This window comes from Scleropages formosus, chromosome 4 (assembly GCF_900964775.1).
Source record: "Scleropages formosus chromosome 4, fSclFor1.1, whole genome shotgun sequence".
In the NCBI taxonomy this organism is placed as follows: domain Eukaryota; kingdom Metazoa; phylum Chordata; class Actinopteri; order Osteoglossiformes; family Osteoglossidae; genus Scleropages; species Scleropages formosus.
In genome coordinates, this window is record NC_041809.1 from 13346051 (window position 1) to 13490229 (window position 144179).

At 43.9% G+C, this 144179-nt stretch overlaps 1 protein-coding gene and 1 pseudogene across 2 annotated transcripts; both read left to right on the top strand.

Annotated features, from left to right (window-relative positions):
- Positions 1-4512: 4512 nt before the first annotated feature.
- On the top strand, positions 4513-31883 carry LOC108932688 (inositol polyphosphate multikinase-like). Of its 2 annotated transcripts, XM_029251557.1 has the most exons (7): positions 4513-4830; positions 4919-5135; positions 6035-6120; positions 9933-10029; positions 12762-12934; positions 28861-28942; positions 30282-31883. In XM_029251557.1, the coding sequence occupies exons 2-7, from the start codon at positions 4925-4927 to the stop codon at positions 30896-30898; spliced, it is 1266 nt and encodes a 421-aa protein (XP_029107390.1). In that variant the 5' UTR covers positions 4513-4830; positions 4919-4924; the 3' UTR covers positions 30899-31883. The 2 variants fall into 2 exon arrangements, with proteins under 2 accessions (XP_029107390.1, XP_018604754.2); XM_018749238.2 differs by having other exon boundaries at positions 4513-5135.
- A 12404-nt stretch (positions 31884-44287) lies between these two features.
- On the top strand, positions 44288-89287 carry LOC114910380 (uncharacterized protein K02A2.6-like; annotated as a pseudogene).
- Positions 89288-144179: the final 54892 nt, after the last annotated feature.

The following is a 144179-nucleotide window of genomic DNA, read 5'->3' on the forward strand; positions in this document are numbered from 1 at the left end:
TCAGTGTGAAATCTGGTCCAGTCTCAATTCATTAAATTCACATTATAGCCATTTTTTGACATGTTTTGCAGAATGTGTAAACCTTTTAGTTAAAATTTCAGTTTTTAGTGTCCATGTTTAATTCCTTTTACTTTAGATTGAGACCAATCTAATTCATGCTCAGCTTACAGTGACTTTTGGCTAAATTAAGAATCTGAAACAAGAAGCAAGACAAAATCATTGTCACGTGGAACACAGGGAGCTGGGACGGCTGAACCCAAGTGCAGCGTTGTTTGTCTGAAGTTGAGGGAAGAGGCAAGTTCTCAAAACCAGGGACAGGTGAACGGTCAGTCAATCGGCGAACAGTACAGGAACGAGGATCCATGGACGTGGTCAGAAAACGAAGCAAGGAGTCAAAAACCGGAGATTGTGAACCGAGTAAGAGAGTGAGCTCACGCAAGCACAGTAACGCAAGGAGAAGCAGTTGTCCCAAATGAGATTCTGCAATGGTACGGGAGCTGAAGAGGGTCTTTATAGGGTGAGCGATTAATCAGGAGCTAGCGCAGAGTCAGGTGTTGTCACTTGTGTTGTGGGCGTGGATGTGACAATCATGATCTACTTCATATTCAAAAGATACAAAATGGAAGCATTTACTAGACTGTAAAAATTAAAATAAATTGTTTCACTCTTCAGTTCAGGTTTTGTTCAAAACTACCAATGTACAGCCCAAAATTTTCAGAAAAACAAGATAAAATTTTCTTGAAAAATGAAAAAGTCAATGTGAAAAGTGTACATTAATATGAGGAAAACGTATTCAATTTTTAACAAGTCTCAATTACTCAGTTTATCAGATTTTTCCCAATATGTGAGTACTGTAACATATAATTACAGTACTCACATATTGCTTAATTAGTGACTACATTGCCCATAGTGTGTCAGTGTACTTTGACCACCCTGATCTGGATTTTGGCAAGTGGTATCTGTGGTTGGCCTCAGGGTTCTGTGTTGGGTTCATTATTATTCTTACTCTATTACTATTGTCACGTTCTCCGCATCTGGCACATCTGCGACACCTGCCGCTCCCTGATGGGAACGACTATAAAGAGGGAAGCCGAGGAAGCCCAGACGCGGAACCTTGTTTTGCCTCCTTGTTTCCCTGCGAACCGTGTTACTGAGAGACCCATTCCGACTTCGACCCTTTGCCTGTTTCTTCCTGACCACGTTCTTTGCCTAGCCCTTTCTACGACGTTTGCTGATCGCCTGACCCTCGCCTGCCCCTCGACTCTGATTCGGCTTCCGTGCACGTCGATCCGAACACTCTGCACTTGAGTCCGTCCGCGCTACGCGCAACCGTGACAAATATTACCGTTACACACACACACACACACACACACACACACACACACACACACACACACATTTTCAGAACCGCGTGTCCCTTACGGGGTCACGGGGAACCGGAGCCTAACCCGGTAACACAGGGCGTAAGGCTGAAGGGGGAGGGGACACACCCAGGACAGGACGCCAGTCCGTCGCAAGGCACCCCAAGCGGGATTCGAACCCCAGACCCACCGGAGAGGAGGACTGTGGTCCAACCCACTGCGCCACCGCACCCCCCTATTACCGTTACAATTGGGTGATATTATTTGCAAACATAATGTAAGAATCACGCCCACGTCTGACAGCCCTTCAGCAACACCTGCTGTTGATTAGAAGGAACCAGCATAAAAGGGGGTACCTGGAAGACCTTTATTGTGGAACCTCCTTGTGAGACACCGCAGCGCTCCGAGCCTGTGTGCTTCCTGGGCCCTCACTTGTTTGCGGTCCCAAAGTTTTCGATCTTCACTTTGTCTGATTTTGGCTCTCCCTCAGGTTCTGTTTCTCCATCGCCTGAACTCTGCCTGTCCCCTGACCACTTCTCCTGTCTAACCTTAGTCTTAAAGACTTTGTTGAGCAACAGGGAAACACCCTGGACAAAATGCCAGTCCACTGTAAGGCACCCCAGCCCCACCACATAGCAAGCACAGGCCAAATCCGCTGTGCCCCCGATTAATGAATTGATGAATGTGAGTGAGCGAATTAGTAAATTCTAAGACTGGCCAAGTGGTGTTGCTGAGCTCTTCTTAGCAATGGCTAGTAACAACACCAGCGTCACATGGCAGACAGTCTCAGAACTTATTCAGTATACCACTTATATATTTTCATAGTGAGGAAATACAGTACATAAACAGGCAAAACTTCAGAAATGCCATTCAACTAAAACGTGTAACCCAAAACTAACTTATTCTGGTTTGCACTAGTATGCACAGGTTCACACTAGTTCTGTTGGAAATGATTATTTTATAATCTTTATGGTTTCAGCATAGTGTATGCACTTTTCAGTATTGGGATGGGTGACCAACAAAACAGATTCTGACTCTGGGTTGGGCATGGTTGGCTGGAAAAGGAGACTGACACAAAACAAAAGAACAAAGAAAAAAGACACAGCCCTGTATCACACAATGGCTGCCCTAAATCACCAGACATTTTGTGCAGATGATACTACACCAGAAAAACTAAAACAAAATTGTTTCATCCAAGGTTTACAAGTGATTTAGTCTACTTTTAATTTACTTCTACCACAATGTAGAGCAATTCAATCTTCGTTCTCATTGTAGAACATATTCTTAAGTGCTTTATTTTGAAAAACAGGTTGCTCGATATACATTTTTATTATAACTTTCCTCAAAGAAATTAATCCTATAATCAGCTTGATGTGATTCATCTGTGGAGCTTTGAGATGGTGGTTTAAATTATATAAAATTATTTATTTCACCTTAGCTCTTCTCAGTCTAAATCGTTGTACACTCCTGTCCGCTCAGATACCTTAAAGACAATGTGTTCTCATAATGCACTATGAAAAACAGTAACTTCTGTTACACTCTAGATGACCAGAGTCTTGCAGAGCAGTGAGAAACAACTGGATGACCTGTGTGTATCTTATTACTGGAAACTGTAAAATCTTTGGTAAGAGGTGCAAAGCCTACTAAATCTGCTATGGTGTCTCATTTTTGCAACATACAGTTTCTAAATATTTTATTTAAAGGCTTAATTGATTTTTTCACTGCTACTAACTTTAAAATGTACAAGAAGTGGTACATCAGAGCCTAGCAAACATACACAAGCCTTCTATATCATGTCCTCTTTTCGTTTTTCAGTTTACAATACGAGCTGTGTAATGCATATTTCACTAAAAACCCAAATGCATCTTTTAACTGGCAGTATCCCTGCACTATAAGGAGTGCTAAGCCTAGCAAATGTATTCAGACTCTTCTTCTTGTTTGAAACAACCCATTTAAAAACACAGTAAACATTTTATTGAATATATGACAGCTCAGAATGGTAGGAATCTATACTGTACCCAGTAAACTAACTGTCATGCCCACGATCTCAGTGCAACCACAAGCACCTGGTCACAATCAACGCAGCAGGGTATAAAAGGCACCAGTCCACCGATCCCCGGTTGCAGAATTTCATTGAGACAACAGTCCATACTTTGCTTGGGGTCTAGAAAAAACCCCTCTAGGACAATACCCCCTAGGCCATTTACATTTCAAGAGAGGATAGTGTTTCAAAAGAGGGGGTTTTTACCAAGGGGTTTTTGTCCTACACTCACCTAATTGTTCTGACTTACTTACAAATCTCACTTGAAGACAGATTTAGGAACGGAGCTTGTTGTAATTCTGGGACTGCCTGTATATTAACCTATCATATATATTTATTATATTATATATATATATATATATATATATAAAATATATTATACTGTATATAATATATATGTGTGTGTGTATTGTAAATCTTTCTCAGTTGGAAAATGCTTAAATTTTTAGTAACAAGCCAAATATATAATAATAATAATCTATGATTATAATTTATTGGCAACTTGTCCAAGGTGGCTACTAGGATAGCTTTGTACAAAGCCAAAATAAATCAATTATACCTTATTTTCATAGTTTATTAAGAAACAGTCTGGTGGGTTGGGGTGACTGTGTTAACAGCGCTCTCGCAGATCGCTGAAGTGTGACCCAATCCCCCAGGCTAACAAAGTCGACAGTGGTTTAGATAAAACAGGACATGCTCCACACACACACTGCTACAGGAATTAATTCGAGCACCGTCAGCTTATTCCTAGGACTCAGGAGGGGCCCCAATTCTGAAACAATATTTGGCTTCCCACCACGATGCCGCAGGTGGAACGGCTCTATCACAGGTGCGGTGTAACAATCACACTGGAAATCCCGCATAAGCAGAAAGTTACCTCTCTCGCGCGTTCGCCAGCTCACACAAACTGGATGTAACAGGATCACATCTGACGTCATTTTGTGAAAACCTCAACCCATTCAGCCTGTGGCTAGCGCTAGTGTTGTAATAGGTAATGACTTGTTCCTGCCGCATATGGCAGAGGGCGCATTAACCGTAAAAGTAATTATGAATGCGTGACAGTAGTCACGTCGTTACTACGAACCAGTAACTGTTCCTAAGTTACAGGGACGCATTTGATTGACACGTCTTAACTTCAGCGCTGAACCTCCTGAAGCCGGTGTTCACGAGGTGTCATTTGTATAGGGGAGGAAGTGCTGCTGACGTCCCGTAGCGAGGAAGTTGGCTGTGGCCATAGCGCGCACGCGTGTGTGTTTTATGTTGGCGTTCCGCACTTTCAAAGCATAGTTCAGCGCCGCCGCCTTTATGCCACAGCTCCCATCCACGTCGTCCTCGCCTCAGACATCTCGTGCGAACGCGGCAGCAGCGCTCTCCGACCTGTCGGCGCAACCGTATCGCTTACGACGTACAACTACCACGTGCATAGAGGTTCGGTGGCGAGATCTTTATGAATATGTTTTGTTAAAATAGTCGCGGAAGTCACGAAGTAGATCTTGAACTTGAAAACGCTGTTTAGGTGTAGATGTCAGGCTCAGGTAAGCACCCGATCGTGATGGACTCAACTCCAGCACTGTCCAGACTGGAAGTCACCAGTACCATGAACCCGGACAGTGGCCTCAGTGGACGAATGAATCATGCGAAGAACTTCCACGATGGAGCACGAGCCCAGCTCAAAGGGTGTATACCACTGTCCCATCAGGTGGCTGGACACAAGTACGGAATTAATAAAGTGGGTCAGTACTAGTCATTCTGCTTTGTTTTTGGTAGTGTCATGGATAACTAATTTATTAACTCCTTTCCTTATATTGGAGATCTCCGAATCTAAGAATACTCTGCTATTTGAGTTGTCTGTACTTAGATCCTTCTTACCTGCAAAATCTGGTTAATGGTTGATGGACCTCTTATCAGAACTATCTGCCTTTGTCTGCTTTGGGGTAAATACCTCTAAGGTAAAATGCAGGAATGCAGGTGCGCCACGCCAGCGTGGGATCCTGAGTGCTCACAGATTGAATATCAGTATTATAGTGAGGCATTTCAATACAAACTCAACATGCAGTTCTAATTGTAAACCATTACATGTTGTCCTAAAAGCAGACTGCATTATCGGGGTATTAACTGGTACAATAGCCCAGACTGACCTAGATAGTTATTACTGTAAATAATGTGCCACATAGAGATCTGAAGGCAGCCACTGGAGTATTTTCCTATAGCAATATAAATAAATGGTTTCTGCACAGTGAAGGAAGTGTAAAAAAAAAATAATAATTAAGCATCTATTCATACTGAATTCAGTCAGAGCCTTTACTGTTATATTGGAACTTTGTAAATTTATTTTGTAACAGCACTTCTAAATTGTAGCACACATGGAAGTTCTCTTCTGGAACTTTCTGTAAAAACATGCCTTGCATGCTTGCAGCTAGATACTAGATAAAACTCATCATTGTCTGCTGAAGTTAATTAAGCTTTCCTTGCTCCTGGGTTGTTTTCTTGTCATCTCATCTGACTGTGGTATACCTACAAATCACAGTATGGCTTTGCTGATGTGCAAAATACTGTTTCTGTGATTAGACAGTTCTGTATTGTAGCCAGATGTGGCCATATGGTGCATTACCTTCCTGCTTCTCTTGAACAGGTATTCTTCAGCATCCAGATGGTACTGTTCTAAAGCAGCTGCAACCCCCACCTCGAGGGCCAAGAGAAATGCAGTTCTACTGTATGGTACTTAGTTTATTTTCTAGAAGTTTTACATTTCACATTTTTCCAGAAGCACAGGGGGTGTGGTGGCGCAGTGGGTTGGACCACGGTCCTGCTCTCTGGTGGGTCTGGGGTTCGAGTCCTGTCCTGGGTGTGTCCCCTCCCCCCTCTGGCCTTACGCCCTGTGTTGCCGGGTAGGCTCCGGTTCCCCGTGACCGGAATGTGTGTGCGTGCGTGCGTGCGTGCGTGCGTGCGTGCGCGCGCGCGTGTTTTTCCAGAAGCATGATTGAAGTAATATTTCACATATATACTAATGGTGTGTTACATTTGTCAGGAAGTGTTTATCCAGTTGAACATTGTAAAGATCTGGAGCCTGTCCTGGACGTATAGGGCTTAGGCAGGGTGACAGGTAGTGGGCTGCCACATCTGGACTGGTTGCAGGTTTGATTCTGAAAACCTGCTGTAATACCGCTGAGAAAGGTACTCGCCCTGAAGTGCTCCACTAAAATTTTCCCAGCTGTACAAATGAGTAAATCATTGTAAATTGTTTTGGAAAAAAGTTTCAGCTAAAAGAATAAATGTAAAGGAATGAAATGCAAATGTAAGACAGGGTTTACCCTGGGCATAAAACCAGTCCATTCTGGACTGTGGCAGTGAGCATGTAAGTATTTCAAGAGTTAAACTTAACTGACATTAAAGCATAATCAAATAATGCCATGAGAATGACCTCTGAGCAGTATACAGTATAAAGTATTTAATGATTTAACCAATGCACTGCTTGGTCCTGTTTCATTCTGCCATGGAATCTTCTTATCTTTTTATTGTTACTTTGCACTTTCTTTATTTTGCCTTGCTTTATCTGTAACCCCTTTCTGTCCGGTGCAATGAAACAGTATTGTTGCTGCCAGCTGTTTCATTCTCAGTAATGCTTTGCTGCAGTTCTAACAAATATTCCATTCACACTCCACCCATTTACCCTGACTAGCCTTGTGCCCTGTGCTCCTCGGGCAGGCTGTGGACCACTGCAACCCTAACTTGGAAAAGTGATTAATGATAGTAAATGAATTTTGTAGACTGTTGTTATAGTATTACAAAAGAATATTCTTCTCCTGTAAGTTCAATGTACAAATATATTCTCTCATTTATGATTGTTACCTTTTAGCCTAGCTTACTTGCTAATATGCTTGCAGCTTTAAGATGGGAGTTGTCTACATTTTACTCAGTTCTACTGAGAGAACTTAAGTCTGTTGCAATATTTTCTCTTGTGTAAGAAGTATTTAGAATGCAAGTTGGAATGTACTGCCAGGCCTTAAGTTTTTCAAGATAATTTGTTATTCGTTATTTATAATACAAAGATGTTTGTAAAAATAAATGAAATAATTAAGTTATCCCTTCTATCCAAAAAAAAAAAGAAATTAAACTTGCATTGATCATCTCATACTAGAATTTTCTGTTTTTTTCCCGTTCTTATCTCATGTTGTTTTAATTCACTTCAATTTATTTCTACTGAGCGCTCTATGCACCAGACTGACACAAAGTGCTGATAAGTCTTTAATGCTAAACAAGGTTAATGTAAATAATGCAGAATTACAGATATAGCACATATCATATAATAAACAATAGAATAAGCCAACTAGCAGCAGTGAAGAGGAAAACAAAAAACAAAAATCACAGGCAAAGAGAAAAATAAACCTCTTTGGGTACAAGTACCTATCCAAGTTGGGGCGTGGTGGTGCAGTGGGTTGGACTGGGTCCTGCTCTCCGGTGGGTCTAGGGTTCAAGCCCTGCTTGGGGTACCGTCCTGGGTGTGTCCCATCCCCCTCCAGCCTTACGCCCTGAGTTGCTGGGTTAGGCTCTGGCTCCCCGTATGGGACAAGTGGTTTGTGTGTGTGTGTGTGTGTGTGTGTGTGTGTGTGTGTGTGTGTGTGTGTGTGTGCGTGCCATTCCTGGGAATTTTACTGTGGTGACACTGGAATAATGTCAAAGAACCATTGCGTCCAAGCCAATGTTTATTACCTGGGTATAGTGACAATCTTAAAAAGTGCTGATATGGACAGGGTGGGTCTGGGGTTCAAGTCCTCCCTGGGGCGCCTCTTCGCCATGACCCCGCTCAGGCCAAGTGACTTCAGACTGTGTGCGTGCGTGCGTGTGTATGTGTGTGCACCACACAGTCTGGGGGGTACAATGGTGCAGTGGGTTTGACCGGGGCCTGCTCTGTGGCGGCTCTGGGGTTCGACTCCTGCTTGCGATGCCTTGCGGCAGACTGGTGTGTCTCCCTTAGTCTTCACCCTGTGTTGCCGAGGTAAACTCCGGTTCACCGCGACCCTGCTCAGGACAAGCAGCTGTAGACAGTGTGTGTGTGATATGGACAGCTTGATAAAAAAGAATTATAGTAATTGATTTGGCTCTAGATAAAGGCATGGACCAGCTTTTCTGCATCATGTCTAGATAAAAAGTGCCTTAGTTTACCTATATTTCTCAGTTGGAGGAAACAAGACCTCGATAATGTAGGGACTAAATGACAAATTTGTATGAAATATGCTCAAGTTACTATTGCAATCCAAGCAGTAAGAATTAAATCCTCCAGAATTTAGAGCGAAAATGACTTGTTAATAGGTCATAGTTCGAATATTGTGTTTCATGCAATTAAAGGGGTCAGACAAGGAAGTTCCAGGGTCACCGTCAGTGGTGATTCCACACCTGTATTTCATATTAACTTGCAAAACGTTCACATTTAAGGATATCTGTTTTTGTCTTGGATCGTCCTCTTCCATAGGTTTCTTATGAAATTGCCCAATAAAAAAATTCAGAAGTGTACAGGAAAATGTGTTAGCCTTGCTGTTGTTTTACATTTTTCATATGAATTAGATTTTTTTTTGTTAAACAAACATTGCATTACAGCTGTTATCTGAGTTCTTTATCTCAACCTTTAAATATTTCTTGCAGGGGTATTTAAATTGAAAGAGCCACTGTCTTCCATACAGAGTTAAAATGCTCCCTAATTCTGCAGAAAATTGGGTCAGTTACAAAGAGCGTTGACAGGTTTATGTGTAGAAGTTTCTATGTGTTTACTAAAATATTAATGGGATACCTTTGAATTAAAGTTGTTTTTATGTGACAAGCTACATTTGTATACACCAGGATTGCTTGATATGTTTATCTGTAAACACATGATTTTTACCATTTTGGTTAAGGTTAACATTTCTGTGTATTCTTTTGTTCTGGTAGAACAACAAACACACACACACACTTTTTGAACCGCTTGTCCCATACGGGATCACGGGGAACCAGAGCCTAACCCAGCAACACACGGCATAAGGCTGGAGGGGACACACCCAGGATGGGACAGGATACCAGTCCATCACAAGGCACCCCAAGCAGGATTCAAACCCCAGAGCCCCGGAGAGCAGGACCTGGTCCAACCCACTGCACCACCGCACTCCCCAGAACAACAAACATTGATATTCAAATTTCAATATGTTGTGCATTTTGAGTTTTTTTTTTTTTTTTTTTTTTTTTTGATTGTGGCCAAACTGGACACTACTTTGTATTACAGACTTTGTTTTTACATGTTTAGCTCACAAATGCACACAGAAAACAGAATACATAATTGCACGAGAATAAAGGCTTGTTTATTCCAACATGACTTGACACTGAGCTAAGCTGTGTTTGTGTTCAAGTTACATCATTTCTCCATTTGACAAAGTAAAAATTTTCAGTAGAACTTCTGTTTATTTCATTTATGCTGTCAGTGAAGGGTAACAGTAGCTAAATTACGCTGTTAGACTTCTAAGTGTATTTTTTTTTTTATTATGTATATTTTGTTTTTTTCACAGGTTTATGATGAAAACTGCAGTGACCCATACCTTTTAGACCTCCAGCAGTATCTACCAAAGTACTATGGCACTTGGACTTTCCCCGGTACACCCAATGGTAAAAAAAATTCCAAAGCTCAGTAGAAAAAACCCTATACTGAAAAAAATGCTTTCTTTTGAGATTATTTGTAAGGTTGATTATGCTTTAAACATCCATAAGTTTACAACTTGAAGTTGTAAAATGCACTATCATGATTAAACGTGGAAAAATATGTATAGTGAAAAAATGCTTTCTTTTGGAATTATTTTTATGTATTCATGAGGCCCAAAATATTTTGAATGGAGTTGTCATTATATACACACACACACACACACATTTTCAGAACCGCTTGTCCCATACGGGGTCACAGGGAACCGGAGCCTACCCGGTAACACAGGGCGTAAGGCCGGAGGGGGAGGGGACACACCCAGGACGGGACGCCAGTCCGTCGCAAGGCACCCCAAGCGGGACTCGAACCCCAGACCTACCGGAGAGCAGGACTGTGGTTCAACCCACTGCGCCACCGCACCCCCTGTCATTATATATTGCCTTTAAAAATCTTTTTCAAACAATAGATGCATAGGGGCATTGACACAGACACTGCTGGGTAGGCTGTTGATAAACCAGTTTCATCCCACATACTGATTACATTATTTTTTTAAGTCCAACCCCAACCCCAACCTTTTACTATGATGGTAATGTTTTTTTTTTTCTTCTTCCCCACTCTGCCACTTCACCTTTGATTCCAGCCACTACCTTATGGTGGCCCTATGGGGCCATTTCTCAAAGAAGTTACATTTTCCGAGAAGTCTGTTATAGTTAGTTCTCCTTGTCTGAAGATGTAAGATAAAATAAGATACTTTATTGTCATTGTATACAATACAATGAAATTTTGTGTGGCAACCCTCAGAAAACAGCAGCAAAAAGAACACTTATAATAAATAAATAAGTGAATGAATGAATGAATGAATGAACAAGAATTAGATTAAATATACATACATATAATATGTATTGCACATCCATACAATAAGGCAGTCTACTATGACAAAATGCTACTGCAGTTGGGGGTGGATGTGCAACAGTGACTTTGAAGTCCTCAGTCCTTAGCAGCCTTGTGGGGTGGATGTGGGAGTGTGATGGAGGCCACAGCTCTGGGAAAGAAGCTGTTCCTGAGTCTATTGGTGTGGGATCTTATTGTCCTGAACCTTTTGCTGGGCAGCAGCGGTTCAAACGGGGAGCGATCGGGGTGTGTGATGTCCTTGATGATACTGCTAGCCTTCTTCCTCAGTCAGCTAGCATAGGTAGTGTCCAAGTTAGGGAGCTCCATCCTGGTGACGCTTTGGGCCACCTTCACCACGCGATGCAGATCCTTTTGCTAGGCGGTTGTACAACTGGCATACCACACAGCGGCACAGTTAGTCAAGATACTGTCAGTGATGGTCCTGTAATAGTTCAGCAGAAGTTTGTGCAGGAGCTGGGACTGTTTCACCTTCCTAAGAGAAGAAGAGTCTTTGTTTGGGCCTTTTGACCATGTGTGAGGTGTTGCAGGTCCATGTCAGCTGCTTTGGCACCCAGACTCTAAGGAACTTTAGGCTTTTCATGCTTTCCACTACTTCTCCATGTATCTGGAGGGGGAGGTGGTCTATCTCCTTTGTTCTCCTGAAGTCCAGAACCATCTCCTTTGTCTTAGAGATGTTAAGGACCAGGTTGTTGTCCATACAACTCAGCCAGATGTTCCACCTCAAGCCTGTAGGCCATCTCCTCATTGTTTGAAATCATCCCAACTATCGTGGTGTTGTCTGCGAATTTAATTGTAAAGAGTGTGAAGAGCATGGGGCTCGGAACACAGCCCTGTGGGGTTCCTGTGTTTAGGATGAGGGTGGAGGAACTGTGGTTACCAATTCTGACTTTCTGTGGTCGGTTTGTGAGGAAGTCCATGACCCATGAACACAGTGAAGAACCTAGGCCCAGGTTGTCCAGTTTGCTGACCAGTTTCTGAGGGGTGGCAGTGTGACAGGATACATGCAGTAATGGAACAGCTGCTTCCCATATATTATAAAAGGGCATACTGGTTGTAATGTACACAATTAAGGTAAACATGTTTGCATGATTTTTTAAATGCTTTCTTTGTATCTTTATAACTTTGTATGACCAATTTTATTACACACACACACACACACACACACACATTTTCAGAACCGCTTGTCCCATACGGGGTCACGGGGAACCGGAGCCAACCCGGTAACACAGGGCGTAAGGCCGGAGGGGGAGGGGACACACCCAGGACGGGACGCCAGTCCGTCGCAAGGCACCCCAAGCGGGACTCGAACCCCAGACCCACCGGAGAGCAGGACTGTGGTCCAACCCACTGCGCCACCGCACCCCCCCAATTTTATTACATTTACATATATTCATTTAGTAGACACTTTTCTTCAAAGCGACTTCCAATGAACACTGTAAAGTGTTATCAGCTCACACCTTATTCACATTGCTAGATACACTACTTGCAATGTCACTCATACATACACCAGTGAAACACACTTACTTTCTGTCATTCACATACACCATATGTGACTTTTTTCTTTTTTTAATGCAGAAGATTAGTCTTTCTTATGGTTACAATATTGGTCAAATTACAGCCTCTATTTGAACCCTGTTTGTGTTGTAGATATGTATAGACAGCACTTTATTTGACTGAGCCAGTCTTGCAGACTTTCTCTGCAATAATGAACACTGCAGGTTGGCTTATTGTGTGTCTGAAAAATTACATGTGTTAATGCGGCATTTTCACATTCTTTTCCTTTTGGCAGATTTGTACCTGAAGCTTGAGGATGTGAGCCGGAGGTTCAACAAACCATGCATCATGGATGTGAAAATTGGACAGCGGAGCTATGACCCTTATGCTTCCCAGGAAAAGCAAGAGCAGCAGATCAGTAAATATCCTCTAATGGAGGAAATTGGATTCCTGGTCCTGGGCATGAGAGTAAGATATTGATCTTTTTTTTTTTAATATATCTTTTGCTTTTAGTTGGCATAATTTACACTATGGTGGGGCATAGTGGGTAGCCCTGGTACCCCACAGCTTCTGAGAGGGTTCCCCGCAGCTTTGTGTGTTTTGGTGTGGGTTTGAATCTGGTTCGACTGTGTGAAGTTTGCATGTTCTCTCTGTTTGAATGGGTTTCCACCAGGTGCTCACATAGTCCAAAGGTATGTTTCAGTGAAATGCTGACTACGTTCCTGATGTGTGTGATTGTCCTATGATGGACAGGAACTCTAAATTAATGTGCCCTGTGGTTTTGTGTGTACTGCAGCACTGAACTGCAAAAGCAGTTGGTCACAATGAAAGAATTAATAATTAAAATTACACATTTACATTTATTAATTTAGCAGACACTTTTCTCCAAAGCGATGACACATCTCAGAGAAATACAATTTGTGCGTAACATCAGGAGAAAGAGAAACATAGTCGCAGAAATGTAATTCTTGAGTAAACTTTGTTTTTTTCCCACTTTATGCATCGATGTTTATCCCACGAGTAGGTGCATACAACGCAGAATAGACAATTTCTGATCACCTTTCTCCAGTTTTTTTAAAGGTACACAAACACACACACACACACACACACACACACATTTTCAGAACCACTTGTCCCTTACGGGGTCACGGGGAACTGGAGCCTACCCGGCAACACAGGGCGTAAGGCCGGAGGGGGAAGGGGACACACCCAGGACGGGACGCCAGTCCGCCGCAAGGCACCCCAAGCAGGACTTGAACCCCAGACCCACCGGAGAGCAGGACTGCGGTCCAACCCACTGCGCCACCGCACCCCCTGGTACACAAACATTTACGTACAATACAGGAGTAGTGGGTGTGTAAAGGCTTATCTGGGCATGATCATAAAGTTATGGTGCATGAACATTTACACCATACATGAGCTTGAGAGATCATGAGTGAAGTGAGTCTGGAAGAGGTGAGTTTTCAGACCCTTCTTAAATGTGAGCAGAGTTTCAGCAGCACTGAGTGAGGGGGGAGGTCATTCCACCACAATGGAGCCAGAACTGAGAACGTCTGTGCTTTACTTTTCGTGCGTGGGACCACCAAGTGGGCAGAAGTAGCTGAGCGAAGCGGTCTGGTTGGGGTGTAGCGGTTGATCAAGTCATGTAAATAGCTAGGACTGGTTCTATTGATGCATTTGTAGGCAATAACCAGGGTCTTGAATTTGATCCGGGCAGCTATAGGAACCCAGTGCAGAGAAACGAGTAGAGGAGATACATGGGAACTCTTTTGCAAGTCAAACACAACTGAACACATGACTGAAATGGGATCCAGGGAGGATTTTTTTAATAAAGGTGAAATGAGCAGTTTTGAAGGCAGATGGGATGCAGCCAGAGGAGAGCGAGGAGTTGATGATCTTAGAGATGAAGGTGGAAAGTTGCAGGGAGATGTCCTATAGGAGTGACGATGGGATCAGATCAAGCGAGCAGGTGGTGGCTCTGTGTGATATCAGGAGGTTGAAGATTTCAGATTCAGAGAGTGGCTTGAGTTTGGAGCGTATTGTCTTTACAGGGGTGTCCAGCATGAATGAAGGTAGCAAAGAATCTGTGTGCCTTTTTTAGTTGCAGACTGTATTTTGTTGTGGTAGAAAGTAGTTTTAGCTGAAGAGACAGCAAAGTGTAAAGTAGCTAAGAGTAGTTTGTAGGCATCCAGATTCGAGCAAGTCTTGGATTTTTGTCATCTTCGCTCTGCAGCCTGGAGTTTGGTCCTGTTAGTACGCAACGTATCAGTCAGCCATGGGTTGGTACTGGGGCATGCTGGTCTGGAAGATAGTGGACAGAGAGGGTCAAGGGAGGAAGATAGGGCAGAGAGGACAATGTTAGTGGCATCGTCTGTTAATAGATCTGAGAACTGTGCAGCAGAAGGGAGAGCGGACAGCGTGGCAGAGGCGAAGAAGGAAGGCAAGAGAGATTTTAAGTTGCGGTGGAAGGTGACAATGGGTGCAGAAAAAGGCAAGGAACTAGTGGTTAGGCAGGGTTGGAAGAAAATGAACAAGTGGTCAGAGACATGCAGCGGAGTACGAGAGAGGACAGGACAGGCACAGTTACGGGAAAATACAAGGTCAAGACAATTGCCTGCTTTGTAAGTAGCAAGGGACTGGCACAGGGTGAGGTCAAAGGACAGTAGGAGCAACAGAAGACCGCTTGCATGAATGTCGTGGACATGCAGGTTGAAGTCACTCAGGAGAATCAACAGATTGTTGTCCCCTAGGAGAGAATTCAACAAGAGTTCAAGGTCATCCAAGAAGCAGCCAAGTGGGCCAGGAGAGCGATAAAGAACAACCACAGCAAGAGTGACTGGGGCAGTGATAGAGACAACATGTCATTCAAAGGAAGACAGATCATGCAGGTGGAGAGGGAGAACAGAATACTCTCACGGGGAGAGATGAGCAGGCCTGTGCCTACACCTCTGCCAGAGGGACGAGGGGTGTGAGAGAAGGTGTGGAGAGAGCTGCAAGTGTGGCTGTGCTGTCTGGGGTGATCCAGGTTTCAGTTAGGGTCAGGAGCTCCAGTGAGAGATGGGAGACTGGTATGAAATTATCCTTTCTCACCGCTGACTGGCAGTTCCAGAGTCCCATGGAGAAATTGAAGCAGGATGGAGGGTTTCACAGACGGGTATAACCAGGTTACTGTAACAGCGGAGCATTTACGTCTCCAGTGGTGGTAATGTCACACAGTTCGGTTGCCATAGACAACTTTGATGGTCGGCATGTTTGACGTAACATCCCAGGCGGAACATGATTCTGGTGGTTTCTCACAGGTAGACTCCCTTGTCTTTGTGTTCCGAGCCTTCACAGTCTTACACAAGAAACCAAATCTAAATCAGCAGATTTCAGGTTTTGTCACACTCACGTCCTCGCACCAATCAGATGGAGGGGCATAAAATCAGGGAGACGGGGCATAAAAGGGCTGCCCCAAACACCCGAATTGCGGAACCTCATCCAAGCAGACTGCAGCCTCCACGACTGTGAATGGCATTACGTAATTTTTCCCGTTTCCATGTTTCCCCGTTTCTCTGTATGCCTTCCTACGTTTCCCCGGTTTCCTGATTTATAGCTTTTGTTTCTGGACCCTGACTTCTGCTTCTTCCCCAGTATGACATTTGATCATCGGTGACCTCCTGCCTGTTTTTTGATTACTCTTTAAGCCTACCCCTTGGCTGCCTAGACAATAAAATAAACGGTGCACCTGCAGTTGGGTCTGGCACCTCTCTTCCTGCTCGCGACTATGACAGGTTTAGATTTTTAGAAAAACATCGTAATTGTCTTGAGCAAAAGACTTAACCAGAATTGTCTTTCAGGTACATCCCTCTGCAAAGCTATTGAAGGTCTGGGTAAATTTTTCTGAAGAGCGAAAGTATAACACTGAAAAACACAGCACTACTTTTCTGTTAAAATGGGAGTACAAGTGGTAAATGCCTTTCTTTGTAAGGAGTTTTTAAAGTTGCAAGTAGTAGTCACTATAACTCAAAAGCACCCATCTACAGTAGATACATGTTCAGAGCTTTTATTATTTAGGAAAGCAAACCAACAAACAAAACTTTGACATCCAGTAAAGTAAATTACCTCATACATAAATTAAAGAAGAACCATATTTAACTTCTGTTTTAGAGTAACAATAATGGTGAATACAAGATATATAAAATACTACACTAGCAACCTTGTTGAAAAATCTGAAACACCCCACGACCCCAGGACACATCACTGATGATGTGTCTAAGTGAACTGCAAGATATGTGATATAAATAAATGGTAGTATTTCCATCTCAGTGGTGCTTGTGACATTGGCATCCCACCTCCAGGGTTACTAAAATGATACATTCCTATCCTTTCACACTTATTATTGTCCAAACAAATGCCTTTCTTTTTATAATTTTCTGTAATTTGTTTTCAAGTTGAAAAGACATAAGCTTTTACAGTTTAGAAAACACAGGCAGGAGGTTGACAAAAAACTAATGCCCACTGCTGAAAATAATTGAAAGTGAAAGGCTTTAGAGTTAGACACTGTTGGCCTGGACGATAGCAAATGTTACACTGAACAGTTTAGGGAACTTGTCAGTTTTTCTTCTTGTTTCTCACTGGCTTTAAAGAAATTATGGAGTCTGCTGTTGTTTAAAGCCATGTACAAAACTTTCTGCATGTTGTGGTTAAGGTAGCCAGCTTTAAAAATTGGTGAAATTGTAAGCCTGCTGGGACATAAGCAGCACTGGCCAGCTACAACTGTATACACCTGAACTTTACTTGTTAACTGTGTGAAGAGCATTGCACTAGTATGTTTCAGTAAGGAATATAGACTGAAATAAAGTAGTACAAATGCTACTTGACTAACGATGGGTTTACGCTCTGATAAACCCATCGTAAGTGGAAAAATCACATTAGAAAAGGAATACATTACCGTACGTATCGAACATCATAGCCTAGTCTAACCTACCTTAAATGTGCTCAGAACACTTACCATAGCCTTCAGCCCAGCAAATTTATCTAAAACAAAGCCTGTTTTTTTCAAGTTGTGGTTGCTTACACTCGTTTCATCATATCACATATGATATCACCGCATATCACAAGCGTGGGAAGAGGTTGAAATTCAAAATTCGAAGTATGGATTCTACCGAATGTGTATCGCCTTTGTACCATCGTAGCGTTAAAAAATTGCAAGTCGAACTATTGTAAGAGGAACATCTGTGTATCTATAAACATGAGAAATTGTACAGTGCATTGAACAAAAGTGTCAGGTTTTTCAGGTGAATTGATGACTCTAAATTGAATTTAAGGGGTGTATGTGTGAGTGGATGAGTGTGTCATTGCCCTGTCATGGACTAGTGTGCCATCTAGGCTGTACCCTTCTTGTCCTATAATTCTAGGATAGGCTCTAGACCGCCACACCCTGTGCTGGACAGTTACTGATAATGAATGGATGGACCGCTGAAAACAGGAGATCTAAGGGAGAAAAGTTAATTACTAATCTTACTCTTTTAGACACAAGCAGTACAGTATCCTGATATAACCGGTTTATATCAGGAAAAATTTAAACACGCAATTTAATGTTGTTAGTCCAAGCAACTTTATCAAGTTGGAGTAATCATCAGTGCAGCTCTCCTTGTTAAACAAACACTGCACCCGTCACTTGGCAAACTGCCCCTTTGTTGCCATGGTAGCAATGTGGCACATGTATGCACTTGGTCATCCATATGGAGAAAAGTATTCACAAAGGGGCCGTGATATATTGTCGTACATATATGTACAGCGTGCACTCATTTTGCTGAAATGAGATTTTGCATTATTTTTGAATTACTTTGCTGCTCTTGAATTTCATGTGAAAACTTCCCTGCCTGTGATTTGAATTAATATTTTTTTTCCCCATGGCAGTGAATTTAGAACTAATTCTATAATGTGGATTAACTGGAGAGTTGCTCAGGAAGAGAAATATTTTAGGAATTTTTCTGCCATGTATTAAAAAGTTGTATTTGTTTATTGAGAATTTAAGTAGCTGTTAATGTTTATTCATCAAATACTCCTGTTACAAAATACCAGTAAAAATGTTTTATTACTATTTATAAAAGTTTTTATTCATTTTCCTATTTTTAAAAATTATTATTCTTTGATTTCTAATGCAATTCTTCTTAATGAAATTGCACACCTTTTTGACTATGTGAGACTCATCTCAAAGCCCCGCTTTTAATTTGATAAGTACTGGTATTATCTTCGTTTATCCTGCTTTGTTTGGAAATCCACCAGTCCTGCTGGAGGAGAAGGTCTCACTTTTTCTGGCTCTTTAATCCATTTTTAGGCAGTTGTAATCTCACTTTGTAACACAAGGCATGTGGAAAACAGTTGTTCCAACTGACGAATGAAGTCCCTAGTAAATTTGCAAAAACATCAGTTTACTGTTTTGCTGATGGTGAAAGTACCAAAGGCTTACATAAAACAGACAGACCATTTAGACCTGACTGCTAAACGCTTCTCTTGTCTAGTAAAACTGGGGTCTCATTTCTTCTCTTTCTTCTCATCTCTTCTGCAAATACGTGAAACAGTGCGATTAGATGCAATTCTTACTGTTAGAGAGCTTAAATCGCTACCTTTGCTCTACCATGAACAACATGGCTGTGACTCACCTGGGACCACTTAGAAGATGCGAGCTCGGAAATGGGGCCACAGGGCCGGCATACAGGTGAGAATGAAACGCCGTGGGCTACAATCTCCAGTACCCAGTATTTTTCTGTCCAACGTTCAGGCTCTATACAACAAACTGGACGATCTCAGAGGACGACTTAAATACCAAAGAGATCTACAGAATTGCTGTGTTTTCTGCTTTATGGAGACATGGCTCACTGCCAGCACGCCAGACCACGCAGTCCAGCCTGAGGGCTTCTCAATCTACCATGCTGATTGGACTGATTCATTGGGAGAAAAATGGGAGGAAGCTTGTGCTTTCTTATTAATGACGCATGGTGTATGAATGTGGAAGTGATTTCACGCTGCACAACTGCACATCCAGCTCTTGAATACCATCCATCCATTTTCTTTCCCACTTGTCCTAGTAGGGTCACGGTGGCAACAGGAAGAGCAGAGAGACCCAGCCGCCCCTGTCCCCCGCAACTTTCTCCAGCTCAGCCTGGGTGATCCCCAACCATTCCCAGGCCAACTGTGAGATGTAATCCCTCCAGCGGGTCCTGGGCCGACCTCGGGGCCTCGTCCCAGTTGGCTGTGCCTGGTATACTGCCAAAGGGAGGCGCCCAGGGGCATCCTTATCAGATGCCTGAACCACCTCAACTAGCCCCTCTCAATGTGGAGGAGTAGTGGCTCTACTCTGAGTTCCTCCCGGATGTCCGAACTCCTCACCCTGTTACGGAGAGTGAGTCCCAACACCCTGTGGAGAAAACTCATTTCACCTGCTTGTATCCGCAAACTTATTCTTTCAGTCATTACCCAAAGTTCATGACCATAGGTGAGGGTAAAGACGTAGGTCAACTGGTAAATTGAGAGCTTTGCCTTATGGCTTAGCTCCCTCTTCACCACTACAGTCCGGTACAGTGACTGCATTACTGTTGCCGCTGCTCCCAGTCTGCAGCCGATTTCACACTCCCTTCTCCCCTCACTCGTGAACAAGACCCCAAGATACTTAAACTCCTCCAACTGGGGCAAATTCTCCCCCCTTACGGGGGGCATGCCATCCTTTTCCATGAGAGAACTATGAACTCAGACTTGGAGGTGCTGATCCTTATCCCAGCTGCTTCACACTCGGCTGCAAACATTCCAGTGCGTGTTGCAGGCAACCATGTGACGATGCCAAAAGGACAACAACATCTGCAAAAAGCAGAGATGTCACCTTCCGACTCCCGCACAGAATGCCCTCCTGGCCTTGACAGCGCCTTGATATCCTGTCCATGAAGACCACAAACAGAAGTGGAGACAAGGCACAACCTTAGCAGAGTCCAACACCCACATTGAACGGGCTTGACTTAATGCTGAGTATGCGGACACAGCTCTCACGACCTGCTCCTGACGACATAGCTCTGCAGATCCCTAAATCACGCATGCCCTTCCTGGATTGGGGCCTTGGCGTGGCGGAAGGGCTTGTGTGATCTAGGGATCTCCAGAGCTATGTCATCAGGAGCAGTATGCTCCTGTTTGGGTTTCACAAGGTGAACAGGTCTGGAGTGAAGATCCAGACTAACACGATCCAAAAACCTCCATGGAAAAAGTAAACGAGAACGTTTACCCTGCCCGGAATAGGGTCACTGGGACCTACCCCTGGAGCCAGGCCTGGGGGTAGTGTTCCTAGGCAAGCACCTAGTGGCCGGGCAACCCACGTAACCCGGCCGGGCTCAACTCAAAAATGCAACGTGGGGGAGCCATGTGAGCCCATCACCCGCAAGGTCCAACATGAGATTTGGGTGCCATGTGTATCAGGCGGCAGGAGTTGGCAGGATGGCGCATGGCGTCATGGCCCCTCGCGACAGAAACTGGCTCTTAGCACGTGGAATGTAACCTCACTGGGGGGGGAAGGAGCTGGAAATGGTACAGGAGGCTGAGAGATACCAACTAGATGGGCTCACCTCCACTCACAGTGTTGGCTCTGGAACCAAACTCCTTGAGGGGGGGTGGTCTCTCTCCTACTCAAGAGGGTCGCCTCAATGTGACTTAAGGTCACAGAGAGGAAGACTTTGACTGTTGTGTGTGCTTCAGAGTATTCAACCTTCTTGGAGAGGGTGGGTGGGGTTCTGGGCAGGGCAGGGCCCTACCTACAGACTCCATAGTCTTGCTGGGGGACTTCCAACACTCACTTGGCAGTGACTGGGAAATCTGGAGGGGGGAGTGATTGGGAAGAATGGCTTGCCCAGTCTAAACCCGAATGGGGAAATGTTATTGGACTTCTGTGCTAGCCATGGTTTGTTCATAAAAAACACCATGTTCGAACACAAGGATGCTCATAAGTGTATTTGGTACCAGAGCTCTTAGGGCTGAAGGTCAATGATGGACTTTGTAGTCATTTCATCTGACTTGAGGCCACATGTTTTGGACACTCGGGTGAAGAGAGGTGCTGAGCTGTTAACCGATCACCATCTGGTCGTGAGTTGGATCAGATGGCGGGGAAAACTGATGGACAGACCCAGTAGACCCAAGCGTTTAGTGAGGGTGTGCTGGGAACGACTGTTGGAGGACCCTGTTCGGAATGATTTTTGCTCACACCGTCATGGCAGCAACCCAAGAACCCGCTGGTGGACACTGGTGGTGAGGGAAGCCGTCAAGCTGAAGAAGGAGGCCTTTAGGGCCTGGTTAGCTCTGAGGACTCCTGACTCAGCAGACCGGTACCGGCAGGCAAAAAAAGCAGCAGTAGCTGCGGTTGCAGAAGCAAAATCCAGAGCATGGGAGGAGTTTGGAGAGGCTATGGAAAATGACTATCAGTCGGTATTAAAGATGTTCTGGAGAACCATCTGGCGGCTCAAGAGGGGTTGGAGAAGCTTCGCTCAAGCTGTGCTCAGCAAGAGTGGAGAAACTCTAAACCTCTAATGAGGACATTCCTTTGAGGAACTCTTAAACCCGTGAGATATGCATCCCTTACAGGAGTCAGGGCCAGAGGCTTCTGGGTTATCAGAGTCTATTTCCCTGGTGGAAGTCACTGAGGTAGTTGGTAAGCTCCACAGTGGCAAAGCACCAGGGGTGGATGAGATTTGTCTGGAACTGCTTAAGGCTCTAGATGTTGTGGGGCTGTCATGGCTGACACGCCTCTGTAATGTTGCATGGCAAACATGGGGTGGTGGTCCCTCTCTTTAAGAAAGGGGACCGGAGAGTGTGTGCCAACTATCGGGGTATCACACTTCTTAGCCTCCCTGGGAAAGTCTATGTCAAGGTGCTAGAAAGGAGGCTCTGGCCGATAGTTGAACCTCGGACTGAAGAGGAACAATGTGGATTCCGTCCTGGCCATGGAACAGTGGACCAGCTTTTTACCCTCTCGCAGATAATTGAGTGGGCATGGGAGTTCACTAATCCAGTTGTAGCACGCCGAGGCCGCCTGGGGAGGGGGCAGCGACGGGGGCAAAGCAGCCACAGCTGGAGCTGATTACACTCCCTATTTCTTCCCCGGTGCCCAGCAGTAGAGAGGAGATCGAGGAGGAGAACGAGACGAACCCGAGCTCGAACTCGATCCCAGAGACGATGCACGCGTCCCGGCTGACCCGACTCTCCCAGCTCCCCTGACCTGCATGAAACCTCATCCTACCTGTTTCCTGATCCCCCTTTTCCATCTCCTTTCTTCTCGCTGTAAGGGCAAATAAAAGCCTTCACCAGCGGGCAACTGCACCTCTCGTCTCTTACACCAGTCTACATGTGTTTTGTGGACTTGGATCAGGCCTATAACCGTGTTCCCTGGGAAATTCTGTGGGAGGTGCTTAGGACCTTGAATACCTTCTAATCAAATGCCGACCATTCTACCTGCTCAGGGAGTTCTCGGCTGTGCTCATGGCCGCAGTTTACATCCCACCCCAAGGGAGCACACAGTGCTTTGAACGAACTGTACCACATCACTAAATATGAGAAGAAGCACCCTGATGGCCTGGTCATTATCTCTGGGGACTTTAACTAAGAGAACTTCAGTAATGTGTACTCAAAATAACCACCATCACATCTCCTATCCTATCAGAGGCTCAAACACCCTTGACCACTGCTACACTTCACATAAAGGAGTATACCGTTCCCTACTGCGTTCACACCTCGGGCAGTCCAATCATGCCTCGATTCTGCTGCTCCCGGTCTACATGCAGGAACTCAAGCAAGAGAAGCCTGTGATGCGTACAGTGCAGCGCTGGACACTAGAAGCGGAGAAAAGGCTTGAAGACTGCCTTGACTCCGTGGACTGGGACATGTTCAGAAACTCATCCTCCAATCTGGATGAGTATGCCACAGTGGTCACGAACTTGATCCGTTACTGTGTAAGTGTCTGCATACCCCATAAAACAGTTTGCCAATTCCCTAACCAAAAACCGTGGATTACCTTCGAAATCCAAAATAAGATCCGTGCGCGCACCTGTGCGTTTCAGTCCGGAGACATTTACATTTACATTTATTCACTTAGCAGACGCTTTTCTCCAAAGCGACTTACAATGGATACTATGTAGTGTTACTAGCCCACACAACTTATTCACCAAGGTGACTTAACACTGCTAGATACACTACTTACGTTAGGTCACTCATCAATACATCAGTGAAACACACACTGTGTCATTCAGACACGGATGCGTACAAGAAATGTAAGTACGCACTCAGGAAAGCCATCCCCAGCATAAAACGGGAACACAGCATGAAGGTAGAATCAGAATTCAATTGCACTCAAGATGCACGTCTGTTGTGGCAGGGAGTTCAAACTCTTAACAGATTATAAACCACAGACACGGACATTGACAGGTGCCAGTGTGTCTCTCCCTGATAAACTGAATGTGTTTTACAGCCGTCTCGAGCTCGCAAATAAAACCCTCCAGTACAAGCTCGCACAGTGCTGCAGAACTCCAGTTTTACCGTCTCTGTGGCAGAAGTGAGAAAAACACTTAGCCGAGTCAACATCTGCAACGCTGTTGGTCAGGACGAGTTTCAAAAACATGCAGTGAGCAACTGGCTACTGTTTTCACGGACATATTTAACACCTCCTTAAAAAACTCAACTGTACCCACCTGTTTCAAAAACACCAGCATTATCCCAGTTCCTAAGAAGAGCAAAGTTGAGCTGCCTTAATGACTATTGCCCAGTGGCACTGACCCCTATTGCAATGAAATGCTTTGAGAGGCTAGTACTGGGACACATAAAGAACACCATCCCAGACACTTTGGACCCACTGCAGTTCGCCTACCGCCACAGCAGATCCACCGAAGACGCAATATCGCACACACTTCACACCACTTTGGCTCACCTGGACAAGAAAAACTGCTATGCAGGGTATTATTTGTGGACTATAGCTCGGCATTCAACACTTGTCATTCCAACCAAACTAATCAACAAACTACTAGGTCTGGGACCGAGTGCCACATTGTGCAACTGGATTCTGGATTTCCTCACCAACAGACCCCAGCGTGTGCAGATTGGCAGAAATACCTATTCTCCACTGATCCTCAACACTGGCACTCCACAGAGAAACGTCTTGAGCCCAGTGCTGTATTCCTTGTTCACACATGACTGTGTGGCCAGTCACAGCTCCAACACAATCATAAAGTTTGCTGACAACACCACCATTGTGGGTCTGATCACCAACAACGATAAGACGGCCTACAGAGAGGAGGTGAGGCCCCTGGCAGAGCGGTGCCAGGACAACAACCTGTCTCTCAATGTCAATAAAACTAAGGAGCTGATGATTGACTTCAGGAAATGGGATACAGCTCATGCACCTGTCTACATAGGAGGGGACGCTTTAGAGGGGGTTAACAGCTTCAGATTCATAGGGGTCAGCGAAACTCGCATGGACTGAGCACACAGCATCAGTCATCAAAAAGACCGATCAATGTCTCCACTTCCTCAGACATCTGAAGAAAGCCAGAATGTCCACTACAGTCCTCAGCACTTTCTACAGGTGTGCTGTGGAATCTGTTCTCACGGTGTATCACATTTTGGTGTGGCAGCTGCTCCATACAGGCCAAAAAAGCCCTTCAGGGGATGGTCAAAACAGCTCAGGAAATCATCGGCACACAGCTACCAGCAGTCCAAGACATCTACACCACACGCTGCCTCAGAAAGACAATGCGTGTCATGGAAGATCATAGTCACTTCGCACGGGCACTTTTCTCTTTTCTGCCATCTAGAAAGCGGCTTAGGTCTATTCAAACCCGCACTGCTAGGTACAGAAACAGCTTTTACCCCACTTGCAAGAGCATACAACACTCACCAATGTGCCACCTTTTGCAACTAGAGTTGGACTGTTCCCTCCAAGCACATGGGCACATTATTTACATTGTCACTTTAAGTATTCTCAGTTTTAAGTACTCTGGCTGTCTATTGTTATTTAGTGTTACTGTTATTTATTGTTATTGGCATTATTTATTATTGTTTTGTTTTTGTGCAGTACTACCTATTGTTTGCTATTCATAGTCTGTGAAGAAGCACTCAAACAAGAATTTCATGGTACTTGTACACAGTACATGTACTTATGACAATAAACCTTGAAGTTGAACTTGAACTTGCAGGTCATTCCCAGCACAGTGGTGCTGGACACTATAACGACCACACAACCTTTACAAGGCTACACTGCTGAAAGGTTTATTTTAAATCAGCATTTTTTGTAATTTGGTTTGATCTTTGTTACATAAATGGTTTTTTGGATTATTGTCAGTATTCCATTTAAATTTATTAATTTGGCAGATACTTCTCTCCCTAGTGCTATATGATGATACCTTCATCCAAGGCATCTTCCAGTGTTAGATACACTTGACTCTAAATAGTCATCAAGCCTTCTGTATAGCACAACAATGTAAGACACATTCACATATTTTCAGAACCGCTTGTCCCATACAGGGTCACAGAGCCTACCCGGTAACACAGGGCATAAGGCCGGAGGGGGAGGGGACACACCCAGGACGGGATGCCAGTCCGTCGCAAGGCACCCCAAGCGGGACTTGAACCCCAGACCCACGGGAGAGCAGGACTGTGGTCCAACCCACTGCACTACCACACCCCACTCACATTTGCACACTATGGGAAATTTAGAATCACCAGTTCACCTGAAACACTGTCTTTGCACAATGGGAGGAAACTGGAGCACCCAGAAGAAAATTGCATGAACATGGGGAGAATATGTAAACTCTGTACAGACTGAGCAGGGATAAAAGCCACATTTAATCATGAAGCCCATTCTGTGAGACATCAACACTACTGTCTGCTGTATTCCTCTGCAGGCTCTAGTCAAGGTGTTTAATTGATAGCGCTGTACACCACAAAAATTAAAAGACAAAAGTGAGTTGTGAATTGTACATCTGTTCTAGTCTGAAGCAAAAATTAACATTTATTTACCTATACTTTACATGGTAATTTTTCATTAAAATTTTAGCTTGTGTTAAGCAAGGTTTTTGTGAACTTGGATGTGAAGAAGCCTATTTCTATTTTCTTTTTTGGGATTATGGTGAAAGATATTCATAATTACAGTGTGACACAGAAGTTTAATCAGTTTTCTGTGGAATGGCAGATTTGCATATATCCAAAATATCAGCTGGGCCTCTAATGCTGATAAAAAGGCAAATAGGTGACAGTGGGAAAACAGTACAGTACTTTAAATTCTGTTTGTAATTTGTTAGATGCTGTCAAGTAACAGCACACATTCATTATCTTGTCTTAATATAAAAAGCAGGTGACATTATCCACCACATTGTTTCCAAGAACAGGTTACAATGATTAAAACACAATCAGAATTATCTCAAGTGTTATTCTAACCTGTTTATGAATGTAAGTCTTCCCATCTTGTTCAGTGCTGAGCAGAAGCTCAGAAGCAGACCTGTGTTCCAGAAACCTCATAAATTTCTTTGATTAAATGGGTTCCTCTGTATATCAGCCTGAGAATTGTGGTGTACAGGTAGCTGTGCACAGATAGCAGCCTGGTTGCTCCTGGTGCTAAATGTTTTCAGCGGGTGGAGGCGCTTGCCTTTGTAGGAGAAACCACTGTGAACCAGACCGACATGGATTATGAATTAAAGAGCATTCTAACACTAATTCTTTGTAGTTAAAAATGTTAGCGTCAGTTGTAAGTCTTCAAAAGATCCTGGATGCAGTGAGCAACAGGTCCAGCAGGATGTGGTGTTTCCTCCTAATGTAGGTGAGGTACAGTGTTGGTGCTAATAAAGAGAGACTTTAATTCTTGTCTTTGTGTGGTGTAGAAATCCAGGGAATTTCCACTTGACATGATCTTAACTGTGCCACTTACACAAATGATCACTGGAAATTAAAATTAGGGCAAAAGGTGATATTCAGAGCTCATAACCTATTTATTTCAAAGAACACATTTTCTGTTTATTTTGCTAACTGTAACCCTTGTCTGAAATGCTATATTGGCATATTTCCACTAGAGGGAGGCCAGTACCTATGTTTTCAAGAACAATGACTTAATCCTTTTACAATGTACTCAAACCTGGGATTTATAGTTTATTGGCATATTTCTGACATATAACCACACATTGTAAAACTTCTTTTTTAAGCATTATGGAGTTAGGAGTGTCCTGATTCTATTATCGAGCTAACTGAGGCTATGTGGCTCATGCATTTAATTCACTGTTGACACTTCGAGTCCCAGAAAACGGTTATAATTTTGTACCTTTGAGCAGGGTACTTAATCCTCCCGATCCCGTTAAAAGTAGAAGTAGAATTGGTTGAGAAAAAAAAGTGATTTCCAGGATGTGAACAGTGTGGGCTCAGATACATAAGTAATAATAATTATAATAAAACATTTGGATTAATAATAAAACATTTATTAATAAGAAATAAGAAAAACAGCCCTGCTATTGTTAGGTATCGTTCTGTTGTTTCTTTCATGTTTCTTGTGTCCTGATGCAATTTTTTCTCTAAGAGGTCTCAGTTCCCTTGTGAAATATAGTCTTCCTGTCTGTGGAATAATCTGAGTCAAGCCTTTCAGATGTACTCATGGAGAGAAATGAATAAATTCTTTTGCTCCAATTATGCTTTGAAACCTTGGAAAAAACATTCAAGGATTGGAATCATTGAAGCGGTAGGGACTGCAGGGTGCCTGTGATGATCTCTCTGTTTAGTTGGCAGCAGATGAATATTTGAGTTTCTGCCCTCTTGTCAGTTTTGCTATATATGACAGAATGGGAAAAGTTGGGCTGTTTAAAATTGTGTTGCTTTATTTATTTGGCTGGCAAACATCAAAAGACACTCCCAGCACATCATTTTATAAAACTACACTTTTGATGAATCCACGGAAGACACAGGGATAGCGATAGCCCATAATGGCCCAATGGGTTGCGGGTTCGAGTAGAGCCCTTGTCTTGTCTCCACAGTTTTTGTTTTTGTGTTCTTAGAAGTTTTCTGCAAGTGCTCCAGCTTTTTCTTACAGTTTAATACAATTCTAACTGTGTGAACTGGTGACTCTAAAATTTTCCTTGTGTGTAACTGTGTGGGGCACCCTGTGATGTACCTTTGTTACAGTGTTCTGTGTTACCACTGTATTCATTTATTGCATATATTTTATTATGCATTTAGATGCATTGGTAGTGATGTGAGGGTTCATTAGGTGTTCCAGATCTCTCAGCACCAAACCCCCCCTTAACAGGTGATGCTACCAGAGTTCATCAGACCAATGCTCGGATCCAGATTTGCCCAGTAAATAGTGTCTAATCATCCTCTTCATGTTCTCTTCTTTTGTGTCTGTGTAGATTTACCAGGTGACCTCAGACAGCTACAAGACATACAATCAGCATTATGGAAGAAGCCTCGTAAAAGACACCATCAAAGATGGTAAGGTACTTACTGTGTAGATAGAAAGGTCACAGACTATTTATAGAGGGTATAGATTTGCTCTGTGGCAGAACCAGTCGGAATGAAATTTTATGTCATAACATATTATAACAACCCGCGTTACTGAGGGGTGTCATGTTTGAGCAGGAACAGATGTTCATTGTAAATAGTTGTGGATATTGGGAATTGTGGGGGAAAAATGTAAAATAGTTGGCCAACTGCTGTGAGGGCTGACAAGTATTATAAGGGGATGACTGTCTGTTGGGCCATGTAAGAAGCCTGAGAAAGGCTAAGCAGGCTAGAAACACCTACTTGTACACATAACTAATTATATCAAGGAACAACAAGCTCTATTTATAGTTGTCCTACTGCGTTAAGTGACCTGATTTATATGTACAACCCCAATTCCAAAAAAGTTAGGAAAGTATGGAAAATGTTAATAAAAACAAAAAGGAGTGATTTGTAAATTTACTTTGAGGTGTGTTCAAAAGAGGATGCTGTGGCACAGCGGGTTTGGCTGGGCCCTGCTCTGGGGTGGGTCTGAGGTTCAAGTCCTGGCGGGGGTGACTTGCAGTGGATTGGCCTCCTGTCTAGGGTGTGTCCCCTCCTCTTTTAGCCTTGTACCCTGTGTTGCCGGGTTAGCCTCCGGCTTGCGTCAACCCCCCGCCGGGATAGACAGCTCTGGACATTGTGTATTCAAACAAAAACAGTATACTGTAAAGACAAGGTATTTCATGTTGAAAAGCACAAAACACAATTCCACTGTGCTACCGTCACTCGTGAAACCAAGCCCGAGAAGTCAGCCGCACTTCTGGACTGGACCTAAACTACCCCTGTCTTGACTTCTTGGAACGTGTTGCAGGCATCAATTTCAGAATAAACGTTTGTCTTCAAAAAACAATGCAGCTGATTGGGTAAAACATGAAATACCTTGTCTTTATACAGTTTTTTTTTTTTTTTTTTTTAAATACAAGTCTAAGTAAATTTACATTTTTTTTTTTTAATTAGCATTTCCATACTGTTCCAGCTTTTTTGGAATTGGGGTTGTATTAATATGTTCATGTTTTGGGTAAATTAAAGTATATTCTTGGACAGTTAATCATTAAGTTGTGTTGAAGAGCTGTACCTTAAACTGTACTTAGCTATATGAAAAAAAAATATATATATGTATGCTGTCTGAATAAAAGCTTGAACATTTCTGACATCATGGGCATTTTGCATTTGCTGTACAGAGTTGGCTTTCAGCATTTTTTTTTTTTTTTGAGGAAATGTGTTACTCTGGCATAAATTTGAGAAAAAAGAACATTTGTAGTAATAAATGTTCCCATTTCCTTTGAAGGTTTAGCCAAATTCTTCAACAACGGAAAAGGTCTGCGGAAAGATGCCATCATTAGCAGCATTCAGAAGGTTCAAAAGATCCTCCAGTGGTTTGAGGGCCAGAAGCAGCTGCATTTTTATGCAAGTTCTTTGTTGTTTGTGTATGAAGGCTCACCAGAGCTGGGAGAGGTCAGGCTGGTCAGAAGTGAGCTCCCCAAGAGCAGAGGAGAGCCAAAAGAGTCCAACAATGTCCATGTGACTGGACTGAGCTCCCATGGCCACATGGCGGCTGCATGCTTCCAGAGTATCTCTGACACATATGTGCTGCACACCAGTGTGTATGCCCAACAGCCTTATGGTGACACTTTTCCTGAGACCCACTGCAGCAAGCAGAAATTTGGCACCTCACAGAAGTTCCTCACCCAGGTCTCACTGGAGCACCCCTACCCAGATTTTGCCAGTAGCCAGTTGGTGCAGGAAAATAATTCACAGGATTCACAAGTTGAGCCAGGCTGCAGTGAAGTGGAGGTTAGGATGATCGACTTTGCTCATGTCTTTCCTAGTGAGACTCGTGATGATGGGTATATATATGGGCTGAAGAACTTGTTATGGGGGTTGCAAGAAATCCTTCATGATTAAGTTTCATGCTATGCTTGACATCAATAGTGTTGATGAACTCATAATTTTGGGGGGGCCAAGTCAAACACAAGTAGCAGTCACCATCAGCTTGATTACTGATGGAGACTTTGTTACCCCACTCTCAGACAAGAGGCGCCTGAGTTGGAGTGAACTGCAAAGTGATGAGAGCAGACACAAGTTAGTGTGTAAACACTGGTTCTGTGGGTAACTTATTTCTTTTATTTTTTTACAGTTTCAATATAAACAAGGTAAATGTAATAAAATAGTAATCAATTCAATGGTCAACCCCACATTTTGATTTAACACCAACCTTTACCCTCACTCACTTCACATGTAATTGGAGTTCACTCGTATTCCCACTGTCATCAACTTCCTGTGTCCACATTTGCTTCACCTCGGCACCACGTTTCTTATAGTATATTTTGCTGTATTTCTTCAGTGTACAGTTGCTCTGCTGAATTAATACTGTGAGAATTTACTGTAATCAGCACATTTTTACCCACTGAGACATCTACACAAACACCAAAATTTCTAATTTCTAGTACAAGTCAAACATAATTGTGTGAGTGATAATCACATCCCATATACCTGCCTATTAGCCTACTAAACGGGCCACGATTGGCTTAAACTCATTTGTAAAACAAACATATTGAATTGATTGAACCAACAATTAACATTTACACAAAACATAAATTATGAGCTACAAAATTCAGTAATTCACTTTGTAATAATTTTACAACATTTATGAGGATTTGAACCATTCTACCAAGCTGCAACATGATAAGGAGACCAGATGTGAGTTAGTGTATAAACAGTTCTCTTTTGACAGAACCAGTGATTTGTTATCACTACCACTGCCATCTACAGGATATACTATGGAACAGCATTCACATGTTGGGCAATCAGGAGCTTTTCTGTAACCATCCCCCCCCACACACACTTGTCCCATATGGGGTCGCAGGGAACCGGAGCCTACCCAGTAACAGAGGGCATAAGGCCAGAGGGGGAGGGGACACACCCAGGACAGGACACCAGGCCATCACAAGGCACCCCAAGCAGGACTCAAACCCCAGACCCATAGCAAAGCAGGACCATGGCCCAACCCACTGCGCCACCGCACCCCACGAAACAAACAAACAAACAAAATTCTTTAAGGTGCCCTCTCTATCCTCCCTTCCATCTAATTTTGAGCCCACTACATTATCCTTTATATCTTACATGTGGGATTTCAAAGCGGCACTGCCATCTTAAGTTCTCAAAACCAAAGAGATGTTTTTTCTTTTTTTTCCCCTGTTGGCAGCCCCTGACATCACCCATAAAGATAAAAGATTTTTTTTTAATTTAAAAAAATAAAAGAATGGTGCAGGCTTAGTGCCTTACTGTGAAAAATTTCCAGAGAAAATACTACCATGTTTTTGTTTTGTAATGCTGCTCTTGGTTCTTAAATGCTGTTCTCAGGTGAACTAAGTCACTTTTGAGCTTGCTGGTATTCATGGATATTTTAAAGCTCTGAAAATTGTACAATATGTAAAAACATAACAGCAGAACCCTGTAACATGGAAACAACAGTTTTGAGTCCAGTACCTTTCAAATTACTGAAATTTATAGTTTATATGATGTTTTAATAACTGTCTAAAAGAACTTAAAGCAGAAAATATAGGATTAATATAGTCTACTATTTCATAAATTTGGTTCTGAAATATTGTATTTAAAAATGATGCAAAATCTGAAAAATAATTTTGTGTGTTAACTGTGTTTCAAAAATTTTATTTAAAGCCTAATATTGCTATTTATTAACACAAACTAAAATATGCTGCTGTTGTGATCAGGCATGATCAAGATATATTTAATGCTGCCATTTGTTGTCTTCTAATGTCATCCTGGTGAAATAACTGGTATATAGCTTGGTTCTAACCAGTTTTCCCCATTCAGATATAAATTCTGGAACTGCTAGCTTTACGGTGTGCATCTGTACACTTTCAATAAACCTATATCAGGCAGGAAGGTGGCACAGAAAGTAGCACTGCTGTTTCACAGCACCTGAGTGGTGTGAGATGATATGGGTTCAATTGCCTCTCAATCTGTGTGGAATTTGCATGTTCTCCCTGTGTCTGTGTGGGTTTCTTCTGGATGCTCCGGTTTCCGCACACAGTCCAAAGACATGCTGTTCCAGTTCAACCCTAGTATGTGAGTGACAAAGAGAGAGAGTGTGTTCCACTGATGTATGGATGAGTGATGTAATGTATGTAGCAGTGTAAGTCACCTTGGTGAATAAGGTATCTGGGCTTATAACACTACATAGACTTCATTAGAAGTTGCTTTGGAGACAAGTGTCTGCTAAATAAATGCAAATATTGGCCATTACTGACAATGCAGTAACTTTAAGAAAGTAAACCCTATTAGATTCTGCTAAAATGCTTCTAAAAGTATTTTTAACCTGTGAATTCAAGTTTGGTACATTTTGAATAGTGATTTTTAGTCGTACATATTTCTTTTGCATTATTTTGTACTGTTGTTAAAGACATTAAATGACTTCATAATTATTGTTGAACCAGTGTTTTTCCTACCAAAAGCAATATAGTTTTTATTTTAAAAGATTAATATCAGTGTGAGTGGTTTTCTACTTATTTCTGGAGCTTTTCTTTTGAGGCATTAGTTAACAGAATTCTTCATTCCAGATTGATGTGAGGTGACAAATCTGAGTTCACTGCTGCTGTGTTCTTTATTCCTCTTTCTCAGCTAATTCACAATCATTACTTTATGACCCATTTTTTCTGAAATCAAAGAAGTATCACATAACTTTTGCAAGGATAGTACTTATCACGAGATTTCAGATCTGATAGATCCACCACAAGTTTTGCTAAAACTTTATTTCATCTCATTAGTGTCTTTATTTCTCTCTTTTAGTAAATTTTAAGTATACATATGGATCCTAATTCAGAATGTCCCCGGGCATAAATGGTCTTCAGTCATCACTACATTGGCATGTTTCCTGTAATAAAAAAGGTGATAAAGAATGGATTAGAGTTTCTGTTTAAGATTTCAAGGTGCAGCCATATATTTATGCACAATAATCATAGTTGAAAAAAAATTGCATAGATGGAATGGAAGCAAAACAGAAGAAAACATCTAAATAAAATTATAAGACATCCCCACAGACATACATGGGCATAACTGATTTAAAGTTATTATTGGTAAACTAAATGTAACCATTTAACTTCCTCATCCTATATCAGTAATTTTCTTTTGGATGCACTTTAGAAACACTTAGATTTTTTTTTTCTTCGTATAAGTAAGTCTAACTGCAGTTGAACACAGTTGTATATATTTACAGAGATGTAAATATATACATTTGTATATATCTTAGTGGGGGGATCTGGTGGTGCAGTGGGTTTGACTGGGGCCTGCTTTGTGCTGGGTCTGGGGTTCAAGTCCTGCTTGGGGTGCCTTGTGGCAGACTGGTGTCTTGTCTGGGGTGTGGCCCTTCAGTCTTCTGCCTTGTGTTGCTGGGTTAGGCTCTGGCTTGCCTTAGGACAAGTGGTTGTAGACATTGCATCTGTGTATCTCACTATTTTAAATTTTACTTACAGCAGTGCATAATGTTGTGTGTTAATACCATATATAAAATCTCACACTGACACACACACACATTGTCTGAAACCGCTTGTCCCAAGCAAAGTTGCAGCAAGCCAGAGCCTAACCCAGCAGCACAGAGCATACGGCTGGAGGGGGAGGGGACACACCCAGGATGGGAACCCAGTCTGTCACAAGACACCCCAAGTAGGACTCAAACGCCAGACCCACCAGAGAGCAGGCCCTGGACAAACCTGCTGCGCCACCACACCCCTCTATAGAAAATCAATTTATTTTAATTTGAAAAAAGGAAAAAACTGAGAAAACATATCTACAATCAGTGTAGAAAAGATATATTTACTGTGATGTTCTTATCCATGAGAATAGTGTCTTTCTTACTGCAGTCATCTTATTGTGCACATGCTGTATCGCAGATAACATTTTTCCCTGTTCTTCAGTAATTCAGATGCTACAATTTATTAAACTGGGAAGGTTTAAAACAGCTTTTGTGTCTTTATTTTGTCATTGTGTATGTTGATTTTAAACATGTACCACTCAGTTCTGCATCTTTCGACAATTTATCAGTTTGTGAAACCAAGGGCTGTGTGCAGAATTTGGGAGCTTTCATTTCAGTTGGTAATGAAAGACCATTAATAAACTATCATGACAATTGTTAATTGTTTAAAAAAGAATTGATAACATAATAATTTCACTAATTATGTCAAAAATGGATAATGATAAGTACATAAGCAAATAAACGCATAACAATAGTCTTTTTTAATAGTCAAGTAGCTACTGTTGCTTTTTTAGGTAGAAGATGTAGAGTTCATAAAAAAAGTTAAGAAAAGTTTTGGTGTGGATGCCATTAAATGTTTAGAGCTATTGCCCAGTACGGCTATCAGATTAGACTAGACTGTTCAAGTAGTGGATTGTGTCACTTACCTGAAGAACATCCATGATGTACCTCAGCAGAAACCTGACATATACTTGACTATACAGCTGAGTCAACACTCCTTTCCATTATTGAACACGTAGTGGAAGAATCCATCAGTCAGCTATTTAACAGTCTAATAAGTTATTCCATTAAGTTCACTTAGGTCAATAAAAATGTTGCTATTTCTTCACATTCCATACATTTTGTATATTAACGATATTCATATATCAAGTATTGGCTGGTTGCAAATTCAGTTTAATTAATACCTAATGCCTTGTGTATTGTTTAGACTCTCTTAAATCTCTAAAATACAGGGGCACAAAACATAGCCAGTGCTGCAGTCTGGCACTTTAGAGGCTTGGGACCAAACTGAATTTAGGGTAAAGCCTAGATCAGATTCAAGTTAGCTTGTCATAAATTTTACCAGATTATCACTTTTTTTCATAAGGCTGACTATTCCATATTTAAGGTATATTACAGTTTTTCTCACTCGATGACACATTTCTCCAAATTAATGTAATTGCTCTCAAGACAATTAACACAGCCAACTAAACATACTCTTATCTTGGCCAAACAGTTCAATTTTACTGCATAATGATACACTGCCTTTTATTCTACTAATGCATTTACTAAAAAAAAATAACTAACATCAAAAGTACAAGTGCGTCCTCTGTTGATTGTATAATGTAGTCGATGTAAACACACAAATACATGAATGCAAATACACGTTTATCGTGAAGTTCTCTACTGAGGAGTTCTGTTTTATAACAATGAGTTACCTGAAAGAAAAAAATACATACATATGCACTGCAATCACTGAACTTTATTGATCATACCTCTCATTCACATCTGGCCAGAGAATTTCAACTACACGACAGCATATATTCTTGCAAGCCATGCATCATGGGAAAAAACACAGTGAATGTTGAATCCATGCTCGACAAGCTACTGCCTCAACATCTCTACAGGCCTCTTCCATTGCTTGAAGAAGACTTACTTGGCTGTAAGGGTTGCGATCATACACTTTCCATCTCCAACAGGGGAACTCCTCAACTGGATTCAGGAAAAGAGAATATTTTGGAAGGAACACCATTCTGAAATGTGGGTGATGCTCAAACCACTCCCGCACCAGCGCCAAATGGTGGAATGGTACATTGTTTCAGACAACTACAAAATCTCGCTCCATTTGCTTCTGGTGAACCTGCGAGAAGAGGATTTCATTGAGGGAGTTCAAAAAAATTTGTTTCCTTTCAGTGTTGTATGGCCCCAAGGCAACACTGATTTCGATGGCCAATCACATTTCTCCCTCTTCTTTTTTTGTTAAGATTGAAGCCAGTTTAATCAATATACAGGTACTCAAAATGAGAAGAACTGCTATGCAATTCCAAAATCCTCTAGAGTGAAAAGAACACAAGGTACGATAAAGTAGTGTTTTCTAAAGTAACGGTATTGATTGCAAAGTTTCTATTGTAAGTGTTACGGAGCAGTCCGGGTTCCCAGTTTCACACAGCGCTATGCCCAGAGATGCCTGAATTTCCCACTTAGAGTGGAATAGTACATAGACACATGACATCCAGGGAAACAATATCTTTGTATTTATGGTACAAGTGCAGTAATTGTGTGGCTTACACGTACTTGAACAAACTCGGATCGCAACTCCTTCACTCTGATAGGGTTCCTCTCAAAGGGCACTTGGTATACCTGCTTCATCCAGGTGACATTTCTTCTTACAACACGATAAATTGTGGCAAGACTGCATTGCTGAATATTCTGGAATACTTGGTTGTCCTGTATTATTCTTTGCTGGATTTCTTTGAGGTGGATGGTGTTGTTCTGGACCACCATGTCAACAACGATATGCTCTTGTTCAACTGAAAAAGAGTTCTGTGTTACTGGGTAAGGGTCCGGCTCACCACAACCCCTGCTCAGAACAAGTGGTTGTTAGCAATGGTTGGATAATACATACACACACACACACACACACATTATCAGAACCGCTTGTCCCATACAGGGTCGCGGGGAGCTGGAGCCTAACTCAGCAACACAGGGCATAAGGCTGGAGGGGGAGGGGACACACCCAGGACAGGACGCCAGTCTGTCGCAAGGCACCCCAAGCAGGACTTGAACCCCAGACCCACCAGAGAGCAGGACCCGGCCCAACCCACTGTGCCACCGCGCCGCCCCCGGATGGATAATACCACTACTTATAATAATAATGGTAATTTCCCTGATTAATTTTTATTTCATGGTCAACTACTTAGGCATATTGTCAGTATGAAAGCCTTGTATTAATATTTAACCTTGATTGTTGTCATAGGGGGTGGCGCAGTGGCGCAGTGGGTTGGACCACAGTCCTGCTCTCCGGTGGGTCTGGGGGTCGAGTCCCGCTTGGGGTGCCTTGCGACGGACTGGCGTCCCGTCCTGGGTGCGTCCCCTCCCCCTCCGGCCTTACGCCCTGAGTTGCCGGGTAGGCTCCGGTTCCCCGTGACCCCGTATGGGACAAGCGGTTCTGAAAATGTGTGTGTGTGTGTGTTGTCATAGGACTGCTGCCATGTACATTGGCGTGCAATTCTGTATTTTACAAACATAACATTTTAAGTGAATTTGGTCAAAGGAGTAATCTAAATTAGAAACAATACTAATGGATTGTAAGCCTGGCCAGGAGTTTTTATTGGATAACCTTTCAGCAAAGCTTAAAGAGGCCTGGTGGAGGTGGAGAGGTTCTTGCTGACTAAATGTCTGATTTAAACTCTTTCAGTATTGCAGGGCCAACTTGGATGTCAAGCTGCTCATGCAGTTTATGTATTTATGACGATCTGAAAAGAAACTAAATATTTAAAGCCATTTCAGCTTTTCTTAGGTGCCATAGTGCCCTGGCCTGGGAAAACATCAAATGAAAGAAAACAAAGGTGTGAGAAGACTGGGGTGAGAGCGTCCATCAAATTTCATTCCAGTTTTGTCTCAGTTGTAGAAGATGTCTTATGTCTTATGTCTTATGTTTTTCCTGCAAATTTGCCTTTACATGATGACCTGTATATGCAAGAGAGAATTTGTTCTGACAGAAGGAGGCAAGCCCTGCCTCTGTGAGACTACGCTATGTCATCATTTTGAAGTGGAACAGGAGTTCAATACCACCCCATCTCATCATAACCTCTCAACAAAGATGAAGCATGTTTTCTACACTTAAGGAATTGTTAAATATTTAACAAATATAAATAGATGCTTTTCTATATGTGGGCTTTTGCCATTTTTGGTTTGACTTTATTAAGGTGTTTTAAATATTAAACATTTAGTTGAAATGTTTTATTATGCTGATATTTACTATCAAACACCTCTTCTTAGCAGTTTTTCCACTTGATGGCGCTAAAACAGTTTATCACACTAATTAGTGTAAGACTGTAAGAAAGCAAAAATGAAGTATAATAGTCTTGGCACAGTTGGAGAATATTAAACTCAGTGCCCAGTGAACTGAGATAGTGAAATACTATCAATACACAGACACACACATTTGCTGAAACCACTTGTCCAAAGCGGGGTCACGGCAAGCTGGAGCCTAACCTGGCAGCACAGGGCATAAGGCTGGAGGCGGAGGGGACACACCCAGGATGGGGTGCCAGTCCGTCACAAGGCACCCAAATCGGGACTCAATAAATGTGATCCAGAGAGAAGAGCTCTGAAAAAGACAACTTCTCTTCATAAATAATATGTTTATTATATTACTTTTTTTTAAGAATGACATTACATTAATGCATCTTGCATTAATCTGACAGGTTGCATATCATATTATTCTGATTAAATTAGATGGGTCACCATTGTGGAGACAGTCTGATTTACAGTGTGCATGGTTTTCAAGAGGTATATCACTGATACAATGATTTCATTTCTTCTTCAAGCTCTATCAATTCTCTTGAAAATGTGGTTACCTGCTCTAAATAATTCCTAGTGAAGGAAAAATATGTAATTCAAATCCCATGAGTACCGTTGTACAATACCCCTGAGTGACACACTTTACCCAAACTGTTTAAGTGAAACAAACACACACACATACACGTCCCAAGTGGGGTCATGGCAAACCGGAGGCTAACCCACCAACACAGGGCATAAGGCTGGAGGGGGAGGGGACACACCCAGCACAGGATGCCAGTCCATCACAAGGCACCCCAAGGGGGACCTGAACCCCAAACCCACCACAGTGCAGGCCCTGGTCAAACCCACTATGCCACTGCCCCCTTTCAAGTGAAACATACGGTATAACTATATTATATTACTATATTAGTGACATGAAAGGACTTCAACAGTTTCAATCTAATTCTAATTTGTTAATTTATTTACTTCTTTCTTTATTTATTTATCTTAAGCGCTCTTTCTGCTGCTGTTGTTCTAAAGGCTGCCACACAAAATGTCATTGTATACAATGACAATAAAGTATTTCATTATATATTAATGGGTTAAAATTTGAATTTCTTCAGACAGGCGACAGCATAATATGCTGCATGTTCTTGTCTCTTCCGAGTAAGAATAGAGCACCTGGAAAAAAGTGGCTGCATTCACAGTTTTGCAATGTAATGCAGTGGTAGCCTTACTTGAAATGCTGGGCATAGCCAACAAGCTAGATCCTCATTTGAGTGCACCTCCTCACCATGGTAACCTGCTGTTAAACTGTAATATAACGCTTTCCTCTTTAACACCAAACCTAAGAACGGCAAAATGCATCAAGGGTGAATGAAATGTGACAGCCTTTATTGGTTTTTATACTTCATTATCAGGAAACATGCTTCCCTCCCTACAACATCACATTTTATTTCAGGTTTGTATGTTCTGCTAAAAAAAAGCCTCACATAAAGAATGCTGATCCCTGAGAATTTATTACTTGCATTCCCCCAACTTTTCAGCCTTCATTCTAAAGCTAGAGAATTGTGGGTCCTTGGAGATTTGGACCGAGGCCTGGGGTTAACAACTTTTGAATTCTGTTAATTACCCACAGCGATTTTATTCTAGCTGTATTTATAACCTCTTTTCATCCAGGTACTGCATGAGTACCTATGCTCAAGTGCAGCAGCTCATTTCAAACCAGACATCCTTGTGAAAGGCCTACTGCATAAGCATATAACAGTTATCAAATTGTACATAAAGAATTTATTATCTGTCATAAAGATCTGGAGGTAGCAGGTTTCATAGTGGTCTGTGCCACTTCCTTTGGTCTCAAACATTTCAGGATAAAATCCCACCTCTTACTCTAGCACTCCTGAGCAAGGTACCCTAAATTGCTCCAGTAAAAGTTACCTAGCCATGTGAATGAGTAATCACTGTAAAGTGCTTTGGAGAAAAGTGTTTTAAATGAGTAAGTGTCAATAATGCTTGTCATACACGTTTAAAATGTTCTGACGATTTGCTTTTGTTTGCAGCATTTGCAATTGTTACGTGATGTTAGACGTTTCGTTGTTCTAGGAAATCAAAAAGAAAAATAAAGTTTAGAAGAAAAATGTTGCTTCATCCAGTTGGAACAAACTGTCAGGGCTTTGAAGGACATCACCGCTTCTACGTTTTCATCTAAATCAAGCTGCAACAATAAAGATATTAGCTAGTGTGACTGTATAAATAGAGCTACTGCATTGTGCATTATGAGACTGACACTCATGCATTGTTATTGATTTATATTCTTCTAAAGCTTGCCTCTTGTTGGGATAATCTTTTAAAAATTGTCTAGTTGTACTCAGATAAATGACTCTGACTTATTCTGTAAAACCAGCTGAAAGACGTTTCTACATGTATCCACAAGAAGTCGTGCTTTGTATTAACTGCACAGATTGAATCTGCTGAGCAATAAGGGGAGCATATCTTTTGAACTAATCTTTACTTAACTCATCATTTTGAATTGTTATGCTAATTATGTTAGATGAAAAGTTGAAAGAGAGGTTATTTCATTCCAACGTTGCTTTTCATTATGCAGTAAAATATCCCACAATGCAGTTCATACTGTATATATAAAAGGACAAATGACAGAATACAGATGTCAACAAAGTGAATGGGGAGGCAGATGTTCACACTGACAAGTAACATTCAGGATGAGTCTTTCTCTTTTGCTCAGACACACACATACACATACATACAGAAAGAAAGCACAAAGGTATAGTATTAGAAAACAGTACTTACTCCCTCTCACCCTCACATGGAGTGGTATGTGTTTTTCCTTAAGCTCAGGTTTTTGCAAAACTTTGTTTTTGCTTTGTTTTTCAGAGAGAAAGTCAATGCAATCACGGACAAGTTCTTAGCATGACCCGGCCCAGTTCACGCTGGACCTCCCTCTAAAGTCATTCAAACCGTTCTCTGAATCTGAAATCTCCGACCTCCTGATTTTACACAGAGCCACCACTTGCTTGCTTGATCGGATCCCATCGTTAGTCCTACAGAACATCTCCCCCCAACTCTCCACTTTCATCTCTAAGATCATCAACTCCTCACTCGCCTCTGACTGTTTCCCAGCTGCCTTCAAAACTGCTCTCATTTCACCTCTGTTAAAGAAACCCTTCCTGGATCCCAACTCGGTTCAAAACTACACACCAGTCTCCTTCCTTTCCTTCCCGTCTAAAACTCTAGAGTGGGTGGCCTGTGATCCATTATTTGAATTCCTTACCCGGGAGCAGTACTAAGGTGGTTTGAGTCCTACCTATCTGACAGATCCTATCAAGTGGTCTGGCAGAGCTCCTGTTCTTCTCCTCTGCCTCTCTCAACCGGTGTCCCGCAGGGCTGGGTACTGGGTCCTCTCCTCTTCTCAATCTACACCTCCTCTCTCGGCCCAGTCATAGCCTCCCATGGATTCAAGTACCACTGATACCCAGCTCTTTCTCTCCTTTCCACTGGTGTATCAGACATTTCTCCACGCATTGCTGCCTGCCTGTCAGACATCTCTGCTTGGATGTCTGATCATCACCTCCAACTGAACCTCTCCAAAACAGAGAGATTCTTCACCTCCCAGCTGGCCTGTCCTCCTTTCATGATCTATTGATCAAACTGGGTCTGAGTCTGGGAGTCATCACAAGTAATTTATTCCTTCATATCTGTTTGTAACTTGAATTTTCCTAAAAGGAACTCCACAGTTTATTTGAATTAAAAAAAAAAAAAAGAATCTCAAAATGTTAACTGAATGTTCCTGGCTCTCAAAAGGTTAACCTGTAAGATAAAAACTTCAAGTGGAGTGCACAGCAGCTATGATGTGTGATGTGTAGTTGATCAAAGGAAGCAGGGTGTGGGTGAAAAAAAAAAAAGTTAATGTTTGCATATTTTTCCATTTCATTTTCCAGTCATTTATCCAAACAATCAAGGAGTCAAAGTAAAATAAAATTGGAAGAAATTGAACTTTGCCCAAGATGTTGCAAATATCCATTTAAGCAAAATCAAATAAACATACTTTTTTTTAGATTTTTGAATGCAACCAAAAGCTGAAAAAGATCAGTAGATTGCTTTCATGTTTTAAGTCTGTAAAATTGATTATACAGTACAATAAGATACATTTACACAATTTTTAAATGCTAACTCTTAATAAACATTAATTGCCTTTTGCATGAAAGAATTTGTCAGGTCCTTCATGTTCATTCACATTGATGATGCAGATTCAGGTTCCCGTGGTTCTTTTCCTTTTTCACCCATGTCCTCCACTTCAGCACAATGAGGCGCACCTGCAGTACATCAGAGGATGAACATATAAAAGGAAAGCGCGGAGCAAATACAATTGTGGAACCTTGTTCAGTCTTGCCTCTCACTTGTGTGTCTTGTTACTGATCTCCTGCTCCTTGTCCACAACTTCCTGGATAACCACAACCTTTTGCCTGTGTTTTGGATTACTATTCTCGGATTGTCCCTTCGGATTTTGTTCGCACATCGGTAACCATTTGCCTGTTGACTGGATAGTCTTCTGGATTACCCTTCATGATACCTTCCTGTGCTCTGCACTTGGGTCCGCTGCCCCCGCTCCTGGAGGATGCTGTGACAAGTGAGGCCTGAAAATATTGAAAATTCTGTTGTTATATTCCTGAAAATGGCAGTTCATGAGTTCCATATATTTAGCTGTACTAGCAATGAAGTATGCAAGGATCAACACTGCCTCATATTTTAAACAACCTTACAAGTTACCCCAATGTCACAAATGTAATAATCATTATCATCTTCATCACACACTGTCTGAAGCTGCTTGTCCCGAGCAGAGTTGTGACGAACCGAAGCCTAACCCAGGGTGCCAAAAAAAAAAAAAATGCTGCTGCTGTTCACACACACACCCATTTTCAGAACCGCTTGTCCCATAGGGGGTCGCGGGAAACAAGAACCAACCCGGTAACACAGGGCGTAAGGCCGGACGGGAAGAGGACACACCCAGGACGGGACGCCAGTCCGCCAACAAGGCACCCCAAGCAGGACTCGAACCCCAGACCCACCGGAGAGCAGGACTGCGCCACCGCACCTCCTTCTGTTGTTGTTCATTTTGTTGTTATTAGATATTGTAATGACCCGCGTTACTGGTTCAATATAAATTGTTGCATTATGGGAAATAATGTTAAATGTGTGTGTAACCACTGGGGGCATTTACAGAGAAAATAATGGGGTGGCTGTGTCTGCCAGTGTGATAGGAGAGAGGCTGGGGGTACTTAGGTGGGTAGGTGGGAAGGTTGGCTGGGGAAGGTTGGCTGGGGAAGGTTGGCTGTAGATGGTTGGCTGTAGATGCAGCTTCTGGAGAAAAGGGGGTTCTTGGACCAAGAGCATTATTTCTCTTGCGCTGGTGTTCAAATAAATCATTTATTATGAATGCTGTGTCTGCATCCTTTTTTGCCCCATGGAAATTTATGGTGCTGTATGCCTTGTTGGTGTCGGAAAGGGGATGGGGCAGAAGGATGAGAGGCTTGATCTGGGAGCAGCTGACCACCGAGCATGAAGAAAGGGAAAACAATGCCATACGGAAAGCCAGCGGGGCGGAAGAAGTGCCTACGACAGTGAAGGTCGAGGCAGACAATCTGTGGCAGAGCACGGGTGTCCAGGGGGAGGCCAGCGGAGAAGAGCTGTGAGGTGCCGCTGGAGAGGGGCGAGCAGGTTGAGGGGGGTTTCCCTACGCCCAGAAAAGGAGCGGCAGGAAGAGGCAGTGAACTGCCGTCAAGTGCGGAGGAAAGTCGCCCCGCGGGGAGCACCGCTTTCCCAAGCAGGACGGACGCCGTGCTGGACGACATGAAGCAGTGTGCCTCGTCTGTGGACAGGCAGAGCTCCGTGTCGGAGGTGAGCGAAACCGCCGACGCTAATTCTCCCGCGGAACAAGAGTCCGTTGCTTTCGGAGAGAAAGTGCCCAGCCTGCCTGAAGCCCTGGTGAGCGTTGCGAAAGAATGGCGTGGCAGAACGAGCACCGCAAAAAGAGAAGGGCTGCGCAGCAAGAAGCGACCGATTTTACGAGCGTCGTGGCAGGCTCAGCGTGCGGCGAATCGGCAGAGGTGAGAGCGGCAATCAGGGGGGCTTTTCCAGGTCTTCCGCCAAAAGGTGACCGAGCGGCGAGGCGCGCGGCGAGACGACGGGAGGCGCGAAAGAGGGGCTTGTCTCCAACAACGGAGCGGGAACAATGGGGAGTGGCTGTGGAGAGCCGGCGCTAATGTCCCAGAGGAGCCGGTCAGCCACGGGGAGCGCAAGGCGGTTGGCAAAAGCCGCGTGGGCGCCGCTATGTCTGGTACGTGCCACATGGGAGAGAAGGAGCTGTACTGGTACTGAGGCCGGGCGGTCACGGGATGAGGATGGCCGCCTCGACCCCCGAGCGTGCCGCCGTGGGGGGCTCCTGCAAGTTTCCCCAGCACAACCACCAGCAGTGAGCGTCTGGGACCTGCACTCTCGACTGGATGCATTTGAGGACAGCACTGGACGTTGGGACACTTGTGGGGCAGGCAGCAGCGGAGACGCTGCTATTCTTTTTGACGGGAGGCTATGTAACGACCTGCGTTACTGGGTCAATGTAAGTAGTTGCATTATGGGAAATAATGTTAAATGTGTGTGTAACCACTGGGGGCACTTACGGAGAAAATAATGGGGTGGCTGTGTCTGTCAGTGTGACAGGAGAGAGCTTGGGGGTGTTAAGCAGCCTGGGAAGGCTGGCTGTAAGTGCAGGTCCTGGAGGAAATGAGGTCCTCGGTCCAGGAGCATCATTTCTCTTATGCTGGTGTTTGAATAAATTGTTTGTCATAAATGCTGTCTCTGCGTCCTTCTTTGCCCTAGCTAAATCCATGGTGTTGCGTACCACAATTTTCTTTAAAAAAAAAAAAAACTTTTAGCTGAAGCAGCATATAATTTACACAAATAAGTACAGGAGAAAAAACTTCTTTTTAAGATAACCTTGTTTAATATGGTACTAAACCTTATAAGACTGACAACTTTTTCTTCTTGAAAATCCATGGTTATCATCTTTGGCTCAAGAGAAAATTTCCTTTTTGTGATTCTTTCTCAATTCAGTATGCCTTCTTGTCTGAAGGTTCACATATCACTTCTCTGGGTAGTCGACTAGTTGAGTGGCGGCAAAGAAATTTACTGGTAAAAAAGATCAGTGTTACTTTTCAGTTTCCAAGAAGGTTTTATCTCTGTCTAGTCAACTTTAACCCCTTCTGTATGAGACATAGTGGAGCAAATCCGAACAGCTTCTAAAACTTAATAAAAAGGTATAGTTTCTGCTGGCACAAATTTTGTGGTTGATGATGTATACTAGAAGTCTTGGAGCTTCATTAATTGAATGGAATTTGATGTCTGAGGAATTAGTATCATAAAAGATCATACAGAATCTGTGAAATGTGCAATAAAACTGACTTGTTTGCAAAACTGAAATCTGCTGGTTGCTTTAGAAATGTTTACCTGGAGAATATTTGATCCATTCAAATTAGTTTTTTTTTCAAAGAAGTATTCTGAATTAGCTGTTCTCATGTCAATTTGATTGTGTATAATACATAGTTTTATTTTCTTTACTTACCCTTACTGTCATAAATATGCATCCTGTGCTGTAAAATGGTTTTCAGTCCTAGTCCTGTTATGTGCAATGATATGATACAAATCATGCTGAAACTGAAGTGGTGACTTCTAATAATTTGTATTAATTGCTGATTACGGTTAATGTTAGTTAAATAAGATGAGTAAATGCATTCACTGCAGAGTTCAATCATTTGATTATTAGCAATAGCAGTTACAATGACTATATGATCTGTATTAGTTTTTAATCAGCATATAATTTAGGTTCCAATGACCGAAATCCTTAGAAATAGTAAGTTCAGTTATAAAAAGGGCAATTTAGAGTTTTAATGGAAAACAGACAAAAAAAATCTCAATTCACACAGTAATGCTAGGATTAGGGCATAGAACTGTTTCTGTAAAATAATCTTCCTTGAGCTTTCTCAATTAAGGGTATGACTAGCAGCATATTTGCAGCATTTGTGCATATTCAAAATGAAACAGTCAAAAAGTAAGGTGTTTGTCACACATAGACGGGCTGGAGACAGAAGGTCAGGTAATGGACTCAAGTGCGGGTTGGCTTTATTACTGGAAGGGTTCACTGGGACAGATGCAAACAGTAGTCATGGACAGGTGATGGTTATTCTAGGTGCAGATGTTGGTAAACGGGCAAAACAAGACTCAGTAATCAGACAAACATGCAAGCCTGTAAATCACGGTAAACCTAAACCGGGTAAAGAACAAGGCCCAGCGTGCCTGACAGGGGTTCAGCCGCCGTGCCTATTGCAAGTACTTGAGATTCTGGTGGTCCGTCAGAATGAGAAAAGGGTGTGCAGTGCCCTCTAGCCAATGTCACCATTCCTCCAGCGCCAATTTAATTGCGAATAGTTCCCGGTCCCCAGTGTCATAATGGTGCTTGGCTGGAGTCAGCTTCCTTGAATAGAATGCACAGGGGTGGAGTTTTTGGGGATTACCCTATCTCTGCTAGAGGATAGCACCAACCCCTACCGACCCTGAGACGTCCACCTCCACCATGAATGGGAGCGAAGGATCCGGGTATCGCAGGATCAGTGCCTTGAGAGTCTGGAATTCTGTCTGGGCCTCCTTGTTCCACGCCAGCTTCGTTCCTTTTCCCCCACAACAGTGCCATCAGCGGGGCTGCCACCAAGCTAAAGCCCTGATGAACCTACGGTAAAAGTTAACGAAGCCCAAAAAGCGCTGCAAAGCTTTGACAGTCGTGGGCCGGGGCCAGTCCAGTACATTTTTTTCATCATACAAGTTGTCACTATAAGGTTTAAGGTCTGGCTCCAAGTACACAATTATTTATGAAGACACATGACTGCAAAAAAAAAAAAAAAAAAAAAAAAAGGCAAATGGGAAACATAATCCCATTTTCTGGAAGCTGAGTTTCTGAAGGTTCCTTTGCATTATCTATCAGTGTGTTGTACAGAGAGCTTTACATAAGCATGAGCTGTCAGACTTTTACGAGAAGGTTTAACTCTTTCAGTGTATGCTCAAGAAGTTCTTTGTAAACAGCTATGAAATTTGCAAGTCATCTCCTGGTTACGTAATACACAGCCATCTGACACCACCTTCCAGCTGAATATAATGCTGTCACTGTCATGATTCCGTCCGGGAAGTGGGTCATCAGACCCAAGTGCAGCGCAGAGGCGCACAGGCTAAGGGGAGGATCTGAGAGTCGTGGTCAGGAAACTAGCGAAGGTCATCGAAGAGCAGACGTCATTACGAGGAGGATCCGAAAACCGTGAGTCGAAGAGCAGGCAATGGGCCGAGGGAGGTGAAGGGGATGAGGAGATTCAGGAGAAGGAGGGTTGAGGAAACAGGAACAAGTACAAGGAGGTCAGGGAACAGGTAAGCAAAGCAATCCAAGAAGCATGAGCAAAGAGTAAGGCTGAACAAGATTTCACATCTTCCTGTGCTCCGGGCTGTTCTTTTATGCCCCAGACCCTGATCAGCTGCAGGTGTTCCTGGTTGCCAAGGCAGAGGGTGTGGTAGTCACACAGTTCATTAGAAATGGCCTCCAAAGCAAGCATGTGTTTTACAGCTCCTGCTTCATTTGCAATATCCTCTATGATTTTACACTCCAGCAATAGTAAAAGAGTAAAGTCTCAGCTGCAGCACTTTAAACAGGTAATGTCAATGTTAGGCAAAAAAGTACATACTAAAAATGGGCCAAACTTATGACTATTTACATTGCTTTAGATAGATTTACTTGAGCCATCAAGAACATCTTTTAATTCTTCAGTTTTATGTGTAGTGATACAATTTAAAATGAAATTGTCCAGCAGAAGACTAATGTTGCTAGAAAATGGGAGGAGTCTCCCTTGGAATTATGTAATAGAATGTTATTTAAGGACATATATAAACATTCACTTGAAGAGCTCTGGGAAGGAGTGGACTTGAGGAGGGGGGTCTCTCACTTTCAGCACTGCCCGTTTTGGAATATTTAAATATTTGAGCCTAACAAAAAAGAACTAGGAACCTGTCAAGGCCTTTCCTTTCTCTTGGAGTGTGAAGGAATGCTCTCCTGACAGTTTTTTTTCAGAGATGAGGGCAAATTAGTAATTCCAGTAGGAGATCTGATGACATGGCTATGGCTTCAGGTCACCCCTAACAAACAACCTTTCCTCTCTTCTACCATAAATCACTTTGGGAACAAGGCCATATCTTAGTCAGGGGCACCTCCTGATCTTACCCAAACAGATGTAACTGCTGTCTCATTATGGTCTTTCAAGTACACATAGTCATCATGCAAGGAAAGCAGATGCTTTATTGACATAACATCCTTTGTGTTGTTTTTTTTAAAGAGAATTCAGGGATGACTAGAAGGAATTAAGCAAAATATAATGAATGGAAACTGACTTTAGTTTTCTATACTAAGGGCAACAGAAGTACAGTAAATGATTTAATGCAATCATTTAAGTAGCCATACTATAGATCCCCTGAGAAAGACATCTTCTCAAGTTCTTCAGTAAAATATCTGACTGCTGTAAATGAGTAAAGAAGTTTCTTTCTGATGGAACTGTCAGCTGCGGAAAAAAATAATACTTAAACTATTTATTTTACCATATTTAAGAACAAACACAAGTAAACAGAATATTCTAAACACACACACACACATTGGCTGAAGCTGCTTATCTCGCACGGGGGGGGTCGTGGAGAGCTGGAGCCTAACCTGGTAACACAGGGCGCAACGCTAGAGGGGGAGGGGACACACGCAAGCTGGGACACCAGTCCATCGCAAGGCACCCCAAGTGGGACTCGAACCCCAGACGCGGATGGGGTGTAGTGGTTGATCAGGTCTTGTAAATAGCTGGGAGCAGTTCTATTGATGCATTTGTAGGCAATAACCAAGGTCTTGAATTTGATCCGGGCAGCTATAGGAAGCCATTGCAGAGAAATGAGTAGAGGAGATACATGGGAACGCATTGGCAAGTCAAACACACCTTGTGCAGCAGCATTCTGTATCAACTGCACAAGTTTGATGGCAGCAGTGGGAAGGCCACACAAGAGAGAGTTGCAGTAGTACAGATCGAATGCCAACGGCATTGCCGACGACAAGCGGGTGTCGGTGCTGTTAAGTGCGATGGGTGGAAAAGCATATGCGTTGCTGAGAACCCTCACTGCCCCCACAAAGCCGGCAGACCTCAGCTTTAATAATATTGTGCAAACACTGCGGAATCATTTAGCGCCAAAACCGCTGCTTATAGCGGAACGTTTTAGGTTCCATAAACGTAACCAAAACGAAGGGGAGTCTATCGCAGCTTATGTGGCTGAATTAAAGAAGCTGTCAGAACACTGTCAGTTTGGAGATGGACTGAGTGATGCGCTGAGAGACCGTCTAGTCTGTGGTATTTCACAAGAGAGTATCCAGAAAAGATTGCTTACGGAGTCGGATCTCACATTCAAACGTGCAGTTGAAGTTGCTGTCGCCATGGAAACAGCAGCCAGAGACGCTGTAGAGTTGCGATCGGGAGTAAAAATGTCGGTGAACAAAGTGACCACTGTGTGTAAATTAAAAGGGACAGTGCAAAATGCAGAATTGTGCTACCGTTGTGGGAAGGGCGGACACAAAGCAAACCAGTGCAGATTTAAAACTGAAACGTGCAGAAAATGCAACAAAGTTGGACACATACAAAGAGCTTGTCGCTCGGATCTTTCACACCAGGAGAAGAACAAACAGTACAAGGCTCAGAGAAAGAAAAGTAGAGATGTGCATGCTGTTGCTCAAAGATCTGATGAAGAAAGTGACACAGGGTTGGCAACTCTGGAAATCTACAGTCTGAGAGATGACTTGAAACAAGCGATCTGGCTAACACCACGAGTGAATGGAAAGACAATCCGAATGGAGCTGGACACAGGCTCTGCCGTATCTGTCATGTCACAGACTGAGTTTGAAAGACATTTCACAAAAGCAGAACTTAAGCCATCCCCTGTTAAATTGAAAACATATACTGGTGAGCCCATAGTTCCTCTGGGTGTGATGCCAGTGACTGTAAGGTACAATGATCAACAGCGCGAACTAGATCTGTATATAGTTCCAACGGCAGGACCAGCACTTTGGGGACGTGACTGGTTGTGAAGTTACAGTTGGACTGGAAATCTATAAAAAGTCTACAAATCTCAGTTCCTGTTTTGTCAGGCACTCAAGAGAAACTGAAAAAGGTGTTGGATAGTGCTGCAGTGGTATTCCAACCAGGAATAGGAACGTTGAAGCATATTAAAGGGAGAATAACCCTGAATGAGGGTGCAGTACCCAAATTTCACAAAGCGTGGCCAGTCCCCTATGCTATTCGTCAGAAAGTGGAAATGGAGCTGGATCGGTTAGAAGCTGAAGGAATACTGTCCAAAGTTGACTGGAGCCCCTGGGCAACACCAATTGTTCCTGTTGCCAAGAAGGATGGAACTGTAAGACTGTGCGGGGATTTTAAAGTCTCCAACAACTCTGAACTGCAATCAGAACAATATCCACTACCAAGAATAGAGGATATTTTTGCTTCCTTATCAGGAGGACAGTTTTTCAGTAAAATAGATCCGGCAGAAGTATATTCGCAGATGGAAATGGAGGAAGACTCAAAGGTGTTCCTGACCATTAACACTCACAAAGGCTTGTATCGATACAATAGACTGAGTTTTGGTGTTGCCTCAGCGCCAGCATTATGGCAACGAGCGATGGACCAGGTACTTCAAGGATGTCGGGGTACCCAGTGCTACCTTGATGATATTATAGTCACTGGAGAGGATGACGACAGTCATTTGGAGAACTTGGCACATGTTCTACAGAGACTAAGAAGTTATGGACTGCGTGCGAGGCGTGATAAGTGTGAGTTTTTCAGGAGTACTATTACATATTGTGGACACGAAATTGATGCAAATGGCTTGCACAAGTGTCATGACAAGATAAGGGCTGTCGCAGAGGCCCCACGACCAAAAGATGTCTCACAATTGAGGTCGTTCCTTGGATTTGTTAATTATTATAACCGGTTTTTGGCAAACCTTGCCACTGTTCTCCACCCCTTGAATGCGTTATTGCGAGCAGGACAGAAATGGATGTGGACAAAACAGTGTGAACGAACGTTTCAGGAAGCGAAGAAACTGGTGGTATCAGAAACAGTGTTGACCCATTTTGATCCACGCAAACCCATCAAGCTAGCCTGTGATGCTTCGCCGTACGGTATTGGAGCGGTGTTATCACATGTCATGGGTGATGAAACTGAACGCCCCATAGCTTTTGCATCACGCTCTCTCAATGCTGCAGAAAGAAATTATGCACAAATTGATAAAGAGGCTTTGAGTCTAGTATGGGGTGTGAAACGATTCAATCTGTATTTGTATGGAAACAAATTTACTGTGGTTACTGACCACCAACCCTTGGTTTCCATTTTTAATCCACGGAAAGGCGTTCCACTGACAGCAGCAGCGCGAATGCAGCGGTGGGCGTTGTTTTTGGGAGGACATACATACCAGATTGAGTTCAAAAGAACTCACAGTCATGCAAATGCTGATGGACTCTCACGGCTACCGTTAGGCGGTGATGATGATGCAAATCCGGCAAAAGGAAGCGTTCCCTTGGATGTTTTTACTCTTGCTCAGCTTGAGAGTTCCCCTGTTACAGCTGAAATGCTTCAGAGGGAAACCAGGAGAGATCCAATATTGTCCCGAGTTTACACAGCTACTCAGACTGGCTGGAATGAAGAACAGAAGATACAGTTTCCGCAGTTCTATTGACGCTGAGATGAACTGACGCTGGATGGAGGTTGCCTCATGTGGGGATTGAGAATCATTATACCTCCAAAGTTGCAAGCTTGAGTCTTGGAAGAGCTTCATGCTGGTCACCTAGGAGTGGTGAAGATGAAATCACTCGCTAGAAGTTTTGTGTGGTGGCCAGGAATCGATCAGCAGATCGAGCAGCTCGCCATGCATTGCCCAGGATGCCAGCAGGTTCAAAATATGCCAAAACCTGCACTGTTGCACCCTTGGGAATGGCCTGCTGTGCCGTGGCAAAGGATTCATGTTGACTTTGCAGGACCTTTCATGGGCACTACATTTCTGGTGGTTGTCGATGCATGTTCAAAGTGGCCAGAAGTGTTTAGCATGTCGTCCACAACCGCTACCCAAACTGTAACAGTGCTGAGAGAACTTTTTGCGAGGACTGGTGTCCCAGAACAACTGGTGAGTGACAATGGACCCCAGTTTGTATCTGAGGAGTTCCAGATCTTTCTAAAGAACAATGGGATCAGGCACGTGACCTCTGCCCCATACCATCCCGCTACAAACGGATTAGTGGAGCGATTTGTACAAAGTTTGAAGAATGCTCTGCGTGCCATGGTGGGTGACAAGATTACGTTAACCTATAAATTACAAAGGTTTTTGTTTGCGTATCATAACGCAACACATGCTACCACGAATCGAACGCCAGCTATGTTGTTCTTGGGAAGACCTTTACGTTCGAGGCTGGACCTGTTGCGACCGAATGTGAAGAGGGTTGTGCAGGACAACCAGTTGAGACAGATGCAAAGAGACGTACCGGTACGAGAGTTGGAAATTGGTGAGAGTGTGCTCGCTAGGGACTACCGCGGGGATCACAAGTGGATGCCTGCGAAGGTAAAAGAAAGAACAGGACCACTTTCTTACACAAAAGAGATTGGACCAGACATCACCTGGAGACGACATATTGATCAGTTGAGAAAGGCAGATATTTCTTTGGAAGGTGTTCCAGGAAATGTGCCATCCACGTCTACTGTTGCCCCTTCCGATGGCAGTGACACAACTACACCACAGGATGCCGCGATGTCTTCACAGGAAGTGCCACAAACGCCTATCCCAACTTGTGAGGAGAAACGTTACCCTACCCGTACACGGAAACCCCCAGACCGTCTTACTTTATAGGGTTTGGAATCCTACGGAGGCGAAGACGTCATGCAAAGGGACTTGCGGTTGTGTTATTGTTATGGGTTGCTTTATCTAGAGGGGAGGAGTTGTTGTGTATTGATTATAGTGAAAACTCCAGGCTAAGTGTAATAGGCCACTCTTAATAGCACCATGGGTTAGAGTTTGGTTGGCCGGCAATATGTACAGAAAAGGGTAGAAGAGTTGTTGCTGCACGTGGTTCAGTAAAGGAAAAAGAAAACATTATCCATCGCGTCTTATCTTTATTTGTGTTCGAGTGTAGTTATTGCACCCGTAAACACAACAAGATGCAACCCCAAAAGGAACAGGAAAGCTCCCCAATACTTATCTGACTACGTAACTGATATTGAAGATGATGATCAGATACTTACTACTATTAACTACTGTTACAGAATGTGTAATGTACCACAAACCTTCAAGGAAGCCATGAGTTCAACCTAATCACAGGTCTGGATTAAAGCCATGGAAGAAGAGATGGATTCTCTAAAAGAAAATGGAACTTTTACATTGATAGCTCTACCTGAAGGCAAACATGCAGTGAGGGGTAGATGGGTCTATGCAATCAAGAACAATGCAGATAACAGTGAAACGTATAAGGCTAGATATGTTGCTAAGGGTTATGGTCAAGTAATGGGAAGAGACTATAAGGAAACGTTTTCTCCGGCAGCAAATATCACATCAGTTCGTGTCTTGATGCAAATGGCAGCACAGTATGACCTTGTTCTACATCAGATGGATGTGAAGACGGATTACTTACATGCTCCAATTGATTGTGAGATCTATGTGGAACAGCCAGAAGGTTCTGAGGTAAAATCGGATACTGGTGAAAAACTTGTCTGTAAACTGAATAAGTCATTGTATGGTCTGAAACAGTCAGGTAGAAACTGGAATAAGGTACTGCATGATTACCTGAGTGAAAATAACTTTATGCAAAATCCTGCAGACTCTTGTGTCTACAGCAGACAAACTGAAAAAGAGAGAGTGATGCTGATAATCTGGGTTGATGATCTGATTATTGCTTCTAGTACCAACGAGTTACTAAATGATGTGAAAAGGATGCTGACAGCTAAATTCAAGATGAAAGGCCTTGGTAAATTGAAACATTTCCTAGGCATTGATTTTGAGCAAATGGATGGAGTTGTGAAAATGAATCAAAAAGGGTACATCTTAAAAATACTGGAAAGGTTCAACGTCAAATTGTAAGTCCAGGTCGACCCCATGTGAACAAAAGCTAGAGTATAACGGTGATGGAAACTCTGTAAACCACACAAAGTATCGTGAAGCAGTAGGTAGTTTGATTTATCTAATGACATGTACCTAGACCAGATCTTACACTAGACCAGATCTTAGTTGGGTTGTGAGTAAACTTTCTCAATCTATGTCAAAACCAAATGAGCAACACTGGTGTACAGTGAAGCATGTGATGAGGTATTTGAAAGGTACAGTAAACCAAGAACTGACGTACAAGAAGAGTAACGAGAAGCTGAAACTTACAGCATACAGCAATGCTGACTGGGCATCAGATCCAAGTGACAGACGAAGTACGACTGGATACTGTTTTAGTCTAACCAAAAATGGTCCCCTCATTTCCTGGAAGTCAAAGAAGCAGCCTACAGTTGCTTTGTCAACATGCGAAGCGGAATATATGGCACTGGCTGCGACCACACAAGAAAGTCTGTACCTTGTACAATTGATGAATGGACTGGACAATGGATGTCAGTATGCACCGGTAAAAATCTTTGAGGATAACCAAAGTGCAATTGCTATTTCCAAAACCCTGTTTGTCGACAAAGATGTAAACACGTTGACGTTAGGTACCACTTTATTCGATCAGCAATCAGTGATGGTAAAATAACAATTGAGTACTGTCCAACAACAGAAATGGTTGCTGATGTGATGACTAAACCAATGACGAAGTATAAGAAAGAAACGTTTGAAAGCTTTATGTTTGGGGCATAAATGTTGCTGATACAGGGATGTAACTGTGTGTTGTATTGTAAATGGGCTTGTAGAGAATGAGAGCAAGTGGGGGTGTTGGAGGTTCTATTCAGTGTGCTCTCATGTTGGTGAAGTATTGATCACATGACCTTTGTACGTGATGTGTTCTGATAAAACACGTATGTAAATAAATGTTCTTCTCTTCCGGTTTAAGATAACCGATGGTGTAAGCGTGTACTTTGTTACCTCCGTTACGTATAATCTATTTACCACTTCTCTAACGCAGAGATGGCTGCGCCAACTATATCACTTGGGTTTAAGAGTCCTTCAAAGTGCTCCTTCCACCTCCCGACAATATCCTCGTCAGAGTTTCTCCACTCCTGTTGAACACAGCCTGAGCGAAACTTCTCCGACCCCTTCTGAGCTGCAAGATGGTTCTCCAGAACCTCTTTGAAGCCGACCCGTAGTTCTTTTCCATGGCATCGTCAAACTTCTCCCATGCCCGGGATTTTGCTCCTGCAACCGCAGCCACTGCTGCCTTTTTTGTCTGCCGGTACCTGTCTGCTGAATTAGGAGTCCCCAGAGCCAACCAGGCCCTAAAGGCCTCCTTCTTACGTTTGACGGCTTCCCTCACCACCAGTGTCCACCAGCGGGTTCTCAGGTTGTCGCCCTGACTGGCATCAACAAGCTTTTGGCCACAGCTGTGCCTGGCTGCTTCCACAATGGAGGTTTTGGACAGGGTCCAAACCTCGGATTGAAGAGAAGCAATGCGAATTCTGCCCTGGCCATGGAACAGTGGACCAGCTTTTTACTCTCTCACAGATAATTGAAGGGGCATGGGAGTTCGCTAATCCAGTCTACATGTCTTTTGTGGACTTGGAGAAGGCCTATGACCGTGTTCCCCGGGAAATTCTGTGGGAGGTGCTTAGGGAGTATGGGGTACTATTGTGGGCCATTTCGTCTCTGTACATGCGGAGCGAAAGCTGTATCTGCATACTCGGCATGAAGTCAAACCTGTTCAGTGTGGTTGTTGGACTCTGCCAAGGTTGTGCCTTGTCTCCATTCCTGTTTGCGGTTTTCATGGACAGGATATCAAGGCCAGGAGGGTATTCAGTGTGGGAATCAGAAGGTGACATCTCTGCTTTTTGCAGATGATGTTGTCCTTTTGGCACAGTCACAGGGTTGCCTCCAAGATGCACTGGAATGGTTTGCAGCTGAGTATAAAGCGGTTGGGATGAGGATCAGCACATCAAAGTCCGAGTCCATGGTTCTCTCACGGAAAAGGATGGTATGCCCCCTCCAGGTAAGGGGAGAGTTTTTGCCCCAGGTGGAGGAGTTCAAGTATCTTGGGGTCTTGTTTACGAGTGAGGGAAGAAGGGAGCATGAGATTGGCCACAGACTGGGAGCAGCGGCAGCAATAATGCAGTCGCTGTACCGGACTGTAGTGGTGAAGGGGGAGCTGAGCCATAAGGTGAAGCTCTCCATTTACCGGTCGATCTATGTCCCTACCCTCACCTATGGTCATGAACTTCGGGTAATGACCGAAAGAATAATATCACAGATACAAGCGGCTAAAATGAGTTTTCTTCGCAGGGTGTTGGGACTCACTCTCTGTGACAGGGCGAGGAGTTTGGACATCCGGGAGGAACTCAGAGTAGAGCCGTTACTCCTCCACATTGAGAGGAGCCAGTTGAGGTGGTTCGGGCATCTGAGAAGAATGCCCCCGGGGCGCCTCCCTTTGGAGGTATACCGGGCACGGCCAACTGGTTCGAGGCCCCGAGGTCGGCCCAGGACCCGCTGGAGGGATTATATCTCATAGTTGGCCTGGGAGCGCCTGGGGATCCCCCAAGTTGAGCTGGAAGAAGTTGCGGGGGACAGTGGCGGCTGGGCCTCTCTGATCTCCGTGCTGCCACAGCGACCCTATTAGGAGAAGCGGGATGGATGGATTTATGGATGGATTTATTGGTAGTCGTTTCTCATGTGATGGGGTTTCTTGTGCCGTGTCCAGTGTGGCCTCAAATTTTTAAATAAAAGCGTTAAGTGCAACCAAAACATACAAACTATTATAAGGCCACAACGTTTAACTAGACTTAGCAATGGGAGCGCTTGCACCAGAGACCTAAATTACATTAAAACAAACATTCTGAACTTACCACCAAGGCCAAACTGTAATATAAAATGCTATCTGTTAAATATTTGTTCACTAACAAGTACAGCTGTTCTAGAAAATGACTCAATATTAAGTTACAAGTCTATTCTTTCTTAACGAAACCTGGCTCAGTGAGTCCAATACGATTTCACTAATAGAAGCTGCTCCTGACGGATGTAATTATTTCCATAGATCTCGTCCTGTAGGGCGTGGAGGTGAAGTCGGCATTCTTTTCAATAATAGATTATAACACTGAGAAATCGTGATAATTTTACCTCATTTGAAGTTTTAGAGCTAGATTTCAAGTCAAAACCCAATATAATTATATTCCTTATTGTACACCTGGACTGTACTCCTCTTTTCTCGAGGAATTTAGTAACTTTATAACCGATTTAGTCATTACTCATGACAAAATTATCTTGATGGGTGATTTCAATGTGTCATCAGATACTCTCGCTAATAATTCTATGTCTTTCTTAAACTCCGTCGGTTTTACTCAGATTGTTAACGGTCCTATTCATTCTCGTAACCAGACTCTCGATCTCATCATAACATACGGCGCAGATGTTCATCATGTAAATATTATTTGTTTAAATGAAACTATTTCTGATCACTACCTATTAACTTTTGATCTACATCTGCCTGTGCCGTCCGACCACAGTAAGACCAAAATCGTGCAACATATTGATGACCCGCTGCACCATTGCACCCCCTGAGTGCAAACTCTAATGCACAAATTATACACAATTGTTAATAAAACACGTCTGCAGCTGTGTCTCTTTCTCTTGGTGTGGTGCATGAGTTGTACTTTTACTGAGTTGTACGTCGCTTTGGACAAAAGCGTCTGCCAAATGAATAAATGTAAATGTAAATGTAAAGCATGAAAAAAAGAGGATAATACACACACACATTTTCAGAACCGCTCGTCCCTTACAGGGTCACGGGGAACTGGAGCCTACCCGGCAACACAGGGCGTAAGGCTGGAGGAGGAAGGGGACACACCCAGGACGGGACGCCAGTCCGCCGCAAGGCACCCCAAGCGGGACTTGAACCCCAGACCCACCGGAGAGCAGGACTGCGGTCCAACCCACTGCGCCACCGCACCTCCAGAGGATAATATATATTTTTATTATTTTCATTCCTAAGGGAACTTGGTGGTGCGGCAGGTTTACCTGGGTCCTGCTCTCTGGCAGGTCTGGGGTTTGAGTCCTGCTGGGGGTGCCTTACGACGGACTGGGGTACCATCCTGGGTGTGTTCCCTCCCCCTTCAGCCGTACATCCTGTGTTGCCAGGTTAGGCTCAGGCTCGTCGGGACAAGTGTTTTTGGCCAGTGTGTGTGTTTACTCCTAATCTATTAGAATTAAAAAGTGTTTAATAAAGGAAAAACCCAGGAGAAGACCTGAAATTTCAGGATAATCTAATGTTGTGGTTAGACCCATTGCTTTACAGTTAAGCAACCGGGGTTCAAATTATGCTGCAGTATCGTTGAGCAATGTACTTTACATGCTCTGAATTGATAATGTAAAAATTACCCACCTGAAAAAAGGGTAAATAACTACCAGTGTACAAACCCAACAATGTAAATCGTTTTACAGAAAGGCATCGGTTTGACAGTAATAGCCATTCCTGGGAACAGGCTAGTGTTTGAATATTATGTTATAGTATGTTATATTATGTTAGGTTATGTTTATTGTAAAGTTTATAAGACATGGGTGACAGGAGAAGGATGTTCCCTGAAACACTTGAATGAACAGCCCTCATGAAATTGGCAAAAACGGACAGGCTTATTGCTTTTAGTCATTTGAAGAAGAAAGTATTTTCAGATGCCTTCCAAAAGGTACACATCAGACTCACTTTTAACCTTTTTTCAAAATGAAATTATTCCTCATGATTCCAATTTCCTTTGAGTCACAGAGTCAAAATTAGACAGCTGCCTAAATTTCATTTTAAGAATAATCTCTTGAACTACAGACAGTCTCGCTTCAGAATTAATTACTAGAGACTTAACTTTCAGTCTTTGACATTCTTCAGCATCTCTTAGTGCTAATCTGACTCATTGCTGGATTTCACAAGTTTTATTACCAGGTTCTCGTAACTGTCATATTTCAAGCAAGCACTGCTGGTATTTTTCTAGATTGCCTTGCTTTCTCTTTATGTTTACTGCAGCTAGGTTGGTATGAGAACACATTTTAACCCCCTGGAGCCTCTCCTGCCTACTTTGGCTAAAATCTCTTCTCTTTATTCAACACCAAGCACCATGCAATAATACACAGGGAAAGATGTTCAACCCCTTGTACCAAAATCAACTCATGACCTTTCCTGTAGATATCATGCTTGCAGTACCAAGGTTATTTTGTAATTTCCTCTTCACCAGTTTTCATTTCAATGACAAAAAAGTAAAATGTCTTATTCTCATGAACTCTAACACAATCTGTGTAAGAATGATCAAATTTATTCATTGAATATTATTGACATTCAGTGTAGGGTTATGAGAGGGGGGTGCGGTGGCGCAGTGGGTTGAACCACTGTCCTACTCTCCGGTGGGTCTGGGGTTCGAGTCCCGCTTGGGGTGCCTTGCGACGGACTGGCGTCCCGTCCTGGGTGTGTCCCCTCCCCCTTTGGCCTTACGCCTTGTGTTGCCGGGTAGGCTCCGGTTCCCCGTGACCCCGTATGGGACAAGCGGTTCTGAAAGTGTGTGTGTGTGTGTGTGTGTGTGTGTGTGTGTGTGTGTGTGTAGGGTTATGGTCTCGACAGAAAACAAAGACACACACAAACACAAGTGTTTTGTCAGTAAGTGAAATGAGTTTACGTGCACAAATAGACAGAGGCAAAGTGTTGATGTAGCTGAAAAATGGGATCGGGACAGAGTCATAAAGAACAGGTGCTGATGGAAAAAGAGCACAGGACAGACACAGAAACACACTGGAACAGAGCTCAGTAACCAGGTCAGTGAACACATGTTGCTAGGGAATTCATAGTAAAGCACTGATCAATAATCTAGAAATCAGGGATGTGACTTCAGCCTTTTTATAGGAGCGGGAGCTGGTCAGTTGGGGCCGGGAGTGTTGATGCAATTAGACTGATGTAATGCGATGCATCTTGTAATGTCCCTGTACAGATTTTCAGTGTGTTTTGTTATTCCATTCTGTGTTGTGTATTTTGGCTCCCTGTACAGGTTCATTGTCTTTCATTGGCTGTCAACCCTGTCCATCATCATTCCTGTTCTTAGTTCTACACTTGACCAATCACCTTCAGACTCCACCATCTGAAAAACCCCAGCATTTCCCAGGAGCTTCAAACTATTGTCTCATGGTGTTTCTTTAGCTTGTTGATGCTCTTCCTTTATGTGTTTAATTAGTTCTATCTTTGGTCTGTTGTCCATTTACTTTGTGTTCTTGTCTTGGGGAAAAAGAAGACAGGTAAGCATGTCACGTGACCTACATATCCAGCATGCAGGTTTCAGCTGCCTGTCTAGACACATTAGAGAAGAGGCGGGTGCCACCCCCTGTACTTTGTGCTTTGGTAGATAGAGTAGGTTAGTTAGGGCTGAAGACCCGTTTGTTTTGTTTGTTTCATAGCTAGGGTAGTCTACCAACTTATATTAGTTTAGTCTGGTTTTCTGAGTTCTTTGCTTTGGCACCAACTTTGTTCCTTTTTCCCCTGAACAGTGTCTTTGTATTCTGTAAATATTGTAAGCAGTTGCCTAGATTTCTGCACCTATCTGCGCAGTTAAAAAAATAAAAAAATAAAAAAATAAAAAATTGCACTTAAGCACTTCCTTGTTGCGCGTGTGTTTTTGTTGGCTCCTTGTTACCACTTGTTACCACTCGCTTGATGTTATGCCCTAGTCACCCCTAGATGCCTGAGGTTGTAACAACCCCAAGGACATTTGGGATTCTGAATGCCCTTGGGGTTGTGACACTTGGAAATAGAAGGCACTAACAAACAGAAACAGGTGATAGTAATAGTAAAAAAGTAACAGAATGTTACTAACAAAAAAACATCCTACATTACATTAAGCAGCATTTGTCCCTGTCAGTCTTCATTCAGTCATCTCTCAGTCTCAGACAAGCTACCCTATGTAATGTTTGCATTATCCCATTATGGGAAGATGGTTTAGATTGTGGGAAATGGCCTGAGGGCAACACCGAAGAGCTGTCAATAACATATAACCCTGCCCAATACTATCATTATACCTCCCAAAAGCTCACACAGCATGTGTTGCCATTTAGGGAGTGAGTTTGGTCAAAAACAGCATTTGAAATTTAATTATATTTTTCTTATAAAATTGTGTATAAAATTACCTTGAAAACCAGGGCCAGTGATTGATAAATATCAGCTCTGGTTTACTCAGTTCTTCTTTTGGTGTTTTAAGATCTAGTTCCTAATAAACTACCCAGCATAGTTGAAGCCATCTCAACCAAGATGGCGCTGATGCTGGTATGCTTTGCCATCTTTGCACTCTGATAGTGGATCAGAGTTCTAATACAAGAATTCAGATTTCAGAATTCAATTTAAATAGAGGACATTTTAGTGTATTTTTCAAGGACATCCTCCTTAACCTTGGAGTGTTGGATAAACTGACACAGAAAACTTTTTGAAGCTCTGAAGATCCATGATGAAGTAATTTTATGGAGTCTTGTCATCATTCTAAAAGAACTGGGTAACATCTGGTGGTGGGAGGGTTGAGCCCCTCATTGTCTGCTCCTAACAACTCTTAATTTAAACTAATAGAAGAGACTCCTTAGGTTCAGTACATTGTCAAGAGTCATACAAGATTTCATCCAGAGTTTGAAGACATCCACTTGATGTTCCTCTGAGTACAGCAAAGCATGAATGTATAATTTTATTAAGCTTGAGCACATGATCAATGTATCCAACAAGACCTAGAATGAAAAGCTTAATATCAGTCATTTTAATAGCCATTACTGGCTTTCGGATTAATGTGCAATTTAAACTGCAGTATTTCCTTTCCTCATTGTGGATTTTAATCTTGCAGGGTTATTTCTCTCATTTAAAGTGAGATTTCAAGAGAAATGTTACAATGATAAGGCCAGTGTTGTTTGGGGCAAGTCATTTATCACATACTGAATAGAAAGTTTCTTGTGCATAGCTATCCCCCCAATGGATCCATCACAACAGCTGACAGAAACCTTTCTTGGCATGGTATTTGTTTCTGGCTCTCCGAAGCACCAGGCATAATACTGCGGGCATCACATTCATTCTGTCTGTCATCAGTCCCCTGAACTGTTGCAAAGTGCTCTTCTGTATTGTTTTATCTGTCACAGATATTTACCCAGACACATTTACCTTGAATACTGTACATCATTTGATTCTTTTTTTTTAATCATTCCCTTTGCCTTCAAGGGCCGTATGTCCATGTTTAACATTTACTGCATTACATAAATATTCTCCTGTGGTTGACATTCGCACATTAATGTGTGTGATGAAAGCTCAAAACCAGTCATGTGTCAGTTTATGAGAAAGTAACTGATGTAGTTTACTTGAGGATCCTGTAAGAAGGACCTTTCCAGAGTTTCTACTGGCGACCTTTGGGTTATAAGAGCCACCGCCACAAAACTGCAGCCACGATATTATAAGACTGAGTTTCACAGGGGTTTAGTAAATCCTGTTTTGTTTTACTGCTGACTTTAATTTTGGTTACTGATACTATTTTTAGCATCTCAGTTTTTTTATGTATTAAATTAATTAATTGCTGTATTTTCCTGTTGAAATGTAAATATTTAGTATCTCATCTTAAATTCGAGGTCAGTACACTAAAGACTGAAAATGTTTTATAAATTCTTTACAGAAACCTCATTGGATAAGTCTCCAATACATCAGTGATTTTAAACTACCTACATCTCACACTTCTAAGAACTTCTCATTCTGCAATCATTCATTAATCATTTCCTCAGCACTTTGAGAGCAACTGATTTTCTCCTAATGTCTTTTTTTGTGTCTGATTATTAACCTAGTGTGTAAACAGGGGTCAGGCTGCCAAAGAGGGAGGTTTACTGATTAAACATATATTTCCTGTAGACCCAGAGCTTCAAAGTGTGATCTGAAAGTGTATTATATGAATCACTATATCATTAACATAACAGTTGTAGCGTCCGGACGGGAGTCCGACACGGACGCGCGTTGCTATTACGTCCGAACACGGACGAAATGTAACATGACCTCACGTGCAGGGTGATGTTAAAAGTGCAGTGTGCGTACTGTAAGACACTCTGTGGAAGTGAAACAGGAAACACGAGACCAGGAAACACACATGCTGTTTGAACTACGGTGAACAGTGAAACGCTACTCTGTGTGGCGCCGCCTCTGACCATGAGGGGCAGTGACCCCGTGGGACGTGACAACAGTTATCTACTTTTCTTCTAAGATGTTATGTCTTTAAGGCCAACACATGCTATTTGATTCCCTGTATGAGGTCTAAGTTTCATGTGCTTTTAACTAGATCATCATTATTAAGAAATTCATTCATTATGTGAGATAGAATTGGTCTTATTACATAGCTGCATGTATTACAAAATTAATACACAAAGTGAAACATTTTTCTCAGAAAAAGAGAGAAATCCGGACTTGTTTTGCTTAAGACTGGGATCACTACAGAAATGTTAAATAAGGAACAAATGACACAAACATGCCAAGTTTCCCAGTCTATTTCAGTAGAAGAAAACTGAGATCTAGTCTATAATTTCAACAGTCCTGCTGGGACAGTCTGTTGATTCTTCATGCTGAAGTGCAAGCATAATCAAAGCGCTTGTGTTTGCTTACAATGAAATAATTTTTCCTAGTGGTCTAAATTGAAAATCTATCACCGATGCAGCAGCCTGATCCTGCTTTCTAATCTTGAAAAAAAATCCTTTTGTTGCTGTAGCTCTTGTTCATGGAAAGGAAGCATGAACTCCTTTCACTGTGCTTTGTGACCGTTAATGTGCACTACGCTTACCAAGACAAATGCAACAGTACACCAACCCACACCAAATAAGAAAATTAAAGGCTGAGAACAGACCACTCAGCCAGATACAACACAGGAGCATCCTTCTCCTTAATCAAACTTCTGCAGTGCACAGTGGAGTCTATACTGACCGGTTGCATTACTCCCTGGCATGACACCTGCTCAGCCCAGGACAGCAAAGCACTATACGGAGTGATGAGGTTGGCCCAGAAAATCACTCAGCTGCCTGCTGTACCAGATATCTACAACACACACAGTGCCTTCGAAATGATAACAGCATTATTACAGTTTTCTCGATCGATTTGACACATTACTCCAAACTCCGGTCACTGCTCTCAAAACAATTAACACAGCCATCTGAACACTTCATTCATTGTCCTAAATAGATTGTAAGTTCTTGTCTAATCTCATACTACTTTCAGATGACATGCATACTTTTCCCAAAACACTTTGCACAAAATTCTGCAATGTTTACACAACAGTTCATACAGCCAACCAGAACTGAAATATATCAGGTAAAAAGCAATTGCATGTCTTTCACTGGTTCATAGTGTTGTGTCAAAGGGGGAACCCAGACTGTTCTGCAACAGTTACAGTATAAACTTTGCAATCAATGGCATTACTTTAAAAAACATTTATTTATTGTACCTTGTGCTCTTACGCTAGAGGATTTTAGATGGCAGTGCTACTCATTTTGAGCACCAATATATTGATGAGTCTGGCTTCAATCTTCCAAAATGGAGAAGAGGGAGGAATGTGATTGGCCATCGTGCCACAGTCAATGTCCTTGGACAGTGGGGAGGCAACATCACCATGTTTGCCGCAATTTCAGCTGCCGGTGTTGTGGCACGCAATGTTATCTTGGGGCCATACAACACTGAAAGTATACAAATTTTTTTGAACTCCCTCAATGAAATCCTCTTCCCACAGGTTGACCAGAAGCAAATGGGTTAAGATTTTATAATTGTTTGGTACAATGTGCCTTTCCACCATTCGGCGCTGGTGCAGGAGTGATTTGAGCATCACCCACGTTTCAAGATGGTGTTCCCTCCACCATATTCTCCTTTCCTGAATTCAGTTGAGGAGTTCTTCTCCTCCCCCTCCGGCCTTACGCTCTGCGTTGCCGGGTAGGCTCCAGTTCCCCGCGACCCTGTATGGGACAAGCGGTTCTGAAAATGTGTGTGAGTTCTTCTGCTGTTGGAGATGGCATTTGTATATTCACAATCCTTACAGTCTTCTTCAAGCAATGCAAGAGCCTGTGGAGATGGCAGTAGCTTTTATTATACAACAGAACTCCTCAGTAGAGAACTTCACGATAAACGTGTATTTGCATTCATGTATTTGTGTGTGTGCATCAGACTATGTCATACAATCAATAGACCACACAATTGTACATTTGATGTTAGTGTTTAGTTGGCTGTGTTAATTGTTTTGAGAGCAATTACATTCATTTGGAGAAATGTGTCTGTAAGCTGTTTGGTATTCTCTACCCTTAATGCTCACAGCGAAAACTACAGAGCTGCAGGTTATTTTTAACTGGCTTTAAATTCATACATTTATAACTAAGTTGTTCATTAGAATAATGTAGCCCACCCACTCAATTCTGATGTTTTTTTAACATTACTAGCATGGGAGGTGAATTGGTGGTGTCTACAACACAACTCTGGGATGCGTGTACTGTTGCTTCCCCCATTGCGGGGTATGACTCTTTCTAGGGTGAGGAGAGGCCCAGTTAGCGTCGTGCAGCTATACTGTTTATACTGTGAGTACAAACCTCCCATGCATCACACTTAGCTACCTCAGCCCCTTTTCCTTTCCCCAAAAAAAAAAAGAAGCATTCACACCCACACAGGGACTGTCACAACACTCAGGTGAAATAAACCCAACAAATATTTAACATAAAACTACTAGTTCACACAAATAAACATTACAGTATTCACACCAACAAAGAAAACAAACACTTTTTTTGTGCCCGGGTTTTTTTCTTTTTTATATGACTCTGGTACCGTCTCGTTGGCGAGCTTTATTCTGGAGCTCCTTGTCCACCACCGAGGGAAGTTCCCCACCGTTACTCATGGTTTTCGTGTGATGCAGGAAACTGACAGCGACCTGTCCTCACATCCACCCTCTCCATATTTATAGAACTATTTTCCACCCCAAATATCCAACTACACATGGGAACAAATTGCGTAGGGGCTACAATAACTTCCAAGATTTTGCATGAAGAGTAAATTTAACTTACAAAGTGGATTCTCCTTCCATATTGTAGGCTTATGGAGCTTTACTGTGATTGCTTAAATCTTGAAGAACTCTAGGGTAAACTCTCTCAGGATCTTTTCATTTATTGGTCCTAACTTCTTGCAGTTGTCTGAATACTTCTACAGATACCTGTTAGTAGCAATGCCTGGGTACCTGACAATGCAGGAATGTTCTCTTTGAAACATCCCACAAAATTATAACTGCAAAAATAATGTTTTTAATCATCATAAAGGTCATCTGTTAATCGGTCTGACCTTCACTTCAATGATACTTTTCACATATATTTAAAAGGCATTTATTTATTCAGCCTTTTATTATCCCAGGATACGTGCATTTATGGATTTATGAAATCTGCTTTCTTGTTCTGTGTGTTCTAGTTTGTATAGTGTGCTCTGATTTATTTATTTTTTTTTTAATTGTGGCATAAAATAGAAAAACTTATGGCAAAACAAACAATATACAGTGCATTTATACCCCTTCACTTTTTTCATATTTTTTATGTTGCAGCCTTATGCTAAAATTGTTTAAATTTATTTTCCCGCCAGTCTGTACTTAATATCCCATAATGACAATTTGAAAACAGGATTTTAGAAATTTTTGCAAATTATTAAAAATAAAAACTGAAATATTACATTGACATACCCTGGTTACTTTCGCATGACCCTGTCTTCTCCTGGAGTATAGATGAATTGCTCTCCTGGGGGAAGCGGTGTTCTCATAGTTGTCTACTTTTCTGCCGTGCTGCCACATCTGACTCTCTCTGCATTCCCCCCAAATACAGCAACCTAAGAAGTTTTTTTTTTTTTTTTTTTTTAAAAAAATCACCGCTTAACAATGGAAAATTCATGTCATCCTATTGGATCATACTGTAGCTTTTGCTAAGTATGGACTATCATTAGGTTTACATTCAAATTACAGCTGAAGTTTTATAAAATTTTTAAAAGAATATTTCATAGTGTCAGACTATAACTGAAAATAATAATGTTAGAGCTCTCACTGTAAAGAATCATTACACATCATTATATAACCTTGGGAAAACCTTTGAGTTTCTTTTTCGTATATGTTTCTGTTGATTTTTTTCTTTTTTTAAAAAACAAGCATCTATAATTACTTTTGACACAATGTGCCTGTCATTATTTTTGCCATGCAGTCCAAGTGTTCTGACAATTTAAAATACTGACATCATTGAGCATTCCTATTGAACTTTTTTTTAACCATTTTCTGTGGGGAAGGTGATGCTCTGCCTGTTCACTAATCAGGCCTCAGGTGCAGGTATACCTTGAGAAATCAAAAGGAAATGAGATGTTTTCATGGGGAGATTCGATAGTCACATATCTTTGCCTAGAGATGTAACAGGTTGCCCTCAGGTTCTGCTTGATGCAGAGTAAATCTACTGCAGTACCTCTTTAAAACTTGAAGTTCTTACATATAAACAAAAAGTTTGGATTAGTCATTATAAATCAATGGTTAACGCTAAGAGCATTCAACTACAGTGTCAGTTCTGAAGCCAAGGTGCTAACAGTAACCTAGAGCTTAAGCTTTTATTCACTTTTACCAAAGTTCTGCAATTGTCCCCATTCTTCAACAAACACACAAACAAAAAAAACTGACAGAAAAACAGACAAACAAAACCTTTAATATATTTATTCTACAGTCTGGTGAATTTGTAAATCTTAGATTTTCAAAATAGTAATTTTTACATTAACATTTTACTTAAATAGGTAGTGTGACATTAATTCACAATGTCATCAGATTAGCATTCTATATCACGCCATAATTACTTGGCATTTTCTGTCATTTTCAGATGTATGGGATCTGGTGAATAATATTACTTTTGTCCTGATATAGCGTTTAGAATCCCAAATAGTAAGACGGTGTTTTAATTAAAATATATCTTACCTTCAGTGAAAATTTCCAGTCTCAGTAAATTTATGTCACTCTCTGGAAATAATGTAACTCTAGCAAGTACATACAGTCCAGCTGCAGGGTCAGAGAAGGGGCAGTGAGGATCAGCTAAAAATGATCATATACAAACAGGTAAAATTGTAAGACACAAATTTTAAGATACAACGCAGAACACATAAAAATACTAGCTAAAGGGTGTAGCAGATCATCTGATTATGCCGACAAAAAATTTGTACACTGGACAGGAGGCCACAGTGGGGCAGGGCTGTGGGGGCATACCTTGGACAGGACACCAGTCCATTGCAGGGTAGCCACACAGAAACGGATTGGGCAACTTTACATAAATGTCTTTGGACTGTGGGTAGAAACCACAACACTTGTAAAGACAGATGCAGACATGGGGAGAACATGCAAACTCCTCATGTTTATGGATGCACATGATGTCCTTCCAAAATGCTTCACAAAGCCACATTCCAGCAAGTGCCCAACTATGTTCAGCAGGCATCCTGTTAACAGACGCATGCATACATAGCTCATTAACTGCTGGAAAACTGTACAGAGACTAAGCCATCAAAACTGTCAGAATTAGAACAGGTGTTCAGTAGCCTCTTGAGTGAGATTTGCTGTCATGGCAACTCCTCCAGTATCTCGCACAAACCTAAAGTAAATGGCAAGGGCAGAGTACAGTGCATTGGGGTGGCAGCAGAAATAAAAGCTATATCTTCACAGAGGAATAGCATAGAAAACTGCACATAACAAATAAAATACAAAACTCGAAATGTTTCCTACTTGATTTAAATTAATTTTAGCACAATTAGTGACTTTTCCTAACTAGAATTTTTGTAGTAAACAGCAAGATATGTTTGCTGATGTATATGTTGTGTGTGTGTGTGTGTGTGTGTGTGTGTGTGTGTATATAATGTCATAATTAAGTCTAACAACTTGTTCAGCTGTCTATGTTTTAATACTGACTTCCCAAACAATCGTTCTCTCCTAAGATTCCCCATTTCATCACCTTGTTATGAAAGTGATTACTGCTTTGCTTGTGGCAGCAACATAATTCTACTTACAGTTTTTCTCGATTGATTTGACACATTACTCCATACTCCGGTCACTGCTCTCAAAACAATTAACACAGCCATCTGAACACTTCATTCATTGTCCTAAATAGATTGTAAGTTCTTGTCTATCTCATACTACTTTCAAATGACATGCATACTTTTCCCAAAACACTGTGCACAAAATTCTGCAATGTTTACACAACAGTTCATACAATCCACCAGAACTGTAATATATCAGGTAAAAAGCAACTGCATGTCTTTCATTGGTTTAACACAAATCACAAACATTTATGCACCATTCTGCTAAACACAACAAGCAAAACTCTGTAATTTGTCCAATGCTCAGTTACACATGGTATGTTCTCAATAAGCCCCAAATTGATATCTGCTGATTTAGTAATACACACAACACAGGAAATGTAAATTTCCTAATTGATTACACAATTATCACAATCCCTACAACTATAAAAGGGGAAAAGAACAAGAATGAAAAGAGAAAAGGAAGAGGTGTAAGAGTGAGAGATGGTGGAGAGGGTAGAGGAAGATGGAGAGTGGAAGAGATAGAAAGAGACACGAGGTGAGGATGTAGGAAAAGGAGAAGGGAGAGGAGTAGAGGGAGAAGAGATGGGTAGAGTGGAAAGAGCAAGAGAAGAAAATGTAACAAGACAAGAGCAGAGAGGAAGGGGACAGCAGGGTGGATGAGGAGGGAGGAGATGCATAAAGATAGGGTACAGATGGGTTTCAAATGAAATGAGGGCCACCCTAATTGACCATGTCATAAATCATGGTCTCTCCTTCACAGAAGCTGGGCAGAGTTCAGCCCAACATAAACAGATCCACAGTGACTTCAATTATCTGCACATTTTAGAGTGAAAACATGTAAGTAACCATATCATTGTACTGCTATGGTTAGACTCTAGTACTCTAGTTCTCAACTATAAATGTTCGTACTCATCCAAATATTTGTCAGAATGGAGGTTCGACAACATTCACATGGACGAACAAGACTCTTTTCAGTTGAACAAGAGCATGCCATTGTTGAAATGGTGGTCCAGAACAACACCATCCGCCTCAAAGAAATCCAGCAAAGAATAATACAGGACAACCAAATATTCCAGAATATTCAGCAATGCAGTCTTGCCACAAGTGACTGTGTTGAAAGGAGAAATGCCATCCGGATGAAGCAGGTATACAAAGTGCCCTTTGAGAGAAACTCTATCAGCGTGAAGGAGCTGCAATTCCAGTTTGTTCAAGTACGTGTAAGCCACACATTTTCTGCGCTTTTACCGTAAATACAAAGATTGTCTATATACTATTCCGCTGTAAGTGGGAAAAATTCAGGCGTCTCTGGGCATAGCGCTGTGTCAAAGGGGGAACCCAAACTGTTCTGCAACAGTTACAGTATAAACTTTGCAATCAATGGCATTTTAAAAAACACTAACTTATTGTACCTTGGGGGAGGGGTGCGATGGCGCAGTGGGTTGGACCACAGTCCTGCTTTCCGGTGGGTCTGGGGTTCGAGTCCTCCTTGGGGTGCCTTGAGAGGGACTGGCGTCCCGTCCTGGGTGTGTCCCCTCCCCCTCCGGCCTTACGCCCTGTGTTACCGGGTAGGCTCCAGTTCCCCGCGACCCCGTATGGGACAAGCGGTTCTGAAATGTGTGTGTGTGCGGGCACTAGTAGAAGAAAAGGGAGTACTTGTATATGCAGTGGAATTGAACTGTTTGGTCAAGGTAAGAGTGTGTTTAGTTGGCTGTATTAATTGTTTTGAGAGCAATTACATTCATTTGGAGAAATGTGTCAAAACGATTGAGAAAAACTATAAAAATCTGTGTCTGAGCAAACCAAATTCAGAAAAATAACACATAGCATCTAGAAACCTAATTATACAGATTCATATTTTGTAATCTTTTCCTTTTTTCTGAACACATTTGCTAATTACGTATCTGCTGTCAGAAATGCCATATCAGTTGTACTTCCCTTTGTTCATGTCACTGAGCAGTACACCTAATATAATCAGTTTCTGAATGATAAGAAGCAGTCTATTAATCAAGAAGTCTAATTAAATATCCTTCTGCACTAACAAAGCTTTCTGAACAGCTGTTATGTGACCCATTTTCCAATGAGCAAAAGCTAAACTCTTAAACTTGAATTTCTGTACACTGGTAAAATAGTAATGTAAAGGGCAACATTTCTTGGATAACTCAAGACAAGGTTAGATGTTTGTTGTTTTGTAGGTGATGTGGTTCACCTTGATAGAAGTAATGTCCACTGAAATTAAACAAATATCTGACTGCACTTATTTATCATACACATTGATTGAAACTGCTTGTCCCAAGTGGGGTCACGGCAGACTGGAGCCTTGCCCGGCAACACTGGGTGCAGGGCAGGAGGGGGAGGGGACACTCAGGGTGGGACGCCAATCCGTCGCAAGGCATGTCAAGCGGGACTCGAACCCCAGACCCGCCAGAGAGCAGGACCCAGTCAAACCTGCTGCGCCACCACACCCCCCACTTATTTATCAGATATATCAAATTCATCCGGTATATCAAATTCATCCGGTATAAAGTGTAATAATAAAATACAACCCATTGGTGCAGTTCAATGCATTGGAGATACCACATCAGTCCTCACAGAATCCCATGTATCTCCGTATCTCTTCACAGCACTGACCCTTCAGAGCTGATCTGAGTGAGCAATCCATAATAACTCCTAAGTTCTTCAATAAGGTACAGATCATTGAATCATTGTTCACTAATCTGCAAACAGCTTGTAAGATGCTTAATATTCTTGAATTAGAATTTTAAAATTTCAAGTAGCTAACTTCCAGCTGATTACCAGTTCTTGTTTTCTTAAAATTAAAAGTAAAAATTAATTTACTGCTAAAACACATTTTTATTTTTGCCTTGACAATTTATTGCAGTCCACATAATGCTTGCCTACAGGATACTGTAACAATTAAAAAAAACCTGACAAAATCTGAAAGTTATGATGTAATCAAAATGTCTGTTACATTCTGAGAATTTAGACAAACTGAACAAGCAAAAAGTTTAAAGAGAAAAGATGTACGAGTCCTTGAATGTTTAAAATGATGACAAGGAGGATTTGTAGCATAATTGAATATATTAATGAAAGGGAAAAATACACACACACACTTTCAGAACCGCTTGTCCCATACAGGGGTCGCGGGGAACCAGAGCCTACCCGGCAACACAGGGCATAAGGCCGGAGGGGGAGGGGACACACCCAGGATGGGACGCCAGCCTGTCGCATGGCACCCCAAGCGGGACTCGAACCCCAGACCCACCAGAGAGCAGGACCGTGGTCCAACCCACTGTGCCACCGCACCCCCTGGAAAAATACAGAATGAATAAAATATAGAACCCCATCCAGTGCATAAGAAAGAAGAATGATGTGTTAGCAAATACACATTAGATGAAAAATAAAGCAAGGACTGGAGCTTAAGAAAGATCAGAGGGTAAAGGCTGAATGACAGTACAGTGTGTTAAATTTTAGTATTTTACACAAGCAATAGAAAGCTTTGAAACCAGAATATATGCTATATATGGCTTTTCCAGGAGAAGCTTTTTACACTTTGACAAAATTTATTTTATCTCGCTGTGAGGTCAAATTTAATACACAGTTTAAAAGAAAGCAAATTGATATGCTAAAACTATAGGCAACGGGCAGGCTTCATTTGCCCTAGCTGGTGTCTGAAAAGGTCAAACAGAAAGTTACATGCTGTGTGTTTCCAGTAAATTTTGTAAAGCAAAAAAAAAAAAAAAAAAAAAAAAAAATTAAATTAGAATTGTTAACCAATTTACCAAACGGACAATTAACAGACTACACAATCTGTTTAATTGCATTAACAGTGCCATGTGCTCCTCTCCACAGGCTGTCTCAGAAGCAGCTAGCCTTTGAATGTCTCCACCTCAACTCCCTCTGTCTCAGTAATCGGTAGATCTTTTTCTAGGGCAATAAATGCAAACACACGGGACAAAACAATGGAACCAAACCAGAAAGGAAAGAAAATAAAAAGATTGCTCTCTCTCTCTATATATATATAGCAATCTTTTTATTTTATATACACACACAAATATATATATATATATATATATATATATGTGTGTGTGTGCGTGTGTGTATAGCCTTTGATAGTTTTTGTACATTTTGGTATACTGTACAATGTGAGTGGAACACTATTATACACCATATCAGAAAATCCCTTTAAAAGTTTTTCCTGACTTTGTTAGTCTTCTATCTATTCAAGGGTGTAATCACTCAGTGTCTCAGTTCTGCTGTCATCTTATGCTGATGTGTATAATAAGAGAAATCATTAACTTTAAAAGAATCTCTGCTACAGGAGAGGTTGAAGCTTAATGTTGTGTTTCCACTAGATGGAGACAAGTGCTGAATAAAGCAAGTCATTAATCACTTGAGTAGTGTGCAGAATCACAATTAATCACTCATTGATCAATAAGTGCTTTAAAAGTGCAAGTTAAATTTAAGTGTTTTTGAGATAAGCACTTCTAAACTACAGTATTAAGAGGCTAAACATTGTCTGCTTGTAATTTGAGTACACTATTTCATGGGAAACTAAGTATATAGGCTGGTAAAATGTATGGATGATCACATCAAGACAGAAAATGCCTGCATTATAAAATCATTGTTACTTCTTGATGAATGCATTAACAATGCATACACATTACCATGAAAAGTGTCACTTGATCATCTCAGGCCATGAAGGGTCTGGCAAAAATACTACATAAAACAACATGAAATACATTTGAAAAGAAATGTAAATATATAGCAACACAATATTACATGTTTAGCTTAGCTCATCGCTCTCCAGACAACTGAATTCAAATAACATCTAAATGTTGTCGTGTAATCCTGTAACTGTTTCTTTTGGAGGCAGTCTTTCTTCTCTAAGACTGTAGTAGAGTCTTTCAGTTGCTTTATGAGTAAATTAAAGAGTGCAGCACTGATTCAGTAATGTAATATTTTATATTACTAAAAATATTTAGTATCTCAGTTATACTTTTTTTCCCTTGCCATGAACATAGTAGTAAAATCAGCAGAGCTGGAATGTAGATGCCCCTTGACAAAGACTGGAGTGTGCCAGAACCCCATAAGAACAGTCACTACAACATCTCCCCCTTGCAGCAAGTGGATCTTTCAAGGCCTAGAGAAATTCATTACATGGGCAAGGATGACCTTTGAAGCAACAAAATATAGGTCTCTTATGTTGAAGAAGGGAAAGCGGTGGATAAGTTCTGTTTTTCTTTGTCTGGAGCAACTATCCCATCCACCCGTGAACATCCAGTTAAGAGTTTTAGAAAGTTTTTTTGACTTTAGCCTCAGAGCCACAGCTGCCATCCAGAAAAACATTGGATACCTAGAGGACTGGCTTACCAAGGTATACAAGTCAGGTTTGCCTGGTAAGTTCAAAGCCTGGATTTATCAACATGCCATCTTGCCTAGACTTCTGAGGCATCTGTTACAGTTTTTCTGTCATTTTGACACATTTCTCCAAATGAATATAATTGCTCTCAAAACAATTAACACAGGCGACTAAACACACTCTTACCTTGACCAAACAGTTAATTTCCACTGCATAATGAATTACTGGCTTATATTCTACTCATACATTTACTAAAAATAAATACTGACATCAAAAGCACACGTGTGTGCTCCATTGATTGTATAATGTAGTCTAATGTACACACAAATACAGGAATGCAAATACACATTGATCGTAAAGTTCTCTACTAAGGAGTTTGTTATATAACAATGAGTTGTCTGGGGGGGGAAGGAGGAAAAAAAAAAAAAAAAAAAAAAACCCACACACGCACGCACTGCCATCACTTAACTTTATTGATCATACCTCATTTACATCTGGACAGAGAATTTATCTGCATCGCAGCATATATTCTCGCGAGCCATGCATCGTGGGGGGAAAAAAAAAAAAAAAAAAAAAAAAAAAAAGCCGTGAATGTTGAATCCATCCTTGACAAGCTACTGCCTCAACATCTCCACAGGCCTCTTCCATTACGTGAAGACGACCTCCATCTCCAGCTAGAGAAGAACTCCTCAGCTGGATTCAGGAAAGGAGAATATAGTGGAAGGAACACCATCCTGAAATGTGGGTGATGCTCAAACTACTCCCCCACCAACACCGAATGGTGGAATAGCACATCGTCCCAGACAACTACAAAATCTCGCTCCATTTGCTTCTGGTCAACCTGCGGGAAGAGGATTCCACTGAGGGAGTCCAAAAAAGATTGCATCCTTTCAGTGTTGTATGGCCCCAAGACAGTATTGTGTGCCACAACCCCCGTAGCTGAAATTGTGGCAGACATGGTGATTTGACCTCCCCACTATCCAGGGACATTGGCTATCCTGTCACAGTCAGTCACCTTCCTCTCTTCTTTTTTGTTAAGATTCAAGCTAACTTCATCAATATACAGGTACCCAAAATGAGTAGCACTGCTATCCAACTCCAAAATTCTCTAGAGTGAAAAGAACACAAGGTACAATAGTGTTTTTTTAAAGTAACAGAATTGATTGCAAAGTTTATACTGGAAGTGTTGTGGAGCAGTCCGTGTTCCCAGTTTCACAGAGCGCTATGCCTAAAGATGCCCGAATTTGCCACTTAGAGTGGAATAGTGCATAGACATCATCTAGGGAAACAATATCTTTGTATTTACGGTACAAGTGCTGTAATTGTGTGGCTTACGTGTACTTGAACAAACTAGAATCGCAACTCTTTCACACACATTTATTCTCAAAAGGACACTTTATATACCTGCTTCATCCGGATGGCATTTCTCCTTACAACACGATCAGTTGTGGCAAGACTGCATTGCTGAATATTCTGGAATACTTGGTTGCCCTATATTAGTCTTTGCTTTGAGCCGGAGAGTGTTGTTCTGGACCACCACATCAACAATGGCATACTCTTGTTCAATTGAAAAGGGTCTCGTTTGTTCCCCTGAATGCTATCAAACTTCCATTCTGAAGAATGTTTGGATGAGTACAAACATTTATAGTAGAAAACTAAAGTACTAGAGTCTACCCAGAGCAGTACAGTGGTATGGTTACTTACATGTTTTCACTCTGAAGTGTGCAGATAATTGAAGTCACTGTGGATCTGTTTATGTTGGGCAGAACTCTGCCCAGCTTCTGTGAAGGAGAGAGCATGATTCATCACATCGTCACTTAGGGTAGCCCTCTATTGGATTAAGATCTGGTGACTGTGGAGGCCATTTGAGTATAGTGAACTCATTGTCATGTTCAAGAAACCAGTTTGGGATGATTTTAGCTTTGTGACATGGCACATTATCCTGCTGGAAGTAGCCATCAGAAGATAAGTACACTGGTCATAAAGGGATAGACATGGTCAGCAACAATACTTAGGGAGGCTGTGGCATTTAAACAATGCTCATTGGTATTAAGGGGCCCACAGTGTGTCAAGAAAATATCCCCCACACTATTAGACGACCACCACCACCACCAGCCTGAACTGTTCACAAGGTACAAGGCAGGATGGATCCCTGCTTTCACATTGTTTATGCCAAATTCTGACCCTACCATCTAAATGTTGCAGCAGAAATCGAGACTCAGACCAGGCAACGTTTTTCCAATCTTCTATTGTCCAATTTTGTTGAGCCTGTGCGAATTATAGCCTCAGTTTCCTGTTCTTAGCTGATAGGAGTGGCACCCGGTCTGGTCTTCTGCTGCTGTAGCCCATCTGCTTCAAGGTTCAACATATTGTGTGTACAGAGATGCTCTGCATACCTAGGTTGTAATGAGTTACTGTTGCCTTTTTATCAGCTCGAACCACTCTGGCCATTCTCCTCTGAAATGAACAAGGCATTTTCACCCACAGAGCTGCCGCTCACTGGATATTTTCTCTTTTTCCAACCATGCTCTGTAAACCTTAGAAGTGGTTGTGCATGAAAATCCCAATAGATCAGTTTCTGAAATACCAGCGCATCTGGCACCAACAACCATACCACATTCAAAGTCAGTCACTTATCTAAAAAACTAAAACAAAGGCAACTAGATTTGCATGAGTTTTCTTTAAAACATTTCACCACTCATCCAAGTGACTTCAGTTCTATTTGATTCCCACCACCCTCTGGGAAACAAGCTGGGTGTCATCAGAACCCTACACCACAGAGCAGACTGTACCCACAAGGACAGAAGGCAAGGAGAAGGAACAAAAACACTCAGAACACATGGATAACCAAACTGGGCCTTCATCAAAAGTACTTGAAGGAAACCCAGAACAGACAGAGTGGAGGAGAACAACAAACAAAAGATCATCATCCCTTATGTGGCTGGAATAACAGAAAAACTCAGGAGGATTTTCAACAAACACCATATCCCTGTGCACTTCAAGCCCAGCAACACTCTGAGGCAGAAACTTGTTCACCCCAAAGACAAAACACAGAGGCAAAAGCAGCGCAATGTAGTTTATGCAGTTCAGTGCACTGAGGAATGCACAGATTTGTATATTGGCAAAACAACCCCTTCATAAACGTATGGCTCAACACAGGAGAGCCAGTTCTTCAGGTCAGGACTCAGCAGTCCACCTACACCTGAAGGGCAAGCGACATTCTTTTGAGGATAACAACGTACATATTTTAGCCAGAGAAAACAGATGGTTTGAAAAAGGAGTGAAGGAAGCCACCTATGTAAAATTGGAAAACCCCTCTCTGAACAGGGGAGGTGGACTGAGACACAATGCATCAACCACATATAATACAGTTTTAGTATCTATCCCCAAAAAGTTTCCTACCCATTTACACCTTGGGTCTGGTGCTTCTGGCCATTAAGGGGTCATTAAGTACTGCTAATTGTAGAAAATAGGACACCACCCAGGTTAATTTCAATAACATCCTCCAATTGGCAGATGATTATTGGGTCATTAACAGACCCCAGTCATGCGAGTCTCAAATGGGCTCCACCCATAGATGTTCCAAGTTTAAAACCAGAACTCCCCACCAGTCTTTTAGAACTGAAGAAGCCACTTGGATGAGTGGTGAAACATTTTCAAGAAAACTCATGCAAAGCCAATTGCCTTTTTTTTTTTTTTTTTTTTTTTTTAAAAAAAAAAAAAAAAAAAAATGCCATGACTTGGATGATTGAGAATCTTCATAGACATTTCAAAGTCACTTAAATCACCTTTCTTCCCCATTCTGATGCTCAGTTTGAACTTCAACAGATTGTCTTGACCATGTCTACATGCCTAAATACATTGAGATGCTGCCATGTGATTGGCTGATTAGATATTTGAGTTAACGAGCAGTTGAACAGGTGCACCTAATAAAGTGGCCGGTGAGTGTATATGCACATATTTTGACTCTAAGATCAGTTCAGAATGACAAATTAATCTAAAGAGCCTGCCATTGGAGTGTGGGAAGAAACCAGAGCTTTCAAGTTCTCCTACAGAAACACAGGAAGGACATGGAAACTCCAAAGAGAATCAGCCAGATTCAAACTTCTGTATGAACATGTCACCCCATAAAGAAGAAAGTGATATCCAACCACAAATATTGCCTCCAGAAAAGATTAATCTGATTGAAGTGATAAACATCGCATTAGCAGCAGCACTGGATGCTACTCCAAGAATGCAATCTTGAAGTGTCAGAGAACCTTTAACATTTGGTAGAGTCTGTCTGTCTCCCCAGGGGAGCATGGTGGTGCAGTGGGTTGGATGGGGTCCTGCTCTCCTGTGGATCTGGGGTTCAAGTTCCACTTGGGGTGCCTTGTGATGGGTTGGCATCCTGTCCTGGGTGTGTTCCCTCCCCCTTCAGCCTTACACCCTGCATTGCTGGGTTAAGCTCCTGTGATCCCATATGGGACAAGTGGTTTGGACAGTGTGTGTATCCCCTGTGGTAGAAGAAAAGACTCAGTTCAGCAGGACAGTCAGATTGCAGAAAAGTTCATTTATTCAAGTGCACATGGGTGAGCCTCCTAGAGAGAGTCACACCCTTAGCAAGTAAGCGAGCAGATATTTATATATAGCCTTGGGCGATTCTTCGCAAGCATGATGAGATACATGGTTTGTTTCATCATCCCAGACAGGGCACGCCATCGCCGGTGTTATCGTTCTCGTACGCACAGTCTCATGGGAACAATGTGTTCCTCCCAGTATGTTATGGGAACAGGCTGACACAGACTGGCACCAGACTGCTGCCTGGAATGTGGCGCTTTCTTGCATAGGCCGTTTCACTAGTTAGACATGGTAATACATAAGCATATAGGCATAGCAAAGCTTTAAAATCAAACTTTCATACCACACCCCCTAATAACCTGTCGACCTCCCGCTCTCACTTAGAACTGCTGAAACTCTGTCTAGGTTCAAGAAGGGTCTGAAAACTCACCTTTTCTGGGTTCACGTCACTCATGATCTCTCAAACTCATGTGTAGTATGGTGTAAATGTTCATGCACCGTAACTTCATTACCATGCCCAGATAAGCCTTTACACAGCTGCTACTCCTGTATTGCAGGTAAATGTTTGTGTACCTTTAAAAAAAAAAAAAACAAAATTATAGGAAGGTGATTAGGATTCGTCTATCCTGAGTTTGATGCACCTAGTCGTGAGATGAACATTGGTGCATAAAGTGGAAAGAAACAAACTAGGTTTACGTAAGAATCACATGTCTGCAACTGGGTCTCTCTTTCTCCTCATGTAATGCACAAATTGTCTTTTCTCTGACATGTACGTCGCTTTGGAGAAAAGCATCTGCTAAATTAATAAATGTAAATGTAAAAATACCACCACAAAAGAGTTTCCTTTCACTGTCCAAATACATGCCTTCAGGTAAGTTGGTGACTTTAAATTTGTTCATCCACATCTCTCCTTCTGTTGACATAGTGCACTTTTTGTATTGATCCCTGAGATGTATTTAGCTTTGGAGAACACTGTCAACTAAATAGATAAATATAAATATAAATGTGTGTTAGAGGATAGTGTGTTTCATTGGTGTACATATGTGTGAATAATTATAATTTATCCAGCAGTGTAAGTCACCTTAGGTGAATAAGGTGTGGGTGGATATCACCACATAGTGTTCATTGGAACTCACTTTGGAGAAGTGTTCTTTTCAAAAATAGATTGCAGATAACACCAAGAAATGTGATTATTTTACCTCATTTGAAGTTCTAGAGCTAGATTTCAAGTTGAGACCCAATATAATTACGTTATATTTTCCTGATCTACCATCCACCTGGACCGTATTTGTCTTTTCTCAAGGAATTTGATCATTTTACAACCACACACACACACACACACACACACACACACACACACACACTTTCAGAACCGCTTGTCCCATACAGGGGTCGCGGGGAACCGGAGCCTACCTGGTAACACAAGGCGTAAGGCCAGAGGGGGAGGGGACACACCCAGGATGGGACGCCAGTCCGTCGCAAGGCACCCCAAGCAGGACTCGAACCCCAGACCCACCAGAGAGCAGGACCGTGGTCCAACCCACTGCACCACCACATCCCCCGTCCATTTTACAACCAATTTAGTAATTTCTCATGACAAAATTATTTTTATGGGTGATTTTAATATTCATATAGATGTGTCGTTGGATAATCTCGCTAGAAGTTTGATGTCTTCTTAAACTCCATCCGTTTTACTCAAGTTGTCAACGGTCCAACTAATTCCTGTAACCATATGCTCGATTTTATCATAATGGATGGCGTAGATGTTCATCATGTAACTGTTATTCTTTTAAGCAAGACTATTTCTGATCAAGGGGGCGCAGTGGTGCAATGGGTTGGACTGGGTCCTGCTCTCCAGTGGGTCTGGGGTTCAAATCCCGCTTGGGGTGCCTTGCAATGGACTGGCGTCCCGTCCTGGGTGTCCTCCAGCCCTACGCCCTGTGTTGCTGGATAGGCTCTGGTTCCCCGCGACCCTGTATGGGATGAGCGGTTCAGAAAATGTGCGTGTCTATTTCTGATCATTATTTATTAACCATTGATCTCTACCTGCCGGTGCTGTCTGACAACAGTAAGACCAAAATCGTGTGACATATTGATGAAAATACAACTGCTAAAATTATTTATTATAATAGAAGCTCTGATTTCGGAACGAGCGCACACATTGATCAAATGATTCTTTAGTATAATTCAGTGATAAAATTTGCTTTAGATTCAGCGGCTCCACCAAAAACTAAACTTAGTCGAACTATAAGAAACTCGCCGTGGTTCAATGAATCAACGCGTGCAATAAAGTTACAATGTTGTAAATTAGAGCGTAACGTGATGTTCAACTAAACTGAAAGTTTGTTATGTAGCCTGCTCATGATTGTCTAAAAAAATTATAGGAAAAGCACTTTATCATGTCAGATCTGAATACTACGCTCAATTAATTGATGATTATCATTTTTCTTGCTGTATGCCTGTGTTAAAGTGCTCTGTGGCACTGCGTGAGAAGAGCGCTTTATAAAAAATAAAAAATAAAAAAATAATAATAATAAATAATGATAATGATAATTAGAAGAACCCTTGTTTTATGTTTATTACTTAACTGGTAAACACAATGATAAACAACGTATTTCTGCTACCATTACCAGTGATGAATTTATGTTGTTTTTCAATAATAAATTAGAGAATATCTGGGCATCCAAGGTGCCCTCTAGTTAGGTCTTAGCCAGTGTAAGTGGTTCCGACAATGACAACATTAGTTGCTGTCCACACCGTTTCAGTAACTTTGACATAATACAAACCCCATTTCCAGAACAGTTGAGACACTTTCTAAAAATGCAACAAAAACTAAAAACTGTAATTTGTTCAATTGCTTCAACTTTTATTTAAGTGATAAAAGTACAGAGAAAACATTTTCAGTGTTTTCACTGACAAAGCTAATTGTATTTTGTAAATATAAAAAACAACAGAATGTGATGCCTGCAACACACTCAAAAAAGTTGGGACAGAGGTAAAACAAGACTGAAAAGGTTACAAGTAACATTGTTCTGGAAGGTTCCACAATTAGCAGGTAACCGGTAACAGGTGAGGTTATCAAGATTGAGTATAAAAGGAGCATTCACCAAAGGCTTAATCTTTGTAAGCAAGGATGGGTCATGGTTCACCACTTTGTGAGAGAATTGTCAGTCAGTTCAAAGACTGTGTTTCTCAGTGCAAGATTGCAAAGAATTTAGGTCTTTCACCATCTACAGTTCATAATTTTGTGAAAAGATTCAGGGAGTCAGGGAAAATCTCAGTGCGTAAAGGCCAAGGGCAGAAACCACTGCTGAATGCGCTTGACCATCGAGCACTCAGGCGCTATTGTTTGAGAAACCGTCATGCTACCGTGATGGAAATAGTCACATGGACTTGGGAGTACTTTGAAAAATCATTGTTACTCAACATAGTCCGCCGCTGTATCAAGAAATGCAACTTGAAACTGGATAATGCAAAGAGGAAGCCATTTATTAATCTTGCACACAAACGCCACCGAGTTCTCTGGGCCCGAAGCCATCTGAGATGGACCGACAGACAGTGGAAATGCGTTCTGTGGTCAGACAAGTCCAAGCTTCAGCTTGTTTTTGGGAAAAATGGACATTGGATTCTACGTGCCAAAGATGAAAAAGACCATCCAAACTGTTACCAATGAAAAGAGCAAAAACCAGCCTCCGTGATGGTATGGTGGTGCATCAGTGCCCACGGCATGGGTGATCCGCATGTATGTGAAGATACCATTGAGGCAGAGGCTTATGTTGGAATTTTGGAGAGAGATGCTGCCGTCAAGATGACATCTTTTCCAAGAAACCCCATGTCTATTTCAACAGGACAACGCCAGGCCTCATTCTACATGAGTTACAACAGTGTGGCTTCGGAGGCATAGAGTGCATTTGCTTGACTGGCCTGCCTGCAACCCAGATATGTCTCCTATTGAAAATGTATGGCGGATCACGAAGAGGAGAATCAGACAATGGCGGCCACAGACTTGACTGTTGAGCAGCTCAAGTCTTGCATACAGCAAGAAAAGGCAAAAATTCCACTTGAAAAACTGCAACAACTGATTTCTTCAGTTCCCAATCGATTACAAAGTGTAATTAAAAGAAAAGGTGATGTGACCCAGTGGTAAACATGCCTCTGTCCCAACTTTTTTTGAGTGTATTGCAGGCATCAATTTCTACGTTTAAGTTTAACAAATAGAATTAAGTTTATCAATGAAAACACTGAAAATCTTTTCTTTGTCCTTTTGTTTGTTAAATAAAGGTTCAAGTGAATGAACAGATTACAGTTTTTAGCTTTTGTTGCAATTATTGAAAGTGTCCCAACTTTTCTGGAAATGGGGTTTGTAACTGTAGAAGAAATTACCGTGCTAATTCGCTTAATGAAAGGTACTACCTGTCCCTTAGACCCAGTCCCCACTAAATTACTGAAAGGCGCGGTTTCCATGTTTGCAGAACCTATTGTCAATATTGTAATACGTCGTTACTTCATGTAAAATGTAATGTTAACATGTAAATATAAACCCATCTACCATTTTTATACAAAATTCTAGAAAAGATCATAGCTTCCCAAACTGTAAAATATCTTAATCATCATAATATATTTTAAAAATTTCAGTCTGGTTTCTGCACTGGTCACAGCACTGAAACGGCACTCACATGTGCTGTTCATCATTCTCATCTCTTCTGATGCTGGTCAGATCTCTATTCTTATGCTTGGACTTGAGTGCTGCATTTGATATTGTAGACCATATGCTACTGAGTAGACTTGGAAAACTGGTTGGACTAAGGGGTACTGTCCTGAAGTGGTTTGACTCGTATTTAGCTAATTGTGAACAAATTGTACTGAAATCTGACTGCACCCCCTCCATCTCAACTACGGTTCACTATGGTGTGCCACAAGCCTATGTGTTGGGTCCATTACTGTTCTTGCTGTATATGTTACCATTGGGTGACATTATTCTCAAACACAATGTAAATTTCCATTCGTATGCTGAAGATGCACAGCTATACGTTTCGTTTAAGCCTGACGATCAATCACATGTGCTGTCTTTCGCTAATTGTTTTACCAATATTAAATTATGGGTGAGTAACAGTTTTTAATCCCTAAATGCCAGTAATACAGAGGTACTTGTGGTGGGTGGTGATACCAAAACTCTCGACACAATCAAACCAATCTTTACCACAAATGGTATTAGTTTCAAGAGTACCGATTGTATCAAGGATTTGGATGTCCCGTTGAATGGGAAACTATCATTTGCATCTCAAGTAAATGGTTTGACTAAGTCGTACTTCCTTCAGTTAAGAAACATAGCTAAATTATAACAATTACGACGTAGGCAGGATTCTGAGAAATTAGTTCATGCTTTTGTTTCAAGCAGGTTGGATTATTGTAATGCTTCATTATCGGGTTGTCCATACCAGACTTTATCCAGGCTACAGCTGATACAAAATGCTGCTCCAAGAATTGTCAGTAGAACTAGGAAGTATGACGATATAACAGTGATACTTAAATCGTTGCATTGGCTCCCGGTCACATTTAGAGTTGATTATAAAATCGTACTTTTGACCTATAAGGCAGTACATGGCAGTGTTCCAGGTTACCTTTATGAAATTATTGATTCTTATATCCCGGATAATATCTTTGTTCATTGGAAGCAGGTTACCTTAAAGTACCTGTGATCAATAACACCCTCAGTAGGAGGTTGCGCCTTTAGTTATAGAGCACATAAACAGCGGAATACTCTACCAGTTACTGTCAGAAATGTCCCATCTGTATCTGTCTTCAAATTCAGACTGAAGACTTACATGTTTACTCAGGCATTCCACATCAAAATGTAATTCCACTTGGCTGTGTTTGTTTTTCTCAACTCTATACCAATGCAAATTAAATTTACTTATTTACGTTACAAATTACTAATCATTTCTTCTTGTTGAGTCTTTTCTCCCTAGAAAAGACCTCTGTAGGCCAGCCGGCAGTCATAGATGCACCCCCATGCCGACTGAAAATGATGACCAACTCACATGATGAATAAGACGTACCATGCTGAGCTGGGAATTCAAGCTATCGTGCAGCAGCAATTTCATTATTACTTGTAAACTGGCATAGAATTGTTATTTCATCTAGAATGCCCAGGAGGTGTGGGCAGTCACTGACCCTTCGACCCCCAGTGGTTTTTTTTTTCTCCCTCAATTTTCTGTTGGGAGTTTTTGTTCCTTTCCTCTGTGGCCAGTAGGTATACTTATAGCTCTATAAGGCATACTTACAGCTCTATTGTCACTGCGTGAGAAGAGCACTCTGTAAAAATAAATTGAATTGAAACGTCTGCAAAATGAAAAAATGTAAAAAAACAACTTCTATGTGTAATGTAAAAAAAAAAAAAAAAAAAAAAAAACTTCTACAAGACTTCCACTTTTTAACAACAGCTGTCTTAAAAACAGTATCCTTCTATGCTCCTTCCACTCCAATCTCCTACTTATTGAAATGAAGCTAACTTGTTCCAAGAGGCACTGCTCCCAAGTTTTCCATTCACAACAAAATGTAACAACTATTCATTTTTATTAAGTTCAATAGGATAACAAAATCAATAAAAATATTTTTGAAAGGTACACTATTTCCATTTTCCTTTAATTTCATTCAAACAGCAACACAAGAATAGTTTGCCTGCTTTTATCACCCACTTTCCAAATGTATTCTTCTTGATGGCACTTAAAGAATTCAGATTCCTGCAGTTTCCTTTTTGCCATCAAGCTGCCATTTTACTGAAAAGGTGAGGTATGTGTTTGTTTCTTTCTGTCATCTAACAACATCTTTGTTAACATAATCACAGTTACAATGCTTGTATTTCTATAGAGATGTCACTGTAAACATATTCTTATGAACAAAATGTCCATTTGAACATGTGGAGCAACTGGTCCATCACAAGTGTGAAGACTGAGACAAGGCACAAAGAATATTTCTGTTTCAACATTTGTGCAGTTTTGGAATAAACTATTGATTGAGGAGAAAAAGCTCATTACACACACACACACACACATTTTCAGAACCGCTTGTCCCATACAGGGTCACGGGGAACCGGAGCCTACCCGGTAACACAGGGCGTAAGGCCGGAGGGGGAGGGGACATACCCAGGACGGGACGCCAGTCCGTCGCAAGGCACCCCAAGCGGGACTCGAACCCCAGACCCACCGAAGAGCAGGACTGTGGTCCAACCCACTGCGCCACCGCACCCCTTTAAGCTCATTACAATGAGTAACAATGTAACAGTGGGTGTGGTAAAATTAATGTATGAAAGCATGCTCAGGGACTACAGCAGACTACAGTTTTCTTAACCAGAATGATTTCAGTTGAAAATGTCCTTGAGAGTATTGAACTTGTGTATTTTCTTACACAATTCATGCAACATACTGTTGAGGTGAATGTGGATTGGGATCAAGTAAGAGAACATTAATGATGCTAACACTGCCAAGTATAACCCTCAAAGTGCACAGGAGTTCATACAAGTTCATGACCAGGTACACACACACTACTAACCCAAGCCGTATGCCTTTAAGATAACAGGGAACACTGGGACCAGGCCAAAGACTGTTCTAGTGAAACATTTTGGGCCAATATCCAGCTTTTCTTCCCAAAAGCCTATGGGATCAGAACAGTGATTCTGGGAACTTTCTTACAGTAAGTAAATATGAAGGTAGCAGCTGTCTTTCACAAACATACAGTTCAGTGTCTTGACTGACCACAATACTGTATTAAAACTAACGTGAACTGCTGTTTGTATCCTCTGCCAATACTGCACTTCTTAATTTTCGGTGTTCAACTGAAATGTAATGCATTTACAAGAATTATTTTCAACACATTAAACATTTGTATCACTTAAACATATTCATACATGTAAAATAAATGTTTTCTGAACCGCTCGTCCCAGACGGGGCTGCGGGGAACCGGATATTACCCGGCAACAGAGGGCATAAGGCCAGAGGGGGAGGGGACACACCCAGGATGGGACGCCAGTCCATCGCAAAAAATGAATGTATGTACACTGAAAAACTGATGACTATACTGAACCCAGGATATCAGAGTACTGAAACCACTCTTGAAACTACTTGATACACACAAAATAGATAAAAGGTATTTACAGGAGAGGTAAATGATAAAACACTAAGTACAGTGGAATCAATGTTTCTTTAGAACTATTTAAAGAGAATGAAGTTTAAATGTTTTCAAGAATGTCACACCCACTGGTTCATCAGTGCCACCTGCAGCTTGTCAGGGATCACAGGATAAAAGGGCACCCCAGAAGCCCTTTGATGCGGAACCACTTCACAGAGTAACTGCTTCCAGTGCTTCCAGTTTTCTGATCCCTTGCCTGGTTTCCCCGACTACGATCCTGACTATGACGCTTGACCTTTGCCTATCCACTGTCTACTGTCTTGTCTGTACCTTAGAGCGCTGCACTTGAGTCTGTCGCTCTTTCCCATCCAACGGCATGACAAAAAATCAAACGTGAGCTATGTTAAAGGAACCATTACAAAAATAAACATAAACCAGTGAATCCTTGATGACTGCAATATGTTCAGACATTTACATCCTTTGCAGATTTATGTGTCACTTGTGCATTAAAGTGATTCCTTGCCTACTGATGTACATACCCTTAATCCATCAAAGCCAAAAATAGTACCTTTGTTTTCCTCCCTGCAAATGAAAACTACCCCAGAAGACATTCCAGTGGCATGTAAAACTCTTGATGTAACTGTCTAAACCTTTGGTGCCATGTACAGTTATTAGAGCAATTCTCTTTGAATTTCACTGTTTAGTTTACTGTATGCTGTAAAATAATGTCCTGATAAAATAGTGATGGTTTGGCAGATTTAGCTTCATGATGTCACACCCGCCGCCACACCTGCAAGCACTCAAGGCACGTGAGTATAAAGGGCGCAACCAAACCACGGCTGATTGCGGAACCTCATACAAGCCACTGCTCCTGCTGCCTCACGCTCGGTACTTACCTCGCTGTGCTCTTCCCCTGCTTCCTTATCCTGGTTCCCTGTTGATGTCTCCCTCGGCTCCCTGACCGTGTTTCTGTCCTCAACCTCGCTTCTTGAATGCTCCTCCTGTACGATGATTGTGGATCGAACAAACCCTGACTGTCCCCAACTATTCTTGTAGATCTCCCTACAGATAAAGCACCTGCAACTGAGTCCACCGTGTCCATCTCCTGTGTCCGTCATGGCACATGACTGACAACATACATTATCTTAATTTGAACATATTCACTCACTCATTTCTCCTAACTGCTTGTCCTTGTTAGGGTCACAGCAGTCAACAGCTTAGGCTGGAGGCATTGAGTGCCAGTCCAGCAGGGGTACATACTGGATGAGATGCCAGTCCATTGCAGGGTAGCTGGTCACACATTCACATGCTGTGGGCAGTTTAGAGTCATCAGTCACCAGAAATAGGTGTCTTTGACTGCAAGAGAAAACCTGAGCCTCTAGAGGAAACCCATCAATACACTGGAAGATATGCAAACTCTACACAGACTGAGTTGCATTACATGTTGTGGCACACCCAGGGTAAGGGAGAGGGGAATGGTGAGGAATAGTGATTTTACTCCACCTGTCAGTAATAATCAACTCTATTTTATCCCATCTTCCCAAACAATAAGAGAGACTGACTCAGGAGTTTCAGATGGACGCTGGACCCGAAAGCCTGAGGAAACACAACCCCAGACCCTGAAGTCTCAACACCCTGTGCCAAGAGCACAGAACAGCACAAAAACGAGAGAGCGTTCCTACACAGTACACAGTTTCCCCTTCACTGATGTGCCATATATGTAAATAAAGACGAATCCTCACCTGCTGAACGCATCCAGTGTGTTTGTGCCACATGTTATGATCAATCTGCCCAGGTGTGTAAGTTTTAGTGGGAACCTATAATTATGTTAATTAAAAATAAATAAATTTAATACAGCATAAACACACAACAAGCATTATAAACAAATAAATACATCTAGATGTCCTTTGCAATGTGATTTACTTTGTTGTGTCTCTTGGCATAACAGTTCTCACCATTTCTCAGATCGATTCTGCAGATCAAGGGTAAATAAATGTGTGAATTAATTAGTGACCTTATTTTAGCACCTCACTAGACACCTTCAGTGCATTTCATAAATCACAGATATATTCATTTTCTCTAAAATGTATCTGTAGATATAATTAATTTTTTATGCCATTCTTGCTCTAACTGCACATCTTAGAGAAATGTGAAAAAAAAGCAGTATATTATACAGTAATCAAAAAAAAAAAAAAAAAAAACATTTAGGAGAACTTGTCATCCAGCAACATCCCTTCAATACTGTGGTGACATTCTGAGCGTTTTACTAATTAGTGAAAGTCTTTTTGGGAAAGGAGAAAAAGTGATGGGGCAGGGACACAAAAGGCTTAAAAAGGTTTCTGAAGGTTGCTCACTATTGTGTTTACTGGACATGTAGTCAAAATAAATTGACTAGAGTAAATTTAGTAAACAAATATAAATTTAGCCTGCTAAATCAATCTGGGAGGCGCGGTCGTGCAGTGGGTTGGACCGGGTTCTGCTCTCCGGTGGGTCTGAGGTTCGAGCCCTGCTTGGGGTGCCTTGTGACGGAATGGCGTCCCGTCCTGGGTGTGTCCCCTCCCCCTCCAGCCTTACGCCGTGTGTTGCCGGGCCGGGCTCCGGCTCCCCGCAACCACCAAATGGGACAAGTGGTTCAAATACATTTAATTAAATTTAGTCACATTTTGGAGAAATCACAAATGAACAGTCTTGGATCATTTGAAAGTAAAATTCAGGGGATGAATGTTTGTGTGACTGTAGTATAATCAAATTAATGAATTCAAATGAGCTGTCACGGGTGATTTAGTATCTCAGAGGACTGTGATGATGCTTTTTAGCTGTCATTAGCTGTTATTAGCTGTCTTAAGCTGTCATTGGTATTACTGACACCGGGGCACCAGTTTCATACAGAAAATTTTCAAATAAACACATATGCTCTTGAAACGAATATACAATATGCAACTGATCTTCTTTCTCTGGCCAAAATAAAAAAGTATGAATTTTAATGGGAATTATTGGCTAAATAGCAAATGTCTGAAATGTTAACGCACTGAGTGCGTTTCATGGCCGCTTCGAGTTCGAGAACAAAGACCCCCCGTTGTGAATTCCCACAGTAAATGATATCGCCAGTCTCACCGTCTCTGTGGCACAGGCGAGAAAAACTTTTAGCTAAGTCAACATCCGCAAAGCTGCTGGTCTGGACGGAATTTCAGGGCGAGTTTTAATAACATGCAGTGAGCAACTAGCTGCTGTTTTCACGGACATATTCAACACCTCCTTAAAAAGCTCAGCTGTACCCACTTGTTTCAAAAACACCACCATCATCCCCGTTCCTAAGAAGAACAAAGTGAGCTGCCTTAATGACTATCGCCTGGTGGCACTGACCCCCATTGCAATGAAATGCTTTGAGAGGCTGGTGCTGGGACAGATTAAGGACACCATCCCGGACACTCTGGACCCACTGCAGTTTGCCTACTGCCACAACAGATCCACTGAAGATGCAATATCATACACACTTCACACCATTCTGTCTCACCTGGATAATAAAAACTGCTATGCAAGGCTATTGTTTGTAGACTACAGCTCAGCATTTAACCATTCATCCCAACCAAGCTGATCCAGAAACTACTAAGGCTGGGACTGAGTGCCACATTGTGCAACTGGATCCTGGATTTCCTCACCAACAGACCTCAGCGTGTGTGGATGGGCAGTAATACCTCCTCCCCACTGATCCTCAACACTGGCACTCCACAGGGAAGCATCCTGAGCCCAGTGCTATACTCTCTGTTCACACATGACTGTGTGGCCAGTCACAGCTCCAACACCATCATAAAGTTTGCTGACGATACCACCATTGTGGGTCTGATCACCAACAACAATGAGACGTCCTACAGAGAGGAGGTGAGGCCCCTGGCAGAGTGGTGCCAGGACAACAACCTGTCTCTCAATGTTAGTGAAACTAAGGAGCTAGTGATTGACTTCAGGAAACAGGATACAGCTCACGCACCCATCTACATAGGAGGTGACATTGTAGAGAGGGTCAACAGCTTCAAATTCCTAGGGGTCACCCTCACTGCTAAACTCACATGGACTGAGCACACAGCATTGACCATTAAAAAGGCCCATCAACGCCTCCACTTCCTAAGGCGTCTGAAGAAAGCCAGGATGTCCACTACAGTCCTCACCACTTTCTACAGGTGTGCTGTGGAGTCCATCCTCACAGGGTGTATTACATCCTGGTATGGCAGCTGCTCCATACAGGACAAGAAAGCCCTACAGAAGGTGATCAAAACAGCTCAGGAAATCATCGGCACACAGCTACCAGCAGTCAATGACACCTACACCACACGCTGTCTCAGAAAGACGATGCGCATTATGAGAGATCATAGTCACCCCGCACGGGCACTTTTCTCTTTCCTGCCATCTACAAAACGGCTTAGGTCTATTCAAACCTGCAAAGCTAGGTACAGGAACAGCTTTTACCCCACTGCTGTAAGACTATACAACACTAACCAATGTGCCGCCTTTAGTAACTAGAGTTGGATTGCTCCTCCCAAGCACATTGATAAATTACACTGTCACTTTAAACATTCTCATTCTCTCGTTCTGAGTTCTCTGACTGTCAACTGGCATTATTGTTACTACTGTTACCATAATTTATTGTTATTGCTGTCATTGCTGCTATTGTTATTTACTGTCATTGACACTGTTTTGTTTGTCATTGTTTTGTTTTGTGCAGTATTTCCACTGTCCTTGCCCATAGTCTATGGAGAAGCATTCAGGAAGATTTTCATGATACATGTATATGACAATAAACTTGAACAATGCAACACCTTACTTTCTCACAGACACACTTAGCTAGCAGTGGGAAAGTCATTTAACCTTTAGGTTATAACCTGTACCAAAAATTATTTCACTATAATTGAATAAGGTAGTCATTAAGCAGGTGTCACGCAGAACCAAGGACGTGGGGACGGCTAGACCCAAGTGCAGGATCATTCAGAAACACGAGCATGCACCAGCAGTCTCCTGCATCGTGTGTCACGCATGGTTTGCACGTGATTTCACTTTATTACTCTAAGCAGATCCGGTTCAGATTGTTCAGGCTTGTTGAATGATTGCACTCCACTAAATGGGACATAGTATTTTTACCTTTACAAACACCCCAAGAAACTGTGAATTCGCTTAAATAAATAAATATAACCGATAACTGCACGAACACACAACCGATTTCTTGTATCTAACAGCAGTACAACAAGACGACAAGAATGCGCGTTGGGATATAACGCTTGCAACAAATAAACTTACCGTAATTGCAACAAACTGCAGCAACGATCCTCTAAAATGAAATACAATACACAAATACAAAAATACGGGTAGGTGATCCACTGCCCAGGGCACATGGGCACCCCGTTGATCTTGACTACCTGGTTGTGCGCATGTCGGAGGGTGTTGTATTGAGACTGCTCAAGTGGACAGTCGCTTACCTCCTCGAACTGCGGTGTCCCAGCCGGTAGTCTGAAGAGTTGACCCTCAGTGCCGGTTCCAGCATTTGTTAGGAGACAACGGACCTCAGCTCCTTTCCGAGCATTTTCCGCTTTAGTCTGCGCGAGACCCTCGTTAAAGCCTTCCCAATCAGTGCCCAAGAGCTGTGGTACGGGAGGCCACGGAGTGACCGTGGCCGGCACACTGTACTTTCAGCCCTCCATATGCAACTTAATCCTTGTGGTTGGATAGCTGTGCATGTCCCTTGAACATACCGAACCTTTAATGTGCAGAACTAGCCAGCGGAACGAGGCTATGTTGGATCATCGTTTCCTGACGCATCAAGTCCAACAAAGCCTAGCAGATACCCCCTTAGAACTTCACTGGAACTTGATATCGTGAGGCTAGACCGAGAGCGGTGATGTCGACGGTGTCTTGAGCAGGCCCAACAGCCCCTATATCTGTAACGCAGCATTCCCAGCGGATGTGGCCGTATTCCCCACACCACCAAGAATCCGGTCCCTGCCCTTCCGGCCACCCGGGTTGGGGGTCATCTTGGGGAAAAGAATGAGGGAGGGAAGGGACTTCCGGGGCAGAAGGGGACAAGGTAGGCTGAGGGCCAGAGACCAGACGTGTTCGGGGTTCGGGGAGGGGTTACCACAGCGGACGGCGAAGGGCCATCTTGTGTTGTGGCCAAATGGTTCTCGGTGAGCTGGATAGCCTCAGCAGGGGTCTCCGGTCTGTGGCACTGTAGCCAGTTGGTGGTGGCAGGGGGCATGGCCTCCATAAACTGCTCAAGGGCCACATGCTTTAAAATCCTTTCCCAGTCTTATCGGTCCGACTGTAACCACCTCCGGACGGAGTCTAGGACCCTCTGGGCATAAATGAAAGGCCAGGCCATCTCTTCCCAACACAGGCTGTGCAGGCGTTGCCGGTGCCCCTCTGGAGTAAGGCCCACCTGCTCTATTACTGCCTCCAGGAGGGCCGCTGCCAGGACCAACCAAACCATCTTCAGGGCCTTCCCAGTAAGGAGAAGGGTGAGCCACAAAGCCCAAGCCTCAGGGGCCCACCCGCAGGCCCAGGTGGTGCACTTGATGACTTCTCGGAACGTTTCCAGGTCATCATCCGGGGTCATCTTCGGCAGATGGATGGGGCGGTCGCCGGCTGAGTCGATCTGCTAAATGCATCCATCCATTGTTCCTTCTATTTTTATTGTGCATTATATTTTGCGTTGGAGGTCTGTCGTGTTTCAGGTAAGTTTATTTATTGCCACTGCTTTATCCCAACCCGTATTCTTCTCGTGCAGTTGTACGGATAGAAAGAAGCAATGAGTTGTGTGTTTGTGTAACTGTCGGTCGTCCATCCATCCATCCATCCATCCATCTTCTGTCCCGCTTGTCCTAATAGGGTCATGATGGCAGCAGGGAGAGCAGAGAGGCCCAGCATCCCCTGTCCCCTGCAACTTCCTCTAGCTCAACCTGAGGCATCCCCAGCTATTCCCAGGCCAACTGAGAGACATAATCCCTCCAGCGGGTCCTGAGCCGACCTCGGGGCCTCGTCCCAGTTGGCCATGCCCGGTATACCTCCAAAGGGAGGCGCCCAGGGGGCATCCTTATCAGATAACCGAACCACCTCAACTGGCTCCTCTCAATGTGGAGGAGTAGCAGCTTTACTCTGAGTTCCTCCAAGATGTCTGAACTCCTCACCCTGTCACGGAGAGTGAGTCCCAACCCCCTGCAGAGAAAGCTCATTTCAGCCACTTGTATTTGCGATCTTATTCTTTCAGTCATTACCCAGAGTTCATGACCATAGGTGAGGGTAGGGACATAGACCGACCGGTGAATAGCTCTCCCTTCACCACTATAGTCCGGTAAAGCGACTGCATTACTGCTGCCGCTGCTCCCTTTCTGCAGCTGATCTCACGCTCCCTTCTCCCCCCCACTCGTGAACATGACCCCAAGATACTTGAACTCCTCCACCTGAGGCAAATTCTCTTCTCCCTTATCTGGAAGGGGTATGCCATCCTTTTCTGTGAGAACCATGGACTCAGACTTTGAGGTGCTGATCCTCATCCCAACCGCTTCACACTCGGCTGCAAAACCGTTCCAGTGCGTGTTGGAGGCAACCCTGTGATGGTGCCAAAAGGACAACATCATCTGCAAAAAGCAGAAACGTCACCTTCCGACTCCCAGACAGAATGCCCTCCTTGCCTTGACTGTGCCTTGATATCCTGTCCATGAAAACCACAAACAGGAATGGAGACAAGGCACAACCTTGGCGGAGTCCAACACCCACATTGAACAGGCGTGACTTAATGCTGAGTATGTGGACACAGCTCTTGCTCCGTATGTACAGATACCGAATGGCCCACAGTAGCGGCCCCGGGACCCCATACTCCCTATGCACCTCCCACAGAATTTCCCGGGGAACACGGTCATAGGCCTTCTCCAAGTCCACAAAAGACACGTAGGCTGGATTAGCGAACTTCCATGCCCCTTCTATTATCTGTGAGATGGTAAAAAGCTGGTCCACTGTTCCTGGGCCGGGGCGGAATCCGCATTGTTCCTCTTCAATCTGAGGTTCAACTATTGGCTGGAACGTCCTCTCCAGCACCCCGGCATAGACTTTCCCAGGGAGGCTGGGAAGTGCGATACCCCGATAGTTAGCACACGCTCTCCGGTCCCCTTTCTTAAAAATAGGGACCACCACCCCAGTTTGCCAATCCAAGGGCACTGTCCCCGAGGTCCATGCAACATTGCAGAGACGTGTCAACCATGACAGCCCTGCAACATCCAGGGCCTTAAGCATTTCCGGGCGAATCTCATCCAACCCCCAGAGCTTACCAACTACCTCAGTGACTTCCACCAGGGAAATGGACTCTGACAGCCTGAAAGCCTCTGGCCCTGACTCCTGTAAGGGAGGCATATCACTCGGGTTTAAGAGTTCTTCAAAGTGCTCCTTCCACCTCCCGACAATGTCCTCATCAGAGGTCAGAGTTTCTCCACTCCTGCTAAACACAGCCTGAGCGAAACTCCTCCGACCCCTTCTGAGCTGCTGGATGGTTCTCCAGAACCTCTTTGAAGCTGACCGATAGTCATTTTCCATAGCCTCTCCAAACTCCTCCCATGCCCGGGATTTTGCTCCCGCAACCGCAGCCGCTGCTGCCTTTCTCGCCTGCCTTTACCTGTCTGCTGAGTCAGGAGTCCCCAGAGCCAACCAGGTCCTAAAGGCCCCCTTCTTCAGCTTGACTGCTTCCCTCACCACCGGTTTCCACCAGCGGATTCTTGGGTTGCCGCCCTGGCTGGCACCAACAGGCTTTTGGCCACAGCTGTGCCTGGCTGCTTCCACAATGGAAGTTTTGAACAGGGTCCATTCAGACTCCATGTCTCCAGGTGATGGGAGAAGCTCTCCCGGAGGTGCGAGTTAAAATCATTCCAGACAACGTCCTCCGACAGTCGTTCCCAGCACACCCTTGTTAAACGTCTGGGCCAACCGGGTCTGTCCATCAGTTTTCCCCGCCATCTGATCCAACTCACCACCAGATGGTGATCGGTTGACAGCTCAGCACCTCTCTTCACCAGGACTGGCATCCTGTCCTGGATGTGTCCCCTCCCGCTCCAACCTTGCACCTTATGTTGCCAGTTTAGGCTCTGGTTCACTGTGATGCGAGCCATGTGGTTTCAGACTGTGTGTATGTGTGTGTTGTATAATGGTGGGAAAAACAAACACAGCCAAGTAGAATTACATTTTGAGGTGGAATGCCTGAGTAAACATGTAAGTCTTGAGTCTGGATTTGAAGACGTGTTTTAGCTAACCGTGGACAGTTTGTACTGAAATCTGAAGACTGCTCCCCCTCTATCACAACTACAGTTCGATATGGTGTGCCACAGGCCTCTTTGTTGGGTCCATTACTGTTCTTACTGTATGTTACCATTGGGTGACATTTTTCACAGTCACAATGCAAGTTTTCATTTATATGCTGATGACACAGAGCTATATGTCTCATTTAAAGCGGATGACCCATCACATATGGTGGCTTTAGTGAATTGTTTTAGCAATATAAAACAATGAATGAGTAAAAATTTTTTTATCTCTTAATACCAATGAAACAGAGGTACTTGTGGTGAGTGGTGATGGAAAAACTCTTGACACAATCATTCCAATCTTTATCACTGCCATGTTCCGTGTCCGGATGAGAAATGACAGACCCAAGTGAAAGGCGAACAGGAAGTTTATTAGGGAAATCCAAAGTCATAGTCTCAGACAGGCAAGGGTCACCGAGGGGCTAACGTCGTTCAAGGGGATGATCCAGGAGGCGAAGTCGAGAGGAAGGCGAAGGGCCAGTACACAGGAAAGCCAACCAGGTAGGAGGGTACAGTAATTGGGGAACAAGAAGCAGGGGACACAGGGCGAGGAGTGAGGGCAAGGAACGATGAACAAGGAGCAGGGTGTAGTAGAGCAAGTGTCTCATGGGAAGCTTGGGTGCGAGGCAAACAAGGTTCCGCGTCACACTTGGTTTTGTCGTTGTCTTTTATGCTCCCGCCCTGACTGGTTCCCAGGTGCAGCTCGTTGTGCCTGTAGCGCTGACGTGGCAGTACCCCCCCCTCCAGGAGCGCCTCTAGGCACTTGGCGAGGGCCCGGCGGACGACCCCGGGGTCTGGGAGCAGGCCGGTCTGGGTGTTCCCTGTGAAAAGGTAGAAATCAAGTTGGGGTCTAAAATGTCCGTTCCTCCGGCCCGAATCCCTCCAAATCTACGAGATACTGAAGGGTCCCTCCCCGGCGATGGGAGTCCAGCAAGGAGCGCACGGAGTACGCTGTACAACTCCCGTCCGGTAGGGTTATTGGGGCAGGCATGGCCGGCTGAGGTTGATGTAGCGAGGTGGCCACCGGTTTCAAAAAGGAAACATGAAACGATGGGTGAATTCTTAAGGATTGCGGCAACTGAAGTCTGTATGAGATGGGCGTTATCCGGCCGAGCACCTTAAAGGGGCCTATATACCTGGGGCTGAGTTTCTTTGAAAGGTAGGACCCTTGGAGACCTCAAGTGGACAACCACACTCTTTGGCTGGGCATGACAGAGAGAGGTTGCCGGCGGCCGTCTTCCTGCTGCTTGATACTGGCCTGTCTCTGGAGAAGGTGTTCCTTACCATCTCCCACACCTTTCTGCTGTTTCGGTACCAGTCATCGACAGCTGGCACGTCGCTGGAACTAGGGTGGCATGGGAACAGCGGAGGTTGATATCCTAGGACACACTGAAAGGGAGGGCATCCTGTGGAAGTATGTGTCAGTGTGTTATAAGCATACTCGGCCCACGGGAGGTATCGGACCCATTGGTGGGGCTGGTCGAAGCAGTAGCTACGAAGGAACTTGCTGATATCTTGTTGTAACCTTTCCACCTGTCCATTCGCTTGAGGATAGTATCCTGAGGTCAGATTTACCATGACCCCTAGCTTCTTCCAGAAGGTCTTCCACAGTCTGGAGGTGAATTGGGGCACCCGATCGGAAACGATGTCTTCTGGGAGACCATAGAAGCGAAAGACATGGTGAAACAACAATTCAGCCGTCTCTAGGGCAGTGGGAAGTTTTGGAAGTGGCACCAAGCGACATCCCTTAGAAAATCAGTCTAGCGCCAACATGATTGTGGTATTACCTTCCGAATTCGGTAGGTCCACTAAGAAGTCCAGTGCTATGTGGGACCATGGGCGGTTAGGAACAGGTAGAGGTTCTAGGCTGGTTTCTGGGTAGACGCCTTTGTTTGAGCGCAAGTCTGACAGGCTCTCACGTAATCTAGCACATCCTCCTTCAGTGATGGCCACCAAAACTTTTGTTGCAACATCGCCTGAGTCTTGCTGAACCCAGGGTGCCCGGCTACTGGGTGAACATGTGCCCACTGGAGGATGGTGGTTCAGAGGGACGTATTGTTTGCCGGCGGGTTTACCTGAGGGTTCTGGCTTGGCGGCTAGTGCTTGGTTTAGGTCCTGAGTAACATCCCATTGAATTGGTGCAACCAGGCAGGTTCTGGGTAGAATGTAGTCGGGTTCCTGGTGGTTGTCCCACTCCTCATGCAGTCGAGAGAAGGCATCCGCTTTGGTGTTCTTGGACCCGGGCCTGTAGGTTACTGTTAAGACAAAGCGAGAGAAAAAGAGCGTCCACCGAGCCTGCTGGGGGTTTAGGCAATGGGCAGACTGTAAGTATTAAAGGTTTTTATAGTTGGTCAAAACTACAAAGGGATGTTTGGAACCCTCTAACCAGTGCCGCCATTCTTCTAATGGTAATTTCACGGCAAGCAGTTCCCGATTTCCGATATCATAATTGCTCTCAGCTACAGACAGTTTTCTAGAGGAAAAGGCACACGGATACATCTTACCGGGTTGGCCTTGGCGTTGTGATAGCACTGTTCCCACTCTGGTCTCCGAGGCATCTACCTCCACGGTGAATGGAAGTTTCGGGTCTCGTTGATGTAGAATGGGTGCTGAGGTAAACCTATGCTTGAAGTTGTCAAAAGCACGTTGGGCTTCTTCTGTCCAAGGTAGTTGGGGTGTCTTGGTAGCAATCAAGGCGGTTAATGGGGCAGCGATCGAGCTTAAGTTTATAATGAATCGACGATAAAAGTTAGCAAAGCTCAGGAAGCACTGGAGTGCTTTAGTGTTAAGGGCACAGGGCCATTCTAGGATGGCCCTTACCTTCCTGGGGTCCATAGCTATTCCATCACTGGAGACTATGAAGCCAAGGAAGGAGACCTGTTTCTGGTGAAACTCACACTTCTCTAAGTTCACATACAAGCGATGTTGGAGCAACCTTTGCAGTACCTTTCTGACCAGTTGGATGTGGGGTCCCACGGCCGCAGAGTAGATCAAGATATTGTCTAAGTAGATGAGGACCCCGTTATTTACCAGGTCCTCTAGAACATAGTTGACAAAGGCCTGGAAGACGCTAGGCGCATTTGCTAGCCCAAAAGGCATGACCTGATATTCATAATGCCCCATGGTGGTGCTGAACGCTGTCTTCCACTCATCCCCTTTTCTTATCCGGATAAGACACTTCTAAGATCCAGTTTCATGAACCACTGGGCGTGACGGACTTGTTCTAAGGCTACTGTGATCAAAGGCATGGGGTGTGGGTACTTTATCGTTATGTTGTTTAAACCCCAGTAGTCAATGCAGGGACAGAGTCTCCCATCTTTCTTTGCAATAAAGAAAAAACCGGCGGACGCGGGTGAAGTGGAAGGACGTATGATACCAGAAGCGAGGGCTTCAGAAATGTACTGTTGTAGAGCCTGAAGCTCACGGCATGACAAGGGATATATTTGGCTGCGTGGGGGAGTGGTACCTGGAAGTAGGTCGATCGCACAGTCTTGAGGTCAATTGCACAGTCCCAAGGCCGATGAGGCGGCAGCTCCGCGGCTCGAGTCTGACTTTATACCTCTGCCAGGTCAAGATATTCTGGAGGGATGAGGATCTGTTGATCGTTGTTGGCCCCTTCAATGGAAGTAGCCCTGCACGGCAGTTTCAGACATGTTTCCTCACACTGGGTTCCCCAGGAGACCAATTCTCCAGTACTCCAGAGGAACACTGGGTTATGGGGGGACAACCAGGGAAAGCGAAGAATGCCAGGGACATCTGGCGAGGTTATTAGGCAAAATTGGATAGTTTCCTGGTGATATGCTCCCACTGTGACTTGCACTGGTCCGGTTTGAGTGTCCACATAACCCCCTCCTAATGGCTGTCCATCCAGGGCATTAATTCCCAGACACATCTGGTACTTCATTTGAAGGATTTTATGTGTTTTGGCAAACGCGGTGTCCATAAAACTACCTACAGCTCCTGAATCAACCATAGCCTGACCCACCACCTCCCCCATGCCCCAAGAAAACACAATGGGTACTGTGAGACAGTTACAGTGGAGAGTTCCGCTCACCTGGTTAACTGGACGCAGAGGGCACTGAAGCCGAGTCCCACAGTACAGGCAGAGCTTTTCCTGTACTTTCCTTTGGCCGTCTTACCCCAGCACAACGCCATGGCCCACCTGCATCGGCTTCAGGTCCCCACGGCTGGGGCTGTTTCTCTCCGGGGGCGGTCTGGTCCGGGGTTGCCTGTCTCGTGCAGCATTATCTAGGGAAACAGCTGTCTCGATAAACCGGTCCAAGGTCCACTTTTCTCCTCGGAATGCCATCTCTTTACGTACGCGCATGTTCAACCCCCACCTAAAACATGCTAGTAACACGGGGCTGCCCCAGCCACTGCGTTCAGCTAGCGTGTGGAATTCAATGGCATAATCGGCCACGGATCGGTCTCCTTGTCCAATTACAGAAAGTTTAACACTGGCGCTTTCATCAGGCAGGGATAGTCCAAAAGCAGCAAGAAACCGTGTCTTAAAATCGTCATATGTACTGTGCACGCAAGTTTCGCATGCGGCCCTCGCCCAATCCAGTGCCCGGTCCGTGAGCAGTGAGATCAGGTAAGTGATATGGCTGTGATCTGAACTATACACATGCGGCAAGCTAGAAAACACAAGCTCACATTGCATGATAAATCCAGCGCAGCGGGCGGGGTTACCGTCATAGCGTGTCGGAGGTAGCAGGCATGGGTCCTGTTGCGGCGGCGGTGGAGGATTTGGAGTGGCGTCTCGTTGAACAGACACACGCAGGCAAACGCAGCTGCTTGTCGGAGGCAAGTAGTCCCTGTTCTTGCAGCGCACTCACCAAAGCCTGGAAACCTTCAGTGAGCCTCCCGAGCGTCTGTTCAATCGTACCCAAACGTGCTCCCTGAGCGGAGAGGGCTCGCTGGAAACGTTCCTGCTCGGCTGGGTTCGTATTAGAGATGGAACCTTCTGCCATGTTCCGTGTCCGGATGAGAAATGACGGACCCAAGTGCAAGGCGAACAGGAAGTTTATTAGGGAAATCCAAAGTCATAGTCTCAGACAGGCAAGGGTCACCGAGGGGCTAACGTCGTTCAAGGGGATGATCCAGGAGGCGAAGTCGAGAGGAAGGCGAAGGGCCAGTACACAGGAAAGCCAACCAGGTAGGAGGGTACAGTGATTGGGGAACAAGAAGCAGGGGACACAGGGCGAGGAGTGAGGGCAAGGAACGATGAACAAGGAGCAGGGTGTAGTAGAGCAAGTGTCTCATGGGAAGCTTGGGCGCAAGGCAAACAAGGTTCCGCGTCAAACTTGGTTTTGTCGTTGCCTTCTATGCTCCCGCCCTGACTGGTTCCCAGGCGCAGCTCGTTGTGCCTGTAGCGCTGACGTGGCAATCACAAATGGTATTAGTTTCAAGTGTACAGACTGTGTCAAGGATTTGGGTGTCCTGTTGGATGGGAGGGTATCAGTTGCATCTCATAAAAATACTTAGTCGTGCTCCCTTCAGTTAAGAAACATAGCTAATTATGACGATTCCTATGTAGGCAGGATTCTGAGAAATTAGTTCATGCTTTTGTTTCAAACATGTTGGATTATTGTAATGCTTTATTATCGGGTTGTCCATACCAGACTATCCAGGCTACAGTTGGTACAAAATGGGGCTGCGAAAATTGTTCCTAGAACTGGGAAGTACAACCATATAACACCGGTACTTAAATCATTAAATTGGCTCCCAGTTACTTTTAGAGTCGATTATAAAATCCTACTTTTGACCTATAAGGTAGTACATGGCATTGCTCCGGCTTACCTTTGTGAGGTTCTTGATTCTTTTACTCCAGGACGATATCTTCGTTCATCGGATGCAGGTTACCTTAAAGTACCTATGATCAATAAGACCCTCTATAGAAGGTTGCGCCTTTAGTTATAGAGCACCTAAACTGTGGCATAGTCTACCAGTTACTGTCAGAAATACCCCATCTATATCAGTCTTCAAATCCAGACTAAAGACTGACATGTTTGATTAAAACATATGCGAAACATATCATTTTCACAGTGAATGGGAGGAAGAGTTCTTTTTTACCACTGTGAAAGATTCCTGCGTGTGTCTCATTTGCGGGGCGACGGCAAAGCGGCACAATGTTGAGAGACATTTCAGAACGTGTCACGCAAGCTACCATGCTAACTACCCACCGGGCAGCGCATTACGAGTGGAAAAAGCCTGCGAGTTAAAGGCAGGTTTGTGCAAACAGCAGTCTTTTTTCACGAAACCGGTGAAAAACCCCCAAAAAGCAACCAAAGCCTCATTTAGAGCTACACATTTCTTGATTAAGAAAAAGAAGGCATTTTCAGACAGGGAGGTTTTCAAAGAAGCGATGATAATAATTGCAAAAACTGTGCTTAAAGACGAGAAATATGGAACGGATGTAATCTCCACTCTCTCCGATGTCCAACTGGGGGCAACTACAATGGTTAGAAGAGTGTCGGCTATGTCTGGGAACTTGGCCGATCAGCTGGACCGGGATCTGGTGGACACAACATGCATTGCTGAGCAACTAAGTGCAACGTTCAGCTTGGATGCTGGACAGGTGGAAATCGAAATTGTAACATTGCAAAATGACATCCACCTCAAAGCCTATCAGGCTGCACCAAACTTTTGGTGCCTTGTTGACACAGAAAAGTACACTGGTGTATGCACAGCAGCTATGAAGGTTGCCAGCCTGTTTGGTTCAACCTATCTTTGTGAATCAGCCTTTTCTGACATGAACTTCATCAAGAACAAACACAGAACATGCCTCACTGATGCACATCTGCAAGACTCACTCAGAGTTGCAGTGTCAAGTTACACCCCAGATTACAATACACTGGTGAACAGCATGCAATGCCAGGCTTCCCACTAACAGACGAAGAAACCGATACCAGATGTTCTCAGTGGCAACATGGCAGTGCCATGGCAAAGTTGAATTCCATTATTGAACAATCGTGACAAATGTGTTTGTTAAATGTAAGATATGATAATTTTGCTAAAAATGCTGTTGATTTGGTGATAATATCAGTAAAATCTGAAAGTTGATTTTTCTATGTTACACAATCGATAATCTGTACAAACATGGTACAACCTAGTGCATGATTTGTTAAAAATTGTTAGTGGCTAGTGAAAATGTTGTAGAAGTGATCATTTGAAAATGTAAATACTTGCAGAGATTTATAGAAATAAAGTGTTGCATATTGATATTTATCTGTTTCCTACCTTGTTAAATCATTGTTGATAATTATTGTGAGAAATCATTAACATGATCAGTGTCTTCACATACATGAATATCATTAATTATTAATACACACACACACATCTTCAGAACCGCTTGTCCCATACAGGGTCGCGGGGGAACCGGAGCCTACCCGGCAACACAGGGCGTAAGGCCGGAGGGGGAGGGGACACACCCAGGACAGGACGCCAGTCCATCACAAGGCACCCCAAGCGGGACTCGAACCCCAGACCCACTGGAGAGCAGGACTGTGGTCCAACCCACTGCGCCACCGCGCCCCCTTAATTATTAATAATAACATATAATTAAAGGTAAATTGAACAAATTTGTTATTTGAGAAGTGTGTATCAAACTGGTAGCCCTTCACATTAATCGGTACCCAAGAAGTAGCTCTCAGTTTCAAAAAGGTTGGTGACCCCTGTTTTAGAGGTTTTACATGGTCATGCCCTAAAGATTGCTGTTTCCACTCTCTGAAAGGAATATCTAGACATATGAACAGGTAAGACTTCAAATCATCAGCTGACTAAAATAATATCACTCTGTATAATATGTAATATCTTCATCTCAATAACACTGAAAATTGGAAAACCCTGCTAGGCATATTGCTGCAGTTTGTGGCGCAGTGGTCCACCTTGCACTTTGGGACTCATGATTGTTCTTTGGGGCCTTAAGAACACTCCTTTGTTCCTAGATATGGAGTGTTCTATATTAATTACGATAAAATCGGTGTACTCCAGATACTCTGTATTTTGCACATTTTCTTAACACTTATGCTTAAGGTTATACCTTTAATTATATTTAAAGAGAGAGAGTAAAAAGATTGTGACTTAAATTTAAGGAGTCTTTGACTTCAAGTATAGTGCTCAGAATGTGACATTAAACCTAAAAATAAAACTTCAAAAACTCCATCCAGTGTTGGCTTCATACATGAATATAGTACAAAAATCAACCCAAACAAGATTGTATGAACTGGATGAACTGGATGAAACATTTGCGCATGTATAAAAAGTTAGCATTGCAAGTATAATGCACATACTTTTAAAGGGTAGTTCCTACAACAATGTCAATCGTCAGTGGAATTTACCCTAAAGGCAAAAACAGCTTGAAGATGAGTTTGTTTTATTTTTACAAAAAATTACTTTGAACATCAAACATTCCTTTCAAACAAAAAAACTGTAATTGTTCTGGTGATTATTTAGCACACCACAACTTATGCATTCTACCACCAAATGAAGGAGAGGACATAACACCTCATGGTTCTTTTTCCTTTATTTCATTTGGAAGCAAACTCTTTAAATGTCAAATTTATGATCTGTTTTCACACTATACAACTTGCTCCAAGGTTTTGCTGATTTCAAAGAAGAGAGTCCTGTGGTTTAAAATCCTTTCAAGCCAAAATAACTAAACCCAATGGAAGGAAAAAGTGCCCACAGCAACTCATGTAAAAGTACAGATCTCTCTCTCTCTCTCTTACACACACACACACACACACACACACACACACACACAATGTCTACAACTGCTTGTCCCGAGGCAAACCACAACCTTGCCTGGCAGCACAGGGCGCAAGGAACACACCCTGGAAGGGACACACCCTGCACGGGACACCAGTTCACCACAAGGCACCCCAAGCAGAACTCAAACCTCAGAGCTGTCACACAGCGGGCCCCAGCCAAATCCTCTGTGCCACCACACCCCCCTGAAAGCACAGATGCTTATTTTAAAATTACTGAAGAAAATGTCAACATACGCCACCAAAAATTGTTTTAAGAAAACAAAGGATTAACAGATTAGTTCTAAAACATACAAAATATGGCCCTTTTACAACTGTATACAGAAAGTAGCAACAAAAGTGGCTGAAGCATTGGACCACAGCATGCTTCGTAACTTGGTTAGAACACAAAATTTCTAAATATTTGTTACATTGTTTGACATTAAATGCGATTGCAGTAAAGTTTAAAATGAAAACTCAGTTTTAACACACACACACACATCTTCAGAGCCGCTTGTCCCATGGGGTCACGGGGAACCGGAGCCTACCCAGCAACACAGGGCGTAAGGCCGGAAGGGGAGGGGACACACCCAGGACAGGACGCCAGTCTGTCGCAAGGCACCCCAAGCGGGACTCGAACCCCAGACCCACCGGACAGCGGTCCAACCCACTGCGCCACCGCACCCCCTCAGTTTTAACAATATAGTATTAAAGATATATGTATATGCAAAGTCTACAGAAAAACAACTTTTAAATAATGTCAGAATACATAAACAGAGGTAAAAGTTTCTCTGAAATGAATACTTTTTATCACTTGCTGAACATCTACTATGTTAACAAAGGAGAGTTACATTTTTTATGTCAATCTACTGTTAAAGATTTGCCAAACTGTAAAAATTTTTGCTTGCATATTGAGTGTGACATTTATAAATCGTAACTTAATTAATCAGATAATAGTTCATTTCCATCTCAGCAGAATGATGTAGTCATTTACTCAAGACAACAGTTCCAATACATCATTTGCATTTCATTTCATCTAATGACAGGTAATATTATTCCTATCCACTTACATTCTTTCTCCACATCCGTTTAATTTTTAATTTTAGTTATGTTTTTAAAAAAATATTTTGCTATATGTGGGGGGGGGGGGGGGGGGCATCAAGTCCTGCTTGGGGTGCCCTGTGATAGACTGGCATCCCGTCCTAGGTGTGTCCCTCCCCCCTCCAGCCCTGCATTTCTGGGTCAGGCTCCGGCTCGCTGCGACCCCGCACAAGACAAGCAGTTTCAGTCAACGTGTGTGTATATGCGATTGCTACACTGCTAAGAAAAAATGTCTCTCACCACCATACACACACACACACACACACACACACACATTTTCAGAACCGCTTGTCCCATACGGGGTCGCGGGGAACCGGAGCCAACCCGGCAACACAGGGCGTAAGGCTGGAGGGGGTGGGGACACACCAAGGACGGGACGCCAGTCCGTCGCAAGGCACCCCAAGCGGGACTTGAACCCCAGACCCACCGGACAGCAGGACTGTGGTCCAACCCACTGCGCCACTGCACCCCCCCCACCATACACAAAGCTTATTGTAAAAAAGCTTAAAAAATATGGGTAAGTACAGATCAATGTTATCTATTTTATGCATTTATTTTCAAATTTACTATCCCAAGGGATATACAAGAAAGATACTGCCAAGGTGTCCAGTGGTGCACCTCAACACTATCTGGTGATATTGCAGCACGGTTGCAGTCAGCATCAGGGTTTTAACATATGTTCTTTTTAAAGTGTGATGCCATTTTAAAGAGATACACAGCAAGGATAATCTGGCATGAATTTTATTTAGCTTTGACTATTCTGTCTGCTGTGCTTTGTTGTTTCTGTTTCATGTACTATTCCGCTTTTGACTTCTACCAAAGTACATGCACAGGCATATACGTATTTTTCCTTGCTTCTGTTCCCTTTAAAGCTCTAAACATCTTCATCCCTTTGATTGTCCCCCTACTGCAGAAGCTAATTCCACACACAATCTGTGGGCACGGAGACATGGAAGGTGATAGCAGCTCTTCTGTTGTCAAAGCCATCCCACAACATGCTTTTTCTTCCCCCATTGGTTATTTATCATCTCTGCTATACAGGCAATCTGTGCCCAGGCCCTCTCCCCGTTTCACAGGCACTTCTCACAAACAGCTGAGGCGGCATTAGAGGCTTAAATCGCCCTCGTTGTGCAATGTCTCCAGAGGCCGCAGCTATTAATCATGCAACTGAAAAGGCAGTCAACAACAGAAACACAGTTGAAGGCCAATGTAATATCACATGATGGATGACCTTTTAATTGCTTCATTAAATATGTAACCTTCTGTATTGAGGTGTTTTTTTATGCTATGAGGAAATGACTAAAATGTTAGGTTTCAAGTGAATATGCATGCTTATATCAGTGAATTGTCAAGAAACATACGTATCAGTACGTGTTTAACCTGACTTATTTCATGCCTCTGATTTGTAAAAACTCAAACATTATTTCTTCCTCATGAAATGACAAAGGCAGTAATTATTTTTACAAACCTGTGATTTTGAAATCAGTGCATTAAAAGATGAATGGTGTTCAGTCAGAAGTCAGAGACACAAACTGCATAGATACAGACAGAAAGGATAGAAAGTCAATCATGCACTTTAGAATTAAAACGAATTTCGCCAATAATTATGCACTCATCGCCCAAATATTTCTAGAGGCACATTAGTTTACAAAATTAAGCTTTTTCTTTGAAGTAAAAAAACCTCCCTTAGTTAACTGAGTTTCGATTAGGAGTCTCTGCCGCCAACCCCTTAAATAGCGTGGAAGCCGTCGATCCTGTTCATCGTGCATTATATTTTGCGCTGGAGGTCTGTCACTGAGGGGGCATGGTGATGCAGTGTGTTGGACCCGGTCCTGCTCTCCGGTGGGTCTGGGGTTTGAGTCCTGCTTGGGGTGCCCTTCAAGAAAATGGTGTCCCATCCTGGGTGTGTCTCCTCCCCCTCCAGGATTGCGCTCTGTGTTGCCAGGTTAGGCTCTGGCTCCCCGCGACCCCCGTATGGGACAAGCGGTTCTGAAAGTGTGTGTGTGTGTCCATGTGTCCGTTGCGTTTTGGGTAAATTTATTGTTGCTAGAGCTTTTTCCCAATGTGCATTCTTGTCGGGTAGCTGGGTGGATAGACGGACACAAGTGGTTGTGTGTTTGTGTAGTTGTCGGTGGTTGTCTTTATTAATCTGTTTGTTAAATAGTATTTTGCAGTTTGTCACGGCGCACGTTCACTTAAAGGATTCTGTGTCCCGTAGTGTAAAGCGGGCGTGACTCCGATAGATCGATTAATTGCATCTGTTTGTTTGTTAGTTTTTATTGCCATTGTTGGAGTAGTTTCAATTTCGATTAGGAATGTCAGCTGACAGGAATTAGCCTGGCTTAAATAGCAGCTGGTAACCTGTAGCAGCAGAAGTTGTGATAGCTTCTTGGTGCAAAGGCTCAAGGTGAGAAGACAAGGGAGTCCATGGAGGAAGGCCATCATTATTGTGTGCTGTGAGGGATGTTGCATTGACTACAGCAACTGAGCTGTGCGACATCGCCACCACTGGACACCTGGACGCTCCCTCTGCTACAGTAACTTGGTTTATCCTCGCCTGTCAAACCCTCTGTCTTGCTTCAGTTTCACCATGGGACTCTGGAACTGCCAGTCTGTAGTGAGAAAGGCTGACTTCATACTAGCCTACGGCTCCTATCTCTCACTGGACCTCCTGGTTCTAACTGAAATCTGGATCATCCCAGACAACACACCCGCAGCCCTCTCCACTAACTACTACTCCTCTCACACCCCTTGTCCCTCTGGCAGAAATAGAGGCACAGACCTGCAAATCTCTTCCTGGTGGGAATATTCTTATCTTCCTCTCCACCTGCATGATCTATCCTCCTTTGAACAGCATGCTGTCTCTATATCGTTGCGGTTGTTCTTTATCACTCTCCTGGCTCTCTCGGCTGCTTCTTGGATGATCTTGACATCTTGTTGACCTCTGTCCCAGGGGAAACACTCCATTGATTCTCCTGGGTGACTTTAACCTGCTTTTTGATGACATTCATGTAAGTGACTTCCTGTTGCTCCTACAGTCCTTCCATCTATCCCTGTCCCAAACCCCTGCTACTCACAAAGCAGGCAATTGTCTTGACCTTGTATTTTCCTGTAACTGTGGTTGTCCTGTCCTCTCTGTTGCATGTCTCTGATCACTTCATTTCTTTTCAACCCTGCCTGACCACTAATTCTTCACCTTTTTCTGCACCCATTATCACCTTCCTCTGCAACTTAAAATCTCTCACCTTCCTGCTTTGCCTCTGCCACGCTATCCGCTCTCCTTTCTGTTGCATAATTCTTGGATCTATCAACAGACAATGCCAATTTTTCCTCTGTCTGATTTTCCACCCTTGACTCTGTCCACTGTCTGCCAGACCAGCACGTCCCAGTGCCACCGCATGGCTGACTGAAACATTATGTGATAACAGGACCAAACTCCAGGCTGCAAAGTGACAATGGCGACAACCCAAGGCTTGCACGGAACTGGATGCCTAGAAATTACTCTTAGCTACTTTTCACTCAGCGGTCTCTTTAGCTAAAACTACCTTCTACCACAACAAAAGCCTGCAACAAAAAAAAAAGCCACACAGACTCTTTGCCATCATCTCACCACTTCTGTGTCCTCTGCTGCCTTCTCTTTCTCTCATTGCTGATGACTTTTGTTTTGACTTTGTCTCTGAAAAACAAAGCAATCACTGACAAGTTCTCAGCATCACCCTGCTTGGTTTGCGCTGGGCCTCTCTGTGAAGCTATGCTCTCCAAATTCAAGCGGCTCTCCAAATCTGAAATCTCCAACTTCCTGATATCACACAGACCCACCAAATGCTTGCTTGATCCAATCCCGTCATCACTCGTACAGAACATCTGCCCGCAACTCTCCACCTTCGCCTCTAAGATCAACTACTACTTGCTCTCCTCTGGCTGTTTCTCAGCTGCCTTCAAAACTGCTCTCATTTCACCTCTGTTAAAGAAAACCTCCCTGGATCCCCATTCGGTCAAAAAAGACAGACCAGTCTCCTTCCTGTCTAAAACTCTAGAGTGGGTAGCCTGTGAAACTGATTTCCTCACCCGGAACCATCTCCTTGATGGATATCAGTTTGGTTTCAAAGTTGGTCACTCTAGTGAGACGGCACTTCTGGTGGTGTCTGATGCTCTCTAATCGGCTAGAGCCACCTCTCTCTCTTCAGTCCTCATCCTCCTCGATCTGTCTGCAGCTTTCAACACCGTCAACCACCAGATTCTACTCTCCTCTCTTAGCTTGAGATCAAAGGAGCAGCGCTAAGATGGTTTGAGTCCTACCTATCTGACAGATCCTATCAAGTGGTCTGGGGGAGCTCTCATTCTTCTTCTCTACCTCTCTCAAACAGTGTCCTGCAGGGCTCGGAACTGGATCCTCTTCTCAAGCTACACCTCCTCCCTTGGACCGGTCATAGCCTCCCACAAATTCAAATACCACTGCTATGCTGATGATACCCAGCTCTCTCTCGTTTCCACCTGGTGCGTCAGACATTTCTGTACGCATTGCTGCCTGCCTGTCGGACATCTCTGCATGGATGTCTGAGTATCACCTCCAAGTCAACCTCTCCAAAACAGAGATTCTTCACCTTCCAGCTGGCCTGTCCTCCTGTTCCGATCTATTGATCAAACTGGACAACTCACTCATTTTGCCCATCTTCTTGGCTAAGAGTCCAGGAGTGATGACTGACTCAAGTCTCTCTTTCTGTCAAAACCTCAAAGCCATAGACTGGACCTGTAGATACATCCTGCATAATTTTCGCAGGATCCGTCCTTAACCGCACAACTGACTCTGCCCAACTACTTGTCCAGGTCATGGTGACTGGACTACTGCAGCTCTCCCTCTCCAATTTGGCCTTCCCACTACTGCCATCAGACCTCTGCAGCTGATAAACAATGCTGCTGCATGAGTTGTTTGACTTGCTGAAGCATTCCCCTGTATCTCTGCTACTTGTTTCTCTGCACTGGCTTCTATAGCTGCCCTGATCAAACTCAAGACCCTGGTTATTACCTACAAACGCATCAATAGAACTGCTCCTAGCCATTTAAAAGACATGATCAACCACTACACCCCAGCCAGACCCCTTCGCTTGTCTATTTCTGCTCGCTTGGTGGTCCTGCGCATGAAAAGTAAAGCATGGAAGTTCTCGGTTTTGGCTCCACTGTGGTGGAATGACCTCCCTCAGAACTCCTTAAACTGTCTACATTTAAGAATGGTCTGAAAACTCAACTTTTAGACTCACTTCGCCAAAGATCTCTCCAGCTCACGTATGGTGTAAATGTTCATGCACCATAACTTCATGATCATGCCCAGATAAGGCTTTACACAGCTGCTACTCCTGTATTGTATGTTAATGTTTGTGTACCTTTGAAAAAAAAAAAAAAAAATTAATTAATTGAATTAAAATTAAATTTTTAATCCTTACGGACCACAGAAACTTAAAACCTTACCTTAAAACTGCCCGTCGGCTCAACCCTCGACAAGCCTGTTGGGCTTTTTTTTTTTAAACCAGGTTCAGTCTCTTACCACCCTGGTTCCAAGAATAACAAGGAGGATGCCTTGTCCCGGCTGTATGAGAAAGACCCAACTCCAGACGCACCCGAGCCCATCCTGCTCAGATCCTGCTTTGTGGCCCCCCATTCATTGGCAGTTTGCGCAGAACCTCCAGAAGACCTAAGCAGAAAAACCCAGTCCAGCTGACACCCCCGAAGGCAAGCAGTACATTCCTCCCAGGATGAGGCCCCAGTTACTCCATTGGGCTCACGACACCCCAGCCGCAGACCACCCAGGGTGTCGACGTTCCCTGGGCCTGCTCAAAAAGAAATACTGGTGGCCCTCTCTTCGGGAAGATGTACAGGAATTTGTGGAGGCATGCAAGGTATGTGCCCAGTCTAGAACCCCCAACCAGAAACCTGCAGGGCTGCTGGAGCCCCTTCCAGTTCCAGTCTCATGTAGCAGTGGACTTTCTGACAGAGTGCCTTCAGAAGGTAATACAGTGATCCTGGTGGTGTTGGCCTGGTTTTCTAAGTCCTGTCACCTGTTTCCTTTGCCACGACTCCCCACTGCCATGGCCATGGCTGAGCATCTCTTCCAGAATGTATTCCAGATCTTCGGGTTACCCAAGGATATTGTCTCTGACCAGGGTCCTCAGTTTGTGTCCAGGGTGCGGAAGGCATTCTCCCAGAAGCTTGGAGTGTCCATGAGCCTCACATCGGGATACCATCCTCAGGCTAACGGACAAGGGGAGCTACTGAACCAAGACCTTGGTCGCTTTCTGTCACGTTTCCTGCCCTGGGCTGAATATGCCCATAATTCCTTGTCCCATTTCTCCATAGGCCTATCCCCTTTCCAGTGCGTCCTTGGTTACCAGCCTCCCTTGTTCCACTGGCACCCTGCTTCTTCAGAGGTCCTTGCTGTAGATTCCTGGTTCCTGAACAGCGAGACGTCCTGGCGGGCAGCGAGAGACCACCTCCAATACAAAGAACAAGCGGACCGAGACCGCCGCACCTTGGGTTTTCAGCCTGGGCAATGACTATCCACAGGAGACATCTACTTAAAATTTCCTTCCAAGAAACTCAGCCCCGGGTTTATAGGGCCATATAAAATCCTTCGTCAGATCACCCCAGTCACCTACAAGTTTCAGTTGCCTCCTCACTTGCGCATCAACCCCATGTTTCATGTCTCCCTTCTGAAGCCCTACAGTACCTCCTTGCTCCAAGCCACCCAGGGTGAGCTGGCACCCCCTCCAGTGGATATGGATGAGGAAGCAGCCTACACCGTTTGCACCCTCCTGGATTCCAAGCGCCGGCGTGAGGGCTGTACTACCTTGTGGACTGGGAGGGGTACGCTCCTGAGGAACGTAGCTGGGTACAGGCTTGCGACATCCTCGACCCGTCCCTCATCGCTGATTTCCATCGGGACCAGCCCGATAAGCCAGCATCTCATCCCAGAGGCCGCCCCCTTTCCAGGCATCACAGGGCAGCTGGAGCCACTCGTATGGAGGGGGGTACTGTCACGTCAACGCCTGCACCACAATCGACAGCACCTGATACCAATCAAGCACCTGACTGACCACTCACTTTTAAAAGACCCTCCTCAGCTCCTGTACACTAGCGGAATCTCATTTGAGACAGCTGACCTCCTGCGTAATGTCCTGCTCTTCCTCATCCTTCCATTCCAGTATCCATTCTCCCATTTTTGACCCTTTGCTTCGTCCCCTGACCACATCCTTGGATCCTCGCTCTCACTCTGACCGCCGATCGACCCTTTGCCTGACCCCTTAGTTCCAGACGAACGATCCTGCACTTGGGTCCAGCCGTCCCGGAATCCTCAGGTCCGCGTGACAGGGGGAGAGGCAGTTGTATTTACGTACTATGCCCTCAGCAAGTTGAGAGAGACTTACTGGAGACTTGAAAGTAGTGCTTCCTCGTGCCTTCCAGTAAAACTTCTGCAAATTCTGGTAAAATAATCTCTCCACAAGCTCAGAAATGCAAACCAATGCAAATGTGATATTTTGCTTTGTAAGTTTTTTGCACATATAAGAAATATCTTTAATAAAAACTCTTGGCACCTCTAATTCTAACTCAGTATAAGCTTTAGGGTAGAAGTGACTTTACCATTTATTTATAATGTGTGGGAGGCTGTAATTTTGGATTTGAGAAATCTTGGTATTTACCCCTGTTATTATTGTTAATTCAATAATGCAGGATAGTAGGGATAACACAATGGGTAGTAATGGTGCTCCATAGCTCCTCAAGTGTTTGTTTAAATGTGCGATTCAGTCTGGCTCATTCTGTGTGGAGTCTGCTTATTCTGTCTATATTTAGGTGAACTGGTGAGTCTAAATTACCTCCATGCGTGTATATGCAAGAGAATGAGTGTGCATGTGTGACAGTTCCCTGTGGTGGACTGAAGCTTTGTTCAGCACATGATCTGCTTCATGCCTTATGCTTTAGGGGCAAGATGTTCACCACCACAACCCCTGCACTGCACACACAACCATGCAGTAGACCAAAACCCCTGCACTGGATTAGTGGTTATTCACAATGGATGGGGAAATGTATTGAGGGATACATTAAATGCAATTGAGTACTTCATTGAACATCCAGTGATAGGAAGAAACAGCTAAATCATATTTAACTTTGCTGATCAGTACCTGTTTTATGTAGGTATGCCTTTTTGACTCACTAGGTTTAGCAGCTGAGGGTTGGGATAGGCTGGTTCTCTCCAGTGTCTAAACACAGAATTAAGGCATTACAGTGCCTTACTATAATTAAGCAAGTGGGTAATATTACTAGAGCAATTAAGAATTACAGCTTCATAGTACTGCAACAAGAGTGTGTTTAAGATCAGAAACTTCCAGATTGCTAGACAACAACCTTAATAATAAATCAGCAACATTAATGTTCCTGATTTGTGTATTAAAAACATAACTATTTAACAGATGTAGCACCACCCTCTTTACCTCACTATGTGAGGGTGGTATACCCTGGAATGAGACAAATCGCGTGTATGACGTCACCATCACATGGAACTCGCACTTGCTATTGCGTTTTCCAGGTTTACAGAGTATACCTCACTAAATGCGTGTTTTTCATGGAATGTCCTTAAGGTTTTCCTGAATCTAGGTCAGCATTAATGTAGTGGACAAAGACCACAACCCCCACACGTTCGGTGAAGGTTTGATATTTAACCTTGATGGTCGTGGATACGACGCCATTAGAAAACAAGGTGCACTTAGTCACTAGTATTACTAGTATAGTGAGCCGTAGTCTGTGACTGACCTATAGCGACTCTACAGAGGTAACAATGTCTCGAACGAGTACACCACGAAAACTTATCTCCAACCTTCAACACTACACAATCAAAATCAAATTAAATTTTTTCTCTTTGGCTGCTTTTCGAGCAGCCAGAAAACATCACCTCCTCTCTCGCCTCGCACTCTAAAAAACCTCCCCCGCCTCACTTTCTCGGACCCTTCTAGAAGCATCTCGAAACTTTTGCCATTCATTCCATCCCTCTTTTCTCTCATTGGCTTTCCCAAAACCGAACCCTAATTTTACACACAAACACACATTGTCTGAACTGATATAACATGTAGGTTGCACCTGTTCCAACACGTGTTGATACGGCTTCGACCAAAACTGTATATTGTGGCACGCAGCGCCGTGGGTTTGGAGGGAGCGAAGAAAACGATTTATTCAAACACCAGCACAAGGGGAATAATACTCTCAGTCCGAGGACCCCTTTTTCTCTAGAACCTGCACTTACAGCCAGCCTGCTTTAGTGCCCCTAAGTTCTCCCTTACGTACTGGGAGACATGGTCACCCTACTATTTTCCGCTTAAGTGCCCCCAGTGGTTACACACACATTTAACATTATCTCCCATAATGCAACTATTTACATTTAAACACACACTCCCTCCTAAAACAGTAACGCGGGGTCGTTACAATATCAAAATTATGAAGCTTTACTTAAACCTTCAAAAACTTGTGAACATACAAACTAGTAGAGCTACGGGGCTACACAGATTACTACTGTTAAGACTAGGATAGTCACTTTACATTTTTTAAAAAAACCTAAAAGCTTTTAAAAGCCTCATGTATCCTTAGAAACATTTAATCTTATTTTTAAATAAAACTGTTAGTACATTTTCTGGTGGAAAGTAGGAGGCAATAGAAATTGCAGAATTTCCAAAGGAAAATTAACGGCTTTTCATAAAAATAAGCACCATGTAAAATATGTCAAGATACCTCCGTGCATCCATAAAAAGCATTGCATCATTAAATTTCTTTTCAAAATACACCAAAACTTGTTCACAGAAGCAGGAATACATATTCAGTAGATACTCATCGCCTTTGGCATACATATTCACTAAAGAGGCTGAGTCAGTGATTTCATTTGTTTCCAACCTGCCTCATCATGGATGGCACACTGTCAAACAAGGGTGATGTGATAATCTTGTCAGGAAGGCCAGATAACAACCACTAAGAAGGAGTTGCCCTCATCTTCAGCAAAAAACATGTCAACACCCTCCTGAAATGGAAGCCCATAAGTTAATGCCTGCACTATGTGAGAATCAATGCCAAGTTTGCCAAGTTGTCCATTGTAGTGGTCTACGCACCCATCAACAATGTTAACGAAGAGAGCAAGGACCATTTCAACAGAATGGTTCAAGCAGCAGTGGAGGACATCCCAAGACATGATGTCTTACTCCTAATGGGAGACTTCAATTTAAGGGTTAGCAGTAACAATGAGAAGAGAGAAAGGGTTATAGAACAACATGGACTAGGAGACCTTACCAATAATGGCAAACAAATCATTGGCTTTTCTGGCGAAAATGACCTGGTCATCAGCAGCACACTCTTTGCACACAAGACCATTCACAAGCTGACTTGGACACCATCAGACAGGAGAACCCAAAGTCAGATTGACCACATCATCATCAACAGCAAATGGAGGCACTCCATATAGGATGTACATGTGATGCGGCACACCGATGTGGGTTGTGACCACAACCTACTAGTGACAAAGCTGACTCTGAAGCTGAGGAGGGTGAGGACTGAGAACAGCAGAATCCAGTGTTTTGACATTGCCAAGCTGAAAGACACACCAGTCAAGAAAGACATCAGCATTGCTCTGAAGAACCGATTCAGCATCCTCCAGTACGAAGCAACGTTGACCATAAATAGTTTTAACAAAGCCATGACTGAAGCAACAAAAGAGACCATAGGCTACAGGAAGAGCATTAAGTCTGAATAGATATCTGTCGACATATGGAAGGCCACAGAAGAGAAGAAGCAGTTAAAAAACTCTTGGATTTTAAGTCACCCAGGCTGAAGGAAAGGTTAGTAGTGCAGGAGAGAGAGCGAGAGAGTGTGAGAGAGAGAGGTCAAGATAGCAGTGAGGAGAGACAAAAGGTGGTACACAGAGAGACTCACTGAAGTAGCCGATGAAGAGAAGGACAGGGAGACACTCTACTTGATCACCAAGAAACTACTGGGCAACGAAGGACAAACCCGGGATCTCTCAGTAAAGGCTGAGAATGGAACACCCATTACAGAAGAACTAGCCAAGCTACAGGGGGACTTGGGGACTGCAAGAACCGTAGGAGCATCACTCTGCTGTCTCTCACCAACAAGGTCTTCAGCCGCATCGTCCTTCAGTGCATCATAGCAGCTTTGGACACTACAGTACACCAAGAACAAGCTGGCTTCAGGAATGGGAGATGCTGCATCAACTATACCTTCATCCTTGAACAGCCTCACAAAAGGAACAGCCCACTCAACATGGTGTTTGACTTTGAAAAGCAATCAACTGATCCCTCTATAAGAACACTGAGCAGTGAGGTATCCACAATAATGAGTTGACAGAGCCATTGAAGGAGGACACCGGAGGATTGTATCCTGTCAACGATACTGTTCTCCTTTGCAATTGATTGGCTTCTGAAAAGAGTCACTAGGGGAAAGCAACAAGGTATACCATACTCTTGGAGGACCTGGACATTATGGATGACCTAGGGCTGCTGTCAAGCAATACATCCAGCAGAAGACAGAGAACCTCAGCAAGACAACCAGCACCATTGGACTAAGGGACAACACCAGGAAAACACAGACCATGAGGAAGAACATCAAAACCACCACACCAGTTACAGTAAATGGCAGGCTACTAAAGGGCATGGAGGAGTTTGTCTATCTGGACAGCAAGGTAACAGATGGCAACTGCAACTGGGAAATTAAAACCAGAATTAGCAATGCCAACCAAGCCTTTGCCATACCAAAGCCATCTGGAAAGCTACCGGCCTTAGTGTGTCCACGAAGATTAGGATCTTCAAGAGCAATGTCCTCCGCATCCTCCTCTATGAATCAGCGTGTTGGAAGGCCCCTGTTGCTATTGAGCGGAATTTTGAGATTTTCCAGACCAAGTGCCTCCAACATATCCTCAAGATCTTCTGGTCAAACACCATCTCCAACAAATATCTCAGGAACAGGTCAGGGATGGGCACCACGGGAGAGACACTCCAAGCGCACTGATGAAAATGGTTGAGACACATTTGCCACAGGCCACTCAGCTCTCTACCCAGAATAGCACTATGTTGGACTCCCCAGGGAAGAGAAACTGGGTAAGACCAAAAAAGACCTGGTGTAGAGCAGTTTAGAGGGAACAGAAGAGTATACGACTGAGTCTGAAGATGGCCTCCAGAGCAGCAGCAGACAGAGTCTGGTGGAGGTCCCTTGCCATCAACTCAATCACCAGACGACTGTTAAGACAAAGAGTCGATATCGTGGCTCTTGGACCCTAGTGATCATCTTTTCTTTTGTATTGGAGGGACAAGGTAGATGAGGGGGTGCAGTGGCGCAGCGGGTTTGACCACGTCTTGCTCTCTGGTGGGTCTGGGGTTTGAGTCCTGCTTGGGGTGCCCTCCAACAGACTGGTGTCCCATCCTGGGTGTGTCTCCTCCCCCTCCAGCCTTGCGCTCTGTGTTGCCAGGTTAGTTTCCAGTTCACTGTGCCCCTGCTTGGGACAAGCAATTTCAGACTGTGTGTGTGTGTGTGTGTGTGGACAAGGCAGATTTCATAGTTGGGGACAGGCGGAGGGTCTGGTTGATCAGCAAATGTTTTTGTAGGGAGGATCCAGAGACGTCGAAGGGAATATGAAGCAAAAAAAACATAGCTGCAGGAGTTTTGGAGTCAGGGAGGGGAGTGAGAAGGAGAAAAGGTAAGGACCAGGAAGGGGTAAGGTCACAAGGATGATTGGTGAGCTCTAGGAGAATGATTGTCTCTGATGAGATTCTGCAACTGGATGGTTGTGGTTTGGTGCCCTTTATACATGATACTGATTGTGACCAGGTGCTTGCATCTTGGGTGTGAACATGGGCATGACAACAGTGTGGAGAGGACTGAATTAAATTAGTTAACATATATAATTGGGGGGGACACGGTCGTGCAGTGGGTTGGACTGGGTCCTGCTCTCTGGTGGGTCTGGGGTTCAAGTCCTGCTTGGGGTACCTTGCAGCGGACTGGTGTCCCGTCCTGGGTCTGTCCTCTCTCCCTCCAGCTTCATGCCCTGTGTTGCCGGGTTAGGTTCCGGCTCCCCGTGATCCTGTATGGGACAGGCAGTTCAGATGATGTGTGTGTGTGTGTATGTATGTATGTATGTATGCATGTAATTGTTCCATATGATCTTTTAATGTGAAGACCAACATTATTGGAAGAATATTGTTTCAATATTTTTCAGATTTTAATAAATTTGAATTAATGTGGTAACAATATCAGGTCCTTCTAGGATATTGGTCAAACAATTTACTGAGAAAAACTTTCATTTTCTGAACCACTTGTCCCATACGGGGTCGCGGGGAACCGGAGCCTACCCGGCCACACAGGGCGTAAGGGCAGAGGGGGAGGGGACACACCCAGGACGGGACGCCAGTTCGTCGCAAGGCACCCCAAGCGGGACTCGAACCCCAGACCCACCGGAGAGCAGGACCTGGTCCAACCCACTGCACCACCGTACCCCCTACTGAGAAAAACTATGCTGTTTAATAAAAACTAAAAAAAAAAAAAGCATGAATTTGTGCCTTTATTATATTTACTGTTATTAACACTGTCAGTATTGAGCATTAATTAGTGAATACATACATTAAGAAGCTAAGTAAAGGAACAATGCGGATTCTGTTCTGGCCATGGAACACTGGATCAGCTTTTTACTCTCTCACAGATAATTGAGGGGGCATGGGAGTTCGCTAATCCAGTCTACATGTGTTTTGTGGACTTGGAGAAGGCCTATGACCGTTTCCCCGGGAAATTCTGTAGGAAGTGCTTAGGGAGTATGGGGTGCCGGTTCACTACTGCAGGCCATTCAGTCTCTGTACACATGGGGCAAGAGCTGTGTCTGCATACTTGGCATTAAGTCAAGCCAGTTCAATGTGAGTGTTGGACTCCGCCAAGGTTGTGCCTTGACCCCACTCCTGTTTTTGGTTTTCATGGACAGGATATCAAGGCACAGTCGAGGTCAGGAAGACATTCTATGTGGGAGTTGGAAGGTGATGTCTCTGTTTTTTGCGGATAATGTTGTCCTTTTGACACCGTCACATGGTCGCCTCCAACACGCACTGGAATGGTTTGCAGCTGAGTGTGAAGCGGTTGGGATGAGGATCAGCACCTCCAAGTCTGAGTTTATGGTTGTCACATGGATAAGGATGGCATGACCCATCCAGATAAGGGAGGAGAATTTGCCCCAGGTGGAGGAGTTTAAGTATCTTGGGGTCTTGTTCATGACTGAGGGGAGAAGGGAATGTGAGATCAGCTGCAGACTGGGAGCAGCAGCAGCAGTAATGCAGTCGCTGTACTGGACTATAGTGGTGAAGGGAGAGCTATTCACCGGTCGGTCTATGTCCCTACCCTCACCTATGGTCATGAACTCTGGGTAATGACTGAAAGAATAAGATCGCAAATACAAGTGGCTGAAATGAGCTTTCTCTGCAGGGGGTTGGGACTCACTCTCCGTGACAGGGTGAGGAGTTCAGACATCTTGGAGGAACTCAGAGTAAAGCTGCTACTCCTCCACATTGAGAGGAGCCAGTTGAGGTGGTTCGGTTATCTGATAAGGATGCCCCCTGGGCGCCTCCCTTTGGAGGTATACCGGGCACAGCCAAACGGGACAAGGTCCCGAGGTTGGCCCAGGACCCATTGGAGGGATTATGTCTCCCAGTTGGGAGTGCCCTGGGAACGGCTGGGGGTCCACCGGGCTGAGCTGGTGGAAGTTACAAGGGACGGGGGTGGCTGGCCCTCTCTGCTCTCAAAAAAAATTGATGGATGGATGAATTTGTACCTTTAGTATAATTACTGTTATTAACACTGTCAGTATTGTCCATTCAATTGTGAATACATACATTAAGGAGGTATAGTAAAAATCATAGCTGATAATGTACTTATTTCACTTTTTCTAGTTCTAATTGGGTTAATAATCATGGAGCTTACTTTCTCAATGCGGTCCTTTGCTTCTGATAAATGAATGCATGTCTTTTATAATTCACTCAACACTTCCTTTATGAAGTTTGCACACTGAAATAACTCATATCCAGGGATCACAGGCTCCTGTCATTCATGATGATTACAGACTGCTATTACTTATTGTCATGACCCATAGGGACAATACCTCTATCAGTCAAATAATCAATCAGAGGTTTATTTATCAAATGCACAACAATACAGCATACAGTAGTGGTTGCTGGCAATGAAATGTCTTTTTCCGCAAGGTCCTGGGGGCGCAAAGGTGGCCGAAGGAGGAGCCATTCAGTTCTACCAGTCCAGACCCATACACCTGTTCACAGTACAGTCACATATAAAAGAAATAAGCAACTGAGGCAAGATTGTAGGTTTTTAAGTAGTGTTCTGTTGAGATTTCATTCTAAAGTTAGTTACCACTTTCTCAAGTCTTGTTCCATAGGTGTTTACGTTGCAGTCCTGAGTGCCTGTCCTATCTTTGCCTGTTTTTTGTTCTCTTATCCTGTTCCAGTTTCCTTTCCCTGTAATATAGTCGTTATATAGGTGTCAAACTTTTACTGTTGCTAGAGAATATTTATGCTGCTTCTTGCAGGCTACTGAGGTCACGGAAACAGGGCTGCCGTGTTCCTCCTGCTGCCAGACAATCTGTCTTCATCTTATCTTTTATGCTATGCCCCTGTCCTGCAGAAGATGTTCATGTTTTCATTTTCTGTCTTCCTTCTGTCCTCAGATATACGCCATGCCCTCATCCTACGCACCATGTTTTGCGAACCGCTAGCTTTGTTTTACTAATAAATTCATGTTATGTGAACATATGACCTGACCAATGAGAAGTTGTTAGTAGCTGACACCCACTCTAATTATATTTAAGGAGTGTATTGTTTTTGCTCAAGGAGCCCAGCCTCCCCAGCACTGGTGTAGCATCCGGACAGGAGTCCGACACGGACGCGCGTTGCTATTACGTCCGAACATGGACGAAATGTAAAATGACCTCACGTGCAGTGTGATGTTAAAAGTGCACTGTGTGTACTGTAAGACACTCGGTGGAAGTGAAACAGGAAACACAAGACCAGGAAACACACACGGTGTTTGAACTATGGTGAACAGTGAAACGCTACTCTGTGAGTATGACCGCAACCCCGAGACGTGATGAAATACCGGACTGGAACACTGGACCAGGACTGGAGAACAAGAGGCAGGAACTGACAGGATGGACACTTGGGACTGGAACATGAACACCTAGGAAACAGACTGAGGGAACAAGAGACTACTAATCACCAGGAGAGCACAATAGAACCGCTGATTAAGAATCCGCAAGTGGTTCTGCTCCGCTGGATCCTTTTATACCTCCATGTCCTATGAGACTGTGAGGTGATACATGAGCGTTACCTAGCGGCACTGAGTGGTGCCGCCTCTGACCAGGAGCGGCAGTGACCCTGTGGGACGTGACAACTGGTTTGAGTGCTGAACTGCTGTTCAGTGATCTGCTGAATAAAACATTAACTTCTATTTGCTAAACGGTGCTGTGTGTCATGGAAGTGAATCTGGAAGAGCAAAGGACTCAGGTGCGGGCTCGTTCTGTTCACCAGCAGAAGGGGCAGGTTATTGCGAAGTCGAGGTCCAGGTGGAGGTTGGTAAAACATCAGTCGTCGTTCAAGGGGAATACACAGACTCAGGGTTGTGAAGGCAAAAGCAAGAGGTTGAAACCAGGTCATCACAGCGACAAAGAAAACCAAAGAAGCACGGATTGTTGCACTGACTCGAAATAAGGATCCGCATCGGTGGAGCTGATGGGTCTTCGCTTTATACATGGCTCCTTTGATCTGGCACAAGTTTTGTTAATGCTCTGATGGAGGAGGGTACAACACTGCGTTAATAGAATTGCCTAACAATGTGTTCTCACTGTATTCAATTCAATCTGATTCTAATATAAAATTAAAGAATCACCTTCCTGGTAATTTTTTTTGGGGGTGGTTGGGGGGGTACATATAAATATTTACATTTGGTACATAAAACGCAGGATAGATAAATCCAGATTAAAAAAAAAAATGTAGGAAGGTTAAGGTACACAAACACACACATACATTTTCAGAACCGCTTGTCCCATACAGGGTTGCGGGGAACTGGAGCCTACCCGGTAACAGAGGGCGTAAGGCCGGAGGGGGAGGGGACACACCCAGGACGGGATGCCAGTCCATCTCAAGGCACCCTAAGCAGGACTCAAACCCCAGACCCACTGGAGAGCAGGACTGTGGGCCAACCCACTGCGCCACCGCACCCCCGTGGTACACAAACATTTATAGACAATACAGGAGTAGTAGCTGTGTAAAGGCTTATCTGGGGATGATCGTAAAGTTACAGTGCATGAACATTTACACCAAACATGAGCTGGAGAGATCTTGAGCAAAATGAGTCTGTAAAAGTTGAGTTTTAAGACTCTTTTTAAATGTGGAAAGATAATCAGCAGTTCTGAGTGAGAGGGGGAGGTCATTCTACCACATCAAAGGCAGATTCGATAACCCTCATGCTTTGTGTGCAGGATCACTAAGCAGGCAGATGTGGAAGAGCGTAGCAGTCTTATTGGGGTGTAGCGTATGATCAAGTCTTGAAGACAGGGAGCAGTTCTGCTGATGCATTTATAGCCCATAACCAAGACTTTAAATTTAATCTGGTCAGTTGTAGGAAGCCAATGCAGAGAAATGAGTAAAGGAGATTCGGGGGAATGCTTTGGCAAGTCAAACACAACTCAGGCAGCAGCGTTCTATATCAGCTGTAGAGGTTTGATGGCAGTAGCAGGAAGGTGAGACAGGAAAATATATAGTTTAATCAAAAATAAAAAATAGGTCCTCCTTCACAGTTCTAGTGAGATGCAAAAATATACAGTACATAATCGTGAAATAACTCAAAGAAACTACAAAACTCAATGAGTTTGACAGAGTGTTTGTGTGTGTGTGTGTGTGTGTGTGTGTTGTGCAAGAAAAAATAAAAGCAGAAAGCAGTATAAGTCTGAAAATAAAGGGAAAACGAGAGCACTACTGTGGCCTACTAAAGAATTGCTTGGAGTCATGAGGAAGTGTATAGTTATGCTCTTCTGGACCTTAAAATTAGAACTGCACCTGTGAAGAGAACAAAAGAAAAGTTACTGCTGTAATCATAACTTCTTTTATTCCTCCATTAACATGGTAACACTAGGCGAGCTATAGGACAGGATAAAATAAGACATGATAAAATAATAATTTATTAACCCCTGTAGGGGGGCGCGGTGGCGCAGTGGCGCAGTGTGTTGGACTAGGTCCTGCTCTCCGGTAGGTCTGGGGTTCAAGTCCCTCTTGGGGTGCCTTGTGATGGACTGGCGTCCCATCCTTGGTGTGTCCCCTCCTGGTTGTGTCCCCTCCCCCCCAGCCTTACGCCCTGTGTTACCGGGTTAGGCTCCAGCTCCCTGTGACCCCGTATGGGACAAGCGGTTCAGACAGTGTGTGTGTGTGTGTGAGTGTGAGAGAGAGAGATCCCTGTAGGGAAATTTACAAACATTGTGATGAGAACCACCCAAGCATTCAAGATACACAGGAAAAGATATTATACCCAATATGTTTTTTTCAATGGCTGTACACCAGGACCCAGTTCAACCACCAACATGAAGCCACAGAAAACAACACCCAGCATAGCCAACATACATCTCCATGACCTGAAACCAAGAAAGTTAACTGACTTCTCCAACCCACCAACAAAAACCAAACAAGGCGTAACCCTTTAACAACAACCAAACAAACCGAGCTCACCAACTCTGAGCCAACAAACCAAGCCTAACCAGCTAAAAAAAAAACCAAACCAGGCTTAACCTACTAACAAAAACCAGTTAGACCAAGCCTACCATCTCCAAACCAAGAAATCAAGCCTAACCCAACAAAAAACCAGCCACCAAACCAACCATTAGACCAAACCCACCAACACAAAAATCCAGTCACCACACCAAACCATCAAACCAACCCCAAAAAAGAAAGAAAAAAAATAGACTCAGTTTAACCCACCAACATAAAAACCATCAAATCACACCTCCCAACAAAACACCAAACCAAGCCAACCCACCAACAAAAAACCAACCACCAAACCAAACCAACCAAAACCAAAGCAACAGACTAAGCCCAACCAACTAACCAAACCAACAAACCACACCAGCCAGGTACCAACATGAGTGTTTCATTGAGGTTATCAAGTGGGCACCTCCCTGCTTCGGTATTTTGTTGAATTAGGCCCACGACACCTCCAGAAGGCTCGACAGTGCAGTCCGGCATCCCAGACCCAACCCCTCCACACACATGTTCGATACCCTTCACCCTCAACAAATACTGGAACGAGGAGGCAGAGCGTCCAGAGGGAGGGGTCAAACACCGGTAGCCGAGACGATATCTTTCGAAGGAATGGAGTCCCTGTTCAATGTAAGTTCCATCCTGAATGTATCATCTGATGCCGAGATGGCATCTTTCAAAGGAATGGAGTCCCAGTTCAACATAAGTTTCATCCTGAATGTATCATCTGATGGCACACCTGGCATACCCCGGACCGCTTTCACGGCAAATGGGTTACTGTTCGGAGTAAGTCGATTAAAGCAAAGCCTAAGGCATGGGTTCCTGGTTCGGGTTCTCCTGGTCACGTAATTTAGAGTTGATTATAAAATCCTACTTTTGCCCTATAAGACAGTACATGGCATTGCTCCTGCTTACCTTTGTGAGATTATTGATTCTTATATACCAGGACGATATCTTTGTGTATTGGATGCAGGTTACCTTAGATTACCTGTGATCAATAAGACCTCAGTAGGAGGTTGTGCCTTTACTTACAGAGGACCTAAACTGTGGAATACTTTGCCAGTTACTGTCAGAAATGCCCCGTCTCTTAGTTTCTTCAAATGCAGACTAAAGACTTACATGTTCACTCAGGCGTTCCACCTCAAAATGTAATTCCACTTGTCTTGGTTGTTTTTAAAAACTTTATACAAATCCATATTAAATTGACTTAAGTTACAAATTATTAACTCTGTTCTTTCTTCTTGTTGAGCACTGCCTCACTACATAAGACTTGAGGAGGCTGGCCGGTGGTGACAGACGAATCCTATGCTGACTGAAGATGATGACCAACCGCCATGATGAACAAGACGTACCATGCTAAGCTGGGGATTCAAGATACCATATAGCAACAATATCATTATTACTTGTAAACTGCCTTAGAATTGTTACTTAATCTAGAATGCCTAGGAGGGGTGGGAAACCACTGGCCCTTGGACCCCCAGAGGTTTTTTCTCCCTTGATTTTCAGTTGGGAGTTTTTATTCCTTTGCTCTGTGACCAAAAGGCATATTTATAGCTCTATAAAAGTACTATATTTTACATCTTTGTTTCTTATCTGATGTATTTGATTTTCTTGCCTTACACCTGTGTTAAAGCGTTCTGTGTCACTGCATGAGAAGAACGCTCTATAAAAATAAATTGAATTGAATTGTAAGACGGTGTATAGCTTTCCGTACTAAAACAAAACTGAATATCTGCAAAGAAGGCTTTCACTAGCCTCATAACAGTTCCAGGAACCTTAAAAAACCTGAACGCCTCCCACAGTAAACTGTGCAGAACTGACCCATAAGCATTTGCTAAATCCAAAACTCCACACTGAGATCTCTTTTCTCCTTCTTCGCAGACTGAATCTGATGCCAAATCATACTGGTGTGCTCCAAGCACCCTGAGCAACCTGGAAGCCTCACTTTCTGCACGGAGGTATCAATCAACCTGTTGGCTTTCAAGCATGCTACCAAACTCCGTGCCACAAAACTAAAGAAAATCTTCCTTTCAACACTGAGAAGGCAAATAGGCCTAAACTGGCTTATTCCAACAACCTCTTTTCCTTAGGAATAAAAATTCCTCCTGCTCTCTGCAATGACTTGGGAGTTACCCCCTTCTTCCACACAACAGCCATCAACCTCCACAACAATTTTAGTACACCCGGAGCACATTTAAACACCTGGCTTGGACGTTGTGGATTCGTGCACCAGGACTCTCCGCGTAACGGTTGGAGCATTCCTTCAGGAAGACTTAGTGTTTTTCCTCATCCTCGCCTTAGACATGCCGGTGATACTGGGTTTCCCATGGTTAGTGCAGCACGACTCAGTGTTTAAATGGAGCACTGGAGAACTTGTGTCCTGGGGAACCCAATGCAAGCATTCTTGTTTACACCTTCCCTGTCTCAGTAGAGGGCGTTGAGGGGGCTCCCCAGGCAAAGTTCCCCCAGGAGTATGAGGATCTTCGAAAGGTCTTCAGTAAAGCTTGAGCGGCCAAGTTCTGCTGCACCGGCCTTGGGACTGTGCCATAAACCTCTTGCCCGGGAGCGCACAACCCCTTGGCCATGTTTATCCCCTGTCACTCCCAGAGCAGAGTGCCATGAGAGATTACATAACTGAAGCACTAAGTGCGGGGATCAGCAGGCCATCTGCGTCCCCCCCTTCCGCGAGTATTTTCTTTGTTGGAAAAAAGACAGGGGTTTACGTCCCTACATTGAGCACAGGGGCTTGAACACCATCATAGTTCGGCACCCACACCCACTTCCTTTGATCACCTCTGCTCTTCAAAGAATCAATGGAGCCACCATTTTCACAAAGTTGGATCTTAGAAGTGCTTAGAACCTTATTTGTATTAGGGAGGGATATGGGTGGAAGACTGCATTCAGCACCTCCCTGGGCCACTATGAATATCTGGTCATGCTGTTTAGTTTGCCCAGTGCTCCTTCTGTTTTCCAGGCGTTTGTGAACCACGTGCTTGGGGACCTGGTCAACGGGTACATATTAGGATATCTTGATGACATCGTAATCTACTCCCGGATCAAGAAACAACATGTGCAATAAGTGAGGATGGTGTTACAATGGCTATATCAGAACCGGCTCTTTGTCAAGGGGGAGAAATGTCTATTCCACCAGCCTCAGATGTCATTCCTGGGCTACATCCTCAGCAAGGAGGGCTTAGCTATGGACCCTTAAAAGGTTTGTGCTGTATTGGAATGGCCTAGGACCACCACCATGAAATCACTTCAGAGGTTCTTGGGTTTTGCTAATTTCTAGCACCAGTTCATCAAGCTTTTTAGTACCATCGCCACCCCCCTCACAACCCTCACTGAGAGCATGGGACCCCTACTGAACTGGACCAACGCTGTCAACCGTGCCTTCTGAGACCTCCCGGCCAACACCCTGACCCCTCCGTGCCATTTGTGGTTGAGGTGGATGCCTTACTCGTTGGTGTAGGGGCAGTCCTGTCCTAATGGCAGGGAACCTCACCAAAATTGTACACCTCAGCATTTTTCTCCCGGAAGCTTTCACCAGCGGAGAGCAAATATGACATCAGCAACCTGGAGCTGTTAGCGCTGGAGGAGTGGAGGCACTGGCTGGAGGGTGCTCCACATCCCTTCCTGGTGCTAACTGACCACTGGAACCCTGACTACCAGCTTGCAGACTGAACCCTTGCCAAACTAATCAAGTGCGGTTTTTTTTATTCGGTTTCAGTTCACCATATCCTACTGGCCTGTGTCTAAGAACACTAAGGCCAATGCCCTGTCCCACATACATGACCCTGTTCCCATATCCAAGAAGCCAGAACGAATTCTGCTCAAGCAATGCGTGGTTGCCCCCGTCCGATGGCAGTTGTTCCATGAACTACAGGAAGCCCAAGCAGCCGAGGGGGACCCCTGGGCTGGCCTCCCTCCTTAGTTGGGTCCATGATGTGCGAGCAGCCAGACACCCAGGCATCCGGAGTACCCTATCCCTCATCCAAGAGTATGTTGAGGCCTGCACCACATGCTCTCAAACCTGGACCCCGACATTAAAGCCTGCTGGTAAGTTGCAGCCCTTGCCTATCCCTTCCCATCCTTGGTCCCATGTGGCAACAGATTTCCTAGTTGATTTATCTCCATCCAAGGGTAATACCACAATTCTTCCTTGGTGGATTGTTTCTCCAAGTCCTTGGAGATGGTGGAAGCATTGTTTCAACAGGTGTTCCACCTCTTTGGACTCCCAGAGGACATTGTGTTAGATAGAGGGCCCCGGTTCTCTTCCCAGCTATGGAAGGCCTTCTGGGACAGGTTGTGTATCAAGGTGTGCCTGATGTCTGGGTATCATCCACAAGCCAATGGGCAGGTGGGACGACTCCAGCAGGACATCTCCAGGTATCTCCAGGCCTTTTGTGCTCACAAACAACATCAGTGGGCCTGGTTTCTGTCCTGGGCGGAGTATGCCCACAGTCCCCTTTCTCACACTTCCACGGGCTTTTGGCCATTTCAGTGCATATTGAGCTATCAACCTTCCTCATTCCCCTGGGATACCCCTTCTAGCCAGATACCAGCTGTGGACAACTGGTTCCAGAACGGGGGTGAGACCTGGTGTTTCATCTGGACACACCTCCAGGAGAGCACAGAGAGGTTCAAGCAGCAGACAGACCATCACCAATAAACTCTGTCATTTGTGCCTGGTCAATGAGTTTGGCTCCCCACCTGGGACCTGAAACTGCAGTTACCCTTGAAGAAGCTTAACCCTCAGTACACTGGTCCCTATAAGGTACTCCACCAGATGACTCCTGTTACGTACCAGCTCCAACTGCCTCCGGGGATGCACATGCATCCCACCTTCCACATCTCCCTGTTGAAGCCATGCAGGACCTCTCTGCTCCAGCCTGCAAGCTTCAGTGCACTTCCTCCAATGGTGGGCCTGCTTACATTGTCTGGGAATTGTTGGATTCCCGGCGGTGGAACGAGTGGCTGCAGTACCTTACCGATTGGGAGGGCTATGAACCAGAGGAGTGATTGTGGGTGGCCACGCATGACATTCTGGATCCGTCACTGGTTGTTGACTTCCACAGGGACCACCCTGACCGGTCGGCACCTTGCCCCTGGGGCCGCCACCCTTTGCGCCATAGGGCAACTGGAGCTGCCCGTGGGAGGGGTACTGTCACGTCCCTGCCATCAGTGCATTGAACACACCTGTGCCAAATCAAAGGAGCAGCATATAAAGGGAAGACCCACCAGCTCCACCAATGCAGATCCTCATTTCCGAGCCACTGCAGTGCTCTGTGCCTCTTTGGTTTCCATGCCCCTTTGTTGCTGTGGTCCCTAGTTTGACCTCTCATGTGTACCTTCTCAACCCTGAGCCTGTTTGTTTTAGTCTATGCAGGTAACTCTGTGTTGATTTATGTAGCACCGCGGTCCTGGAGGAATGCGGTATTGTTTCACTGTGTACTGTAATAGCTGTATACGACTGAAATGACAATAAAGGCTCTCTTGACTTGACTTGAAAGAAAACAACACACAAAAAAAGAGGTGTACAAGCAGTATATAAAGTCTCCTCAGCTCAAGTAAGGTGTAAATATTCATGCACCGTAACTTCATGAGCATCCCCGGATAAGCCTTTATATAGTCGCTACTCCGGCGTTGTGTGTGGTTGTTTATGTGTTTTTTTATTAAAAAAAAAAATAGAATAAAAAAAGGCCAGGTTAAAAAAAGGTAGGAGGTTATCAAGATTCATCTATCCTGCATTTTATGCACCTACTCGAGCGATGAACATCAGTGCATCAAGTGGAAGGTAACAGACTAGGTTTACTTAAGAGTCACATGTCTCTTTCTCTTATTGTAATGCACAAATTGTATTTTTGCTGAGATATACGTTGCTTTGGAGAAAAGCATCTGCTGAATGAATAAATGTAAATGTAAACGTAAACGTAAGCAGAAATATCAAAGTACCAACAATAATATGGTAAAGAGTAAGAGCAAGAGCGCTAGAGAAATCACATTATATCTGTTCATTAATCCAAGCTGGAGGGTGTAGTGTATCTCTTTGACAACGACTACCCGCCTTGTCCCCCAACCACAACTTCAGATCCTCACCTCTGCTCAGTTCGCCAATCGACAGACCATTTGCCTGCCCCCGACAACACGTCTAGTCTTTTAATTCTGAATAAACGACCCCGCACTTGGGTCCAGCCTCCTCCATGTCCTCTGTTCTTCATGACAGTAGTAACATTTATTATCTCTTTCTATGTCTCTCTTTATTACAAATACTCTACTTATTATTATTATTATTGTTATTATTAAGAGGGGGTGCGGTGGCGCAGTGGGTTGGACCGGGTCCTGGTCTCCAGTGGGTCTGGGGTTCGAGTCCCGCTTGGGGTGCCTTGCGATGGACTGGCGTCCCATCCTGGGTGTGTCCCCTCCCCCTCTGGCCTTATGCCCTGTGTTGCCGGGTAGGCTCCGGTTTCCCGTGACCCTGTATGAGACAAGCGGTTCAGAAAATGTGTGTGTGTGTGTTATTATTAATAATATGATAATTACTGTATTGTTATATTAAAGATGTTTTAGTGTATTTAGAAGTGTTTTTTAAGGTTTTTTATGCACAGAAAGGTACACAATATACTATATACTAAGACAAATTTTTGACATGAACTGTACCTAACTGGGGGGGCGTGGTGGCGCAGTGGGTTGGACCACAGTCCTGCTCTCCGGTGGGTCTGGAGTTCGAGTCCCGCTTGGGGTGCCTTGCGACGGCCTGGCGTCCTGTCCTGGGTGTGTCCCCTCCCCCTCCGGCCTTACGCCCTGTGTTGCCGGGTAGGCTCCGGTTCCCCCGCGACCCCGCTTGGGATGAGCGGTTCTGAAAATGTGTGTGTGTGTGTGTGTGTGTGTGTGTGTGTGTGCCTAACTGTTCGACTTCCGTAAAAATCTGACTTAAAGACAAAAATTGGAATGGAATGCGTTCGTAATCCAGGGACTGCCTGTATAGTGAAGGAAACCACACACACATTTTCAGATCCGCTTGTCCCATGCAGGGTCACGGGGAACCGGAGCCTACCCAGTAACACATGGCATAAGGCCAGAGGGAGAGGGGACACACCCAGGACGGGATGCCAGTCCGTCGCAAGGCACCCCAAGCGGGACTTGAACCCCAGACCTACCGGAGAGCAGGACTGTGGTCCAACCCACTGCGCCACCGCACCCCCTGATGAAGGAAACCATTTTCTCTCAAATAGCATGAGGTTTGCTCTATCAAGCTTTTCTTTACAGGAAATAGATGATGTCTTGTAACGCTCTTTAAGAATGTTTAATATTTAATTCAGTTTATTTTATAGAGTGCTCTTCTCATGCAGTGACACAGAGTGCTGAACAAAGGGATAAGACAAACAAATAAAACATATACTACATACTAGAGTAGTACATTATCCAATCAGTGATTCAAGCTATAATTATGCCTACTGGGTATGGAGGAAAAGAACAAAAAACACAAACTGAAAGTCAAGGGAGAAAAAAAAAATCCACTGGGGGTCCAAGTGTCAGTGGTTGTCCACCCCTCCTGGGCATTCTAGATTATAAAAAAAGACTTTTAAGTCAATTTACAACTAATAATAACATTGTGTCTGAGTGTTAACTTGATGTCACAGTTCACATAGGTACGTCTCATTCATCATGGCAGGCGGTCATCAATTTCATTCAGAATGGGGTGCTGGTATTGATGGCCGACCAACCACCTTATCTTATCATAGGGAAACAAGGCTCAACAAGAAAGAAATTGTTAGTAATTGATAACTTAAAGATTAGAGGGATTAATACAGAAAGGAAAAAAGCACAGCCAACTGGAAGCACTTCTGCTTAGTTATATTTCCAAGTGAACATGTAAGTCTTTAGCTTGGATTTAAAGGCTGAAACAGATAGGGCATTCCTGATAGTAACTGGTAGACTATTTTGTGTATCATTGGCTGAGATTCCTGTCCATTATCATCAGTCCTGTTGTCAGTTCCTCCATTTGACCAATCATCTTCAGATTCCACCATCTTAAAAACCCCATCATCTCCCAAGAGACTTGACTGTTGTTTCATGTTGCTTTGTGCGTTGCTTTGTGCGTTGCTTTGTGCGTTGCTTTGTGCGTTGCTTTAGTTGTTCTGTCTTTGGCTTATTGCTCTGATTTATATTGTTGTCTTGGGGAAAAAGCAGCTTGGTAGGCATGTCATGTGACCTCTGGAATGAAAATTTGATTCTACAGCCTTGCTATACCTATATGCTTATGTATTACAATGTCTAACTAGTGAAACGGCCTATGCAAGAAAGCGCCACATTCCAGGCAGCAGTCTGGTGCCAGCTTGTCCCTTTCTGTGTCAGCTTGTTCCCATAAGATATCTGGAGGAATACAGAATTACGTAGTTCCTGTGAGACTGTGCATATTGAGAGTGATAACACTGGCGACGGTTGGGAGTGTTTTCATGAAAGGACGGGAGATTGGGGGCACCTTGACCTGTTTTGGATGATGAAACAAAACATGTATCTCACCCATGCTTGCAAGGAACCATCCTAGAATGTGTATAAATATCTGCTTGCTTAACTGCTGAGGTGTGACTCTTTCTAGGAGGCTCACCCATGTGCACATGAATAAACAAACTTTTCTGCAATCTGAGTGTCTGATTGAACTGAGTTTTTTTCTTCCTACCACAGACCTACATATCCAGCATGTGGGTTTCACCCGCTTGTCTGGACACATTAGGGAAGAGGTGGGTGCCACCCTCTGTACTTTTGATTTGGTTCTTTGCTTTGGCACTGTCTTAGTTCCTTTTTCTCCTGAACAGTGTGTTTGCATTCTGTGAGTATTTTAAATAGTCACCTGAATTTCTGCACCTTTTCATACAATAAAAAGAACTTGCATTTAAGCACTCTCAGGTTGTATGTGTGTTACGATGCCTGGGATATGAAATCAGTGTTATGAGCAGTGCAGAAACCAGACTGAAATTTTTCAAATATTTTATAATGATTAAGATATTTTACAATTTAGAAAGCTATAATCTTTTCTAAAATTTTGAATAAAAGCAGTAGATTAGAGATAGGTCTATAATTACTTGGGTTATTACAATGAAGATCTGATTTCTTTAGTAGGGGTCTCATAACGGCGACTTGAAAAGAGTTTGGAAGACAGCCATGAAGAAATTAGGTATTAATGATACTGATAATACATTCCACGAGAACGGAAACTGTGGCTTTAAGTAATTTAGTAGGAATTGGCTCTAGGACAGGTAGGTATAGGGATGGTAATATAGAAAGTACATTAATTTCTTTTGCAGTTTTATGCTATTCATGGATTGCTACAGTATGTTCAGTCGCCAAAATATCAGAGTATTTCTAATTGCATTCAAAATGCAAGTTTTACACACACACACAGACTTTCTGAACCGCTTGTCCCATACAGGGTCGCGGGGAGCCGGAGCCTAACCCGGCAAAACAGGGCGTAAGGCTGGAGAGGGAGGGGACACACCCAGGACAGGATGCCACAAGGCACCCCAAGTGGGACTCGAACCCCAGACCCACCGGAAAGTAGGACCCGGTTCAACCCACTGCACCCCCCTGCAAGTTCCATATATTTATTTATTTCAGCTAACAATTTAGTCATAAAATGTAATTGCAAATAAAATATTCAAATTGGCTGATAGTATAAATTATGTTTGAGTCATCACATTGCATATTTATTATATACTGCCTGCCTTATAGGATTCCAATTGAGCAGCATCAGCTTAAACTAATTTATAAAACAAATATATTGGACAACCGATTGTTTCCATCCATCCATCCATCCATCTTCCTCCGCTTTCATCCAGGGCCGGGTCGCGGGGGCAGCAGTCCGAGCAGAGTCCTCCAGACTTCCCTCTCCCCGCACACCTCCTCCAGTTCCTCTGGGGGAACCCCAAGGCGTTCCCAGGCCAGCCGGGAGACATAGTCTCTCCAACGTGTCCTGGGTCTGCCCCGAGGCCTCCTCCCAGTGGGACAAGCCCGGAACACCTCCCCAGGGAGGCATCCAGGAGGCATCCGGAACAGATGCCCGAGCCACCTCAACTGGCTCCTCTCGATGCGGAGGAGCAGCGGCTCTACTCCGAGCTCCTCCCGGGTGACTGAGCTCCTCACCCTATCCCTAAGGGTGAGCCCAGCCACTCTGCGGAGGAAACTCATTTCTGCCGCTTGTATCCGCGATCTCATTCTTTCGGTCATGATCCAGAGTTCATGACCATAAGAGAGGGTAGGTACGTAGATCGACCGGTAAATTGAGAGCTTCGCCTTACGACTCAGCTCCCTCTTCACCACAACAGACCGGTACAATGACCGCATTACTGCGGACGCCGCACCGATCCGTCTGTCAACCTGCCGCTCCATTTTTCCCTCACTCGTGAACAAGACCCCGAGATACTTAAACTCCTCCACTTGAGGGAGCAACTCCCCCCTAACCCGGAGGGGGCAATCCACCTTTCTCCGACTGAGAACCATGGCCTCGGATTTGGAGGTGCTGATTCTCATCCCCGCCGCTTCGCACTCGGCTGCAAACCTCCCCAGTGCACGCAGCAAGTCTTGACTTGATGAAGCCAACAGGACCACATCGTCCGCAAAAAGCAGAGACGAGATCTCGCGGCCACCAAAACAGACACCCTCCGTTCCCTGACTGCACCTAGAAATTCTGTCCATAAAGATAATGAACAGAATCGGTGACAAAGGGCAGCCCTGGCGGAGTCCAACATGCACCGGGAACAGGTCTGACTTACTGCCGGCAATGCGAAGCAAGCTCCTGCTCCGGTCATACAGGGAACGAACAGCCCGTAGCAACGAGCCCTGAACCCCATAATCCCGAAGTACTCCCACAGGATGCCACGAGGGACACGGTCGAATGCCTTCTCCAGGTCCACAAAACACATATGGACTGGTTGGGCAAACTCCCACGAACCCTCCAGCACCCTAGTGAGGGTATAGAGCTGGTCCAGTGTTCCACGGCCAGGGCGAAAACCGCATTGCTCCTCCTGTATCCGAGGTTATCCGGTATCGGTCGGATTCTCCTTTCCAGTACCCTGGCATAGACTTTCCCAGGGAGGCTAAGGAGTGTGATCCCCCAGTAGTTGGAACACAATCTCCGGTCCCCCTTCTTAAAAAGAGGGACCACCACCCCGGTCTGCCAGTCCAGAGGCACCGTTCCCGAACTCCATGCGATGCTGCAGAGGCATGTCAGCCAAGACAGCCCCACAACATCCAGAGACTTGAGAAACTTGGGGCGGATCTCATCCACCCCCGGAGCCTTGCCACCGAGGAGTTTTTTGAGTACCTCAGCAACTTCAGCCAGGGTAATGGACGAGTCCCCCTCCAAGTCCCCAGCCTCAGCTTCCTCTACAGAAGGCATGTCGGAGGGATTGAGGAGATCCTCAAAGTACTCCTTCCACCGCCCGAGAACATCCTCAGCTGAGGTCAGCAGCGCACCACTTCCACTGTAAACAGTGTTCGTGGAACACCGCTTCCCCCCTCTGAGTCGCCGGATGGTTTGCCAGAATCTCTTTGAGGCCGACCGAAAGTCTTCCTCCATGGCCTCACCAAACTCCTCCCAGGCCCGAGTTTTTGCCGCGGCGACTGCCAGAGCCGCGCTCCGTTTGGCCCATCGGTACCCGTCAGCTGCTTCAGGAGTCCCATGAGCCAGCCAGGCCCAATAGAACTCCTTCTTCAGCTTGACGGCATCCCTTACTTCCGGTGTCCACCACCGTGTTCGGGGATTGCCGCCGCGACAGGCGCCGGAGACTTTATGGCCGCAGCTCCGAACCGCCGCCCCGACAATGGAGGCACGGAACATAATCCATTCAGACTCAATGTCCCCCACCTCCCTCGGGACCTGGTTGAAGCTCTGTTGGAGGTGGGAGTTGAAGACCTCTCTGACAGGGGCCTCCGCCAAACGTTCCCAACAGACCCTCACTATGTGTTTGGGCCTGCCAGGTCTGTCCAGCTTTTTCCCCCGCCATCGAATCCAACTCACCACCAGGTGGTGATCAGTTGACAGCTCAGCCCCTCTCTTCACCCGAGTGTCCAAGACATATGGCCGAAGGTCAGAAGAAACGACTACAAAGTCGATCATCGACCTCCGACCTAGGGTGTCCTGGTGCCAAGTGCACTGGTGGACACCCTTATGCATGAACATGGTGTTCGTTATGGATAAACCGCGACTAGCACAGAAATCCAATAACAACTCACCGCTCGGGTTCAGATCAGGGAGGCCGTTCCTCCCAGTCACGCCCCTCCAGGTATCACTGTCGCTGCCCACGTCAGCGTTAAAGTCCCCCAGTAGAACAACAGAGTCCCCAGTGGGTGCGCTTTCCAGCACGCCCCCCAGGGACTCTAAAAAGGCCGGGTACTCTACACTGCCGCTAGGCGCATAAGCACAAACGACAGTGAGAGACCGTTCCCTGACCCGAAGGCGTAGAGAGACGACCCTCTCATTCACCGGGGTAGACTCCAACACATGGCGGCTGAACTGGGGGGCTATTAATAAGCCCACACCAGCCCGCCGCCTCTCACCTTGGGCAACGCCAGAATAGTGGAGAGTCCACCCTTGGTCGAGAAGAGTGGTTCCAGAACCCAAGCTGTGAGTGGAAGTGAGCCCGACAATATCGAGATGGTATCTCTCAACTTCCCGCACCAGCTCAGGCTCCTTCCCCGCCAGTGAGGTGAGATTCCAAGTCCCAAAAACCAGAGTTGGCGCCCGAGGTTTGGGTCGGCCGGGCACTCGGCCCCGACCACCGCCCAAATCACAATGCACCGGCCCCTTACGGTTTCTCCGGCAGGTGGTGAGCCCACCGAAGAGCGGCTCCACGTTGTGGCTTCGGGCTGAGCCCGGCCAGGCCCCGTGGGCATAGACCTGGCCACCAGGCGCTCGCATGCGAGCCCCCCCCCCAGGCCTGGCTCCAGGGTGGGGCCCCGGTGACCCCATACCGGGCGGGGTAAACAAAAGCCTTGATTTTTTCTTCATAAGGGGTTTTTGAACCGTGCTTTGTCTCGTCTGTCATCCAGGACCTGTCTGCCATGGGAGACCCTACCAGGGGCATGTAGCCCCAGACAACATAGCTCCTGGACTCATTCAGGCACTCAAACCCCTCCACCACGATAAGGTGGCGGTTCACGGAGGAGATACACATACCACTGACGAGGAATAAGGTGATACGGATTTCTTAATCCAACCTCTTTCCAAAAGATTTTGCACGTATTCTTTAACTTCCTTATACAGAGGTCTTGGAATAGCGTTATAGCACTTCTGAACAGGGGTGTCATCCACAAGGTTGATTTTCAGCTTCAAACTTCACAATCAAATCTTCACAAATGAATATGTTTGATTCCTCATAAAGCAGTTGTCTTACTACCTCTTGTTCATGCTCACTGAGATGACTGTGATCAACAGGCGGGTGCTTTTTTTCTGTGGATCCACCTTCATTAGGCTGTTATTTTCTCTGAGAATCAACATCAGCAGAAATGAGTTGCGATGAGCACAGCAAAATGTCACTGATCTGCTCCGTTGGTCTTGGAGCATGAGACTGAGCAGTTACTGGCTTCTACGATTGGATCAATGCTACCTAACTAATTTTGGAGGAAGGCAGATGTCATGATGCATTGCATTCTTAACAGGGATTCTCACAATTTCAGAGGCATCAGGAGGCACATCCACAAGAGCCGGTGACAGTTCCAACCCCTCTGGGCAGCCTTGGTCCAGGGCTGGCTCAAACATCATCGTACCTCTATCTGGCCAGGACCTCAAACGACACTTCAGCTCCTGTATTTGACCATGGTGGATGGTAACTCCTCCTTTCCCAGTCTTCACAACACAGCTTCTTGGCATTTCCTGGAGAGAAATTGCATTCACAGACAAAACTAGAGATTTAGCAGTGTCCTTGTCACAGACTGAGCTGTGAGAGGCAAGTTGGTAGCAAGGAATCAGTAAGATGCCAGCAAAATACCATCAATGAAGTGCTGAACCTTGTTGCTGTTGTTGCCTGTCACATGCATTTCACTTTGTACTGCTTCATTGCTTGTTCTGGTCTAGTATTCCATTTAACACTTTCTATTTGAACTAGATTGGGTGCCGGAAAAGGCCTACCGGTATCTGTCTGTTTGTCATTAACTAATAACATTTCTTTTATCAAAGTATAACAAGTACATGTAATTGGTTGTGAAGAGTAAATGCATTTATTGTTTTTAAAAATCATTTCTGTAAACTGTTTGCTTACCATACAGCTATCTGGCATTTTGTGGTGTTTGGTACTTTGTGTTGTAAACCAGATGGAGTGAACTATTTGGGGTATTTCTAAGTGGGAGTCCTTGGGCACAACCAACTAGACAGGGGTGTTTCAGTGTGTAATGTGATAAATGTTTTTATAAGTTGTAACGTAGGGATATTTATAGCAGAAAATGTTTTGTATTGTTTGTATATTTTATTATTTATGTTGGATGTAGGGGGGCGCAGGGGCGCAGTGGGCTGGACCAAGTCCTGCTCTCCAGTGGGTCTGGGGTTCGAGTCCCGCTTGGGGTGCCTTGCGACAGCCTGGCGTCCTGTCCTGGGTGTGTCCCCTCCCCCTCCAGCCTTACACCCTGTGTTGCCAGGTTAGGCTCTGGCTCTCCGCAACCCCGCATGGGACAAGCGGTTCAGAAAATGTGTGTGTGTGTGTGTGTGAGTGAGAGAGAGAGAGAGAGAGAGAGAGAGAGAGAGAGAGATGTATTTTTTGGTGAAATGTACTTTGGAATAGTTGAGGCTGTTATGGTATAACAGAGGGGTGGAGTTACTGCTATATAAGTTTGTATTAGGTCACTAGGAGTGGTTGCCAATTGATGCAGACTTATGCAGACAGATTCTCATGCAGTAAACAGGAGAGCTATGCATTGCTGTTGATACAAGGGGTTAAGCCCATAGCTCATAGGCCTCATGTTCTTTGAAACTTAATGTTTGTTTTGTATTTGGCTGGGGTTAACGTGTTTTGAAGAACACCTTTTAGTAAATAAAAATAAAACTTTTTTCGTTCAACTACTTCAGTTCTCCACTGCTGCCTCCATTTGTCATCCATACCCCCACATGTGGTGTCAGCGTGGGATTTTGGACTGACTTAGTGGAGAATTGATAGAGTAGTGACCATTGAAGAAAATAGCCACCAGGAGCAAGAAGAAGCGACAGGAGGAAAAAGATGGAGCAGAAGATGAAAGTGCTGCAGAAGTTGTGCTCCCTCCTGCTGGTGATCTTGCCATGGTGCAACTTGCAAAGATGTTTGAAACTTTTATGGAGTTCCAGAGAGCCAGAGATGAACAGATGGAGAGAGAGACTGCCCATCAGGTCCAACAGTTTAAAGTCCTGTCTCATCAGGTGCACCAGTTACAGCTTGATGTGGAACAACAGAGGGTGTGAGGAAGCACTCCTTTATCAGCTCCAGTCCCAGGCCCTTCATCGTTCACAGCATTGAGGTGTTATGAATCCAATATGGTAAAGCTGGAGGACTCTGATAACATTGAACTTTTTTTTTACTACGTTTGAAAGGCTGGCAGTAGTCTATGGCTGGCCAAAGGTAGACTGGGCCACTCGTTTAATTCCATTGCTAACGGGTAAGGCCAGAAGTGTTTTTGTAGCTATGGAGTCAGAGAGTAGTATGGACTATGACAAAATAAAAGAAGCAGTGCTCAAAAAGTATGAAATCAACCCAGAGACCTATCGCCAGCAGTCCAGGTCTATGGAAACCAGCATTGAGGAGACCCCCCAAGAACTCTACGTACGGCTGAAGGAACTCTTCTGTGAGTGGGTCAAGTTTGAACAAAGCAGCAAAGAGGACATCATGGAGACAGTGGTGTTAGAACAATATTTGCGAGTTCTCTACCCTGAAGTGAAGATCTGGGTTAAAGAACGAAGTCCTGCAATGGCAGCAGAGGCAGCTGAACTGGTGGAGAAATACGTAGCAGCCCACAAGAGCTCTAAGACCCATCGCTATGCTGGGCAACTTGACCGTCAAGCTAGGGGTAAGTCTGATGGTGTTTGTAAAGGAGCTGGTTCTGATGTTAAACATAATTATCCTAAGAACACCTTGCCCACTGGTCTTGATAGTGTTAAGTCTGAGCCCAGAAATAAAGCTTCGGTGTCATGCTTTAATTGTGGTGCCCCAGGTCATAAAAATCCATTCTGTTCACTTAAAAAGACTAAATATACTCATTTGTGCTATGTTCCCAGGTCCACCTCCTCTATAGGAGCTATACAGAATAGGGAACCTGTTGCTATGGTTGAGCTCAATGGGAAGCCTGTTGTAGGCCTTGTAGATACTGGGTGTTCACAGACATTGGTGCAGGCAGCTTTAGTTCCTCCAGAATTTTGGAATGAGGAGGATAGGCTTACTGTACGCTGTGTACATGGTGACCAAAGTGAGCATACCACTGCTGATGTGTATATTTGGGTTTGTGACCAGACCTTCTTGTTGAAGGTAGGACTAGTGCCAAGATTACCTTATCCTATACTATTGGGGCCCGATCTCCCTGTGTTGCTTGATTTAGTCAGTAAAACAGCATTGTATGGTGTGATTACTTGTGCAAGGGCTAAGGAACAGGACAATTCTGAGCTTTTGCAGGTGTTACCTCTTCAGGGTGTTGATGTTGAAATTGAGCCCACTCTTACTAAGGAAGAGAGGTGTGTGAGGCGTAGACAGACAGTTGGAGAGGTCATGGAATGTTCTGACATGCAGTTACAGTCAGAAGTTGATCCCCCTAGTTTGGCTGAAATCGACTTGCATTTTTCTGGTAATCTAGCAGAAGAGCAGTGCTCAGATCCCAGTTTAACCTAATGCTTTAAAAAGGTAGAGGAAGGTTGTGTTACTGGGTTAGGGAATAGAGGCTATCTAATACAGAATGGTCTTCTCTATAGAGAGAGTGAGAACAGGTTGCAATTAGTGGTGCCAAAGAAATTTAGGAAAGAAGTATTGGAGCCTGGGCATACTATACCCTGGGCAGGGCGTTTAGCCTACTCGAAGGCACTGGAAAGAACAGGTAAACATTTCTTTTGGCTAGGATTGCATGAGGAAGTGAGGGAATTTTGCAGATCTTGTCCACAGTGTCAGTTGTCAGGAGGGAAGGCTATGGCATGTGTTCCTTTGATTCCATTACCAGTGGTAGATACTCCTTTTGAAAGAATTGGTGTTGATGTAGTGGGTCCTGTGGAGAGAAGCAAGTCGGGAAATAGGTTTATCTTAGTCATATGTGATTATGCAACTAGATATCCAGAAGCTTTTCCCTTGAGGGAGGTGACTGCCAAACAGGTTGCCACAGCACTGCTCCAACTTTTTTCGCAAGTGGGTATTCCCCGGGAGGTTCTAACAGACCAAGGTCCCAATTTTATGAGTAAAACCCTCAGGCAGGTCTATGAACTTCTAGGAATTAGGCGTGTCAGAACCACTGCTTACCACCCACAGACTGATGGACTCATCGAGCGGTTTAATCACACCCTGATAAATATGTTGAAGAAGTTTGTTTTGGATACTGGCAAGGACTGGGACCAGTGGTTACCCTTCCTGTTGTTCACATACTGTGAAGTCCCACAGGCTTCAACAGGATTTTCTCCCTTTGAGTTATTGTATGCACACCAGGTTCGGGGGCCACTGGATGTCCTTAGAGAGAGCTGGGAAGGTAAGCCAACTGTCCAGAAAATCGATATTATCTCTTATGTGCTGAAGATGCATGAGAAGTTGATGCAAACAACAGCTTTAGCACAAGAGAACTTTAAGGAAGCTCAAACCCGTCAGAAGCAATGGTATGATCAATCTGTTCGCTTTCGTAGTTTCCAGCCAGGAGACTAGTCCTTTTGTTATTGCCTAGTTCAGATAACAAACTCTTAGCAAAGTGGCAAGGGCCATTTAAGGTCACTAGGAGGATGGGTCAAGTGACCTATGAAGTTCATATGCTTGGTCAACGTAAGCAACATCAAGTGTTTCATGTTAACCTGTTAAAGAAGTGGATCCAGAGACCAGAG

Coding starts and splice junctions, on each gene's coding strand:
- LOC108932688 (XM_018749238.2), top strand. CDS start 4,925: ATGTCAGGCTCAGGTAAGCACCCGATCGTGATGGACTCAACTCCAGCA. Junction 10,030..12,761: donor TTTCCCCGGTACACCCAATG/GTAAAAAAAATT, acceptor TCCTTTTGGCAG/ATTTGTACCTGAAGCTTGAG. Junction 12,935..28,860: donor TCCTGGTCCTGGGCATGAGA/GTAAGATATTGA, acceptor GTGTCTGTGTAG/ATTTACCAGGTGACCTCAGA.